At 37.2% G+C, this 144179-nt stretch overlaps 1 long non-coding RNA gene across 12 annotated transcripts; it reads left to right on the forward strand.

The window, feature by feature from the left end:
- The first annotated feature begins 2383 nt into the window (after window positions 1-2383).
- LOC101417391 (uncharacterized) lies at window positions 2384-63850 on the forward strand. Of its 12 annotated transcripts, XR_009187995.1 has the most exons (10): window positions 2384-2477; window positions 4441-4571; window positions 7564-7617; window positions 7691-7795; window positions 8140-8274; window positions 8613-8771; window positions 11784-11897; window positions 57625-57742; window positions 60030-60078; window positions 62676-63850. It is a non-coding gene; the product is annotated as an uncharacterized lncRNA (long non-coding RNA). The 12 variants fall into 12 exon arrangements; XR_009187991.1 differs by lacking the exon at window positions 57625-57742 and having other exon boundaries at window positions 4441-4918; XR_009187990.1 differs by lacking the exon at window positions 57625-57742 and having other exon boundaries at window positions 11781-11897.
- Window positions 63851-144179: the final 80329 nt, after the last annotated feature.

Consider the following 144179-nt stretch of genomic DNA (forward strand, 5'->3'; position numbering starts at 1 on the left):
TGCTTCCCTTTTGAGAGGTAAAAAATGAGGGATATGTGAGGGATATGGGTACAGGTGTATTTCCCTCCTTAATATGTGTAGACCTCTGCATTGTTCAATTTTTATGGTGAGCCTCTGGCAATTAAAAAGAATTAAAACAAACTCACCTTTTAGTCCTAGTTTTCAAAGAGACCTTTATGTATGTGTGTGTGAGAAATGGATGTTGCATATTATCCATTATGTTTTCCTAATATTAAAATATTTTATGGTCCTCACATTCATGAGATAGTCTTTTTTTCCAGGACTTAATGTCACATCAATATATGTTTAAATTTTTTGACTAGGATTTTCAGGTCTATTTTCATATGTGCTACAGTGATATTTTTGTTAGGTTTTGGTGGCAGCATTCTGTTGGCTTTATAAAATGAATTTGGTAAATTTCCATTTTTTCATAATGTTCTGCCAGAATTCATGTGATTATTAAATTAGCTGTTACTTGAAAGTTTGAGGCAGCTCCTAGTAAAATCAATTTTTATAATTTGTTAAGTTAAAAAATTTTCTGTTTGATCAGTTTCTCCTACTTTTAGAATTATTGGTCACATATAATTTTCCTGAAATTTAGTCTAATTTTTAAAGCTTTGGAATAACTAAATTACATTATGATTTATAATTCTCTACATTTACTGTAACTCTTATAATTTCTAGTTTTTTGTTTCTTTGTGTACATTTATTAGATTTTTCAGAGACTTGCCTATTTTCTTTCTTTTCCTCATTAAGAACCAGCTCTTTTTGAAGAATTAAAATTAGAATAGTTGCTTTGATTTTTATTTTTGGAACATTTACTTTGTGACGTTAGTCATTAGTTTGTTTTCTTAAAGAAACTTTGTAAAATTATATGCCTATGATTTATTTTTCTTTCTTAGATTTTACTCCATAGATGCAATGTTAATAATCTCATTTTGTTTATGCAAAACTGGTCATCCACAAAGTTAAAATTATGCCATTAGCTACTGTCCCCATCGCATGTCGAGTGGTAATTTTAATGAATATGTAAATATGGTAATTACTTTTAGAACAAAATACATATATGTTTACAAATAAATAGCTGTGTTTTTTTGTTGTTCTTACAGAATCATAGAGGCATTAAATGGAACTGATCAGAGTCAGGATATGAAATAAAATAGTTTACCTAGGGAAGAATAGCTTGTTATCTTAGTAGAAATGGCTAGACTGAAGGAAAGAGTTCTAATCCCCATCTAACACATAAACTGTGAGAAGACAAGGATCACGTATTTACACAGGATAAAAATAAAGGCACTCACTGAACTAGAAACTGCATAATTCCTCATTGCTGAGGCAGTCTCCCATCTCACGTGATGGTTCCTGAACATTTTCAGAGTATTTAGTTGTACTCAGCAGCTGAATTTCTCCCTAAATGTAACTCAGAACAACCTAACCCAGTATTTGGGATTCATCTGTTGGTAGGATTATTTGGAAAGATTTGGATAATGGTTTGGAACATTGCCTTTTTGGAAATAGTTGAATTTTTAATAAGAGTAATACCACACAATGCTCCAAGAAAATCAAGATTGCTTCCCTGACTCTAGGAGTGTGCCCATGGGTAAGATAATTAACTTGAATTTCACCATCTTTATCTGAAAATGGGAATGTGAGAATTAAACGTAAATTATGTGTAAAACATTTTTAGAACTCTATATAAAACACTTTTAAAACACTGTTGAATAAGTGGCAAATCTATTTTAGTATGATGAATGACTATCTATTATTTCGAAAAAACTGAGCTCCAGTGTCTTTTATGATTTCCAAATGAAGGCATCCCTGACATTCCTCAGTCATATCCTTGGCACGTTTCTGTCATTCAGAACTGTAATTACTTTTACAACACAGGCAATTCAGTTCTACAAACATTTACCAAGTGTCTGTTCTACTCCACACTGGTTGATAGGGATGCAAAAATGAGAGAAACTAGGCTTCTCTCTTAACAAATATAGATTCTACCCATCAGATTCAGAACCTTATTACTTGACCCAAACAATTCTGATTAGCAGCCACCATATGTGCTACACTGTCCTCTAAGTTTAATTTGCCTGAGGCATTATTCCTTAGAGTACCATGGAATTTTACTGCTCTCATCCATTTAACTTGTCTTTCTTTCATGTGAAATCAGATGCGAGAACAGGAAGAACCTCAGAAGAACTGTTGGCCCTTCGATGGTGCAGTGTGGAAACAGTTACATTTTATTAAAAATAAAGGAGTTTAGCAAAGTGTTTTAAAATAGAATGATATGGGAGCTCAGCAGGTCACAGAAATACCTTCAGAGAAATTTGCTTCCGAAGGACTTTCTTCAGGGGCAAAGATCAAAGTTCAGCCATCCCTGGCATAAAAGGTGTCATGTTTTTCATCTTAGCCTGTTCAGTATCATAAATAAACAGGGACATTGTGAGCATGTATTCATTGTGGCTCTCCAGATTTGAGAGGTAAGTGAACATATATAATTGCTGTATGTGGAAGGAATGTGAGGGGAATGTAATAAACTTCCAGATTTCAGGGATGTAGGGAGTAGGCTTCCATCCAGTATTTATGTGTAACCCTCCAGGATTTTGTGAGTTAGTCTTTTCTTTCTATTGTGGCATGTTTGATTTAAAGGAATTCGGGTTCATCAGTTTGAGACAAATACTACTTTCACTATCTCCTTTTCTATTCCTCGTCAGAAAATATGAAGTAAACCAGCCATTTGAATGAGTTTATATTGTAAAATCATGATATCCATTCGTTCATTTAGCATCCATATACAACAAAACATATGGTGATAATACAAAATAAGTATGTATTAGGCCAGAAAATTTTTATTTTCTTCCATGAATGAGTAAGGAAGGAAATTCTTAGGTAAAGCATATAAAAACTTTGGGAATCTTTCTGAACTGTGTGATATGCAAATTATCCTCCTGATAAGAAAAAAATTGTGGGATTAGACTATTTTATATGATCCACAGACACATTGTCTGTATGACCTTAAATAAATAGTGTTGATAAATGGTGGGTGGAAAGTCTAGAAGATCTGTTCATTCTATATTATGCAGATACTGAGGGTACCAGTATAGTGCAAAGAGTTCTCAATGAAATAGTAGTTCTGAGATATCCATAGGTATTAAATAATTATAAAGGGTCTCATGGTCAAATGACTTTTAATGGAATTAAGCAGATTTGTTAAATACTTTTACTATGCAACAAACATTGCAAATTCCCAAGAAGTAAATATAACATCCATTATTTCCTAAATTTATTAATGGAATTGTGTGTGTGTATAATCTTTCTAGATTGCTTCCCCCTGCCCCCCGCCCCAGGAATGTGCTATTTTGAGACATAATACTTACTGTAGACACAAATCTACTTATTACAACTTCTTTCTTTTTTCTAAATGTTTGGTCTTCTAAATTTTTTTCTTTTTTGCCTATGTAATAAAGTCACAGTGTAGCCACAGAGCATCTGCTTGCTAGCATTACTTCATATGACTAGCTGAAATGTAATAATGTGGACCCACACAGCAATATTTGAAGGATAACATTTATCAAGGTAAAGGGGTAGGGATACTCTATGCTACTCAGACAACTACAGAGTATTATATCTGTCCTAGGAGTGGATTATAAAAGGATTGTATCAAACAGGAATAAATCCACAGAAAACAACACAATGGTGAAGTGGCACTCAAAGTCTTCTAATTTGAGAAGTATGGAAAGAACTGGCAATGTTTAATCTGAAAGGGAGGTTAGTTAAAGACTACTACTGTCTTTCAACATTGGAAAGGATGATATTTAGGAGAATAATTAGATATATGTCTAAATGAGTAAAACTTGATCTCATGTATAGAAATAATCAGGGAATAGATTTCTGACTCAGCATGAGGAGATACTTTCTCATAGTCAGGACTGCCCAAGACTGGCTGTGTGCCTTTAGGAGGTAATGGTGTTCTGACTTAAAAGGAATGAGTGGTCAGCAGGAACATTGGAAAGGGAAACAGGAGTAACTCCAGCTCAAAATTGGCAGGATAATATGACAAATAAGATCTTTTTTAACCTGCTATAAAATTTCATAGTAAAACAAGATTCTGTGTAATACTTACCTGGTGCAATGCACATTTATGCCTCATGATAACCTTATGGAGTAGGAACTTTTATTACTACAACTATCATTATTACAAATAACGAGGCTAAGTTACCAGTAAGCAACTTGCCCAGTCACTCTGGCAGAAACTTCTAGCTGTTCAAAAGCTTTCCTTTGTTTCTTGGGCAAACAGCTATTCTACATTGCCCTTAAATGTGGACGTATGACTGACTTCTAGTCTATGGAAGGAGAATGGGATTAAATTGTGCCATTTACATGTCAAAGACTTTTGAAAGTAGGCTTGCTGCCTCTAAACATTATTTCCCTTTTGATCAACAGATGCATAAGACAGCAAAGCCATGGGCGGTCCAAAGCCTCAAGATGGAAGAAGCTGAATTACCACAAACAGGAATGACCCCCACTCACAACTAGGAGCACTTGCCTTGGAATGAGAGAGAAATAAACTTCTAGTATGCATTTTGGGATCTAGCATTAGCCTAACTGATATGTTGCACAGTTGGTGGATAGTGGAGATAGTTTTCAGACGCAGGCTGTATGACTCAAATACCGTGCTTTCCACCATTAAGCTAGCCCCTTCTTTTCTAATAGTAATTAGGTGATTAGTAAGGAAACATTTCCATTTTTATCCTTGTGACCATCAAAATGCAAGATGGTTGAAGGACTGATGAAATTATACTTACTGTTTATTCTTTGATCACAGACATATTTTCAGGACAATAGTAACTGATCCTAATCTGGAAACTTTATAAAAGAAATCACTGAAAAAATATAGCTCTTTTTATTATGTTTATGAAATGTAAGTAGTTTGCATATATTATTTATTATTTAAAACTTACAACCACCCTCTGAGGAAAGTATTATTATTGTCACCCTCATTTTATGGATAAGGAAGTTAAGGCACAGATTAGATGACTTTCCCAATATCATACTGTTAATAATAGCTGAAGCCAGGATATGAACCAAGAGAACCTACTTTAGCATCTTTGGTCTTAGTCACTATGGTAAACTGCATCAGATATGTATTTGAGGGAGATTAAGAAGTACCTGGCTCTTTAATCAGGAGACAAACTAGGGGACTCATATTATTAAATCTGTTAAATATGTAATAGATGATAATAAAGAGAATGCTGACTCTTTATTCTTCAGTAGGAAGTGATCTTTTAATTCTTGTTACTTTTATCGGACACCACAAAACACATCTTTATGTATTGATGTGTTTGCTGAAGACCGAATTAGAATAAAGAGGAGGTAGAAAATTTCCTTTTCCAAAGTATATTTTTAAGACAAAGATAAAGAAAAGCATTCATATAATATGGATGGTTTAAGAGTTGGAAGGTCAGGAGCTAACCTGGATAAACTTTGGGTACTTATGTGGGAAAGCATGTGAGTTGCTGGCCAATAATGACCTCTCTTTCTAGGCTTCCTATCACATAGGCCACCCTGCTTTGAACCATGTGATTCTGACATTGTGGTTCTAGTTATTGGACATCTCATAGACGCTTTCCTTTTCTGTGCTTTCTCTAGCGGCACCCCTTGCTTAGTTTTATTTTTATTTGGAGCTCTTATCATTATGGATTTTGTACCTTCTCCACTGGATCGTATGCTCCTTAAGGGAAAAATTTTGATATTATCTATTGTTCTTTTCCATAGTTGGTGATCTGGCATATATTAATACATAGTTGATGATCAGTTCATATTTAGCTGTATGAATGAATGAATAAAGTTTTAAGGTAAAATATTCAGGATTTTCCAAGTATGGAATGGGATAAAATAAGAATACTTTAAATTAGATTTCATTCTATACTATTTAAAGCTCTAAGTGTGCATTTGCTTAAAAAAAAATGTAAGGAAGCTACTCATTAATTATATACAGATCCAGTCCTGAAGAAATTCAAGATAATTAAAATAGAATCTATACTTTCCATTCTCCCCTCAATTGAAAATTCATATTATTTCAATCATCTAAACACTGTCCCAACTGTGTTATCTTACAGTCATGAAACTCAATGGTAAAAGGCAGGGGTAAAAGATTGATATTATGCTCATTGGTTTACAACATTCAGAATGTTATTGACTCTAAAAGAAATAATGTTCTCCTTAATGTGTTAGAGTGTTAGGCAGATTGTAAGAGAGCCTTTACCCCTATCCTGACCATCACACTTAATTGAAATGAGAGCATTACACTATGCATTAGGGGAAGTAGATGAAGTCTCTGAAGTAGTTCCATACCCTTGCTTGTTAATTTTTTAAGTTGAATCTCCACCTCATTGCCTGGCATTAATGAATTTTTAGTAATATAAAAAGTAGATGAGAAGTGAAGAACTAGCTTCTAGACAAGTTAAAAAGCCATCAGGCCACTAAGGAGAAGAGGTGAGTTTGCAAGCTCTTCCCAGTATTTATACTTAACAAAATGTAGCTGAGCAACTGGAAGGCTGACATTTCAGGAGCCATTGCTACTGCAGACTGGACTCTAGATGAACTTGGAGATAGAGCAGAAGGTGTTACTGCCTTAAGTCTTCTGGTACAGAACACCATCAGGATGAATACCATTATCAGATTATACTTATGCCAAGCTCAGTAAAATTGCCTGCTGATAATTTATAAACTCAAAGGTTTAGGTTTGGCCAAGGGTGCCAACTGTCCTGCTTTGCCCAGGAGTTTCCTAGTTTTGCACTGAAAGTCTTGTGTACCAGTAAACCTCTCGGTCCCACAACAATGGGACAGATTGCCACCCTAAGATTCTCTTATGCTAAGGTCTTCAAGGCCGGATCATGGCAAATTGTTTGGAATTGAAAATACTGTAGTTTGTCCTTCTAGAAGTTTCTCATTCCATTCCAAATATCCATTGTTAACTCTCACTGACACCTGACAACAAAGAGGGGATCACAAAACTGCTTTATCCCAGAGATAAACACTCAACACTTATTGAAACCACTTCTCTAGCTTTTTATCCTCTTAACATTTATAGGAAAACAAAGATTCACAGTCAAAGTTATCCAATACATTATTATTTATAGTAGCAAAACTTGGGAATCAGTTTAAATGCCATAACATGGGGATTGATTAAATGAAAAATAATGTAATCACATATTGGAAGAATAGGTGGCCATTAAAATTTCATTTTTAGAAAGCTTTTCAATGCATGGGAAAAAGCTTTCAAGATATTTATATACTGCATGGGAAAACAAAGACTGGAAGAAAATATACCAAAATGTTAATAGTGAGCTATCTTTGGATGGTATTAATGCTAGCTGTTTTTGTGTTTTCATTTATTCTTTTGCCATTTTACATATTTTGTTTATGATCACTGTTAGAAAAATAATTATTGAGAAAACCATGAATACATAGATCAGTGGTTCTCTAACTTTAGTTGCCTAAAAGATATCTGGGGAGTTTGTTCTACAGCAGATTATCTGACTGGTAAAATATTCTCAATCATAGGTCTGATTGAAGCTTTTGAAACCACAATTTAAAAAATACCCTGGATGAGTGAAGGTATGTGCCATGAACTAACTGGAAGTGTATTTGCCTCAGTAGATTCGATCTATTTGTCTATTCTTTTATCTAGCAAGTTGGTATGCAGTTACAGCAGGCAGTCCCATAATCGGTGGGGCATCGAGAAACCATCAGCTGACCAGCCAAAGTTACCCCAGCCACTGACTCATGATTGAAGGTATATAATTGCATCTTTGTTCCTTTACCCTCTCATTTGCAACTGAGGAGTGCTTCAGAAACACTTGTGGAGTTTCACAGGTGCATACACACTCAGACACACACATTTCCTAGTCCCATACTGTCAAAACCTCAGGAATCAGAATCTCAGGGTGGGAGAATGAATGTGTGTGTGTGTGTGTGTGTGTGTGTGTTGAAATGACTCCACAGGTGATTCTGATTTCCACCTCTCTTTAACAACTACTGCCATGACCTAAGACTTGTTAAAACACAAATGCCCTTAGAAAGGTAAGAGTTTGAAGCTTTTACATGTCCTAAGCATCTTAATAAAATTGAATTTGTCAGATCTGTTCCTGAAAGCAGATTTTCATGAGAACAGAGGGACAAAGATAGACTGTCAACCTCATCATTTTGCATAGGTGACACATTGGCATTGCAAGGGTGTTTTTACCAACGCCGGAAGATAATTGTGTGCCATTGGTGAGTAAAGTTTAAAAGTTAAATTGCTCACGTTTTAACAATAGCTGAATAGTCAATGCAGCAGAAAGTAGCCATTTCATTAGCGCTTTTTGCAAGACCAGTAAGTGGTTCATTATCAATTATGCAGCACTTATGCAGATCTGCTATAGACTTACACCTCCAAGGCCACACTTTCTACATTACTTAATTTTCTCCTGGATTTAAACAGTCTTCAAATTCTGTGCCTCTGATGTGATCTCATTCCAACCAAGTGGGTCAGTTCAGAAAGGAAAGAGGCAATTTCAGCCACCAAAAAACTATTTTTTTAATAGAATGCATTTTAACTTCTTGCCTGCTAGGTTCCAAAGCTGGCTTACTCTTTTGAAGAATGGTGAGAAATAGACAAGTTTTCTAATGCCCGAGGTGGAGGTCACAGGAGCTTTTCATCAGAGAATAATGGTTGTCTTACAACTGGCCTGGCCTTCCCTTGAAGACCTGAGAAATGCCACAGAAACTCTGTATGTATGCCAGGGAACAGAAAATAGTTTGGGCAGCTGTAATTTGTGCCGGGTCAGTTCTGTATTCAGAAACTTAATCCACTTTCTCGTCTTCAATTTACCAAAGGAACATTTTTCTTAAAGAGTACTTATAGTCACTTAAATCTCTCTCTCTATATATATTAAATATCTATCTATCTATCGAGAAAAAATAGATTAATTATTCCACAGAGCATGTTTGCATGTTAATTCTTAAAAGGAATTGGAATAATGAGAATAGGAAAAGATCAGTTGGAAAGAAAGTGCACAATTAAGTAAAGAATTTATCAGCTCTACCCAAACTCTCCCCTTCCACCTTCTTGGTGTAGGATGTGAAGTAGCTAGAATTGATGGTCCTAGTTAGCTCAGGTGAGAGAGTTACTTTGGAGAATCACGAACTAGGGTAATATCTGAGCATTTGGAGGAGCCACAACCCTCACCGGAATTGATTTGGGTAATGTATAAGTGTACTTGACTCTAAGCCATGGGGCATGTTATCCAGAACACTGTATTCTTCAGCTGTTCAAATTGCACGAGCCCCTGTTCTGTCTTCTCTGAACAGCTGTAATATGCATGCTGAAGCACTCTGCTTGTGGTCTCTCTTTTCTAGGCTGGATCAACACACCACAAATACTGCACAGTCTGTTTGTAGCTCTAGATAAGCCTGTGTTGAAGGAATGAGCAATTCTATTGAGCCTCTTGGAGCAATCACTTTGGAGAACCTCATACAAATAAATATTGTGGGAAAACTAAGATTTTCCTGATTATCTGACAAACTGGTGTAGCATGTTAGAGCAGGAAAGAAAATTCTGTGTCACTTGGCCCATTTTCCAGGTTAGAAATCTGAGGTCTATTGAGGTTAAGATAATGCTGACACAGAAACTTAACATACAACCTAAAATAGAATTTACACTTGGCTACCTAGTTCCTATGTTATCATTTACTCACAACTTCCCGAGTTGGGTAGGATGATCATTACTATTTTTATAAATTAGTACCCCGGGGTTCACAGAAGTTAAGTAACTTCCTAAAAGCAGCTAGGAATTAGCCATGCCAAAACTTGAACCCCAGTCTATTTGAATCCAAAGAGTATCCTTTTTCACTTTTTTGAAGTTGTTTCTCAAAGCTTGCTAATGTTCAGAAGCACCAGAGTGTAAAGCTGACTTTGGAAATACTTTTTCTCTAGTGTGCTACCCCACAGGATCCTACCTGAACCCTGGAAGCACAGAGGGAACCAGATTGAGTTTGTGTAAAGGGTCACTAGCTACTGGACTTACTCCAGTCTAACTACCATTTTGTTTTATGCTGTGCATCCCAATTTATCTGACTAATTTACCTCCAACCCATAGTCTGCCTTCCATCTCTAGTGCTATTTTCAGTCAGCTTCACTCCTAGCCATCACCACAGGCAACCATTAATTTGTTTTCTGTCTCTACAGATTTATCCTTTCTTGAATTTTCATGTGAATATAATTATAAACTATCCTGACCTCTTTCACTAACATGTTTTTGAGGTTCATACATATTGTGGCATGTTTCAGTGGTTTGTCCCTTTTCATTGCAGAACAGTAGTCCATTTTGTCAGTTCACTGCAGGGAAGAAAGCCCAGGTTCTTTAGTCCAACTAACAAACCTTTCGTAATCTGATTGCTACCACAATTTCTGTCTCCTTCTACTTACCACCCTTCGCCTTCCCCAACCTCACATTTCACTCTGCCAATACTGAGGTACTTGCAGATTTCAAACGCACAAAGTTCTCTCTTCTTACATGCCTTTGCTAATAATAATAATAATAATAAAAATAAAAATATATGTTACATAATAAAGCTCTATCTGCTTCAAAAACTCCTATTCTGCATCTGGTCAGCCCTGCTTGTTCCTTGTACCATATTTCTTTACTTGACCCATTTCTATTTTTTTGCAAAACTCCACTCAAAAGCCATGTGTTCTAAGGTTTTCCTGACACACAGCCATTCCACCCTCAATCCTGGCTTGACTAACACTTGACGGGTACCTCAGTGGTTCCCAGTTTCCTATTCCTGTCACTCTGTATTATAAGCATCTCGTCACTGGTTTGCCCCTGGACTTAGCAGGTTGTAAAGGCACTGATGGAAGGAACAATGTTTCCCTGTACTTAGCATCTAGCATGATATGGCACAAGGTAGGAATTCAACGTTTGTTTGAAAAAACATAGATTCCATGTATTGCTTGTCTGTCTTGTGGCTAAACATTTTAAATGCTCCTGAACTAAATGGGGGAGGAATCTGAGCAACATTTATCAGTTAAAAAGGGTAACTGCAGGGAGTTCCAAATGTAGTTGTCCTGTGCAAGCTGGAATTACTACAATTCATAGCACAGATTATTTGTAGGCACTTCACAGATAAGTTTTTTTTTCCCCAATTTTCTTATTTTATTTTTAAGTCAAGTGCTGCCACAATTGATTATTAAACTTAAAGTGACCTTAGGTATTAAATAAATTCAATTCTTTCATGTCCGTGATAGGTATTATTGAGGTCCAGAGAGTGAAATGACTTACCTAAATCCACACACGAGATAGCTGAACTGGTATTGGAAACCCGACAACTATGGACTGATTCTTCCACTGAATATCTGTACCTTCTTTGCAAAAGATGGAAGCAATGAGCACATCTCTAGGGATAAGTGCAGGAAGTCTAAAGCCAGACTGCTGGTGTCACCTCTCCCACTTCTTTGCTGTGAGACTTTGTGCTAGACACCCTACCTCTCTGTTATCGCAGTTCCCTTCTCTTTCAAAGGTGGACAGTTAATTACACCTACTGTGCCAGTGACTGAGCTGTTGCTCAGCTTCGAACCCATTGTTGTTCTCTGCCTTCAGATGTTGGCTCCTTTGCCATCCGGCTCCCTGGTAGGATCTGCAGTAGTGGGCACTGTACCTAAACAGTAGTGGTTCCATCTAGTAGTAAGAGATGACTTATTTTGGTTGTTTGTTTGTTTTGTTTTGTTTTGAACGCTAGCAGAAATGGCTTCAATGAGCCCCATTGAATATACCAGCACCAGAGAAAAAGAATTCCCCATCCTCAGAAGTCTTTTTCGCTCCAAGAGGCTCTTGCTCCAAGTTTCTAGATTTTAAGGTAATTCCCAATTCTTCCCTTTGTTCCCCTAGCCTTCAGGTGGTAATTGCTTCCTGCAGTTACAGTCAACCTCCTGGTTCTTTTCTGCCTTTTCAGGCCTGTGATACTTGGTTAAAATAAGCAATGTGGTTTCTATCTTTGACTAAACTCTGACTGAAATATCTTCCTCATCCAGTTGTTGTGAAGAGTAAAATGATCACACATATAAAGGGTTTAACAGTACCTGGCATCTAGAAAGCACTCAATAGATGTGAATGTCAGGATTATCAATTACTGTTCCATTGCTTAAGAGGAGCTGTGTGTCTGCTATGAGTATTTCCTTTATTTTCTTCCTCAGAAACAATAAAGGGGAGGCTAATGTCCATTCCTCATCTTTATATTCATGCATCTTTTTGGAATTGTTTCAAGTTCCTTGGGAGGTACAGGGATCTTGGTCCTCAGATCAGCTTTATGGGGATCACTTATTCACCAGAATAGCAACTTTCATGCCACTATTTAACTACAGCCAAAAAAAATCGCTGGAGGAAGTATTTTGCCTGTGAGTCATCGGCACTTATTCCCAAAACAGAGAACTGAACAAATATGGAGAACTGACTCATTTTCTTTGAGGTTTGTTTTTTACTAAATTATGTCCTAACCAATATTATGATTTCCATATGTTCCCTTCTTTATCTATTCTTTGTGTTTCCTTATTTTATTTCTATTTCACACATTTTCTGCTAAACATTCCAATGCATTGCTCTGGTTATACATTGACATTTTCTTCATATTTTACAGTCTTCTCTGGTTAAATTAAAACTCTAGATTTTATTTCTCTAGTCAGTGATGCCAGTGGATTGTCCTTCAAATCCTTTACTGTGTAACTGGTCAATTGATACTTCTTAAACCAACCTTTAGGGAAATAAAATGATAAAACTGCAATTATTAGTCCTCCTGAGGAGCACTAGAAACCATACTTTATATTTTGGGGCTGTGGAAAAGTAGATATTTGGAGTTTTACTTCTATTTGCAGGTGTGGTTATTATTTATGAGATTGGTTTGGACTACTACGATCTCTAAGTAGATTACGCCTTTACTTATTAGCCAACATATTAGCATTTTGGTGGAGTTCAGGAGGTCATGACGCTGTGTGTGTGCATGTGTGTATGTGCTCATGGCGCATGTGTGTGAGAGAGTATGGAGGTGGGGCTGGGGGTGAAGTCAGTGGATGAAGACAGCAATAATTAGTTTTTGCTTCATTTAGCTAGCACTGCTATGGTCATAATTTAGTAGTTGAAATGGGGCTGCTTCAACAGCACTAGTAAATAAGCTGGTAAGACTTTTTAAAAATGTTGTAGTTAAACTGTTCCATCATATTTTGTTCAACCTTAAGGGGTCCATTCATTGTCATGAATTTGCATGATTTCATCATCAAAAAAATATATCTTTTTTTCTGCTTCTGTTTCAAATATGTCCCCACAATTAAGCTAAATCTAAACTAAAAGAATATTAATAAAGTAGAAAAACTTGAACTAAATCAAACCAACCAAAAGAGAACATGCTCTCCACCATAAGGCTTATATTCCCTAATGTATAGGAATATATAAATAGAGATAGAGCTAGCTAGAGGGACTTCAGGTGAAATTTTCTCCTTTCTCTTTTTGTTACAGAATAAAATTTATCAACAATGGCCCTTACACGGTCATTCTGCCTATTCTTTTTATAGAGAAAATATTGTTTTGTCAGGGAAGTGCCAGACAAAGAAGAGATAGTGCTTATTATCTCTTTTAGTCTCTTTTGGATAGATACCTGCCCATGGGATTTTCTGTTTTATTCCAAGCAGGTGAAAGGGTCTTTAGTCATTGCCTGGCTATGTGCTGTCTTGGCTCTTTTTATGACCTTGCTAATTTACTCCCACTGTCTATTAGTATTTAATTATCCAACTACCTCACAATTAAAACACATTCCAAACACTGAGGAAGAGCTGTTTGGCACTTACTTAGCTCTTTCATTATGTATATATTATAGAGGATTAACCTCTGGTTAATATATATGTATATGATTTTAATTCCCTAGTTTCCCAATGCAAATGGGTGCCACGAGGAAAAATAATCTGTAGCTAAATTGTTAATGAATGATTTTTAAAAGGTTGAAAAGAATTGGGAAAGAAGAAAGAGATTCAGGAAAATATAACTAAAGTGATCTGGTAACCAGTCAGGGTGAACAGACTAATTTTATATTCATAAAACTTTAAGAGTCTCATTATTATACAACAGAAGAATGAACTGAAGTTATGCTTATTCAAAATATTAGAAACTTTAGCCATCTTGCTTTAAAAAAAAAATGTGTCTGCACAATTAAAGTCTGGTGAAATGCTGCCCTTGCCCTGGTTTACATCCTCAATATGGCTGAGATGTCATGGTGATAGTGATCATCCATCCAAATTCTGGATGATAATCTCTCTGGAGTCCATCTGCGAACTCTTGTATCAGATGCAAAGGTCACAACTGAGCAATATATTAAATTGGATTTACAAAAAGCATTCTACCTCCTCCAGGTTGAGCTTGAAGTCTTGTTCTCATCCTATCTGTCATGGATTAAGCATCATTTCTACAGAATATCATTTGGTCATGTCAGAGCAGATGGTACATTTCTAGATCTTCTGCTGTTCCACCTGGAGAACAGAGTGGCCATACCGAGCAATACTCTATCCCCTCAGAAAGTATCTGAGGCAGAAAGTTCTCTGCCTCTCATGTTCTTCCCTGGAGGAAAAATGCCTGCTGCAAATATGTTCCCACAATTAAGCTAAATCTAAACTAAAAGCATATTAATAAAAAACAACTTGAACTAAATAAAATCAACCAAAAGTAAACCTTCTCTTCAACTACCAAGGTTTATGTTCCATGGGGAATAGAAATTTATAAACATAGATAGGGACAGAGATAGTTTAAACATCAGGTGAAATGTTCTCTGATAAGTGAGAAGTCTGATCCTGGTTGGTGCTTAGCAGGAGACTAGGAGACAAAGCAACCACCAGACTGTTTTTAGCTAGGGGCTGGCTGAAAAGTCTGTTCTCCATTCTTCATTAAGTCCCCAGGTTGAGACCTCCCAATGGTTTTCTCAAAATTAAGATTGCTTTTCCTTAGGTGAATTCTTATTTTAAGAAAAGGATCTGCTACTCTTCAAGCTGAGGAAAGGCTTTTAAGTACTGCAAATTGTGAGGCTGAAACAAAAGCTCAGGTCTTCTTATTTAGTGTTGAAAACTGAGATTTAAATATTCCTTTAAATGGTGTATAGATGAAATTCTACTGTAATGTATTTCCAGGGCTGTCATTTGTTTTGTTGTTGTGACATTTTCTAATGATGATCACTTTTTTAGTGTGCATCTTTGGTCATTTACTGCATGAAAATGATTCTACATTGTAGGATATAAAACAATGTCATGTATGGATGCTCCTGGGTCTTTTTCTGTTGGAAATTTTGTGTGGCAGGTGGACAACAAGTAAACAGAGTTTAGAAGTTAGAGGAGGTATCCTAGAAATGAGGAATAAAGAAGGGCGATTCAGTGAAATGCTATAAAGTTGTTAGAAATGGAATTTTAAGGATCCCAGAGTCAATTTATATTTTTCCTCTTGAAATAAAACATAAAACATATACTTAGGTAATTTTCTTTTAGGGATTGACATTTCCATGTAAGGAATCTGAAACAGCATCTTTTTGCATAGGGATATATATTCTAGAGGATTTCTGGAGAACTTATTCCCAAAGAAAAATTACTAAGGACCATTCTCCACATAAGGAAATAACTTTTTTTTTCTACAATAGACTATGTATATTAAAGTGGTCATTGCAATAAGTATTTTCCCAATGGCGATGGCAAAGACCTAGGGCAACATGGTTTCATACTGGTATGATTTTTTGGTGAACTTAGAGTGCCAAGTAAGAAAATGTACCCTTTGATATTTAAGGGACCAGAAGGATAAGACACTAAGAAACTTGTAAAGAATATATATTTTTTCTGTATTGTAATTCACAAACTCTGGACCATATTATAAAAACTAAAATTTTTTTCTTCTCATGAAGATATTGTTTCCATTTAAAAATTTTTCTCTTAACTATAAAACTAATGGTGACATGTAATAATTTGTCTTATTCTGTTTCAAATGGTCTAACGCCCTTTTTTCCTCTCTTCCTATAACACTTCCAAATATTATTGTTGGTTACCATATTTTTAAATGAAAACATTCTAATAAAGATTTTCTGTTTTCTTCATTTCTTTAGATGATTTAACACTATTGATAGCTCTTCCACAATTGGTTCAGGAACATCCTTCTCCTGGAAGTATATTTCAAATTCATCACCTCTATAATCATTCTTCACATTTTCTGCTATGGCTTTTGTGAACTAATCATACTTCTACTGAATGCCATTTCCTAATTTTGAAGTTATTGAAACATACTTTATGTATCCCAAAGCCTCTGGAGCTTGCTTTCTTCAGGATCTGCTATGCATCATGCAATATTTTTTTCAAATGTCAGCAATCTTTTGTTCTTTTAGAATAGCCGTTTTTAAACGATGATTCACAAAGGGGAGGGGTATTGCTGCCTAGGAAATAGTGTGTGTGTGTGCGTGGGGGGAGGCAGGGAGGGAGAGAGAGAGGAAGAGAGGGGAAGAGAGAGAGAGAAAGAGAGAGAGAGAAAGGTGGTGGGATTGGTTATGTTTTTTGAGAAAGTATATTCATATACTTACTCTATTTTCTTCACAATATAAACTATACTATAAAATTAATGCTAAATAAAATTTTAGCAAGTGGGTATATGCACAGATAGGGTAGAAAGGACCAGAGGGGGTAGAGCTCAGAAGAATAAGCAACTGCTTTGGGGTACGGAGTTGATCGTTAGCTCAGATGGATGTAATGGCTGTGTGAGCTGCATCTTGTTATTTTATGACAGTAAGTTGTTATCTTCACAACTGCCATAAATAGGATATATTTATAAATATCTATAAGCATGTCATTGAGGAAACTGAAATATGGACTGAATGAGCTAGACTGTTATAGGTACTCTGTGTCTATGGGAACAATTAATTCTCAGCTTGCAGATTTTTGGTTTCTCTTGACTGACATTATCCTGGGGCATCTCAAACCAGCTACTGTATGTTCAGGGATTATAAATCAAGGCTACTAACAAGAACATTGTAGGAAGATAAATCATTAGGAAGTCAGAAATTCATTTGTTCAATCAAAAGTAAAAATACAAAATGAAGCAAAACTATCTAAATTTATGTACTCACACCACTTTTCCAAAATATTAGAGAGACGAATCTGCAATGAAATTTTACTGGCTTTCTCTTTTATCCAAGAATTAACTATTACAAAATACTGCATCTTGTCCTTCTTTTCCTTCTAAGAGTCCTCATTTTCAGTTTTTACGCTTCCAAAGCATCATTAGCCAGTACTGATTGGGAGTCATAAGGAAAAATGATAAAATTTGAAATTTAATTGGATATTAGCAAGAATCAATAATTTAAAAAATGAAGGAAAAACTTGACAGGATTTAAAAGGTTGCAATTTGCTTATTATCTTTGATTTTTACCACCATACTAATACTACCATATACATTTATGACATTCACAAATGAGTTTTAGATGGCTAAATCAAGGTGTGAATGTAGCTGTGCTCCCCCTGTAGGCTTCAAAGAAGAATCTGGTTCCTTGCCTTTTCTAGACTTTAAAGTTGCAGTCCTTACATTCTTTGGCTCATGGCCCCTTCCTTCATCTTCAAAGCTAGATCATAGTATATTCAAATCTCTTTCTGCTTCTGTTGTCACATGAACTTCTGTCTCAATGCTATCTTGCATGGGACACTGGTGATTACAGTGGGTCCACATGGAAAATCCAGGATAATTTTTACATTTTCGCAATTTTTATTTATTTATATTGTCAGATGGTTTAGTGATATGTGTGGGGGGTGGACAGTGTGCCCCACCCCCCACCCCTTGCACAGGTCAGGACCTTCTGGGAGCTTCTGGAAGAAGGAGGTCAAGATGTTGGCTTAGCTCCCAACAGATTTGTGTGAGATGCCCTAGGGTAAAGGATGGGTGTGTCCATCTCAAAATCCTTAATTTGATCACTTCTGCAAAGTCCCTTTTGCAGGATTAGGATGCAGATGTTTTGGAGAACCGTTATTCAGCCTATCACACCTGGTAGCATGCACACCCTAAGTGCAAAAGTGCCAAAATTGTGAATTAGAAAAATACATGAGATGCAAGACACACCTAGAGTTCAGGGAAAGGAGAATCGACCTGGCAAGAGTACCTGAGCTAAGCTGAAGGCAGGACTGGCTCAAAGTGAAGAGTCATGGGTTCCTGGGGCTACAGTCCCCAAGGCTGGAGAAACACACTCCTGTTCTTGCTCTTCCGGAGTACCTGAGGTTACTTGAGGCTGTCTCTGATTCTTGTATGCAAAACGCCCTAATAAGAAGAGGCATACTTATGATAATTTTCCTTAAGGTGGATGGCAGGGTAGGACATGTTTGTTTGTTTTCTTATTTTCCCTGAAGTCCTAGGAAAGTTGAGAATCCAGCATGTCAATGAGTAATTTACCTGTTTCTTAAAAAATTGGTGGTTGTTTTCCCCTTTGAATTATTAATGGTAACAGCTACAATTTAATAAAGAGCCCAGAAAATGGGAAAGAAAACTTGCCATCACCTAGATTTTGGCTTTTGGTACTTCTGAAATTTGGGAAGGATCAACTAGCTTGAATCTATTTTTGGTTTTCCTTGAAAGTATAATGGGGATAATGATACCTGCCTCACCAGATTGTGGTGAGATTTACATGTTGGTGGACATGGTTGTCCTCTGAAACCATAAAGAGTTACTGCTCTTTATTATGATTGCCATAGAAGTCTGTCTGAAGGATTCTTGAAATCTTAGGGTATAGCAAGATCCCCCAGACTGTTACACACATTTTTTGATAGATAACTAATAAGAGGCCTCATTAGAATACTGCAGTTCTACAAAAGAAGCATGGTTTGTGGGTTTGGAAACAAGAATAACAAAGTGAGAAGAAAAATGACAAAGGTCAAACTTGACTTAAGGTATATGATGATTCGCCAGAAAAATTGTTTAAGGGACAAGTGTATGGGAAAGGCCTATGTTTAGGTGACTGTGTTAGGGTCATTTTAGTTGTTGCTCAAAAAGCAGATATTGGCAGTTGTCTCCTGAGAAAAAGTTAGAGGTTCTGAAGCTATGAATTTATATAAAATAAAATACCTAAACTCCCCATGGCTCTCATTTGCCTATACTTTGAACTTGAAAGCAGCACAAGAAATATCAAGGGCGTGAGATAAATGTGCCTTATCCAAACTGGGAAGGAGTGAAGCACTTGGAAATGAATGAAGCATTCCTGTTCTACTCTGAAAGAAATAAAAAGCATTTTGTCTTTCTTTGTTTGAGAAAATAGGCATCTAGAATTTTCTCTGTGAAAATGAAGACACAGAAATTTAGGCATCAGCCAAAATGAGGCTTAGCACATAAAATCTGTGATAAAAATTCCAGAATTTACATAAAAACCCTGACATAATATTGGCATTGAAAAAATGTCCAGCTGAGTGAAGGCAGCAGGCTTAGCAGCTCTAAGGAAAGATCTGATAAAACACAAGTTCTATAATTCCCTTACACTAAGAGCAGTCATACTAGTCCAATGTTACCTCCCAGGAGAAGAATATTCACTGTGTTGCTGCTAAGGAGATTTCTGGGTGAAAATTTATTTAGAGAGTGATGGAACTTTGATATATATATCTTATCTTTTGAAGTACTAGTGATAGAATACTCACTGAAAAATTACTTTAATATCCTGCCCCCTTTCTTATTGTTGTTTTTGAAAAAAGTATTAAAAAAGGTATTTTCTTTCCATCTTTGTAAGGAGTTTCCTGCCTTCTTCCCTAGATGGAGAGGAAAAAAGTATATAGTAAGTATGTATATTAAGTAACTTGGTCACTAGCTTTAAAATGAGAGCATATCGATCCCATTCCCTTTTTGTGTGATTTGTGCTTATAAATCTAAAAAGGATTTATTGACTTAAAATAGATGAAAATATTATGGTAAATATGAGAGGGATAGAAAAGTGTAATAGATGTGGACTTGGATGTTTTTGTTTGCTCATGATTTATTTATGCTTGAAAATTTACATAGTTATTCTCTGACCCATTTTTCCCATTAAGGAAACAGGAATAAAAGAGTCCTATGAAACATGCCAGACACCTGCAGAAAATTCATGTGAAATGTCTAAGAAAAGCATAAAAGGAAGCTGGGAAATTCTCTTTTAGTTGGGATCTTTCAGGAAACAGAGACATCATCATATGATATATTGTTGTGTATTGTACTAGAAGAGCCTTATAACAAACAGGTCTCCTGGCAAACTAAAACATTGTTCAGATTCCCTCAGCAGCTCTGAAAATTTGTCACTCTTTTGACTGATATCTTCTTTTGCCTCTTTGTGCTTGTTCTCATATGGCTTATTCATACCACTCTTCTCTCTAGGACTCTTTCTCTTCCATGTCAACCTGTTCCTAACTTGCATTTGAACTTCCCAACAAGAGATCTGATTGGGTGGGTTTATCCAGCATACACCTCTCCTGCTGGGTGGAGTGCTTATGCTGGGTTTTCTAGATGTCAAGCTTTGGGACAGGCTCTTACTCATTCTAACCAGACCTGCAGGGTTATATAAACCAAATTACTGTCACTGAAGCTCAAAGAACTGTCTCACTTTGCTCACTTTGCCCAAAAGGGATCTCAGGCCCATAATAATTTTACAGGGACACATCAGTTGATGCTTCTAGACTTTCTTGGGAAAAGGGGGTGAAGGTGACAATAATGAATAAGAATCCAAGTACAAAAACAAGGACATTAGGAAGAATTAGCAGCATTGAGAAATCCTGAAAGACAGGAAGTAATGGCATTTAGCAGGCCATTTATAGGATAACTAAGGGAAACTGTTTAAGGACATTCTGTCAGAAATAATTACATATCAATAACTAGAAGAGAAAGATTTGCATTTGTAAACTAATTTTTGAAATGATCATAAATTTAGGATAACAACTTGAGATAGGGTTTCTGAAGGGCTTAGAACATCTTTCACTGATAATCCTTGGACTTTCTTTTTACTTATAAAGTAAGTAATCATTGAGGTCTTCAAATTAATTTTAAAATAATTTCTGAGAAATTATATTTATTCATATGGGAGATAGTCAAGAGTTGTTGTTAATGGACAAAAACATATTGAAAAATAATGCATATAGTAGGATTACAATTTTTGTAAAGAAGAACACATCAGTATATATGTGTCAAAAAAGAAGAAAAGTCTGGAAGTATACACATCAAGGTTTGTCTCACATCTCAACAAAAATAGTCCATCTTATACTCTATCCTATTCATTATTGACTTTTGCTATTACTATCATAAAGAAATGTTTATTTCTTTTCTTGTTTCACATTTTACCCACTGACCTCTCATTTCCAACATCATTACTTGGCATTTTCCATTCTAGTGGGACAAACTGATTGGGAGGACCTGGAGCAGAAGCTATGTTGTGTCAGGAGCAGGGTGTAGGGAAGAGAAAGGGATCTGAGGAGAGGTTCCAGGAACAAGTCAATTCTTGGCAAGCATAGCAAAGTCTCTATTGGTCCAGAACAGAAAGCTGTTGGTTGTTTACTATCTAAATAGGGCTCTATCTCTTATTAGCTGTGTGACCTTGGGCAGCTTACCTAATTTTAGTTTGGATGAAGAGTTTGGATTTTATTCTATGTATATTGTGAAGCCAAGGGAAGCTTTTAAGTAGAGAAGTAACATGACCTGAATTATGTTTAGAAAGAAAGATCACTCTGGCCACAGGGTGGAAAGTGGGGGATGGGGGGGGGGGGCGGGGAAGCAGGGAGAACAGTTAGGAATCTAGTTCAATGGTCTAGTGGAGAGGTAATGGTGGTTTGGAACCAGGGTGGATGAGCAGGGCTTGTAGCAATCTAGATGGAAAGAAGAGGATATATTCAGAATATACTTTGGAGGTAGAGTCAAGAAAATTTCCTCATGGATTAGAATAACAGTAGCCACAAAACAGCAACAGCAACAATCCACAACTTCTTAAAATTGTAGGATAGTCCTGGACAATCCACGTTATTGACAAATTCTATCTTTTTATTCTATTTTCTCTTTCTCTACTTCTTCTTCTACCATGACTTGCAACCATTTCCTAATAGCTGAAAAGCCTTCCAGAAACAACTTTGTTTATTTTATTTCTTAATCCACTTACAATAATCTTTTAAATATTATAGTCTTTCCTGGCCCTACAGAATTGTTAATGGATTTTTTAGAAATTAAATAAGTTGTAGGTTTAAGGAAAAAGCATGCATGAAATACAGAGTTCCCCTATACCACCCTATTATTGACACCTTGCATTAGTGTGAAACATTTGTTGTAACTGATGGAAGCACATTTTTATAATTGTACTATAAACTACAGTCCATGGTTTATTTTAGGGTTCACTATGTTGTACAATCCTATAGATTTTTAAAACATTTTTTATAATTTAAGTAACATTTATACAACCTAATGTTTACACTTTTAACCAAATTCAAATATATAATTCAGTGCCGTTAATTACATTCACAATGTTGCACTAACACCACCATCCATTACCAAAACTTTTCCATCAACCCAAATAGAAATTGTATAATTTAAGCATTAACTGCACCCCCCCCCCGCACCCCCGTGTTTACTACCCACACCCTTGACCCTGGTAACCTAAAATCCCCAGTCTAGTCTCTGACTATGAATTTGCTTATTCTGATTATTTCATATCAGTGAGATCATACAATATTGTCCTTTTGTGTCTGGCTTATTTAACTCAGCATGATATCTTCAAGGTTCATCCATGTTGCTGCATCGGTAAGAGCTTCATTCCTTCTTAAGGCTGAACAATATTCCACTGTATATATAAACCACATTTTGTTTATTCATTCATCTGGCAATGGACACTTGAGTTGGTTCCATCTTTTGACAATTGTAACTAACGCTACTATGAATATCAGTGTACAAGTATCTGTTTGAGTACCTGCTTTAAATACTTTGGTGTATATATCTAGAATTGGGATTGCCAGGTCATATGGTAAGTCTATATTTAATTTTCTGAGGAGCCACCAAACTGTCTTCTACAGCAGCTGCACCATTTTACTTTCCTAACAACAATGGATGAGTGTTCCTATTTCTCCACATCCTCTCTAACACTTGTAACTTTCTATTTTTCAATAGTAGCCATTCCAGTGGGTATGACATTGTATCTCATTGTGGTTTTGATTTGCATTTCCCTAATGCATAGGGATGTTGAGCATTTTATTAAGTGCATTTTATTAAGTGCTAAGGCCATTTGTTTATCTTCTTTGGAGAAATGACCAAGTATTTTGCCCATTTTAAAAATTGAGTTGTCTTTATGTTGTCAAGGTGTAGGATTTCTTTATATATTATGGATATTAAACCCTTCCCAGGTATGTGGTTTCCAAATATTTTCTCCCATTGTGTAGCCTGTCATTTTGCCTTCATGATAAGGTCCTTTGATGAACAAAAGTTTTAATTTCAGGTCCTATTGATCTATCTTTAATTTTGTTATTTGTGCTTTGGGTTGGAAGTCTAAGAAACCATTGCCTAACACACAGTCTTAAAGATGCTTCACTATGTTTTATTCTGGGAGTTTTAAAGTTCTGGTTCTGATATTTAGGCTTATGATTAATTTTGAATTTTTTTTTGCATATGATGTGAGGTAGAGGTTCACCTTCTTTCTTTTTGCACGTGGATTTCCAATTTTCCCAGTACCATTTGTTGAAGAGTAGATTCTTTCAAAATAGAGCAGGCTTGGCACCCTTGTCAAAAATCAATTGGGCAAGCAGACTTGGCCCAATGGATAGGGCATCCACCTACCACATGGGAGGTCTGTGGTTCAAACCCTGGGCCTCCCTGACCCATGTGAAGCTGGCCTATGCACAGTGCTGATGCGTGCAAGGAGTGCCGTGCCATGCAGGGTTGTCCCCCGCATAGGAAAGCCCCACGCGCAAGGAGTGAGACCCATAAGGAGAGCCGCCCAGCGCAAAAGAAAGTGCAGCCTGCCCAAGAATGGCGCCATACACATGGAGAGCTGACACAACAAAATGATGCTACAAAAAGAAACACAGATTCGCAGTGCCGCTGATAAGGATAGAAGCGGTCACAGAAGAACACAGTGAATGGACACAGAGAGCAGACAACTGGGGGGCAGGGAAGGGGAGAGAAATAAATAAACCTTTAAAAAATAATCAATTGGCTATAAATGTGAGGGTTGAATTCTGAACCCTCAATTCAATTCCGTTTGTCTATATGTCTGATCTTATGCCAGTATTATGCTGTTTTGATTACTATGGCTTTGTAATAATTTTAAATAGGGAGGTATAATCCCCCAACTTCATTCTTCTTTTTAAATATGACTTTGACTTGTTAGGGTTCCTTACCTTTCCATTTAAATTTGATGAATGGCTTTTCCATTTCTGCGAAGAAGGTTATTGGATTTTTGATTGAGATTGCATTGAGCCTATATATCACTTTGGGTAGAATTGACATCTTAAGAGTATTTTGTCTTCCAATCCATGACAATGGAATTTATTCCATTTATTTAGGTCTTTTTTTGCTTCTAGCAATGTTGTGTAGTTTTCTTTGTTAGACTTATACCTAGATATTTGATTCTTTTAGGTTGCTGTTTCTAGCAGTTTGATATTATTTATGAATTCCATAAAAGATATTTATTGTGTTTGTAAACTGGTCTGTTCCTCTGGACATGATATCCTTTGACTGTATTAGGTTCAGCTAAGATGAATTTGATTAAAGTATGTTAAGGGGAAACGGACTTGGCCCAGTGGTTAGGGCGTCTGTCTACCACATGGGAGGTCCGCGGTTCAAACCCCGGGCCTCCTTGACCCGTGTGGAGCTGGCCCATGCGCAGTGCTGATGCGCGCAAGGAGTGCCCTGCCACGCAGGGGTGTCCCCCGCGTAGGGGAGCCCCACGCGTGCGCCCAGAAGGAGAGCCGCCCAGTGCGAAAGAAAGTGCAGCCTGCCCAGGAATGGCACCGCCCACGCTTCCTGTGCCGCTGACGACAACAGAAGCGGACAAAGAAACAAGACGCAGCAAATAGACACAGAGAACAGACAACCGGGGGAGGGGGGGAATTAAATAAATAAATAAATCTTTAAAATAAATAATAAATAAAGTATGTTAAGATTAGGGCTTTGACCACATCTTCAGAGTGACTCTGTTTGAATCCCCACCCCCTTTGTGGGCTATATAAAATGACACTCTGTCAAGGAGATACAGAAGAGAAAAAGGGTATACACAGAAGTAGATATACAGAGAAGATACACAGAGGAAGAGAGATAGCTTCATAGACAGAGCAGATGCCCAAGGAAGAGATGAGCCATTCACCTCAGAGTTTACAGCTGACCTTGTGAAGAGAACAGAGCAGCTGAGCCCAGAAAGAAATGAGCCCAGGAAGAGAGATGAGCCCTATGCCAACTTACAACTGAAATCAGAAGAAGCTGGACTCATGGAACCTTAAGAGGGAAAAAGAAGGTTGAACCCTCACAGACATCACCTGCCATCTTGCTTCAACATGTGGCAATGAGGTTGGGTAAGGAAGTAATCTTGAGTTGGCCTTGTAACAGTAAGTGTTTACACCAAATAAATACTCTTTATAAAAGCCAACAGATTTCTAATACTTTACATCAGCACCCCTTTTGGCTGACTAATACACTGTTATAAACACTTTTTCCTTGATTTCTTCTTATTATTATTCATTCCTAGTGTATAAAAGACTATTCAATTTTGGGTGTTGATCTTGGATTCATCACTTTGCTGAATTCATTTCGTGGCTCTGGTAACTTTGTTCTGGATTTCTTAGGATTTTCTGTGTATAGGATCATGACTTTTGCAAGTAGGGTAAGTTTTACTTCTTCCTTCCCAACTTGCATGATTTTATCTCTTTTACTTGCTCTGTCTAGAACTTCCAGTAAAGTGTTAAATAACAGTGGTGACAGTGGACATTCATGGCTTGTTTCTGAGGGAAAGTTTTCAGTCTTTCTCAGTTAAGTATGATGTAGTTGTGGGGTCTTCATATATGCCTTTTATCAGTTTGAGAAAGTTCCCCTTTATTCCTAGTTTTCTATGTGTTTTTATCAAGAAGAGGTACTAGATCTTTTCAAATGCTTTTTCTCCATCAATTGAGATGATCATATGGTTTTTTTCCTTCACTTTGTTGGTGGGGTATATGATAATAATTGATTGTCTTATGTCGAATCACCCTGGCATACCAGGGATAAATCCCATTTGGTCATGGTATAGAGTTCTTTTAATATGCTGTTTGATTTGGTTTGCTTATGTTTGTTCAGGATTTTTGCATCTATAGTCATAAGAGATATTAGCCTGTAATTATTTTTGCATATGTGGTATCTATATCTGGCTTAGATATGACAGTGGTGTTGCCCTCCTAGAATGAATTAGAAAGTGGTCCTTCCTCTTCAATATTTTGGAATAGTTTTAGCAGGATTGATGTTAATTTTTCTTGGAATGTTTGTTGAAATTCTCCTGTGGAGTCATCTTTTCCTATGCCTTTCTTTGGAAGATTTTTCAGTACTGATTCTCTTTACTAGTTATTTGTTTTTGGAGATTTTTTATTCTCCTTGAGTCAGTGTAGGCAGTTTGTGTGTTTCTAGGAATTTGAACATTTCATGTAGGCTATGTAATGTGTTGGCCTACAATTGTTTATAGTATCCTTATGGTATTTTTATTTCTTTGCGGTCAGTAGTAAAGCCCCATTTTCATTTCTGATTATTTTTCTGATATCCTTTAGTTCTTGCTGTATGTTTTCTTTCATTTCCTTGGCATATTCAAGATCAGTTTTTGACATATTTTTCTGGTATGTCCACAATCTGTTCTTCAGTGTTGTTTTCTGGATTTTTACCTTTTTCTTTGGATGGGCCATCATTCCCTATTTGTTCATCTTATAATCTTTATTTGCATACTGTATGTTTTACTATTTTAAAATGTTAACTCTGAGATTTACTCCTTGAGCTGTCTGTTTCTTACGTTTGTATCCAGCATGGTGATACTGTTGTGGAATTTAAGAGAAGTTCAATTATTTGAGTATAGAGAGGCCAGGACTCAGCAATGATTTTGAGAAGGAAAAATGGTTTATTGACGGCCGGCCGGACTCGGGAGCTTTCAGTTTGAATCCCGAGCCCCGAACAAGATTTTCAAACGTCTTTTATACAGAGAGGAAAGGCCAAATGGTCCCTTTGTTTCAGTTCTCAATAGGCTTCAATTAGCATATATCTCTTTCACATCTTAGGTAAGCTTTTAGCAAGGACTCCAGACATTTTAGATAAGCCTTTAGCATATTTGGTTTTTGCATTTCCCCTAAATACTTAAAGTTTATAGCCCCCGCATTGTTAAACATTTCCTGGGACTGGAGCCGCTGCCAGTCCCCAAGGGCAGGACTGCAGCCTCTTATCTTTCCACACTCACAAGTCAAACAGCTTAGTTATTTCTGAAGAGACAAAGAGCCTTCCACCCATAGCCCACATCATTCCCCCCTTTCTGCCAAAGATTAACTTGCTAAGCTTTGGCATAATTATTGTTGGAGCTATGAGGTGGATGGCTGTTTGTTGTCTTGACTGATTATTTATCAGTCTTTAGTACAGCATCCAGGACCGTTTTTAGAAGTTTAGAACTTTTCATTCTGGACAGCAGAATCTTGGGCAGGGGCCTCCCACAGTTATTCTGCTGTCACTGGCACTCACGTGGATTTCCAGTCAGGTTCCAGATCCATCTATTACTTTTATTTTACTCTTAAAGAGTTTACACCTTTAATTTAAAAGGGGTGCTGAAGGGAGACGATCTCTTTTCTGTGACTGCTTCCTGTTGGCCATGGGCTGTAGTCATTGCCTAATAAGGTGTAAAACTCTTTAATTTATTCTAACTGGAGGAAGATGGATCTGGCATTCTGTACGAAGTTGGATGAAGTTTTCATATGGTTAATAAGATGTTCACTCTGAAAGAAACAAACTTAATTAAAATTTTGGAATACCTGTTTTTAAAAGAGGACACATTGGATTACAGAGGTAGACAAGGTTAGGTGCCTATAAAGATGGCATTCCTTAAAAGCTGGTGGGAACAGCATATATGTTCTTTTTTAAGTTATCCATCTTTAGAGAGAAATTGCAACAGACACTTAGCTTTGTCTGAAGACACATTCCAAGCTGTTCAATGATTGACACTCATTCGCTCTGTCAGATGCTCCTGGTGAACTGGCACTCCTTGGGCAACTGGCTTCACTCAGGATTAGAACACTAATTTGGAAATACTCTTAGTTTTCACCTGTGGGAGTGATCAGAACTACAGAATAAAGATTTTTACACCTTGGTTTTCATTGTACAATTTCTAGCAATTTTGACTTGTTCAATAGGTGACTCACCATCAGCAAGCAAGCCTTACTTTTGCTAACTGAGACTGGCTGAGACTGCCACCTTATTCTATAGACATGTTATTAACTGTTTAGAAAATGATTTTACCAGGAATTTAACATGTCTAATATACTTCTGCACTTGATCCAAAATAGAAAAGATAACATTACAATTATTAGGCATATATTTAGTACAGGATAAAAGTACAGCACTTAATATTAACTAATGTATTACTTAATGCATAAGGATTCAGAGTTGCCATTATTAGTTTTGAGTTTCAGGTTTGTAATACTTTACATGTTATCTCTCCATGAGAGCAGGCCATAATGCCAATTGTGTTTAAGTTTTACTTACAGTCTCCTGGTATCATGGCTCCACTTAGCATGTTCTTCAACGCAGTGAGCAAGTTGCAGCATCCTTCCAGTATTCCAGAGATTTTCCAGTATTCTACTAGCCTGGTGCATAGTGCTCTCTGGCACCATGGAACAGTGCCAGTCTGGAGGCGATATCCATTGTACACTTGGCTGTACCGAGTCATTATTGCTTGCAGGAGCTTGAAACTGCAATATAGTTTCCATCGACTTCAGGAGCAGAACCAGAGACTGATATAGCACATATTTTTAATTGAGGGGTCAGTGACCAGCCTAGCCAATAACTCACATGGAGAGGCCACCTGTAATGTATACAAGGCCTGGTTCGAATGCACAAGAGTTTGACAATGTTAAAGTTTATTCCTTGCTTTATATATATTTTAAACAACTTAATGCAATACATATATCAAATGACTATTTACTTACACAATTTTACTATGAAGATAATAGTAGGTACTTTACTTTAGTAATAGAGGAAAAATATTATTTTTCATTGTTAGAATGAAAACAGAATATTTCCAATAGAATCAAGACAACTTTTTATTACCATTTACTTAAATGTGTATTTTGCAGTGGCCTTCAGACAGGTTTATTATCATGAAGTTATTTCTGCTACCAATACCAATCTAAGTTTCTTTAGTTAACAATGACTTCTACAACTAGAACTATTTAAACATTTTCAGTTTGGAAGATGTTTTACAAACTCTTTATAATTGACTATAACCACATTGACTAGCCACCTCATGTTTAAATAAACTTACTAAATTACAATTACCAATGAAAGAAATTTACTCTTTATTTAAGAGAGCATATCTACAATCTTTTTCCTTCAGCCTAATTTCACTCACTAAAGATTTCGTACATAATGTTAATTTAGTTTATAAATTAACTATGGGAGATTACACTCAAAAATAAAATTGAAACCATAATAGTTTATGCAAGGAATGTTCTCTTTTTCCCTTACAGGAAGCTAAAAACTTCTTTTCTTTAAGTTATGAAAATTATTAAATTAAAAGCATAACTGACTACCAGGTTTTAAAACACATGCATACTGACTACCAGGTTTCAAAACACATTACACAATTACTTAATTTTTTTAAAATCATAACCCAGGAAAGATCTCTCCATAGTTTTTATGGACTTTCCTTTACTTACTGAAATTTGTTAATAGAGCCACTAATTACCTTATTTTGTTGGAAAGAAATCTTCTGGAAGAAAATAAGGCTCACCAGATTGTGGAGAAGAAAATACTTTATTCTCAATCTTGCAAGAAGGGGCGCAGAGCCAGATATGGCTGGTGCCCCGAACAAAGAAAAATGACACAATTTATACCCCTAAGCCTAGCATGCAAGCTCTTCCTGTTTTTCCATAGATTGGATACTTCAGAAGTTACAGCTTATCTGAGATTTAACTTTCCCACGCAAAAGTTTGATTTAACTGCTTCTTCTATCACATTCCAACCATTTTAGTTTTTACCTGCTCCCCCCTTTGTCAAATAAGGAATAGAATTTAGTGCTGAAATGGCACCGACTTAGTTAGCTCCTTCTTGGGCATCCTTCCACTGCCCATAGGACTGGCCTAATCTGGTCTCCTCCACTGCGGTCCAACCCAGGAGTGGGAGACTGAGGCAGCAGGCCGCCGGGTTACATCAACATTTTCCTTATGTGAAAATTAACGTAATCTTTGGGTTTTTTTTTTTTTTTCAATTTATGGCTGACAAAGGTTTAAACTGGGAAATTACCAGGCAAACTGATTCTTAATTCCCTAGCCTAGTAGATAGGTTTAATCTGCCACACCTAGTCTTGCCTTAAAAGCTCTTGCAAAGAGGAGGCCCTTTCCCAATTGTTTCCATAATCAGATTTCTATGACTTTTTCATCCTGCTTAGTTCAATTTGGGCTTTAAGAATATTTATAAATATAACTGCATATTTAATTTTTAACAATTTGAGCAAATAGGCAGACATGAATAGTTTGACACAACAACATGACTTTAGTTATTTTAAACTTTTCAAAGACTTTTGAAACTCTTCTTAATTTGCACTATGACCATGCAGTTTACCACAAGAATTTTCTTTCTTACTTAATGGATTGTAATAACCAAAATGTTCTCAATGCCTTAGCACCATTTTGTTTTAGAACTTCATATTTTACCTTGAAATTAGCAGAATTTTGGATAAGCAACAAGATTAATTTTATATATATTTACTGAGGCTATTTGAAGCCTCAGGGAGACAGACTGCTTTCTCTCATGAATTGCCACTCTTAGGAACACTGACCGTCAAGGCAGGAGACTTCTCCCCCTCCACCCCCCTTTTTGGTTTTGGAGATAATAAAACTCCAGTGGCCATTTAACCTTATTCTATCAGGCAGCAATTTATTTAGTTTACACTTGAATTCATGAGAGAAAGGGTTACTAATACCAGGAGAGGAGACAGTGATGTCCCAGCTCTTCTCAATTATGAAATAACCATAGGCAAAGGCAAAGGGTGAGGTTAGGCTTGAAGTAACCATAAACAAAGGAAAGGTTAGTGTAGAATTTACACTTAAATAATAGTTTCAGGCTAAATTCACCCAGCTATAATCTCAGTTATTGTCTTTCCACTGTTTTATAATATAAATGCATTTATAAATGATTTTAACTCTTAGTTACAGTTTTTATTAATTTTTTTAAAACCTATTAATTTTATAACACCTTTAAATACCTTTCATTCAACTTATAACATATTAAATGAACTTAACCATTACTTTAATTTTTCCTTTAAAGTGAAAGAATAAATCTCTTGCAGTTAGTTTGAAATAAAAGGCTACTTTTCAGGATTTGATTTCTAGAACATAAAATGTTCTTTTAAAAGAGGTAAGACTCTTCTTCAAACATTGAGGATATGATGAGGTTAAAGCACAAGAAGCTATTGATAAAATATTTTCTTTGTATATTGATCTTACTCAATTTAATCATAAAAATTTCCCTTCCACAAACCTTCTACACTTTCAGTATTCATTCAGGTTCTGTCCCACACTCTACTCTTTCCAATAATCAATCATTTTATCTTAGGACAAAATCACCTTCTGTTACCTTAACAATAAAAACACACTCCATATATCCCACATACTAAGTTACCAGGCAAACTTCTTACAACATATAATTGCCATTAATACTAAACAAGTTTGTTAAAATAATGAACTTTTCTTCACTTTAAATACTTAGTAGCATGTAATACCAGAAACAGTTTTTTTGGAAGCAAGTTGGCAGGGGAGATTGGCTGCCGAAAAAGTTTGTTATAAAATTGCCTTTTATTATTATTATTATCAATTCAGTTTTGTTAAATAATGACTTTCTGCAATTAGCCACTTAAATACCTTAAACAATGCTTTGTAAAACTTTTATAATTATTTATACCCTTAATACAAAGTTTACCTTCACAGAACACATTCTCTTACTTAAGGTTACTACAATACCTTCTAAGAACCTGAGCAGAATGCAAACGTATTTTGGCTTTGACACCCTAAGGAGGGAACTTTACTGCATTTATTCTGATTCTGCTTTTCACCTCCTTCACTTCCCCCCCTTCCAGGCAGTCGGGTGCACAACAAACAGGAATGCGGCTTATGAATAGAAGGGTGGACTCACTGGAAAGGGGCAAGCCGCTCCCCCCTTTCCAGCTTTCAGCCAAAATGGGCAGACAGAACCTACTCAAATTGGCAACTCTCCCAGGAACCCAGCCGCCCCGACTGGGACATTCCCAACAAACTTGGGTGCTTGGCGCGGACACAGATGGCCTCCAAGCCCCGGCAAAGGGCCAGACCAGAGACAAGACAGCAGAACATGCACAAACATCTAGACTCCTCAGCTTTTGCCCCAGAATCATTTCACCCCCTTGCCAATGGCAAGGGAGGGCTCCAGCTCAGCTGTGATTCTACTTCATGTAAGGACACAATTCCAACACTAACATTGAGCTGACACAGACAGAAGGACAAAGGTCACTAATCTGACTCACAAGTTTATATATTTATTTTCACCACGACTGCCCCCACAGCCATCACAAACCTCAGAACACTTAACATTTGGTATAAAGCAAATTCATTCACAAATTAGCACCATAACAAAAGATTCCAGCTAGACTTTTCCACTGTTTAAACTTTACACCCAGACCAAGCTCCACCAGAAAAGCCGATCCATTTTCCTGTAACCAAGTTTTGTTTTCCTTAATCTAGACCAATTTCCAGGATATTAGGACTCGAACCTATAAATACCCTTCCTATTAAAATCGAGACTCCACTCCTTTAGTGGATATAAGACCAGTACCAGATTCTAACATGCAGTTAGACAAACCCAAAACACCAGGGCTTTTCCCCGGTTTTCCTCCTTTTCCCAAGCCTAGAGAGAACGGCTTCCCCCCAGCCTTCTGGGGCTACTAGGGTTCTCTCGGGAGGTGATCAGCCTCCCCTTCCTAGCAATTAAAGCTAGGGCCTTCCAGACTGTGCTCACCCGGGGAGTCTTACCTTCTTCCATGTTCGGAGTTCTTTTTCGTTCCCAGAATCTTTCTCTTCAGACCTTCCATTGCCCTCGATTTTTGTCGGGAAGATTCTGGTGGAGCCCACATCTTTTCTGGATTAAATTTAATCCAGGGGCGCCCAGATTTGGGGTTCACCCGAGTCCTCCCGGCTTCCTCGGGGATTTGGAAGGGGCAGCAAAATGCTACCGTCTCTGGCCTTCATTTATTGTCCCTTCGTGGTCGCCATTAATGTTGTGGAATTTAAGAGAAGTTCAATTATTTGAGTATAGAGAGGCCAGGACTCAGCAATGATTTTGAGAAGGAAAAATGGTTTATTGACGGCCGGCCGGACTCGGGAGCTTTCAGTTTGAATCCCGAGCCCCGAACAAGATTTTCAAACGTCTTTTATACAGAGAGGAAAGGCCAAATGGTCCCTTTGTTTCAGTTCTCAATAGGCTTCAATTAGCATATATCTCTTTCACATCTTAGGTAAGCTTTTAGCAAGGACTCCAGACATTTTAGATAAGCCTTTAGCATATTTGGTTTTTGCATTTCCCCTAAATACTTAAAGTTTATAGCCCCCGCATTGTTAAACATTTCCTGGGACTGGAGCCGCTGCCAGTCCCCAAGGGCAGGACTGCAGCCTCTTATCTTTCCACACTCACAAGTCAAACAGCTTAGTTATTTCTGAAGAGACAAAGAGCCTTCCACCCATAGCCCACATCAATACGACAGAGATTTTCCTAAAATTGCCAAGAGTTAACAAAACAAAACAAAAAAACAATGTGAAAAATACCTTTCTCATTTTGTGCAAGTTGGCCTTGTTTTAGCCAGTGCTTTTCTTCAGATTTCACTCCTCTTATTGAGATGGTCATCCGAAAGGAAACCCAAAAAACAGGATCGTCCCTATCTTTGCTGAGCTCCTGTCTTGCGCTGATCTTGTGCTTGTTAATGGCCCTAAGAGGTTCCAGTTCACAGGAATTTGAATGTTCCCTGTACTCCCTAGGAAACAGACGGTCTGCCTTTCCCAGGTCCTCCCCTGCTGGGTTTAAAGCAGCTAAGCCTTGCCCCAGGCCATTTGACTTAATTGTTTCTTAAACAGCTTTCCCTGTCCCAAGCTACTTTTGCCTAACAGGCAAATTCTGGGACAGGCAGGCAAGCCCAAGAGGAGAGGAATCTCCTGGGTCAGTCTTTTCTGAGTGGAAGGAGGCTAGGGACCTAGAGATGGAGCACTGATCTGCTCCACGCTGCCCTGGGGAGGGGGTGAGGAAGGAGCCAGCATGAGTGCCATAGGTTTCTCCTATTGCTCTTTGAAGCTGTGTTTTCTTGATGTAGCACCTGCCCAGTAAATGCAGGCTTTTAACTATTTTCTGTAATTTTGAGGAAGCATACTGTCTTTATGGCTCCTCTGTTGTTTTTGCCTAAGGCAGGTTGGAACAATGGCTATCCTCAGAGTCTGGCCTCCAAGGGTCTGAAATAGTTGATCAAAGCAGTGAACACTGATTGGACCTCACAACCTTGGATCTTAAAGAACTAGGTCTTTATAGCCAACCTTGACACTAGCAAGTTGTACCAGGAACCGGGTTTCACTGCTGCCTGCCATGGGGCTGGGGACTGGGCAATGACAGCCATTGTGCAGAGAGTGAATTTCCCTCATACTTATTGCAATTTACCAGCTTCTTCCTCCTGCTCTTTTCTGGATGCTACACAGTGTTTTACCAGACCCTGGAGTTTCAAAAAATTTGTTTCAGACAGTTCCTCCCTATTTAACAGATTGCTATTTAGATAGCTTTCTACTCTACCATCTTCCCACAATTCTCTTAATACTTATGTTTTAACAGGTCTACTAAATATGAGTGCTTTCCTATATGACATCCCCAAGAAATAAAATATTTGCATTTTATCATAAAGTAATTCTTGGTGTGAAGGCCAGCCATTGTGACGAGGTCTGTGGGGCTTTGTTTGAGCAGGAGTGGTTCTTTTAGTTTCCCTAAAATTATGCCACTTTATTTAAACCTCTGACATTTATTCAAAGTATGACTGTTCCAGGCTGGCACTGGGTAGTTCTTTTTTGTGAATTCTGTACATCAGGATATTTTGTGGATCAATTAGAAAATGCACGTCTAAAAGCCTGTACAAATTCATACACTTACCTGGGTCTCACTTCTGAATCAAAATCTAAGTTGTGGACCCAGGCAGGAGGGGTTTTCAAAAGTTTCATGAGTCAGGGATCAGTAGACTTTTTCTTCAAAGGGCTACATAGTAAATATTTTAGGCTTTGAAAGCCATGGGGTCTCTGCTCCAACTCCTCAACTTGGTTGCTATAGCTTAAAATAAGTAAACAAGTGAGTGTGCTTGTGTTCTCCTAAAAGTTTATTTACAAAAACAGGCAGGGGGCCAGATATAATCTTAGTTTGCTGGACCCTGCCTTAGGTGATTGTTCCATTTCATTCTCTTGTCCCGCAGGCGTCACTGCTGGTTTGATGATAGTTTTGAGGATTTGTGTCAATCCTTGCTCATGCATTCGGTCAATAATTCATTTCTTGAGTGTTTACTCTATGCCACACCCTTGAAATACAAATACTGACTCCTGCCTTCATGATCTTACAGTTGCTGGAGAAGACAATAAAAAATAGACAATTAACGATGGCAGAATAAAGGTAAACATCAATTTCCATGGGGAAAAGAGGGGAATCTAATTGAATACTGTTGGTAAAAGGAAGCTTCCCAGAGGCGTTGGCTTGAATTCTCACCTGTAGTTTCAGTCCGTCCCATTCCCAGGGACAACCTTGCCCCGAAATAACAGTTCTCTTGGCAGTCCTGACCTCTTACCATGTATGGAATTCCTGCCTCAGTCCCCAGTCCAAGCCCCAGTCTGTGCCAGGATCTCAGGGTTCCTTCTTCCTTCTAGCATCAGTGGTGTTATATAATCCCAGTTTCCTTACTGCTCTGCTCTCTGATAATGTACCCTACTAGGTCCTTCCTCTTGGGTTCCAGGGATTATTCTGGTCCTTGGCTTCTTAAGACTGATACCAGCTTTCCTCATACCAGGCTGCCAGGCCCTGAAGTGTTGCTCTTCTCTGACTGGCCTCCTCGCAGATGCAGGCTCATCATCACCTGCATCACCCATTCAACGAGTGTCCTCGTCTCCTTCCAGCCCCTCTCCTACGCTGGCTCTTATTAACTTTTTATCTAACCCGCATTCTTAATTTTCTATAGTTTTCCTTTCATCCCATCTAGCTAGTGCATGTGCAAAAACTGGTCTATATTCCCACTACAAGCATGAGTTTGTATCAGTTGCTTCTCTCTAGAGCAGCCCTGAGGAAAGCTGTTTACCTTCTAGAAGTAGTGGGTGCTATATCCCAGTTTACAATCTTGAGAAATAGGAGCCTTCTGTGATCATTTTGGTACTTTCTGCAGTTGGTTACAAATGTTTTAATACTCTTATAACTCAGTGGTGGGCAGTTGTTCTATCTCTTATGATGTTCCTTGGAGGCCTCATAAAACTTAGTAACTCCACACACAGCACGGCTTCATTAGTTCTGGGTTGAAGCGCATCCAGGAAACAGGCCCCTTACTCACTCTTTTGGCCTCGAAGCGGTCATGGTGCACTGGAGTGGTGAGCCTTGGGGGGTATTTCCTTTAATAATATTCAGAAGTTGTCTGAGCTCAGTAAAACATGGCTGTGTAGCTGGCTAAAACTTCCTTCCTGACCAAAGTGTCAGTTAATTTCCAAAGAGATTAAACTATCCCTCCGTACACAAATGTTCAAAATTCACAGGCCATCTGGGGTTCCTGTATCCTCACATGAGAGACCCCAGATGGATTGTAAATTCATCCCTGTGGGTAATATACTGTAGTTGCTCCTTGGCCCTCCTGCTTTTTCCTGTGGCATCTGATGCTCTGGCCATGATGAGGTTAATTTATGTGGCTTGATATACTTTATCATCTGTCACTTGTACAGCTCTCGCTGTGCCATCTGGTGTCTCAGAGGCAGTTTCAGGAATCAGCATGCATAAAAAGGTATCTGCATTTGTGAATTCTTTCAGGCATTTGTAGGTAATAGCTAAAAGATATTTTGAGAAGCCAGTGCCCATCTCTGCCATGGATCACACTAATGTGGATAATCTGACATGAGGTTCAAAGAAAGCCTGCTATATTTTGCAGGAAAACACATCTAAATTAGTCCTCAATCACCAATATTGATGGAACCTATTTATTTTGAGACCCTGAATATCTCTATCAGGCTGAGAATATCTTACTGGGCTCTTGTGCAAAGCAGGAAAAGGCAGAGGCGATGGCTTACTATCAAACATGATGGATGATGAGACCAAAAAAGCACATACTAGCAAAAAAAAATTTTGTTTAAATCAAATTCTGCAGCAAAATGCCTAAGTACCCCTATTATAATGATTTCATATCCATGTCCCATTTTCAGCAATGTGTTAGGACCTTGAAAGAACACAACAAAACATTAAATAGATAAACCCCAAAACCAGATGGAAAACATACTCAGGGGAAGTAGAAATGTTGAAATGATAGAGCGTGGACTGTCCTGTCTGTCAGTCAGGCTGGCTGTGATTTCCCTGCTCCAGTGCTGGGTGCCACAGACAGGGAAGGGAGGGCTATGAATATTAGGGCTCTTGCCTTTACAATGTATTTTGGGAGAGTAAAATAATAAGGGAATAACAACAAGAGTGAATATTCAAGAAGAAAAGGGAAGAAAATCAAGGAGCATTTTGAATGGGACAATTCCAGAGAATGGCAAAATCCTTGAAAGAAATTAGCGTTAAGCCAGGTTTTCAAGGAGTGAAGAGTGACCTTTAGAAAAAAGCTGGAGGGTAAGCAAGACAATGCCAAGGTCAAGAGACAGGGTATGGCCGACAGATTAATTGAACAAAGTAGAAGTCCTCATAGCATAAGAGAGATCTGGAGTCGATGTAACAGGAGGGGCTTAATCAGTGCAGGCTGCAATATCTTAAACTGAGATTTTGAAATTTAATTTAAAGACATTGTAGAACTATTATATGTTTTCAGGGAGGTAGTGGATGAAAGTGGAGTTTCAGGGGAAAATTATTCTAGAAGCAATATGAGTTAGTACTTTAAACATGGGTGGGAGAAGAGCAAAGACCCATTCAGACACCTCCCTAGTTCTTACAACCTGAATTGCAGTTATAAGATAAAGATAAGGTAGCTCTAGGGCATGGACTATCAAAGGTAACCCATGGTTTAAAAAGCAATTTTTCAGTCCACCAATGAAACCTTATTATTCTCCCCCTATTCCATCCTATATCTTCCCGCCTCTCATTATTCTTCTTTGTGTTAAAGAGCAAAGGGAAAACAAGCCAACAGATACTGCCCACAGATCCAAAGATTGTCAGGAAAGCTGTACTACAAGGAGAGGGATAAAATTAGTGAGCTCAATGGAACAGTCAATTGATTAAAAAACAGCCTTTGAAAATCTACTCAGTGCAGGACCATCTGTTGACACTTCCTGACTGTAAATTTCCAGAAGGGAAAATCTAGATTTCATGTTTGAGTGATAGCCCTCATTGTGAAAGCCTAGTTGAGCCAGGACTGTATTTCTGACAGTAGCAAGAAGGAAGACTTTTCTCAGGAAGTTGAAGGCTTGCTCTTCCCGGTGACTCCTAAAATGATTCCATTTTAATCGACTCTGCAAATATCTTCCTGCTCTGCAAAGTCAGAAACTCTTGTACTTGTCCCTGATCCTCAATGCTCGCTCAGTCCAGACCTAGGAGACAGTAGGGGCTCAATAAATGTTTGTGAAAAGCATTATGTGTTTGCACTGCATGACATTTTGGAATAACTACCTTTACTTTCTCTTCCTGAAAAGTCTTTACTACTCACCTTTGAGAGTGCAGCATGATCATTGTGGGGTGATTTTGCTGTGGTCAGCATCTTCACCATCCAACAGTTCCCCTCTGCTAGTGTGTTTTCTGCTGAATAAAAGTGATTCTCTTTTTTTCCTGTTGTTTTGTAGCTATGGGTCGAGTAACTCACCACTTTTCTTTGGCACCTTTTGTCTATCACTCTTTGATTCTGTCTCAGGTTCAGAAAACATTTTCAGCAAAAGGTCAGATAGTAAATATTTTAGGTTTTGCAGGCCATAGGATCTGTCACAACCGTTCAATTCTATTATGGTAGCACAAAAATGGTCACGGATAATATGCAAACAAATGAGTGTGGGTATGTTCCAATAAAACTTGATTTACACAACAGCAACTGTATTTGGCCTGTGGTCTGTAGTTTGCTCAACCTGGTTTAGTGATATGGCATAATGATCTTAACTTGCTGTTTTAAATGTTTTTACATTTCTACTCTCCAACATTTAGCTAGTATTTATACTTTTCTTTCTTTTTTTGTCAACCATCCCTTTTTGCATTATTTTTGTGCCTCTTATTAAAATGATCAAACAGGCTGATTGGGACTTGCCAAGCTTTGTTCTTTATGCACCCTAGGACTCAACACGTTTCATATCCAACCATCCCCTTCTGTTACCGGATTTTGACAAGGTTCTTGACTATGCTGCAGAAATGAATTTCAAGATCATGTTGGGTGAGTTAGGCCAGTAATTTATTTAGGTAGGGAGGGATGAGAAATGGGAGAAAATGACAGGTCTGGGGTCCCAGGTAGAGAGCAAGGGGCTAAAAAGTGACAAAGAGGACTGATTTGCATACTACAATTCCCCATTATAGGTTATAGATCCCCAGGTTAACTTGCGTAGTGATCCAAGTAGGGGAGAAGGCAGCCAGAGTTGGGGTCCAGAGGTGAGAGAGAGAGAATGCTAATTCAGGCCTTGTGCCTAGCTTTTTGAACGGCTAATTATTCCACCCCTTTGCTAATGGCAGAGGAGGAATTGCAGCTGTTTGCTGTTTTGCTTGATTACCCCACCCATCAATACCCTGTGAGGGCCCAATGATAAAGTCCTTGAGGAATATCTCAGGCTTCTCCTGAGATATTCTCCAGAGGGAGTCTTTGTTCTGGATGGCAGGATCTTGGGGGTGGGGGGAGGCTTCCAGCAGCCATCTTGGGGTTATTGATGTCCATGTGGACTCTCTGCCTGGTTCCAGATCCATCCACCGATTCCCTATATTACTAGCCTGCTTCACTTTGAAAGTGATTTTTTTTTTTAACCAATGGCAGGTGATTCTGGCACAAATAACATACCAAAACACAATTCAGGCATTCTTTGGATGCCACTGACCTTATGAATTTTTTCAGCAGAAAATTATCTTGAGTGTCTCTTATAATAACTGGGCTTCACTTGGCTCTCCTGAATCCTTGGCACCTGTAAACAGTCATTCTCTAATGGTATTGACCTCTTTGAAGATCTAGTGGGCATAATTGGCAGTTTACCTTACATCAGCTGCTTTTGCCTGACCTGGACTCTGTTCTACCTACTTTTTGAATGAAGAGAAAAAAGTATATAATTCATGGCCATTAAACAATATTCCAGAGCTACCAAGTATCTTTTAATTATCCACAAGGGTTCTTTGAATGCCCATGTACTGATTGAAAGACTATTCTTTTGGATGTCATCAACTCCATTCTGACCCACAAGGTATCCAAGAGATGGGAGCCATAGGTATGCACTATGCAACGGGACTTTCCTATTAATCTTTGCAACCAGGGGTGAGATAGGTTAAGGGGTTTCTCCAGATTATATTCATCTTGAGACAGTTGTCAGGAGTCTTGGGTTTGCAAGCTTTCCTTTGGTGCTGTAACACTGCTTTCACTTGCAAATGGTGGATTGTTGCTGAAACCAAGGGACTCTTTGCTACGGGCTCCTTTATTAATGTTATCAGTGTACTAATTCTTCCTGATTTTCTCAGGCAATCATGGTAGATTCCCCTCCCTTCCCTCAGGAATAAGAACTCTATTTATAACATTGCCCACCTAATATATTAAAAGAAAGCTTATTAAAGTGCAAAATACCATTCCCAAAGCAATCATAGTTTTATTGCCTGAGATCTATAATGCAGGTTGATTAAAGAATAAGGAAATAAAATATAAGGAGAAATGGTAAAAATAGAGCTGTTGCTTTTGATTGTTGAGATTCACAGTGAATGGTTGTCTTGGCCAACATAAACACAAAAATAAAAATAAAAAAATCTGTGCATCTGGGACTGCAAAAATATTAGACTAAACTCTGGACAAGGGATTTAGGTTTGTGTGTTTTGATTCCAACTTAGTCACATGCATTTTCTTATTTCCACATTAAAAACTTCTCGACTGAGCTCATTTAAAGTTTACTCATAAACAGTGGGTCTTATATATATTAACTACTGAAGGAATCAATAATTCTGGTTCTGAGATCTTTCCAAGTTTGGCCACATTGTCTTAAAAAGCTGGAAAATTCTGTCAATCCTGAAAAACTAGTCTGAAATAGTAGATTTAGAGATGGCTGAAGGCATTTCCTATTTAATGAACACTTAAAACACATTAAGGACTAGTAATAAATACAGCATTGCTATTAGATTCCTGCTTCAAGCTGGGGGATAGGTTAGGGAGACTCCCTTCTCATGAAGATGATAAATAGGAGACGGGTCATACGGATTCTACATCCCCAAATAGGAACATTAGATGGGGAAGGAAGTAGATAAACATCAGGTTTTAAAAAAATTAAGTTGTACAGCTGAAGCTATCACTAAAAATCTAGAGCAATCATTCTCTCTTTCTCTAGGCCTTTGAGAAATGTCAAAATAAGCTCACTGGGGTCTGTACACAGAGGCTGTCAGCAGTCTAGACACTGTGTAGACCACATGTAAAGAGAGTTAGTAATAAATAGAGGTGAGCTTATCTTTGTTTCCATGGTTCTTTAGAGATAGAAAGAAGGGAGAAAATTTTTTTCTTTTGTCAAGGAACAAGTGTAAAAGTTAATGGTAGATTAAGAACCAAACTACATGGAGACCATGATTAGGGTTTAAAATGATCTATACTCTCCCATTTTTCAAACATGGTGGAGAAAAGGGACATGGTATACAAATTTTGTTGGTGGGGGAGAAAAGTCTTCTTTTACTTTGTGTTAACATTAAATTTATGATATCAGCTCTGCAAGTACCATGAAATCTGTCTCTAAGGCAGAGTTCAGGCTGTGTGAGCAAGGTCACAGTATTTGGTGGCTTTGTGTTCTGAGAGTTGTATGCTGCCCAAGCAGAAGGATGCACTTCTCAAGACTCCTACTCAGAAGCGTGATTAGAAATGACAGGCAATGAAATTCAGGTGACCTGAATTATATGGTCTGATCTCATGTGATTAAGCCCATATTCCATATATTCAGCAAAGATGAACATATTTCAGAGAAGAAAATGCCTGGCTAATTAATCTGACAACTCACTCAACAAGCATTTCCAATTAGAACACTTTTATTGAAACCCTACTATAGTTCTGTTCATAATCCTTCCTCATTCCTTCAATTGACAAAAGCTATCAGACACTGGGCTCAGTGTTTTATATTTGCTCTAGTTTGCCAAAGGGATGCTGATGCAAAGAATCAGAAATGTGTTGGCTTTTATGAAGGGGGTGTATTTGGGGTAAAAGCTTACAGTTCCAAGACTGTGAAAAGTCCAAACCAAGGCTTCATAAGAGATGCTTTCTCACCCAAAACAGCTATTGTTGATCCTGTTGTCAGGGTACGTGGGAAAGCAAGATGGCTACCGGACTCTGCTGAGGTCTCAGCCTTTCTGTCTGGGCTCCCTGTTTCCTCTTGAGCTGCTCTGTGGGCCCAGCCTCTTGGGGTTTCATGCTTAAGTGATCTTCTAGTCCTCTCTCAAATGGCAAAATAAAAAATGGCGGCTTCCTTTTCCTGTGTGTGTGTGTCTCTCTCTCTTTCTCCATTTTTATCAGACCAAGCAAGAGGGCAGAGGGCTCATGCCTCACTGATGTAGTTCAATCAAAAGCCCTAAAGTATTCTTACCAAGTAATCTAGTCAAAAGACCATCAATAGAATTTAGGTGCGATCAATGGGTATCAAGCCCACAGAAACTGCTTAGTTTTGGGGATTCATAAAATAATTTAAAACAGTCACAATATTCATTTAATGAAATCCTTCAATGAGTTACATTACATTATTTTCATGTTATAGACTGGGTTAGATAATGTACGCAAGAGCATATAACTATGGAGGTCGGATTGGAACCCAGGTCTGCCTGACTCCAAAACCCCACCTACTAGTCACTCTACTACAAGAGTGCTTCTCCTTTTTACAATACCACTCACTCTTCTCCATCAAATTTACAGGTATGTTGAAGTGTCCATATTTTGACTTAATTACTGAACAAAGGACAAGCTCAGTGCGTGTTCCTTGAGAACCACGTCTCCATCTGTGATGTGCCACTAATGAAAAGGGACCCCTACAAGCTGAGTATGAGCTCTACTTTCTAATTTCCCCACTCCTCCTCAATAATAGAATTTTTCCCCTACTTCTACAAGCTGGAGAAGTGAGTTTGGCTAAATTGTGGCCTGGGGTTGAGAGAAGTGCTGGGAAGATAGTGAAAGGAGGTTGCTCACGAAAGCATTGACAGTGGATGCTTCAGCGCCCTCAGCAATGATGTGACTGTAGTCAGTGATGCTGCCTTTGGGGTTTCCATCAAAGTGAGGTGATTGCCTCCTCCTGTTGCATGTGGTGTCACAGACAGAACAGCAGGCTGGCATAGGAGAAGAGTCATTTTGTCTTTCCCCTCACTTCCCTTTCTCTTGTCTAATTTTCCTTCTTCCTTCTTTTCCTGACAGTATTTGTGGGGGGACTTTTGGTGCATTGAAGGAGACTTTACAACAGAACTCTTGCTCCAAATAGGACCTTTTGTCCCGTTGCCTCTCATTACACCGCAGACCCTGCCAAGCATGTCTTCTGGAGGCTGGGGCCTGAAGCCTTGAGAGGGCTGCCTGAAATATTTCACTAATGCTCCCAACCACTTACCAGACCAATTGTGGAATAACTTAGTCTTGGGAGAAAACTAGGGAATTCAGCAGACCATGAGTAGTTGTATCAAGTTTAAAACTTCAAGCAAGAGAACCTGGGGAAAGAAGATGAATGAATAGAAAGTGATCTTTATTCCTACAAGTAGGCAGTGAATGGGTCACTGGTTCAGGCACTGCAGTAATCCTAGACAGAACCCTACCCAAAGTATGATTTATCATTGTCAGAAATAAAAATTGCCTTTGCATTTATCATTCTACCTCCTTATTTTATTACATCAGCAAAGCTCACAATCTCTCCTTTACTCTTTCTCCTTTTATGCTTTATAAAACTATAGTGGGTAAGCATTTTCCTCTATGCTGACCCCCAGTAAATTGAGAATATACATGGCAGTTGGGATAAAAAAGTACACAATTCCATAATGCTAGCGACATCTGTGTATCTCAGCATCTTTGCAGTGACATTGAGCTACCCAAGGACCTGCCTTTGTTCACCCAGCAGTTGACTCCTTGCCAGAAGAACATTATACCACATTAATCCCACTGATGGCCTGTCTGTGTAGATGGATTTTTAATCCATTGATTTTTTTTAAGCCACCTAATAGCTCCATTGATAACCATTATATAATTCCATATTTTTAATCTCTTAGTATCACTGTTCACATTCTTTAGAATGTAATAAAATTAGAGACAGTATTCTAATAATAATTTTATAAATTAAGAAAAATGACATATGTGGTGACACTTTTCAATATCTACCCAACTAATACAGGTATTCATGTTTAATGAAGTGGTTATGGTAAATATTTAGACCCATGACAAGCTCAGATAAACTGCTAAAAGAAGTTTATGCTTTATCAAGTAAGATTATGCTCTCTCAGTACCTAGTGACTATCAGGCATTATGAATCATCCACTCCTATGTTTGACCGATGTTGCTTATATCTTAAGTATGTCTCTCTATTCCAGACTGAAGAAACCCATGTACCAAAAGCCAAAATATAAATGCATGACTTTGGTTTCTCTTGGTAGAAAAGCTTGTGTGGATAAAGAATAGTAATAGAAAAGACATTCTGAGTGTACTGTGTAGCTGTGAATAACAAAGAGACTATTTTGAATGAAAACATTTTCTTTCAGCTGTGGTAAAGAAAGTCACAGTTGAACTGAAGACTTGTTAGCTATTATATCAAATTGGAATAATGTTTCTATCTGAACATGTCTTATTTTTTAAAATGTGCATTTTAACTGTAAGTGTTGACCTATACCTCAAATTGGGCAATGAGATAGCTTCTACAACAGAATTAATGATAAGCTTCTTTAGTAGCAGAATTTTATCTCCTCTTTGTTCTAGGTCTAGTAACAAGATTTCTGTGTAATCATTCAATGACTTAGATGGTATGCAAGTAATATTCTTATTTTTCAAATAACTAGAAAGAAACAAAGTTTTGACACATATCTGTCTAAGAAAGATGGTGGAGAGCTTAGTGGGTGACAAGTAAAAGTATGTGACAAATGGTAGTAAATAAGAATTCTGCCACTTGTTCACATGTGATGATTAGATATTTTTTAGATTAATATTTGATCTAAAGAGTAAAAATTTGAGCCATGGACTGACTGCAACTTCAAATTTTGGAGGGAATCAGATGAAAAGGGAAAACCTAGATTTGTTAAGTATTTATTAAGTCCCAGAGAATGTTCTATATGCCATGAGTATGTTCTCTAGCTTAATAAATTTAAGTAAAATATCAAGTTATTGACCTATATAGTATCATCAAACTATACTATATAGTATAGTATATACTATATACTATATACTGAATATGAATGTCATATTCAGTACATTGAATAATTCTTAGTAAAAAACCTATTGCAAGCACATATCTCAATGGATCATCTCTATCCCTCTTGCTAAAGTCATTCTTTGTTATCTTAATTTTTAACTTTTTATTTTGAAATAATCTCAAATTTACAAGAAGATTGCAAACATAATAGAAAAATAATACAGAGTATACCAATATACCTTCTACCCAGATACCCAGATTTACTAGATTTTAACATTTGCCACACTTTTCCTTACATCATTCACTCTCTCTCTCTCCCTCCCTCTTCCCACCTCTGTTCTCCTTCACTCTTTCTCTATTTTCTAAATATTTGAGAGTAGGTTGCATATATCATGCTCCTTTACCACTTAACATTTCCATATTATTTTTAGCAAGAAGGACATTCACTTACGTAACCATGTTATTGTATTCCAATTTTTTAGCCAATTTTTCATTTATTTTATCTTAATTTTGCTTTCCATTCTCATTCTAGGGCTGTTTTGTTTTTCAGTGTTTTGCTATTTGTCTTAATAAAGGATCTGCTTTTATGCACAAAGAACTAAGAATGTTCAAAATACTTTGAATCTAAAATAATTGTTTAGCCTCCATATTCAGTGTTGTGTGGGCTGGGGATCAGGAATTCTTGGAAGACCAGGTACAGTTTTTTCCTACTGTTCCTAAGTTATCAACAAAAAACATCTGGGGAGTTATTTTCCTGAGCCTTTGTTCTGAACTGTAAAAGGTTTTCTGAGTGTTTAACTAGAACAAGATCACGTGATCCTGAATGGAGTACTTGTAGTGCCTTTCATTGCTTCTTCAGAATTCCTTTACTTGGCTCCGATTGTGGGACAAGTTGCTACCAGGTGTGGGAACACAGGCTTAGGGACCACTGAAACTTTCAGATAATGACCACTTCATTACTTACACAGTGCAAAGGGTCCAAAAGAGCAAGGGAAGGGATTCCATTGTGGCCGGTCTCCTGGGGAGACCAGTTGGGGTCAGTGGATGGCAGCACTTCATGCCCTTTTGTGTCAGAGGGGAGAGACCTGCACTGTTTCAATGTGAACTATTTATTCACCCCAGAGGGAGGGGTCCCTGCCACTGAGAGTTCTGCCCTGGTAAGCATCTATGACTCTTCATTCCTGGTTTCCAGGTTTGAGGTTTATTCAGGCCTTTTCATTAAACCTAACATTTCCCCCACGTTGTGGGATGGCACTAAAACGTGGCACACAGTAGAAGAGGCAGCGGGGATCAGGGAGGGCTGGGAGACAGCTGCTGAACGTTTTTCTGAGACTTCCCCAGCACTGTTACCATGAAGTTGAGAATGCAACCCCCCCACAGTATCTAGTGATGAGCAGGTGATGTTGGCACATTGTGTGTTGCCATGGCAATTGTTCATCATTCACTTCTTCATGCTGTTTCTTCCCTTCCTCTTTCCCTTCCCTCTTTCCTTTCTCTCTCTATTTCTCTTTCTTTCCTTCCTTTCCTTTTATTTTCTCTTTCTTTCATTCTGAGAAAGAGTCATTTGTGGGGAATATACATTTAGGTGCTAAAAGATAGATTTAATTTGAACAGAAAGTCAAGAGATTTATTATAAATGCTCTTAAAATTATAATGGTTTGAGCTGTTGACTGTATCCTCTTTACCCATATAAAATGTATCAATGCTTATGTAGAAACATAAACTGTGGGTTGATATTTCAAAATTCTCCTTTTCCCCTTCAACAAAAGTTTGAAATAAAAATATCATCTGGGTATGTGGTTCTGTTTTTTTCATCTGCCAATATTTGTGACCTTGGAAAAAGTACTAGACTTTACAGTTGCCTTATCTGTGGAAATAGGAAAAGTAAAGATTCCTAAAGATTGGAAAAAAATAAGTCGATGCCTCAAATGAAAGAAGATAACTACATGATTTAGAATTAAATATTTAAAATGTTATAATTCAATTACTCTCTCTTATTTCTCTGTGAGGCAAATATGTTTCATGGATTATGAGACTGTCTTGTAGACAAATAACATAAAGCATAAATTGACTTAGGTAGGAAATTAATAGGGAGTCAAAATTTCAGACCAGTTTTCCTGACTTTTATTCTTTTTAATCAGCTTCTTTCCAGGGAGTCTGCCCTTCTTCATGCTAGGGGTCACAAAGGAGAATATTATTATTGTTATTGTTATTATTTGTGAACGCAGGCATATTGCATTGTTGGGTCAAAGTTCTCTGCCTACTTTCTGATTACCAAATGCTATGTGACTTACGGAAAAATGCAAATATTTTTGATTCTTAGAAAGCTTTTATGATTAATTATTAATATAGGACTTTCATGTTGTAATAATACCTGTATCATTAGGCACTTTAGGTGTTTTAAACTAAATTAAATAATAGGTCATAATAATTCTCAAACTCTAAAGGGTTATAAAAATGAAAGGCCTCGTATATGAAGGTATTTTGTGGCCACAGTATGGAGGTATTAAATATTAGGCTTACAACTGTTGACTTAATTTGTTGGGCAATGGAGAATGCTTGGAGATTTTAGAAGAAGAAGTTAAGAAAAAAACCAGATAGAGCCCAAGGAAGATAGCTCTTACAGTAGACATGGATGAGAGGGGGAGATGCAAAAGATACTGTAGACTTAGTATTTATGGAATCAGTAAATTTTTAAAAATGAGGATGGGATAAGTAAAAGAAAGAATGAAATATGGCTTTGAAGTTTCATTCTCATGCATATGAGACAAAAAAATAAAACATATAGGAGATATAAATTAACTTTGCCATATGTTAACTTTGAGGAATTGGAAGGGCACCCCATTGGTGATGGAAAGCAGACTCTAAGAAGCATTGGGTAAACTCAGGAATGTGATCAGTATTAGAAAATAAAGATTTGAGAGTCATTTGTGATGACTTGCTTACACTGCCTCAATTATGGACTTCCCTTAGACTTAAAACCACAAGACAATAAATTTGTATTGTTTAAAACAACTCATTGTATGGTATTTGACTTAGCAGCTGGAAACAAAGACAGAGGCAGAGGGATTTATATGCTCATATTAAAGAGACTATGAGAAGAGGCCCCGGAAAGAGGCAAGAAGGATGGGTCAGAGAAATAAAAGGTCCAGGAGAGTTATAGTATGATGGATATCAAAGGAATGAGGAAATTTATATTTTCATGAAGATGGGCTGGTCAGGATTTAAAATTATTTTATTTGGGAGCCAAGAGAAGAGACTGGGAATAATCATTAGAAATGTCAATTGTGAGGAGAAGATTGGTCAGAAGTAGGAGTATAGGCAAGTGTCATTTTTTAAACTCACCATCACCTGATAGAAGCCTGGCATTTAGGAGCTATTCAGTAAATATTTTAAAAATGAATGAATGGTGAAACCAGATTGTGAGAGTTCAAGAAGCAAGTTGGTGACAGAGAGTTAAAATTAGAGACTATAGACTTGTTTTTATAAGACATTGGCAGTGGTGCATATTATAGTGTATATAGCATATACCACGAACATACATTGCCACTAATAACTAAAATGTATATATATCTAACTATTATCTCATTTGATGTTCTCAGCAGTCCTATGAGAGGGGAGAATTCTTCTTGCCTCTTCTAGCTTCTGGAGTTTGCTGGCAACCCTTGGTATTCCTTGCCTTCTACATGCACTCCAGTCTCTGCCCTCTCTATCTTCACATGACTTCCTTCCCTCTGTGTCTGTCTGTGTTTCTTCCCAAGGACAGCAACCATGGTGGATTAAAGGGCCATTCTACTCTATTAGGACCACATTTTAACCATCACCAATTTCATCTGCAATGACAGTATTTACAAAGAAGGTTACATTCACAGGTACTAGGGATTAGGATTTCAACATCTGCTTTTCTCTTTTGTGGGGTGGGAGGTGGGCAACACAATTTAATTGATAACAGTCACATAGTTGACCTTGGAAGAAGTTAGGATGCATCTTACTATAAAACTCCTCAACTTAAAATTCTTCAGCATCTTCTATATTGAACCCATAGTGTCTTGCACAGTGTCTGGGACACTGAAGTATTTATTACCTTCCTACTGATGGAGTGACTGAGACAGAAATCAAGTCATTTTCTCAAGACCCCACATAGTGACTTAGTGGGGGAGAAAGAATTTTGACCCAGGCACTCTGATTCAGATCACCTGGTTCGAACAATTATACAACACTGCCTCAAATTATTTCATGCTTGAAGTGTCTGCCTGTGGGAGTTAAGAAAATCCTGAAGGAGTGATAAAAAATTTGGAGAAAAGGGAGGGATTGAAGCATTTATGATGAAAAATAAACCTGTTAGGAGTTAAAGAGTGGGAGAAATGGTAAATAATCCAAACCCTTGGAGGAAGAGTGTTTCCGAGTGACATTGAGCTCTGAGGCTGTTGTACTAGTGGATGAGTGAAGATCTGTGGAACTGGAGACCAATAACATTGAATTATTTTAAGACCTGTGAGATTAGGCCATTAAAAGATTGAATGAGATGAGCTTTAGGAAATGAACCTAGACAAAGACTTCTATTTTCCAGACATAGTATCTCAGAAACTTTTGATCATACGCATGTTAGAAATCATTGATTGTGGCTTGTTGGGATATGATCCACGTGGAGTTTATCTGCGGAAGATGCTAAACCCCATGTTGGCTTCCTGCAGTTCCAGAGCTGTGAGCGAGAGGACATTCTTCTAGGTGTGAATTCATGGGGTTAATTTTTAAAAATATTTTTCTGCACATAGTCCAGATCCTTGCACATAATGATTGAATTGTAATGGAGATTGTGCCTTTTAGGAAGATTCTGCTTTCTTTTCAAGAAAATGCTATATCAGGAACCTCCGTTCATTTGTACTTTTGTAAGGTATGAGAATGAATAATTTTCCTAAGGGGAGTCATTTGAAGGAATTTTATTGAATTCAAATATAACATTTCGGCTTGAAATTTTAATTATCAAGTTTGAGATCTCACTTGTAAAAGAAGACACCATCTTTCCTGTATTTTTTTCAAATGGGACTCCCCTGGAAATTATTTTTGTTTTGCAGCACTCATTCAAGACCTAACTTAGAAAAAGCAGCCCTTCTTTCTATTGTTCCAAACTATGTCTCCATGCTTCGTAAAAGAGGTGACCACATTTAACCTATAAGTGGAGCCACTGGGTTGTAAGCTGTGATAAGAAATGTAGCAAGGATCTGTAGTAGCTGTAGTTGAAAAGCTGTCACCTCACTCGAAGGAGAGAATTGCACTTAGGATTCATTATTCTTACAGATTGGATTTCTGCCCCCACCCCACCCCTCTTAACTTACCGACACACACATGCACACACAAACCCTCTCCTGGATGAATTGTCTTCTTAAAAACTTGACATTTTTTTAAAGGCAGACTGCACATCAGGATACATGTAGAACCCAGTGAAACATAAAACATAATTCCTCTTAACAGGAGACATTTCTTTAGACTCTGATTCATGACTGGTTCAGTAAATTAGGGAAAGAGGTAATAAAAGGCAAAAAATGAGCCATATTTTCACATAATAGATAGTCCATAGACTTTTGTGTCTTTCCTCAGAGATTTTCTTCCCTTTTTGAAACTTTTGCAGATACAGTTTTTACCTATGTTGTATTATCCTTAGTGATAACCCAGTGAGGGTCAGTCTAGGACTGCCTCTCGGATTGTAAGAGAATAGAAGTTAGAGTCGTACTAATAGCATGCAGGGAGTTCAGGGCTTTAGCTGCTTTGAAGCCTATCTGTCAATTTTTCTTAAAATCCACACGTACGTACACTGCCTTCAGTCCTTTTGCTGCCTGATTAATGTGCCTCTGTTCCTGTAGGCTAACACATGCTGCATTTGCCTTGTTTCTAGCAGCCAAGCCCCTCTGGTGTTGCCAGAATTATACCTGGCTCTTTCTTACAAATTATTGTGATGATTAAGAAAGTTTGATGATATATCATTTTTTGGATTCCAGACCTTCTGTCAGATAATAGAGTCAGAAGAGAGGGGCTGCTGCAGTTATTTCATATCAATGCTCTGAGTTCAAATAAAGTGTCAGGATGACTAAGTACAAGGGATTTGTGGAATGCTTTAATGTTGCCTCATTTCAAATCACTTCATAAGCAGCCTGGTAATGAGCTCAATAAATTCTGTTGGAGGAGAAAAAAAAAAGCCCTGAATTCACTACAGAAAAAGTAGGTTGCTATTTTATAATTAGGCCTCTGGGCTGGTGGGTAGGAGTCTTATTTCCTGTTTGAAATCCACTTTGTTAGCTCTGTGATGTGGAGACGGCTAAATGAGTATGAAATATTATAATTAAGGACATCACAAGCTGTTTATCTTACCAGCAGTGTTTTTCCTTAAAGGCTCCCTCATTGACCACTTGTGTATTATAACTGCTTTTTTTCTGTGCCTTGCCATTGTAACAGACAGAGGTTTATCTGGTTCTAAGGGGGAAGAGAAAAGCCACCGGAAGTCATGCAAGAGACCCCATATTGCCTTTATTTTGCCTGAGTCAGGTGTTCTTTTCATGAGCTGCAATAGGTTTGTTTATGGAAATAACTGGAATGAATTTATAAAAGCTTGACTAAACCTGCTGAAAGCACGTTACGCACTGTCCAGGGCCAGGCTCTGGGGTGTTGTCTTGGATCCTGCCAGGCACCATGTTTTTGTTTCCAGGCTGACATGGAAAACCAATCCCACTTTGGAAAATGAGAACTGGTTTATTATCGATTGGTTAGAAAGCAAGTGGCCAGATCTGTAATCTCTGCTGTGATTTGAAAGGCTCTATATTATGATAATCCTCTGACCTGCCAACTTTCTCGTTTCCATTCAATAGTGGGATGGTGGCTCCTGCTCCTCTGTAATAGCCTGAAATGCTGATTCTCACCAGGTTCTGCTAAAAGGTCTGGAAAGCAGCTACATGCCTGGTAAACCATTTGGCTGAGCTGACCAGTCAAATCATATATTCACACCTTGCCTTTGTGTTGTTTTTTTAAAAGGCCCTAGTTTTCTTCAAAAAATGCAGTGATCATGCTAATATGCTCATAAGAATGGACTCAGTATATCTGGACATTCAGCTCTGCTTGGCAAGATGATGGAAAGTAAAAAGTTTTTCTTTGGAATTTCACAAATTCACCTTGATCCTTGAGTCTGAAAGTCCCTGCTATGTTTTGTTGTCTCTGTGATTTCTCCATTAAAATCCTTTTTTAGAAAGTATGTAATAAACAGGCTTATTAAGTAATGATGTAATTAGTCATATTAGAAGTATTAGGATTGTCTGATACAGTTTCAAGAGGATACCTGAGGCCACTTCTTCTGGTTGTGAGCACTGTGCACTGTCCCCAAAATACCATCCCAGCGTGGAGAAGAAGGAAATCCCATCGAGGCTCACCTCACCAAGCACTGAACCTAGGATCAGGCTTGGATTTGTCTGGAGGCATGAATTGCTCTTTCTAATTTATTGCCTACAGAGGGATGCTTTTGCCTAATTTACACAAAAGTGCCACCTGGGCTAGAGCTGGACACCATATTATTTCTCCCAAAGGAGAAAAAGAAGTGAGTCTATAATGTTAGTCTTTCTGTTATCATAGAGGTTATTTGAATACCAGGGTTCCTGAAATCACCCAATACTGTATAGATGGAATATGACTCTGACTACATACCTTTTAACTAAACATTTGCATTGTTTGCACAAAAGCCAACATGTAAGCCATTGAAATATAACCATGCTTTAAAGCAGGGGTTCACAAACCTTTTCATAAATAGCCAGAGAACAAATATTTTAGGATTTGTGGGCTACATGGTTCTGTTGCAACTACAACTCTGCCATTACCATAACATATAAATGAATGGGCATGGCTGCATTCCAATACAACTTTATTTATGGATTATGAAATTTGAATTTTGTATAATTTTCACATCACCACTTAAAAATGTAAAAATCATTCCTAGCTGGTGGCCTTACCAAAACAGGCTTTGGGATGCGTTTGGCCCACTGACAGTAGTTTGCCATACCCTAGTCTAGAGTAACTTTAAGTGAGGCCTCTTCCCTTCCAGGAGAAGGAAAGGCAGGATCCAGATAAATGAACATTATAATTCCACGAACACACTTTCAGACACTGTCAGATTATTAAAGAAGACAATGACAAAAGTAAAGCAGTTTAAAAAGACTAATCTCTTTTAAATTTTGTTAAAAATAGAGTTGTTTTTAGAAAGTAAAGCATGTAAAATATTACCATGGAAATGTAAGGCGAGGTCGCTATGAAATGAGGTCTACTTATCCAGAAATCGTGCTTACTGAATTCCAGCTGCTGAGATCCATTTGATGTCTGCAGGATTCTTTCATTCATTCATTTACTAATTGATTCAGCCAATACATATCGAGTTCCTACTTTGTGGAGGATCCATGAGGTGCTTAAAGTGGGGGAAAGTACCAATCAAGGGAAACAGGTTTGCATCCCTAAGGCATCTGAGAAATAAGCCGTTCCAGAGGCAGAGTGGTTCAGCTGCAGAAGGTTGGGAAATAGCCACTAACATATGACCTGCATCAGTGTTTGCCCTGTGAGCAAATGTGACACGCACCTAAGGAGGAGAAGAGGCGGAGCCCCAAGTGACAGCAGAATGTAAACAACAGCTCAAAGCCACCCTCCAAAGCGTAGCTTTCAAGGTTGTACATGGGGCTTTTAGTCAGAAACACGATCTTAGCAGCTCAATCTTCTAGGATGAAGGACAGTTATATTTTACATGCATATTTGTGGATAAACATAGGCTCAAGTCTTTTTCTCTTTCGTCCTGAGATTTTTATATTTTTAACAAAGACTGTAAAAATCTGTGGCTGATCGGTACAGATCCTACTGTAGCTGGTTCATTGCCTTTTCTTCCATGCTTGATGCATTCCTTTATTATTTCCAGGACAGCTACTTTGAAGAAACAGCCCCATCTCCACCACCACCCCATCATTACCACTACCTCAAACGCAGGTAGAATTCTCTGCAAGAGGAATTTATAATTGCACCTTGATTTTTCAGTGGAGACATTAATTGAACTGGGTTAAACTGACTTCTTGTAGTCATCAGGAATTCTAGCAGTCCTAACAGGAATGAAATGCATCGGGAAGGAAACATTTTTCTGGCTCCAAAGGCCAAAACATCTGGATAAAACCTGAAATATGGAAAATGCAGACGCTGTCCAGAGAGTTTAATTTTTATTAATTTACCTGTCTCAAAATCTACTCTAACATCTACTAGAATAATACATAAATACATGAACTCTACATGACGTTTGTAGAGGTGTTCAAATCTTCAGGTATTTTGTCACATATTGTACTTGACAATTCTCACAAACACCTAGTGCACCATTTTACAGGTGTGGTGACAGAGGTTGGAGACATGAAGGGACCTGCCCAAACTCAGTTACCAGGAGCCCAGGCAGGGTCTAAGATTTCAGTTCAGGTTTTCATGCTGAAGTACAGGTTCTTTCAGTTATACCATATGAGCCTTATATTCCACAAAATTGCACTAAGGCTGCCATTAACTACCTATGTGAGTATAGTTAAAGAAACTAAGCTGCATAAGCCATGGTCTTTTATGAATTACTGTTATTTGAGGAGTGCTTGTTGAGAGCCAAGGCATTCTTGTTACTGCCTGATGCTTCTTTCTCCAATGATATGGTATGTGTTTAAATTTTCCAGATATCAAAATGTTCAGCAAAACCAAACGTCTCGTGTAGTGTTAGGCAGACCTAGCCTTTGCATTGGTTATATAATAATAATTTATCATATACTTGTATTTATTATCATCATTCCTAATGAGGCAGACATACAAACCTCATGTTTGATGTGTATCTGCCAAGTAATTTGATATGGTGCAGTTAAAAAAAGTCAGAGATCATATATTTGTTTAATGACTTGGGAGGGAAACCAAAGTTGATCTGATCTCAGCCTGATCAGGTGGCAGCGTCCATTGTACCCTGCAGCCAAGGCCGAAAAAGTTTATTTAAAAAAGGGAAAACGTGTTTGTGTGAATGTAGTAATGCTTAATTGCTTTCCAAATCTAAAATAAATATTTACCTAGAGAAAATTCTCCAAGACATTAGGCAACTGTTCTTTCTTGTAAGCCAGAGAAACACATCAAACCACAGCTATTGTGAACTGTCAGAGCCCTGGCCGGCCAGCGTTGGCACTCTCACGCTCGGTGGTGAATCCCTGCTGACATTCTCCACTCTGGTATGCTCCAGACTCTCTTCCCTCCCCTTTTTAAACTTAAAGAGACATGATAAGAATCTGAATTTTTATAAAATGTGGCAAAAAAGATCCAGGGACAATGCAACATAGGGTTTTTCCGATCTTTTCCTCTGGTCCCTCATCCTGGCCACCATTTTCTCCACTGAACAGACCAAGAGATTGTGGCTGGTGAAGATCTGAAATTAGATGAGCTATGTTCCTATGTAAGTGGAGAGATTTTCTGAGCAAAGTTAAAGTTGATTTTTTTTGTTGAATCGTTTATTCATTCAACAAACATTTGTCTGCTTATTATATTATACCAGCTGTCCAAAGCATTGGAAGCATGTCTGCCTCTGTTTATCACCCCACAGCCCTCAACTGAGCAAACATAGGCCATGGAGGTTAAGACGAATACACAAATTAAATGGCTAAATGAGAGTTTGATGGGGATGTGAGCCAGGAATGTGCTGGATATTATTAAATCATGTAGGAAGGAAATCCAACCCAGGCAGAGGAGAGTAGGCAAAGGTGCTTCCTCTTAATGTGGGGCTCCTAACTGCCGGTGCCTGTGCTTTAAGCTCCTCTCTGCAGAGTTTCACATTTCTCTTCCTGTTCCATCCTCAAACACTGTGGTGCCGTGTCCTGCTGCTCTCAGTCCTGCCCACAGAGTGGCCGTGGACTCCAACTGTCACTGCTGAGGCCAGCTAAGGGAACTATCACTCTGGCCCTGACTCACATGCGAGTGCTGTCACCTCTGGGTCTGACAGAAGGTGCCACCTGTGGTCCAGAAGCACACCTAGCACAAGCGTTGGAGCTCAAACCACTTTGCTCTCTGCTTGAGGCTGCTGCAACTTTACCTCCAAATGACTGGCTTTCAACCTGCTCACGCTGCACTCTATTGCATGCTCAACAAATTAGAGAAGCTGCAAGCTCTGGCTTTCTCACAGAGGAAAGAACTCTTCAAGTTTTTCTGCTAGATGTTCCCTCTCTTTAGGTTCCAGTGGCATCTGGGCAGTAGAATCTCTTCCTGCTGTAGTCAGGAGAAAAAGCACTAAATTAAAAAAACTCCACTTCTGACCCTGAAGCATTGCTTTTGGGGGTAATCTGTGTGTCTTGGTGGTCCCTTTCCAAGGATAAATTCTTTCTCCAGATTGCATTTTAGGCTTTCATGCAAATACAATTCTAATGGCTTTGTGAGCCAGTCCTCCAGATCTGCCCAGGCATATCAGAATCAAGATGTGACAAGAAAATAGAGGAAAAGCCCAATGGTGGGATGAAAGAAACGAAGGCTTGAACAACAGAGGACCCACTGTCCCAACCTAATTTAAACCTCACACCCTCCAACATTTTGGGCTCCCTAACTCAGCTTTTAAAATACTGCTTTTGTGCAAAGGAAATAGGTGCTGAACAAGAGAGGATGTCTGGAAACAAGCCCTTGATATTGGGTCCTCCCCCGCCTTGGGCCACTGTGAAAACTAACATGAGGCTGCCTTTTACATCAAGAACAAAAAGTAAGATGCATGTGATTCTGGCTGACCCTGCACCCTAAGAGTGATAACCATGCACCCTAAGAGTGATAAGGAAGAATAAGAATGGCTAGCTAAGGGGATTGCTTCTCAGTTTAATTTTTTTTTCCCCAGGAAGTATCTGGTCTCTGGTGAAACTATAAAACCATACAGCATTTCGAATACCCCAGAATTTATCAATAAATTATTAATTTGAGGTTGAAAGATGGCTTGTAATTAAACATCGTGATTGTTTTCAATTACATTTATTTTGTTCCTAGTAGTTTCTATTTCCAAATATCTATTACAGAACCCCTTCTTTAAACGACTCCTCTCATATGAGCGTTGAGCTTTCAGATGCCTCTGAAAATAACTGGGCACATTTTAGATACACAAGAAGTATTTGTTAAATGACATGAAGTGCAAATCAGAATTTTATCTGTCACTTAGCCTAAACCCTTGAACTTTTAAGAAACAGATCATTGTAACTAAGTGTTTTAGCCACTAAATAGGAGTAACGAGTCTGAACACAGTTTCTGTCTTTCTGTTATTTTTCATTTTGATGCTTTTCTTCTGCTGTTGGCTATCTTATTAGCACTTCCTGCTGGGAGATTCTTTTCTTCAGCATAGTATCTTACTAACCATCAAGGTGGCCTATGGAGGGTTTGCTAATGCTCAGCATGCCCAGAATTATAAATGTGGTAAATATCATGTGGACAAAGCAACTGCATTAAAAAAAATCTACCACTCATTGCATTTTTTTACCCATTATTTAGACATATTGATATATATAAAAAGTTTCCCTTGGGGAATGACACAATTTATGATAAACAGAAAAATCATTCCTTATGGAATATAATTTGAAATTTTAAAAAAGACCTTTTTTAAAAAAAAATTCCATATCTAAATTTGGAAGGCATAGTTTTGTAATTTCAAAACCATTAGTCCATTTTTAGCAGTGTCTTCTTTGATTAAGCTCATTAGCCTGGGCATATGGGCGAAAGTCATTGAACTGAATTAATACTGTATAAAACAATTACTGTTTCTTATCGGCTTCACTTTCAATGTTCTCCTAAATGAATATTTCACAATTAAAGAAACAAATCCAAACACAGTTTTCATCATCTTTTGAAGTGTTCGGCATGACAGACAATATATTTTTGTGTTACTTCAAGTTATTTTTTTCTTCATTCATTTCCAATATCTTTTTATTTATACAGCCATTCTTTAAAAATGTGCAGTTATATTTATTTGTTTTTTCACCATCTTCCATTCCTCAAAAGCTTTGAAGCAGCTTACAATAATATACACAATAATATGTGATGCATACTTCGTCACTTAGCAAAGTCATTAAGAATCTGCCAAATTAATTCAAAGTTGATAAATTTGGGGAAGATAACAAATGCCTTTTGTATTTGTGAATTTCTGCCATTCATCATTTTGAGCCTTTAGGTCACTATGCCATCTCCCTCACTTTATTTATTTATTTATTTTGCCACTGAGATAAGAAATCACATTGGCAGGTAAGAGGTTTGCAAATGGCTAATTATAGTCTCTTCCTGATTATACTTAAGGGAGTCACTGCTGATTATCTTCTGCAAATCTTGCTTTCAAGTTCTATTGACATTCAAACAGAATGGGCTATAAAGTCATTTGTGGTTATTACTCAATACCTTTTGTCTAATTTCCCTTTCCCATGTAGCCTATCACCCAGCAGGGCATCTTTTATACCAAAACACTTAATTTCCTCCCACAAATCAATGAAGGTTAAAAACAACAACAAAAACCCAGCAAAAATAAAGCAAACAAAAAAGCGCAATAGATACCACAACTGTTTGGCAGGCACAGCAAATCCAAGATATTACCTCCAGCCCTGTTCTTGTTAGGGGTGGGGTATTTCATGAGACAGTGATTTAGGGAAGACAGATACTATGCCTACCACACGTGCTGTGAAACTTTGGTGTGCGTGAGGGTCTATTTTTAAGTGTGTGTATGCAAGATCATATATCAAGATTAGACAGGGATATGTGCATTGTATGTACGTGCCTATGCATGTGTGAAAATAAACAAAGCTCATATACATGAAATAAGTAAAATAAAAATTCGATTCGATGCAATCCATGCCCTCTGTGAGCAAACGATGAAGATCCACATTTTCCTATATTCTGACTCGCTCTATAATGCTTGTGTCTTTTTAGCTCTAGAGCAGATAAAGCCCACTGGATAAGTGCAAATCTTTATTCCCCAATACCAGAATATTCTTTCTCAAAAGAGTTCTATTTTTTCCTGGCAGCTGTGAAGCTTTCCTGGATAACGGGCAAGGACATTCTCTTGGCTATAAGGTAAGTTTTATTTTTAAATGGAGATCTGTAACCCTAACCCACCCCACCTATGACAAAACCAAACTGTCTTGTGTTTCACTTCCTGATGCAGCACATAGTGACAATAGAGAATTTGCCACCTTCCCTGTTAAGGCTTTTACTTGCAGAATACATTGTTGGTTTGGATGCTGTTGTTACCGCTGAACTCCCGGTACCCCTTGTTTTTAGAAGCACCATGTGACCCTAGAAAGGCAACGCTTTAAGTGTGCTTCAACTTCACCTGTGAGAAGATCTAATGTATTTCATCATTAGACTCCTGTGGAAATATACAATGAAAGTAGGGGATCTGGTTTGTGCCGGAGGCAAAGTACTACTAACTCATCCCAAAAGATTGCTTTTTGATTAAGGAGCTCTTGCTGTAAGGTGCTCAGCCTTTCTTGCAGCTGATATGAACTGCTGTTCTTGGCTGTATAACCTAAGTTGAACATCTGATTTTTTTTTTTAAAGAAACAGTAATTATATTAAGAACTCTAGGGTGAGGTAGAATTCCTTAAACTTTATGAATCGATTTCAATAAGCAAACTGAATGTTGTGCTGTAGAAAGCAGGCAGGAATTCTTAAGGGAGAGGGGGTGGTGGCAGAAGGCAAGGATAATTTCGCACAAAAGATTTCATGGTTAAATGGGATGACATCAAAGACAATTCAGACTTAGAAGTCTGCCTAGCTTCAAGAAAAAGAAAAGTAGTCAAATAGCTGGGATTAAAACACATACTTTTTTCTTCCCTCTTATGTACCCTGAAGAGTTAAAATAGCTTGCCGTTTAGTTTTGTTAGAGAAGGGAGAAGGAAGTGAAAGGGAGTGTGGGTAAGCCTAGGGCAACTACATAAGTTATTGTCCAAACTGGGGCACTTTGGGAGTTAAAGGTACTCTATTAATAATTACGCTGGATAAAAGGCATAAATCGGGACTCTCGCAGGCAAACCAGGATGCTTGGTGACCCCTGGGAAGCACAATTAATAGGGCTTTATGTCCCTGATCTTGTAGCCTTGCTGTGACTATGAGCTCACAGTAGAAACATCATTTCTATTGATGGCTTTTTTTTTTTTTCTCAAGGTTTCTGATCATAAACTGTCTGCAATGTACACCATCTCAATTACCCTTTGCGGTAGGAATAGGCTTTCTGTTCTTGGCATTTTGCTATTAGATTAACAAGCATCTTATTGTTTCTTTTGTACATGGGCTTTTCATGTTTGGTACAACTGGAACGTGAAAAAAGAAAGAGTATTTAATAAGACTGCTAAAAACCCGTCAAAGCCCATGTTTGAATTATCTTTAACTGTTAGCTAGCTTGTGTTCTTCAGAGTCCATCTATCTATGAATTCTGCCCCTTTACTTTATATAATACCATTTGCTCACTCTTTCTGGAAAGGGAAAAAGAAGGAAAAAAATTTTTGCTTTTTTTTTTTAAGTTAAAAATTTTTAAAAAAATCCTTGGCTTTCATATTAGAGTTTTTTCAAGAATGGAATATGTGATCCTTTTAGTACATAATCTTGGCCTAGCATGATAGCCTTTGGTGCTTCCCAACATTTGCAATGAAAGAGATCAGATTTGACGAAGGGTGATTGTATACTAACATTAGGAAAGTGTACATTTTAGGTTTCATTTACCAGCTCTAAGTGCTTTTTGATGTCAGTATTTGTGTCACATTTATTGAAAATAAGGCTGTCCTGTAAATGACAAGAATGTTTGTTTGAAGAAAGTAAACCAGAAATCGGGATGAGTTGCTGATTTGAAATATTGTAGAGTCACATTTCTAGCAGGCATTTTGGACATATTAAGCTTAGTCAGAGAACAAGCAAGCCAACCAAGAAACCAAAACAGCCAAGGATGTCCATGACTTATGAATAGTTTATAAACTGCCAGTCCCTGTGCTAAGGGCTTTTGCATACATTATCTCATTCAATCCTCACGGAAATCCTGTGATTTCTATGTAAAGGATGGGAAAAAAAATCAAGACTTCCAGAAGGGAAATTACTTGACCAAGTTCACAGAGCTAGTAAGTGACAATATGAAATTCAGACTGAGGTTGTTTTAAACTGGTACAACTATCTACTAACTATAAGTAAGGGGACTTAGGTGAAATTTTTTAAAAGGTCAAAGGATGCCTGTTATAAATAATTTTCTATTTGTAGTATTTAATGGTTGAACATGTATTTTAAAGGATAGCTTATAGCTTTTTATATTTTAATTATATTATAATATATATTATAATTTAGTTTAAATTAGTAATTTTAAAAAATCTTTAAGGGGAACAGATGTAGTTCAGTAGTTGAGAGCCTGCTTCCCATGTATGAGGTCCTGGGTTCCATCTCTGGTATCTCCTAAAAAAAATCATTAAGAAAGTGAAAGACAAGAGAAGTGAGTCTGTCACTAAAGGCATTCTTAGCTCTTTCTTCAGTTGCCACCTCCCTTATACAGGACATCATCCCCTGTGAGAAAAAGTTGGAATGATATTCTAAGACTAGGTTTAGCAGCCCTTAACACCTCACTGTTCATTCTCGCCTCTGGAATGACAATTCACCCTCATCTACCCTGTCATCTGTCTTTTCCCATAAAGGTCCGGAGAACTCCTCCTCCAAAGAGCCATCAGCTTGGTAACTCCCATCGAGAGATGAGTGCTGAGTGAGACTGACTGAACTTAATCACATTTCCCCAGATGCTGGCTTAGCAACGGACTTCACCATCGCCTATATCACATGTCTGCTCTGCCTGAAAGAAAATTGGAAATCAAAAAGAAAAGAAAAGAAAACATGTGATAAATTCCTAAATCCTGTTAGAGAAAATAATCAAAATGGCACTAGAGGCCATGGCTCGTATATATAGTGACTTTCTGTGAACTGCAAAAAGGCACCCGTGTGGACAGGCTAATTACAAAATGCACTTCCTCTGCCAAGATGGGGCCCTGGAATGTTTTGATCCCTCCCTCCTCCTCATAGAGGCAGCAGCCCCGGGTCACATGTGCCTTAGTGCACCCCTTTGGGGCTCTGGTATCTCTGAGAGAAAACTTTTAGCATTTGCTTATTAAATAAGGAGGACTCAGGGTAAGCATATATCATAAGAGACCATAGAGTGTTGATTGCAAAACCTTCCATGTTATTTCTATTTTGGAGACCAGGTAAGAAATAGAATTAGTTATCGCATTGCTAACAAACATTAAAAATAGAATTTGGTCTCATACAGATGTGTGTTCACATTCTGTCTCTATCACTATTAGCTGTGTGACCTTGGATATGTTACTTAACTTCTCTGGCCTCACTACTCATCTGGAAGTGGGATAATAAAATTCTACCCTCAGTATTATTGGAGAGGATTAAATACATGAGTATAGTTTTTGGCATGGAGAACGCATCCAGTTTTTGCTTGTTGGCTTAAAATGTGAATATGCCCAGCTTCTGATTTTTAAGGATATAATTACATTTAGCATACCAATAAGCACTCTCAAGGAATGAATGGAAATAGCAATATTATATAATGAGGTGAGAAAAATAAAAACAGTGTTAAATACTAGTTTGAGAGTTGTTGCTCATATCACTTCATGGCTTGTGTCATTTTTTGTCTTACAGGAATTGAAGAATGTGAACACTAATATTTCTATATGATAAATGTAGTTCATTGCCTTTCTTCATGTTTGGAGTAGAGATATTTAAGCAGAAACTGTATCTCGTATATCAGAGTTGAATCTAGTCTGTCAGTTATGCTTTATGCAATAAAAAGAACTCTTTTAGTAAATAATCTTAACCGATGTGGTACTTTAAATGTAAAATTATAACATTTTACTGTGCAATCCAGTTTTTATTTGCAAAAGTTAAATTCTATACCTTTGTGATGAGCATTTTATTTTATTTCGGTTACATCTTTCTTGCAGGAAAGCTTGTAGAGCTAATGACATGGCTGAATTACACAGTTAAGTTAAGGGATAGGAAATTTTTCTAAAAGACTGCCTTCATGAAGCTGCTAATAAGTTGATGCCTGTTTTCCATTAATGACCTGAAAAACAAGCAAAGCCTATGTTATTTCAAACAAAACTGTGCTAATTACAATATTTCTTCTGTTTTATGCAAGGAATTTTTAATTACCACACATCTGTGATTAAACTATGTACTTATCCATTTTTATGGATATAAAATATTGTTAGAACATTTGCTGGACATTCTTTAGACACTCAGAAACATACAGATAGTGAAATTATTTAAGGCAGATTGTGAAGGATATATTATATAAATGATTATGCTCTTTGCCCTGATCCTCACTTAAAACTATCAATGCAATTCTTTTTATTGAAATTATAGGGGTAAGTTTTACAGAATTCTCCTGTAAGCTGACTGTAGTTAATACTGACAGTAGTATTCTATTAGTCTCATTGTTGCTTATAGCATAGTGACCATAATGTTATTTTATAAATATTGTTTCACTCTTGGCATTAGAGAATGGGTGGGCTGAATTTTGAATATCAATGGAGTTTCTTACATTCCGGTTCCAACGTAAGTGGTGTGTAAATGCAAGAATAAAAGGCAGTGTCAGGTTTGCAGGAGACAGAATTAGACTTGCCAGGATGATACAGAGGGGGATATAGCTGCGGTTCTCCACGGTTCCCTGTAGCATGGCTGGCTCAGGGAATCTCCATCAAGGGATTATGGAACTTTTTTCAAGCTGTCTGATAAGGGATTTCTGACTCACAGCATCTAGGTATTGGAATACATTCTTCTCGTCGCAGTTGCTAAAAACGCACAGCCTTGTGTCAGGCTACAGAGTGTTTTAATTCCCAAATGCAAATCTGGGTGACATGTTTGTTATCCTAGCAGGTATCCCTGACAGATCCTATCTTGAGTTTTCCAGGAAAAACACACAATGGCATGTTGTTGGGATATGGATACTTTTATGTGTGCATGCCTTTTGGTAATTGATTTCTAACCATTCCAACTGGAGTTGATTGGTCATAAAAATATCTTGCGAATTGTGTTTGTGTCATTCCTAAGGCACAGTCATTTTAACAGATCTCGTAAGTCATAAGAATGGTTTTATGGTTTGCATGAAGTGAATAATAGTAAAGGCAAATAAAAATAAAGCTTTCATCATATCTTTGTTAACCTTGGGAAATACAGTCACTGAGTTTTTGAGTAGCTTATACATGTGTATACAAAATGTGTAAAGAATTACAGGCTGTGAGCTCAAATAACCCATAAAACTGAACAATTACATACATATGTTTCTGAAACTGTAAGTCATAGGTATTCATAAAAGTACACTGAAGTATATTTAGTATTCAGTGAGAAAATACATATTAAGGAAGGTGTGCTTGAGACTTAAACTATATCCATTATTTGAGATACCTTGCCTTTAGCCACTAAAATACAGGTTAAATTCAGGTCACTTGGATGTGAGAAACCTACCTGAAATGAATTGTTGGTCACAGTATTTAATAACATTATGGGCTTGACTATATACACAGTGTCTCCAGGTAATAAAGTTCCTTGGACCTAAAGACCTATTTTAGATCACATTACACTATGCCCCAGGATTATCCATTTCTGTTTTTAGAGGTAAGGCAACAGAAGATGTGGTAAGTCATTTTTGAAACTTTTTGAAACTTTGCCTTGTAGTACCACAACACAGTTTCTAAAAATGTTTCCGAAATACAAAGTGTTGGTTTTTGCAGAGTATCCAGCCATATTCTCATTTTTCTTTCCCATCATTACATCTTTAGCTTGTTTTTGTTTTATTATGTGTCTTTATTTTGTCTTTATTTTTAATTTATGATCCTAATTTAGCATTTCCTATCTGCAAATATTCTATATATCTATAAGCAGGAAGAGCTAGGAGTATAAAACTTCTAGGCAGGAATTGAGCATGTATCCTTTTAAACATTTCACTGTAAATGCAAGAAGCATACTGCATTTTTACGATATTTTAATCTTATTTGGAATCGATTGTTGTGTTGGCTCAATTAATATATGTGCATTTCCTTACTCCTGAATAAAATTGTGATAAAGTATTTAAATTTCTATTTGCAGCCCTTACTGTTGCATGCAAAAAGGAGCTTATCATGTTTCAATTTGCAGGTCACAGGAATCTATTTTCTTTTTAATAGAGGCACAAAAAAGACTATCTTGCCTCATTGCTATAGGAGAGAATGTTCTTAGGCTCCACAAACTTACTGAAAGAGTTCTGGACGGTGAATTGACTAGGAGTGTTTTGCTTTATTTGGAAAATGTTCACTACCTTGTATGATATTAAGATATATTGCATTATTCTATTGAATTATTTGCTATTGTGATGATTTAGTGAGTCACTGAAGAAATGCCTTCTGAGGTTTTTTCTTCTTTCTTTCTTATTATAAAGTACCTGCTAGAGGGCTCAGGTACATCTAGGTTAATGCGTTTCTATTTCAGTACCCAAAAAACAAATGTGAGATCTTGGAAGGGTCATGTTCACATTCCGGTTGACAATAATTGCCTAGGAGTGAGCACCTGCTGAATAGGTGTAGGCTCTGCAATCGCGCAAGGAGAATGTGTGGGCATGTGTGTGTGTGTGGGGGGGGGGACACTTTGCTAAACAAAACTTTTAACTGTAAAAGAAACAAGTTTTCCTCTGGGAAATTACTCAGAATGCAAGACAAGCATATTTTTCTAATTAAATAGATTAGTTTATGCCTTTGACACTTCAAAAAAAAAAAAGTCCTTAGATTCACAGCCTCCTGAAATATATGTATTTCCCAGGTTAATTCTCTGGAAATTAAATTTGGTCCCATTTCTTGCCATTTTGTTCCCTTTTTTTCTTATTTCCTTTTCACCTCCCTTTCATTTCTTTCTCGCTCTCTTTGCTCACCCCACCTTTCACTTTCTCTTCCTCAACTGTTCTACCTATTGAAATGGAACCAGCTCTGACATGCCCCCTGAGGCAGAATGAATTATTCCATATTTTATGTTCTCTTAGGATTCACTTTAGCCCATTTCATATGTACAGCCTTTAACTTTCTGCCTCGTATAACAACTGATTGTTCCTTGTCCACACATCCATCCCTCCGACTGCACTGTGAACATCTTGCAGGCAAAGGTGACGCTTGCTTCCTTTTATCCTCCAACACCTGATATAGAGTTTTCTTTTTTTAATTTTCAAAATTAATGCTCGTGATTAAATCCTTATCATCACATAAACCCCTAAAGTCCTTTCTCTTTTTGAATTCACAACCTTCCCCCTTTACTTCTCTCCTTTTCATACCTACCTCCTCATCCTCTGCTCACTCACTGAGATACCTCTGAGTGTCACTACAGAGAGAAGCAGAGAGATCCATGGATCTGGAATGCATGTCCACGCTGCATAGGCACAGTGCATGCTGTGTGCTGCAGGTTCATTGGTGCCCAGAAGGATGCTGAAGAGAGACCAAGGCTGGGAGAGAAATTGCACTGTACTAACAAGTGAAAATTGGGAAATCATTTTAAGACTCTGACAATAATTTCTCAGCGGTTGGTTGTCTAGGAAAGGGGGAGAAAAAAAGAGAGAGTGTTTTATACAAAATACCAAATAATTCCATATGACAATGCAAATTGAGTTTGAATGCCAGAAGCATAGAAATTAAAGCCCACTCAGCCATTAGGTTGTCTGTCTTGATCAAGAAGGTGTGGAGATTCGATGCCTCAGAAAAGCAATGCGAAAAAAATGTAGAAAAGGATTTGAGGGTGAGAGGCTTAAAATAAGAACATTTTGCAGTTTTATTCCAAATGAAAGCCACTGCAAGCTGGTAATGCAGTGCTAATGTATCACTACAATAGTATAAAGTAAACAAGATGTTAGATCAAGTCCTGACATTCAGCATTAGGTAAAATCACCTTACACAAAGATTAAAAGGAGGAGGCATTAGGATCCAAAATAACGTGACTTTATGAAACGAATCACTTGGAAGTGTGGGCTATGGCTTCATTTTGCATGACACATTGACATACATAAAACAAATTGCTTTGAGTACTGTAACATGCAATTCCAGGTCTCCTGCTTTTAGTTTGTGTTTTACTTAAGTGGTTTCTATGTTTGTGCCTTCACTGATGGGAATTCATTTATAATCCACTGCAGTGTATTCTGACTGTCCTTTTGGATGAACTATTTCTCAGATCATAATTTTTTTTTGAGGTTCCTGTATCATGAAAAGCTTCTTCAAACACTGCATATTATAACAGAAAATTTTATCAAAGAAGTAGGTTTAAATCAAGGTTAGATACAGAAAAAAAAAATACCCTTTATAGTTCTTAAACCAGTTCATAATGGGTATGGGTTTATTTTGTAACACTGCAAAAATAATCTGGGTCAAAGGAAATTTTAGTGAGAAAAATAAATGGAAGTTTTCAACTTCTAAAAAATCAGACCAAAGTGAGCTACCCTCTTCCAGCGTTATCTATCCACCACTTATTAAGAGTATGTGGCCACAAGGTCGTAACTCTCAACATCTGATTTTTTTTTTTTGTGAGGTCAGTAGCTTGCAAAGCATTTCTTTCTTTTTTTTCCCCCAAATTCTACTCAATTTATTCATTTTTTAAAAAGATATTACATTAAAAAAAATGAGGTCCCCATTCGCCCCCACCGCCCCCACCCCACCACTCCCCCCCCCAATAACACTCTCCCCCATCATCATGACACATCCATTGCGTCTGGTAAGTACATCTCCGGGAATCGCTGCACCCCATGTCCCGTGTTCCACCCCATAGCCCACACTCTCCCACGTTCCATCCAGTAGGCCATGGGAGGACATACAACATCCGGCAATTGTCCCTGGGGCACCACCCAGGACAACTCCAAGTCCCGAGAATTAGCATCTGATTTTACCAGTAGGGACATGAGAGCTTCTAAGAAAAAACAAACAAACAAACAAAAAACCAAAGGAGATCCTCCCCAACCCCCACTGGACATTAGTGACAGGCCATCCGAGCTTTTGCAAATGACCCCAACGTTCTTTTCTTTCACAGCTAATTTTCTTTATAACTGTTCCAGTTAATCTCTGAAGAAGTTGACTGCACTGCTTCGGCTCTCTGCAAATCTGAGATGCACCTAACGTTAAAGCCTTAGCATTGTGGATAGACACTTTATTTTTAATAGACCAACAAGGCAATATAACATCTTTACGGAACTTCATGACTATTTACTTTACATAAGCTTCACAAACAACCCATTTTTCACAAGAGCTGCACTGGCTATCTGTGCATATCAAGTCCCATTTCTTTCTTGAACATTCCCTGGCTACTCTGTTACATGAGATTTCTTCTTGTTCTGAAAGCTTGTTGTAATGTATTTGTTTTCTGTATCACAGAATTTATTTATAAATAACAATGTAGACTTCATCCAAAGGTTTGACTTGCAACACTAGAGGCAAATCTCGTAGGCCTTGATCACTTGATCCCAGAGGACATTGGTGTAAAAATCAAGGCAGTATTTATTAAGTGCGCAAACATTTATTGAGCATCTACTATATACCATTCCGTAAGTTAAGTGCTGGCAATGCAGAAGTGGTTATGACCTTTAAAGAGCCCACAGTTTAGTAGGGAGAACAGATTTAGAAAGAAATTGCCTTCTGGATAATGTGATATGTTGAGCAATAACTATATATATCAGGTACAGGGACAACCAAGAAACAAATCTGATGAATTATAGCCTGAATTCAGAAAATGGTGTCAATACATCTCTCAGGAGATTCTTATTTCTAAGTTGGACTTGAAGAAAGACAGATTATTTCTTGTTTTTGTATTTTTTAAAAGTGGAACAAGTAAAGAAAGAGGCATTCGATTTGTAGCCACGGAGGTGTGAAACTGCATATCGTCTTTAGAAGCTATATGGACTTCTGAATTGCAGGAATATAATTGCAAAGAATGGCATTAATGAGAAAGAGAGAAAAAAAAGACAAACAAAAAAAAAGAGGAGATGAAGCTGAACAAACAAGCCAGGAATGCGAACATGAAAAGTCTTGCACGTCGTGCTAAAGAAAAGCAGATTAGCATCAGCAAAATCACAATGAGAGCTGTGAAGGATGGCATCTGACAGGGAGGAAGAATGCAAACTCCTTGTCCAAAGTCGGGAGCAGAGCCTTAGAAGTCCTGAAGCCTGGGTCATTTGGTGTCCAGGCAGATGGCTGCCCAGGACTCTACAGTGCCTCGAAGCACCGTGCTCCCCCATCACAGCACAGTGATTGAAGTGCAGAGCTAGGAGCCCAAGCCATTAGGGAGAGGAAAAATTATGTGCAATAAGCTATGCTTATGAAGTCAAGGAAGTGTGTAATAGAGTTTAGAATGCCATCAAACAGTGAATATTAGAAAAATGTTTTATGGTGTTTAAAGATCTAAGTTTTAGTTTATAAATGCATGAATCCCCTTCTCCAACAAGACCAGCTGCAGCAGGTATACATTGTAATGTATGCTATTTCTTTCATATCTATATTAGGCTAGTTTCACCTTTTAGAATTTAAGTTTCTTGTTGACAGCATCTCATACACCCCTACAACACTGAAACCAATGCTGGAATACTCCAGGTCTCCCATGAAGTTTTATGGTTGTTTCCAGAACATGGTACAGCACTTCTGCTTTGTCTTCTGGGTCTGTGCTGACTCATTTATGGGAAGTCTCAGGCACTCACTGAAACCTTCTGTGGATTATACTACAAGGAATAAATCTATTAACTGTACATTATTTTTCAGAATAATTAGTTCCTAGGAAACTAGCTTGAAGGAAGACAACTAGTTCCAGGGGGAAAAGAAAAAGTACCGATTTAGGGCCCAGGAAGGCGTGGATTTGAATGCCAGCCACTAGTGGGGTGTCCTTAGCCAAGAGGCAACCTCCCTGTGCCTCGTTTTCCCCTAATGTAAAAAAGTCAATTGTTACAACAATTCTGCACAGCACTTACAAATAATAGACATTATTTTTGTGAGGTTCATAGCAAATTGTCTAGACCAAACTAGGCAATTAATAAATAGTAACTGGTATTGGCATTTAAAAATCACACATAAGACAATATTTTTAATAATGCATTTAAAGAGTACATATGATACTTTTGAGAAAATATGAATAATACTGAAAATAGTTCATAAAATATGAATCCAGAGTAATCTATGTTATCTTCCTTTTCACCACTAACATTTTACATCAGTGTACCTGTCCTTACTCTTGGTCAACAGGCCCCTACAATATTCTGAAATAAGATTACATAGAATATACTTTGACTTTGCTTTTGAGGTTTTTTTGAATCTTTAGACTTTTGAATATGACAAGGCTAATGTAAAGTGAAGAAAGAAAGAGACAGAACTAGCAGAGCAGCAATTTAAAACATAAAAATGGAAACCAATGGGAACTAGATTTCTTCCAACACAGAAGAGCTGACAGAGGCAGGAAGGTCCGTAAGGAAAGGTATTAACTATAGAATCAGTTCCTAGAATAAACATTCTGCAAAAGCAAATTTATTTTAAACAAATTTCTTTATTTTTATATTATTATCATTAAAAATATAAAATTCCACACTCATTTTCCTGTAGGAACACAGGGTTTTTATTATGAGGTAAAGAAGTTACTTTTTTCCCCTGATCTCTTCAGTAAAAATCCATTTTTATGCCTGCATTTCCAGAAATTTTTGTTTAGTTATTTATTTTTAACATCGATGATAAATGGTGAAATGACACCCAAGCTTATTTTTCCGGATCAAAAGGAGCAACGAACATATTAGAACATATTAGTAGTGACTGCCTATTTTAAATTCTTTTGCTTTGTCTGTGGAACTGTCTGTAATCATCAGAGTAGAAAATAACTTTGAAAGCTCAAGCTCAGGGTGAAAAAGAAGCTTTAGTGCCTCAGTGTAGCAAAAGGACTGGCAGTCAGGAAAGCTGCCTTTAAAAAAAGTAAGTTTTAACCAGTGTCCCCAAAGTTCTATAAAATGTACCACCACATGATGTAAATCTGGGTTTGGTCTCCTTGTCCTGCAGCTCTTCAGGTATCTTTTTTACATGGATAGCAAGGGAGAGAGGAGATGGTCGTCAGGAGAGAGGGGAAGAGAGGAGTGGGGAAAGGAAGCAAAAAATCGGAGGCAGACTGGCTTCGGGGCTGGGGTGGGCTCAGTTTCATTAGTGACGGGGGTTGGTTCGCCTCAGCACTCTCACCCTGTACATTCTGTGCGTGAAATATGGTGCTTCATGTTTACCCTGCTTTGCTCTTCTTCAGTTTCCCTTCGCGGTGTTCATGCTGTTGTCTGTGCCCGACACTGAAAATACCTTACCATTCTTTGCGGTCTTTGAAGGCTTTTAAAAAATATGTTGAACTTAATCTTTTCCAGCTTCCTTTCCATTAAGGTTGTGTGAAGGTTTCTCTTATTTTTCTTTCTTTCCTCCCGCTGCTGCATTTGTAGACCCACTGTCTCGTTGGTCTCTCAGATGTGATGTATTATGCATGCCGTGTCCCGGAGATTGGGGTGGGAAGAGGGAAGAAGAGATGGTGAGCTAGGAGAGGTCGTACACTCTGCGGAGCGCCCACGGATGACATCGCCGACGGCCTGAATGGATGGCCTGGCGGGGGTGGGGGTGTGTGTGTGTGTGGGGGGGGGATTCGGAAAGGAACGTTCATTTCCTTTCATCCAGGAGGCTGAATGAAGAGCAATCTTTCTGTTTGTTACAGTGATGGGTAATTTGGAGCACATCCCTTTGCATGAAGAAATTTGCTATTCTAATCAAAATCTCGTCCTTTTCTACAAACCATTATAAGATACTTATGAAAATAGGCAGATTCAGATTTCCTGTTTCAATTTTTGTCAGCTTTCACTTTTATGCTCATTTGCAGATTCACATAACTATGAAAGGCCAATTAGCTCTAAGTCCCCAGAAAGTGACAGAATAAATTGCTTTCTTCCTAGCAAATCAAGAATAATATTGTGGGTACAGTGCAAGAATGTTCACCTAGAGATTTTGGTTCATTTTATCAATCTATTAGAGTGCTTTGTGGCCTGTCTTATATGACTCATACTTCCAGTGTTCTCTTTTCTGTCAGAAATCCTACATAGTACTTCTCTTCTTGCACGGTGACATAGGCTAAATCTGTAAATTTGAGCATTGGTCAGGATGCTTAGTGTAGAAGGGATCTCTTACCCCAGGCAAAATTTATTGAAGTCGAATCACTGCATCCCTAGAATTCTCTTTAGCAGGGTTGACTGTCACCAGTGCAGAGGGCATGTGAGTTTTCTATCCCAGAGTGTGGCTATTAACTGCAATAGATGTGCAAATGCATTTAAATTTCTTATGACTGGGGACCATAGCATAATTGCCATTTTCAAAATTGAGCCATCTTGAAGGAGATTGAGCTGCTTAGGGCTTCTCCGAGGTCTTGTTCCTTCTGGACGTGCATATGTAAGAATGGGTGCTGTACATCAAAGGTTAACTCGGAAGGTTTGGGGTGCTCAAACAGGAGGACTGGTGCTTGACTGGCTTCTGGGACGTCACCTCCGAGATCCTGGGCTATCCTGCCTGTTAAAAGAGTCTTTGTGTATCTGTGACCTTTGGCCATGCTAGATACTTTATGCTAACATTACAAGTTATGGTCGGGGCCTGTTTTTATTCACCTGGGGCCCTGGTGATGTATCAGTTTGATCTCTGGAAGTTCTGGAGACGGAATAGGCAAGGTCAGTCACGTGGGTACTCCATGCTTCGTGACAGACCCCAGATAAAATCCCTAGATGCCAAGGCTCAGGCGAGGTTCCCTGGATGGCAACACTTCACATGCCTTGTCACATAGCTGTGACTCCACAGGGAGAGAACAGTTGGAAGCTTGCACCTGATTTCTCCTGGACATTGCCCTGTGCACCTTTCCCTCTGCTGTTTCATACCCGTATCCTTTTTATATCTGTTTTTTACCGGTATCCTTTTATAGCAATAGTGAGTATAGCAGCTTTTTTGAGTTCTGTGAGCTCTGCTAGGAAATCCTTGAACCTGAGGGTGGTAGTGGGGATCCCTGGCACAGATGTAGGAGGTGCCTCCTGTCACCATATTTTTCTCCACAAATCTTCTCCATTCCTTGACCATTTCTACCCCAAGTTCCCCAGAGCAACTCCATTACGCCTGGGAAGCTCAGGGCACCCAAAAGCAAACCAAATTTTTTTTTCAGGCTGTGAAGTAACCCCTGGTAAAAGGCTGTTAAAGCAGCTTGGAAAAAAGGCCATGTCCAGTCGTGAACAGAGCTATGATTCGAGGTAAATTTTATCGCTGAAATAACAAAGCATGTCTCTGGTTTCCCACTCTCGGTGTTTTCTCTGGAAGAGCTCTTACTGCGAATTCATCATCGCCAGAGGTATTATTCTTAGTGTCATAGAAATGAGGACAGAACAAGAGGCTTGACTTAGAATTAATGTTCAATCATTTTGTTTTCTTAAGTTCACTAGCTCTGTATGAAAAATTGTGGGTTGGTAATCATTTCTTGTTCACATGTGACACCTACATTGGTAAAAATGGATTGACTAATCAGTACTATTAAAAGGAGTAACATATTTATTCACAATAGCCAGATACTTAGGCTACAGCCCAATTTTTGTTGTTCAGGAGAATGGATACAGGATATTTGAGGATTTTTTTTTCTGGATTCTTATAAGAGTTACATATAACATTCATATTAATACTCAATGAATTTGACATGATTAGTGTCATTACAATGAATTCCAAAGGGATTAATAGGATTTGTTACTTGTAGGGAACTGTTGCTGTGCAGACACTGCCATTTGAACAATTCCAGGGTGGCCTCATTTTGTCAGAATTTTTGGATTAGAGATATTAAATAAAAACATCTGTAAACTGTAATAAGATTTACATTCTCCCCTCTGTTAGACATGACATTGCTACTCTACTGCACTACTGGGGCTCATTTAATCTAGGAGTCATTTCAGAAAGCACTTCATAAAAAACAATTATTGAATTAATTGTGATGTTTCCAGTCCAGTATTCATTTATGATATCCTCTCCACCTGTAAACTCCTCTCCCAGTTGCCTTGTAGAGGTAAAACTAGATAATTTCATAGCCTATAAATATGTGTTCTTTTGTTATTACAAAATCTATGACAAGAACTGTAGTGGCAGAGAACATATAGTTCTGGTGTCATTTGTCCTGCTCTGGGGAAATAAAACCTTGTCAACTTACCAGGAGATAATTTCATGCAAACTCTGTCTACCTTTCAGCAGTCCTTCCTTCAAAGGGCTTCTTCCCCTACCCCTCCACATAAATTCAAAAACTCACTGAATGTTTTCTTCTTTGAGTTATTTTTAACTATTTTTAACTACACTGGAAGGGAAAAAAAAAACTCTGAAGCTTGAACATGTTTACAAAACAGAGAAAGGTGTTGAATCTTTCCAAATTCTCACACCTTTTTTAACTGGTGGTTCAAAATTGTATATATAAACATACATATATATGTATGTGTATATATATCAAGAAAGATCATTTTTTTGTGCATGTGTGCTATTTCCCAAATATTCACAAAGCTGAGCTTGGACTCTTTGTTTCTAAAGTTTATATTTAAGCAGTTTCCTAAGATGTGCACTGTAGATGATGAGAGAAAAGAGCCACATAGATACAGCAGTCTGGCAAAGAGCAGTTTTGAAATGGAAATGTCTGAGACTAGAGCATAGTAAGTTTGGGAACACACAAATAAAGGTTGTTCTTGAGCAGCTAACACACAGCATTAAGCAGCATAGTACTCTCATGTCTGAGTTTTTCTCTTGCACTTTCAGACCCTCAAATCAATTTTATAACTATAATACAGATAGAAATTACCCTATTTAAGGTAAGCCAAGGTATAGATTAAGCATCTACTCATCTTAAAAGAATGCATTACTTATTTTATTTTATTTTCCGTTTAAAATTGTAATATGTCCTTCTGAACTATCATCAATCTGAAGTTTGGGAATTTTCCTAACTTTAAAATACATTAAAACATTTTTTTAAAGGATATTTTAGATTACATAAATGTTACATAAAAAACATAGGGGATTCCCATATGTGCCACTCCTTACCCCTCCCACACTTTTCCACATTAACATCCTTCATTAGTGTGGAACATTTGTTACAGTTGATGAATACATATTGAAGCATTGCTACTAACCATGGATTATAGTTTACATTATAGTTCACACTCTGTCCCACACAATTTTGTAAGTTATGACAAAATATATAATGGCCTGTATCTGTCATTGCAACATCATGCAGGACAATTCCAGTGTCCTGAAAATGTCCCCATATTGTACCTATTCTTCCCTCTACCTCCCCTCAGAACCTCTGGTGGCCACTGCCTTTAAATCAATGGTACAAGTTCTTCCATTGCTAGAATAATAATAAGTCTACAATAGAATAATAATAATAAGTCTACTTTAGTCCATTGTTCATTCCCCAATCTTGAAGGTTTTGGGTTGGTGATGCCCACTTTATTTCTAATTGAGAAGAGGCTTAGATCCAATAGGGTAGATGGATGAAACTGTCTTCCTTGCAGTTTCACATTCTTTCTGTTCCTTGAGATGGTTATTGTCCATCATTTTCTCCTTGTTAGTTATCCTGGGTGAGTGCAATGAATTGCTGAGATTCAGGGCCCAATTGGCACATGGACAGACCAAAGATTTAAGTCCCTTGGACATATACCTATCAGGTATAATACTAACTCTAGGTTCAGATAGGTTCAATGCACCTGGAAAATGGCCTTGACCAAAAGGAAAACAGGGTAAATACAAATGAGTTTTTATGGCTAAGAGATTTGTGAGTCGCGAGGTTATTCCAAAGATTATACTTATACATGTCTCAGCAGGATCTCATTGACTGCCACAGTAAATATTGCCTCAAATAGTGGGGCTCATGAGGGTTCTAGAGACATCCAGACACTACAGGCAAGGCAGACAGCTCAGGAGTTTGGTGCCCTGTCAGTGGGCCTTACTTTGGAATTTATATTCCCCAGTGTGACAGAGTTGGACTCATTTGTTGTTTCCCTACACATGACTCTTCTGCACTACTTATTTTAATGTCACAGGTTGAATTTGAGTCAATTGATTCAATATAGGGAGTGCATCTAAGGACAAATTATAGATACTTATTGTTGTGTGATGGGGAAAGGGGTGTGTAAGTATACTAGAGAAGTAGAAGAATTACACAAGAAATTTCACCAGAATAGAGTTGGGCTCAACATTTTGAGCAAGTTTTGAAAAGTTAAGTTCATGTTGGGAAGTGGATTTGGCTCAACCGATAGAGCATCTGCCTACCATATGGGGGGTCCAGGGTTCAAATCCAGAGCCTCCTGACCTGTGTGGTGAGTTGGCCCATGCACAGTGCTGATGCATGCAAGGAGTGCTGTGCCATGTAGGGTTGTCCCCTGAGTAGGGGGAGACCCATGCTCAAGGAGTGAGCCCTGCAAGGAAAGCTGCCCCGTGTGAAGAAAGTGCAGCCAGCCCAGGAGTGGTGCCACACACATGGAGAGCAGATGCAACAAGATGATGCAACAAAAAAGAGACACAGATTCCCAGTGTGGCTGACAAGAATGCAAGTGGACACAGAAGAACACACAGCGAATAGACAGAGAGAGCAGACAATGGGGCGGGGGAGAGGGGAGGAAGGGGAGAGAAATTTTAAAAATAAATAAATAAATGAAAGTTCATGTTAACCTTTCAATAGCAAAGAACCTCTTGAAAGCAACCTTCAGGAAATGGGGCCCCTACAATATAGGGGCAGTGGTCACTTGCATCCTGGCCAACTACAGAGGCCAATTCAAATTGGAATCCACAGGCACAATCCCCCAATATTATAAAGAAATCTAAGGTGGCAACAATGTGGATTTGTCATGCTGTTCCCAATGATGCCCACTTTAAAACATAGTCATGGCATGAAGTGGTTTTGGGGAGTGTTGGGACTTTTGTCTGTTCTGATTATGACAGTGGTTATACCGATCTCTACATGTGTTAAAATGCAGAACAAAATTCTACAACAAAAGGATCAATTTTACTATATATACATTTAAATTATTAATACAAAGAGTTAAATTACTGTTTAGAATAGTTTTGTTGCATATTATAGAAGGACATGAAGAGAGACTTGTTTGATGGTTTAGCACATTGACATTAAAGGCAAGAGAAAAAAAATCAAGTAATATGATGTAGTGGAAACCACAATTATATTTAAAAGAAAGCCATTAAAAGTGACTAAGAAGAAATGAGGGTGTAAAGTTATTTTTAAGGTGACCCATCTACTTCTGAATAAAAGCTAATTTCCCAGCCAGGCCTTCAAACCTTTTATAATATTCTTTCAACCCACCTTTCAGACTGCAACTCCTTCTACAGTTCCAAATCTTTTATCTACAATCTGTAATTCACTAAATGTTTTTTTCATAACTCATTGGGTGGTAAAACCTGATCTGAACTGACATAAGGCTATTTATGTGCTTTTGCATCCCAATTAGTATGAATATTTGCAACTTTGCTATAGAAATACTACTGTGTTTGTTTATTGGGTGCTGCCCAGAGCCTACAGGATGTGTTTTAATATAGAATATGAAAACTGCAGTTCCTTTCTATTAATAAAATCTGAATGATTTTGAATTCCAAAATAAAACAGATGGTGCCAACTACCTCTTCTGACATGTTTCATGTGTTTATGCTTTAGCACCTTTGCTAATATTACTTCCCATATCTTGGATATATGAGTCTCTTACTTTGGCCATATGAAAGTCAAGTTTTAATGCCACTGCTTCTAAGAAGGTGTTCCCTCTACACCCCCACAGGACTTTCCAGTGCTTTCTTTTCTACATCTAACCCTCTTTCATCTCCTTTTGGATTATAATTTTCATGAAAGCACAGATTTTGATTAGCCATGATGGTCAGTCTAGGTATAGTTATCACAGCAACAGGGTTTGCACAAAAGATGTGATTTCATTGCTAGGGTTGGGTTCAGAAAATCTCTAGAGCGAGAGTCAAGATCATGCCTGCCTAGACAAGGATGGAGGCCAAAGTTCTTGGAGAAAGGAGTTAAGGCTAGAAGTGAAGTATTGATTGAGTTCAGGACTTATTGCAGGGCTTGGCAGGAAGAGGTTGGCATGAACATGCCCAAGACACCCATGATAAGAAGACTAACTACCATGCATTAACCATCGAATGGAAACTAGGGTCTTTGCAGACACTTTAGATACATTATTTCATTTACTCCTTAATTTTCAAGTAGTTTTTATTATCTCAATATTGCAGTGGGGTGCTAAAGTTTAGAAAGGATAGCTCTTGTATAATATCATGTAGCTAGTAAGAAGCAAAGGCAAGATTTGAATTTAGTCTTTCTAATACCCTGGTCCTTGTTCATAACCACTATATGTACTGCCTATTCAATAGGGGCAAACAGTGATGGCACTGAGAAACAGATTTTGGTGAGCTAAATGCTGCAGTTGGGATTTCCAGACAGCATTTGACATGATCTTCAGTGGATGTCATTTTACCAGTCATGTACTGTAACTAACTTTAAACTTAAATTTGGTAGCAGTCAGATTTTTCCTCTTAAGCTCTAAAGCTTGGAATGGACTGTTTGTATTCAGAATTCTAACTCTTTCTGGGTCCTCAAACCTGACTAGGACAAAATCATATTCTTTCTTGTCCCTAGAAATAAATAGCACAATGTATTGAATATAATAGGAAATCAGTAATTGTTTTTGGAATTAGTTCTTGCTAGAAGAGAGTAAGAGAATTGGACAGCTTGAAAGGACCACAGTGCTTTTGACATCTATTTCATAGTGTGAGGCAGTTTCCTTATGTTCTAAGCTTTAAGATTTTAGAATAAAGTTAGTGATTTATAAATGCTAAAAAAGAAAAGAGAACTAATAAATTCATCTTTCTTTAGATGGACAAAATGTTGGAAACCACACTGATTTCCCCCAGCATTATTTTATAGTTGATGTGGACTGAAGGATTTTTGATGTGTTGGATCCAATGGCAGAATACACCAAAAGTGTCAACAAAAAGCTGGCATCCATGTTCAGCTCAGTTCAGCCCTTTATTCTGAATCTTAGCTATGCAATCAGCAACTTTCACTATAGGAAAGGAGATTATAGATGAATTAATAAGAACAGAGTTAGCATTGGTCCCTCTCAACAATTTATGGCAAGTAAATTAAAGTCACCTGTTGATCCCAAGCTTTCGTGTTGCTGGCTCTTTGCTTAAACCCTTAAGGATTAGTTTAAGCTCACAGGGATAAATAGACATACATAAAAATGCATTATTTTCATCTCTTATTCCACAAGAAAAGTTGTAAAAATGACTATTTTACTTTCCCATTATATTTGGTTCTTACCATTCTCATGAAGTAAGGAAAAATAAGAGATGAGTTAAGAGGATGTGAAAGTCTTCACATATCCAAACATGGGCTATTCTATTACCAATCAGTAAAAATTTACAATGAAATATGTTGTTTGGTAGCCATATATTACAGCTTTTACTCAATATTTAAAAGATTGACTTTGAATGTCTATTGAAGGTATTAGCTGGAGGAAAATCTTGAGTTCTCCACATCCATAATTAAAATACTTTAGAGATAGCTGAAAAAGTACTGAAGAAGTTGACCCTCCCAGCCTGTCTTTAAAGTTTTCTGGATTGTGCCAAGTGCTCTCAGTATATCCTATGGTGATCTGTGTCAAGTCAGAGAAACGGAGCCTCAGGAATGGATGGTTCTTGAATTGCATATGGACCCAGTTGTTCACAACTGGAAACACTGAATCAGAAATACTTGGGACTCTTGTTAAAAGTACAAATTTTAGAGCATTGCCAGAATTCACATAACTGAGGCCAATAAATCTAATTTTAATAAGTATCCTAAGTAATTGTGGTGAACAACCACGTTTAGGATTCATACCTAGTCCAAACCAGAATCCATTTATTCTGCAGACATTTATTAAGTCTCCCTGGCTAATGGTCAAGCAACCTATGGTTGGTCAATTAGCTCATATATAACCAAGACTTCATCACCTGCCTTAGCTTCTAGCTGCTCAAGGAGACTAAACATTTAATATTTAAATAGAAAACACTCAAACACATCTTGAAAATGTTGGGAAAACCATCATTTCTTATAAGATCTTTGAGGATTATAGAAGGATATACATTTTTCCTGGTCTTCTCTGTTCCAGTTTTCTGCTTTAACAGCATCTCAGTTTCCACTCTGTATTTCCTTTCTCCTTTCCCGCACATTCCTTTCCTTCTACATCACATCACCCCAAAGAAGCCACTGTCCAAATCTGTCCTTCCCAAACTCACCACTGACAAAAGTATTTGGGTTGGTTCCCTTACCCTTTCCTATTCTGCAGTATCACGGCCTCCCTAAATTGGTCATTTTTATTTTGTTCTGTGAAGCAATTTAATTATCTTCACCTAACTTCTCAGAAGACTGTCCTTTACATGTATACTGACTGTGTACTGTCTAGCAGGTACTATTCCCTTTAGAGTGTATGAGAGTGTTGGCTCCTGGAACTGAGCAATTCTCACCCTCTTTGGATATACATGGGGCTCTACTTTTCTCCTAGACTGCCAATACTGCAATGTACATTTTTTCTATCTCATGCCATGGTTCCTAATCCTTTTGTCCCTGTATTCTGGTTTGTCTCTCTCCCATGCAAGACTCTAGCTATTTAGTTTACAGGAGAATTGAGGCAATTCTACCTTTAGTGTCTTGTGAAGTCAAATCCCTACCATCATTTGGTGACTTTGTTATAGTCCACTTGTGTGTTATATTCTCTCACTGTTTGATCTTTGAGTTCTTTCTTGCTCTAAGAGTCTGTGCATTTATAGACCAGGAGGATATGATGCTTTTCTTTAAGAAAATGTCCTGGAGGTGGGTTCTGATACAGGATCGAGATATGTAGGGAATACAGAATGAACAATTGTCTGCTAGTGCAAGGATTTGCAGAAGATGATGAGTGAATCCTGCAATGGGACTATGTTTTAGCTATGCCCCCTTCTGCTCTCGCAAATCCTGTAGCACTAAAGAGACTGAGGTTCAAGGTGGGATACAAGCAAAAGAAATTTGATAGAACTAGAGACAAGGAAAAACCAGTCTAACAGGAAGGGTGACTGTACCAAATCATTTGAGATATTTAACCTAGGATCCCAAATTCCTCCTGTCTGAGAACAGTATTAGTCTTAGGCCTGACTATTTAGATAAGTGTCAAGTGACAATAGTGTCCTATCCAAAATGGTAGCCACAAGTCATGTTGAGCACTTGAAATATAGCAAGTCTGAACTGAGGTATGCTGTCTGTAAATTATGCTCTGGATTTCACAGAATTTTTTTGAAAATAAATAAAATATCTCACAAAAATTTTATATTGATTATAAGTGGAATATTTTTGATATATAAGGTTAAACAAAAATATAATTTCATCTGCTTCTTTCTATATCTTAATATTGCCATTAAAAGATTTAACATTGCATGTCTACATGTGTGTCCTTCATTATATTACTATTGCGCAGCTCTGCTGTATTATGGAGGGTTGAAACCAAGGAAATCAGATAGGGCATTCAGTTTCTTTTAATCACTATTTAAATCTTTCCTTCTCTGTCCACAAAATATGGTAGTTCCCATTTGTTGAGCATCAACTATTTGCCAGGAGCTTTATGAAAGCTATTTTTAATCCTTACTAAATCATTTTTTCAGATGAGAAAACTGCAGCTTAGAAAGAAAAAAAAAATAGAGTTACTATTTATGAAGGGTTACTATGTGTCCTGTGTTATATTTATTATCTACCGATATATTTATGTGTTATGCCAATTTTTAAGATGAGAAAATTGGGGTTCAAAGAGGTCAGGCCACTTGCCAAGGTCATACATCCCCAAGTAGCTGAGTGGTATTCCAATGTGGGGCCTACTCCTGAGGCCCTGACCCTCCCCCACACACACTGATGTACAAGCCCATATTGCTTTCTACACATTCTTATTTAAGAAGGTGCAATAAAACTAGATTAGGTGGCTCACTTTAATTTCATCAAGTTTACAGATATTATCAGTTTGGCACTGCTTGCTAGGAAACTAACATTGCCCCTGTTCCACTACTTATCACTTAGAATGTGTCATTTGATACCCCAAACAGCTTCTTTGCTTTAGCTCTCCTCTTGGTGGAATTAAATTCTTATGGCCTCATCTTTCTTCTTCATCCTGAGGCAACTGTTACAGTGTTCAGCAGTCCTAGAACCCATGCCACCTTGTGCGGGCATTAGCAGCAGCCATGGGGGCAAATGCACCTATTAGTAAACTAGCATGATTGACTGCCATGCTCTCCAGAGGCTGAGGAATCCAGAGCCAAATGTTCTGGACCGAGAAATTATCCTGGGGGTTTCCAGGTGATGATGATGGCGTATACATCTGTGCTTGTGCATGCATAGGGGTAGGGCAGCAGGGAATGGACTGCTCAGTCACAGAGACATAAAAAATTGAATAATACAAGAAATGCCTCTTTACTATGGATCCAGGTTGGTGAAGCAGGGCCTACTGTTCCATAGTACTATACAGAATACAAATAAGAAGGTTAACAATAGACACTACATGAATACCTGCACAAGCTGGACTTCATGCCACATACTTTCAGATATTACCTCTTATCCTTATTGCAGCCTTAAAGCATAAGTACTGCTATCTCTATGCTAATAGTGAAGAAACTAAGATTCTTTGACTGAAGACAACCAGAGAAACTCAGAATCATGTTTCTGGCCTAGATGGCCTTGCAGGATTGTTTTTTTAAGTTAGTTATTATACTTAATTTCACCTGGAAGGGAAACTTTGAGAAAGTAGCAATTTTAAAGGACACTTATTGTTTTTTCTTCTACTTCTAGCAGCATAATTTCGCTGTTATAATTGCCTGAAAGTCAGAGTGCAAGTTACCTGGTTTACTTTGGGGATATTAAATAAACAAGTTTCAAAGAAAATAAATTAAGCTTTATTTTCCTCTTTATATTAAATTAAGATATTTGTACACTTCATGCATATTAAAAGAATAAAAAGCAATAATAATTAAATGTCAATCTCCCATTTATTACACTCACTTTTGATATTTAATGCAAAAATATACTCCACCAGAAGTACATTGGTTCCAGTCAACCAAGATGGTAGTGTAAGATGCTCCAGGATACTATTCCCCCACAGAATCTTTGAATATCTAACAAAAACTGACATAATCATCTTCCTCAAAATTCCAGAAAATAAAGGATTGCAGTAAAAGAGTGAGTACCGAATTTAAAAAAATACAGCTTTAAAAGTAGTAGAAATGATCTTGACATACTTTCTGGTCCCTCCCCACTTTCTCTATGATGCAGTGTGGAATCATTCTGCTCTCCCATTATGGGTCCCATGCCTTGATTCAGAGGGAATAGAGTAACCTCTATGAGCAAACTGGGGTGCCTGTATGCGGGTGCCAATATGTTGGATGGCAGCCTGAAAGACTAAACCAGCACTCACCTCTACCTTCTACTCCCAGAACTTGAACTGCAGGCAGAAGCAGCTTGCATACAGCTAAAGTAGTATAAAAAAAAAAATTAAGTCAAATTGCTCTGGGTCAAACAGCTACCTGCTTAAAGACATACAATAGAGTTTCCAAGAGGGAGTGAAAGGCAGTTTCATAGGGAAAGAGACATTTGGATTCCTTTAAATGAGGGAATTCCTAAAGCTATAAATAAGAAAAAGTCAAAGGCAAGATGGCAGCTTAGAAAATATAGAGAGGATGCTGCACTTCACTTTTACCTTTTTATGATCTTGACAGGTGGGCTAAACTCTGACAGAAAGCACTGGGGAGGCAAAGCCAATTTGCAAAGAATGTGAAAGGTGTTTTTTGCATTCATTTGTTATTTTTGTTAGCTCCTGGTGCTCAGGGAAATCTCTGTGATATCAAAAGCTGAATGCAAACTTAAGAAGCAGACAGCTCAGGGACTAAATCCCAGACATAACACTTAAAAATATTAAAATGTAGAGCATGCAACAAAAGATCGAAAGACAAACAAAGAAACAGGGGATGATGTCCTATCCAAAGGAATATGATAAAATCCAGAAAACCATCAACAAAGAAGAGAAAAGTTTGGGCACACTGGACCAAAAATTAAGAAAGAAAAAGATCTCCAATTTCTCGAAGAGATAAAAGTAAACACAGAAAAAGAATGAAAGGATACCAGGAAAATGATGAATGAACATGATGAAAATCTTAAGAAAAAGATAATTTTAAAAGGAGACAAACAGAAATTCTGGAGTTGAAAACCACAATAACTGAAATGAAAATCTCCTCAGAGGGTTTCAACAGCAGATTAGAGCTGGCAGAAGGAAGAAACAGTGAAGCCAAAAACAAGATAATGGAAATGATTCAGGCTGAGGAGCAGAAAAATAAATAATTTAAAAAGGGAACAGAACATAAGAGACTTTTGAGACACCTTCAAGCATACCAATATATGCTTTATGGGAGTCCCAGCAGAAGAAGAAAAGGAACAGGGTAAAAGGAATACCCAAAAGAATAATGGCAGAAAACTTAATAAATTTAATTAAAGACGTGAATATACACATACAATAATCCCAACAAACTCCAACCAGATAAACTCAAAAAGAACCATACCCAGACACAATCATCAAACTGTTGACTACTAAGGACAGGGAGAGAGTTCTGAAAGCTGTGCAAGAAAATCAAAATGTAACATGCTAGGGAGTCTCAATAAGAATAAATGCTGATTTCTCATCAGAAATATAGAAGCCAGTGGACAAAATATTTAAAGTTCTGAAAAAAAAGTTGTCAAGCACAAATTTTATACCCAGTGAAACTGTCTTTCAAAAATGAAGGGAGATTAAGACATTTCTAGATAAAGAAAAGCTGAGGGATTTGATCACTACTGGACCTGTACTATAAACAAAGCTAAAGGGAGTTCTTCTGACTGAAAGGAAAGGATACTAGACAGTGTCTCTAAGTGGCATGGAAAAAATGAAGCTCTCTATTAAAGGTAATCATATGGGTAATTATAAATGCCAGTATGGTTGCATTGTATTTTTTTGTATGTAACTCTACTTTTTACTTGTTGCATTTTCTACATTGCAAAGGCATAAAAAGTGATGATAAATCTATGGTTTGGGGTACATAAAGTATAAAGATATAATTAGCAGCAAGAACAACAAGAAGGTGGGAGAATGAAGGTGTATAGGACAAGAGTTTGTCTATCTTTTGAAGTTAAACTGGTATCAATTTAAATGGGAATGTTAGAGATTTAGGTTATTAAATTTAAGCCCAATGGGAGTGGATGTGGCTCAAGCAGTTGTTTGCATGTTTCCCATGTAGGAGGTCCTAGGTTCAGTTCCATTGCCCCCTAGAAACAAAAACAAAAAAACTAAAACAAATAAACAAAAAATTGAAGCCCCATGATTACCACAAAGGAAATATCTGAACAAGAGATACAGAAGGAGATGTGAAGGGATATAAAATGGTTAACTACAAAAAATCAAATAAATATGAGAGTAGGTATTAACAGAAAAGTTAAGTAAGGAAAAAGGTTATAAGACTTGCAAAGACCAAATAGCAAATAGGCAGTATAAAGTCCTGCATTATCAGTAGTTACTTTAAATGTACATGGATTAAACTCTCTAGTCAAAAGACAGAGACAGTCAGAATGGTTAAAAAAGCATCATGTTGAGTGAAATAAGCCTAACATAAAAGGACAACTCTTTTAAGATCTCACTCATATGAAAAAATTAGAATAAGCAAATTTATAGAGTCAGAAACCAGAATACAAGTTTCCAGGGCCTGAGGTGGGGTGATAGAAAGGGCAGTTAATGCTTAATTGGTACAAATTTCTGTTTGGAGTGATGAAAAATTTTGGTACTGGATGGTGGTAATGGTAGGAGCACATTGTGAATGTAATTAATTCCACTGAGATTTGATTGTAGTTGAAAGGGGAAATTTTAGAGTGTATATATGTTACCAGAATAAAAATTTAAAAGAAACCATAGGATTTTACACCACACACAATGAACCCTAGTGCAAACAATGGACCATAGTTAATAGTATAATTATAATAGTATTGTTTTATTAATTGTAACAAAAGTAACACACTAATGCAAAATGTTAATAATAAGGAAAATTGTGTGAGGGAGAATATATGGGGATTTTGTATTTTCTATATGATTTTTATGTAAATCTATAGTTATCTCTAATTTTAAAAAGCGAAAAAAGTTCATTGACTTTTAGTACACTTTTTTTTCCCTAAAGAGTAGAAAACTGGCAAGTAGAAAAAAAGAACTACGAGACATTGATTAGAATAAAATGCATGTAAGGGGTTAAATAATAAAGCTATTAAAATAGTATCTATACATAACCACATGATAAAATTGAAGACAGTTTGGTATGTTTTAAGTGGAAAGCTATTCCACAGATAGTATCAAACTAAGCAACTTTAAAATATATGAAACTTGCAAATGTTGAAATAGTGCAGCTAAATTACATTTGGGAATTCAAAATAAATCCTTTGGCATATGTTTAAACCCCAAAAGTGACAATTATAACATATGAAGAACAAATGTGGCTTTACTATGTTCTAAGTATGCTATAAATTAAATTACTTCTAATGTGGATTGTTTAATATTATAAAATTTACTTTTCCTATGGGTTAGAAAAAATGTACTTAGCGATGTTCACAATAAATATTATTTACTATAAAAGGGAAAACTTTCAGGCCAAGTTCCTGAGATTTCTAGTGGGGTTAAGTTATTTCTGCTAAATCAAATCTCTGTTTATCTGCCACTGCAGAAACAGGTGTAGCACAAAGTGAAGGGCTCAGGAGTCCAGCCTGATGTGAGCCCATGTACTTCCCCTTTCCAGCTGCATCATCAATGACAAATCATTTAACCACTCTAAATCTCAACTGTTGGAATGAAAGATGGGTATAACACACCTACCTTGTTGTTATGAGGAATAAGTTAAATGAAACTTCATACAAACAGGAAAAAAATAAAATAGTAATTTATTATTTTTGAGCAATTTATTTAGAGAAGTAAATTAAGATGGAAGAGAAATCATCAAAAGATTTCTTCTTATATTTCTTATTATGAATTCATCCTAGAATGATTCAATATATACAGGGTGGTTGTGATTATTTATTTTAATGGCCTTCTAGAACATTTCTCCTAAACAAGAAAACATTAGGGGCACGTAATATCCCTGGCAATTAATGGTATAGTGATTTGTGTTTGTATAAAAATGGCTTGTATTTTCAATCCTTGTTCTTTCAGCAGTCATGTTTGTAACTTGCTCCCTAACTAGAGTGTAAGCTACTTGAGGGTAGGGACTTCTAGTATTCTCCTTTAATACCTTACTGAGTTCCTGGTTCACAAGCAAACTCATTATTCATTACTACAAAAATAAAAATATTTTACTTAGATTCACATGTTTATGAAATTTATTTCCCAAAGAAATTCTTTGATCATTTATTTTTCTTTAATCAATCTCCATTTCCTTGAAATTACACGCAAGCTTGATTGAAGACCTTATAGCATATGGTGTTCCACACATTCCTTCTCAAAGCTCCTGTAAACATATGCTATTTGCCTAAAGAGAGGACTACACATTGTACTGCTGCTGTGCTTCATTCTTAAATGCCGTTGAATCTGTTCGACTGTTCTCAGGAAATATCCTATCTCATTGCTATATGTTGAAATACTACCTCATTCTTCTGAACACATCCCAAATTTGGAATAACCTTTTCTATTTCTCTCTTTCCTCAGAAATGTCACTGTACTTTGGTTTTATCTGTTTATAGAACTTACAGATTGCGTAGACCTATCATGGACCTTACTGGTAATTATTACATAATATTGTAGTCTACTGAACACATAAAATCAGACACTCTTATTTTGCCCCTAATCTGACAAATTATAGCTACTCTTTATGAAACAGGACTTCTGCAAGGTTGTCCCTGATTCCATTCTCACCACTTTAGCTTGGGTTTGTGCATCCCTAGCTCCCTGCAAATACCTCTGTTGAAACACTGATCAGAAGATATTGAACCTCCTGCTGGCTCTCCAGTGCTTCCATTAGTCCACGGTTTCCTGGATATCTTTTATTGCCATGTACACAGTCTCACACAGAGCATGAAAAATAGAACTCTAAAAAATGTCTGTGGAATGAATATATGCATCATCTAGTCATTGAATCACTCTCAAAATCAATTTCTCATGAAACATGTCTCATCAATAGAATTAAAATAGAAAATATACCAGATCTGGGTGCTCTTCCTAGAAATGAAAAATGCTCTTTTGTTTTTGTGTCTCATTTTGTTTCCTTTCCCTTGGAAATGTAATGAAAATTTAATTGATTATCACATAAACTCTCCATCTTCCCTTTGTAATTTTTGCCCATGCATCCCTGAAAGTGTGTAGGGGAGGCTGGCTGGGGTGACCTTAGAAGCATCATCCAAAGCAGAGTAACCAGTAAAAGTCATGGCGACACATGCATAATAAAGTTTAACACAAAAAATACTCCCTGTGGGTGGTTGGATTTTTATTTTAGTCAATAGAAACACAAAAATGGTTAGTTTGTGTGTTATTAATATTCTACAATGAATGGATTCTCTTTTTGTAGTAACAAAATATCTTTCTTTTTTTTTTTGTTTTAGGAGGCCATCAAAAAATAGAATCAATAAGACTTGATAATTGATTGACTATTAGGAGACAATGTAGTACACAGAGGAATCTACAGTGATCTCGGTATTAGTTATGAGTAATCAACAAATAGCTGTGTTTCTATATTTTTACAAATAAAATAATTGTAATTCCTGTAAGTTTACTTTCAAATGTAATTCTGGGAAAGAAAACTAAAGAAGTATATTGCAATATTAGTGACAAACACTATAATTTATTAGTACAACAAATTTTTCATTGATTGGGATTTGTTTCAGAAGGAGATCCCTGAGGGTTATAAAATTCGATTTTATTTTAAATTATTTTATATTTGCTGATATAATTCATTTTGAGAAAGGACAGAAGGTTTCTTCATACAATCAACTTTATTTTAAGGGCTGAATTTTCTATATTGTGATTTATTATTGATCTGTTAATTCTTCCTTTTAGTAAGGAAGAATGGTTACTTATTACTATAAGTAACTTATTACTATTATATCTTCTTTGTTCCTACTCACAATACTGACTCCTTCTAGAAATGTGGTCTAAAGTGAAAAGTGAAAATTGGGCATTTCATTATTAGAACTACTGTCATAGTTTGCTGCAGAATATCGCTGTTGTCATTTGTCACATAGTTGCCATGGAAACTAGAAATTAAGGAAAAAGACATGGTTCCTAATTTCTGAGGAATATAGAACAATATATGGTATATTAGAGAATAAAATAAGTGCTGTAATGAAATAGAAAGCAGGATAAAGGGTATAGTAGTGCTGGTATGTTTGGAGATTGATATTTATATTGGGAGGTCAAAAAGAGTCTCACTGATTAGACAACATTTGGGCAAAAATCTGAAAGAAATTAAGGAGCAGCCCTGTAGGTATCTGGGGAAAAGAGTTCCAGACTGAGGAGTCACCAAGAGTAAATCCCTTGATGTAGGTTGGAGTGTTTAGGGTCTCAGAACTAAAGCTGTAGAGCTGGGACAAAATGAGTGAGGAAGTGGTGGAGGAAGTTAGGGAGGGGGAGACTGCTTTGTAAGTGTGAAACATGTAGGGGCTTCTTGATCTATGTAATGACTCTGAGTTTTAGTACAAGTTAGACTTGAAGCCAGTTTTGGAGCAGAGAAGTGTCTTAATGGAACTTATATTATGGATGAATCCAGCTTCTCCATCCAGATTAGATTATTGTGGAGCAAGGACAGAAACAAGGAAAGCAGTTATGAGGCTATTGTAAGAGGAGGAAATACTACCTAACTCATTCTATGAAGCTAACATCATCCTAATACCAACGCCAAAAAAAAAAAAAAGATACTACAAGAAAAGAAAATTACTGGTCAATTTCTCTAATGAACATAGATGCGAAAATCCTCAACAAAATATTTGTAAATTGAATCCAATAGCACATTAAAAGATTTACACATTATGATCAAGTGGGTTTTATCCTAGGTAGACAAGGATAGCTCAAAACAAGAAAATCAATTATTATCATACACCACTTTAATAAATTGAAGGGGAAAAACCACATGATCATCTCAATTGATGTAGAAAAGATATTTGGCAAAATCCAGTTTCCAGTATAGAAGGAAACTTACTAAACATGATAAAGTGCATATATGAACAACCCATAGCTAATATTGTATTCCATGGTGGAAGACTGAAAGCTTTCCCCATAAGATCTGGAACAAGACAAGGATGCCCACCATCTTTACTGTTATTCAAAAGTGCTAGAAGTTGTTGCAGTTCAAGCAGTTTGACATGAAAAAGAAATGAAAAGCATCCAAATTGGAAAGGAAGAAGTAAAACTTTCACTATTTGCAGATGACATGATCCTATATATAGAAAGTTCCAAAAAATTTTACAAAAAAGCTACTAGAGCTAATAAATTAGTTCAGCAAAATGGTGGGATACAAGATCAATATACAAAAATCAGTAATGCTTCCATGTATTAGTAATGAGCAGTTGGAGGAGGAGACTTTGATTGGGCCACATTGTTAGGGCACCCACCCTTGGTAGTGCTCACCCTCACAGATAAAAGACATGGCAAAGGCCAGAGTTTGAGGGATTTTGATGTTGGGGTTTTGATTTGGAGTTTGATTCTAGAGCCTTGAGCTGGAATCTGGGAAGTAAGCACACAGAGGAAAGAGAACCAAGCCCTGGGAAGAGAGGACCTGAACCAAAAGAACACAGAGGAATAGAGATGGCTCCTTACACACTGCAGAAACCTTCAGGAGAGACACAGAGCCATTCACCAGATAGTCTATAGCTAACATTATGGAGAAAAGAAAAGACCTGAGCCCAGAGAGAAGCAAGACCTGGGAAGAGAGGAACCCAGGAAGCCTGAGCCCTGGCAGTGTCGGTGGCCATCTTGCTTCAACACTTGAAAATAGACTTTGGTGAAGGAAGTAGCTTATGCTTTATGGTCTGTTATCTGTAACAGACCATACTACTAGGTCTGTAACAGACCTACTCCAAGTAAACACCCAATTTCTGGTATTTTTCATCAGCACCTGTTTGACTGACTAATACATACATAGACAGAAAACTATGAAACATTACTAAAAGAAATCAAAGAAGACCTAATTAAATAGAAATATATTCCATGTTCATTGATTGGAAGACTAAATTTTGTGATGATGTCAATTCTACCCAAATTGATTTATAGATTCAACATAATCCAAATCAAAATTCCAACAATCTACTTTGCAGAAATGGAAAAACCAATTATCAATTTATTTGGAAGGGCAAGGAGCTCTGAATAGCCAAAAACATCTTGAAAAGAATGGAGTTGGAGGACTCAAACTTCCTGACTTTAAAGCATATTACAAAGCTACAGTGGTCAAAATGGCATGATACTGACACAAGGACATACAGACCATATAGACCAATGGAATAAAATTGAGAGTTCAGAAATAAACCCTTATATCTATGGTCAGTTGATTTTTGACAAGACTGCCAAGTTCATTCAACTGGGACAGAAGTGTCTTCAACAAATGATCCTGGGAGAACTGGATATCCTTAACCAAAAGAATGGAAGATCACCCCTATCTTATACCTTATATAAAAATTAACTCAAAATGTATCACCTAATAACCTAAATAAGAGCCAGACCCATAAAACTCCTAGAAGAAATGTAGGGAAGCATAATCAAGATCTTGTGTTAGACAATGGTTTGTTAGATTTTATATCCAAAGCAGAAGCAATGAAAGAAAAAATAGAGAAATGGTACCTCATCAAAATGAAAGCCTTTGTGCTTCAAAGGACTTCATCAAAAAAGTGAAAAGCCTGCCTATTCAACCAGAGAAAATATTCAGAAACCTCATATCCAATAAGGGTTTAAATATCTAGAATATATAAGGAATTCTACAATTCAATAACAACAAAAACCAGACAACCCAATTAAAAATGGACAAAAGACTTGCATAGACATTTTTCTAAAGAGGAAATACAAATGGCTAAAAAGCACATGAAAAGATGTTCAATATCACTAGCATATTAAAATCACAATCAGATATCATTTCACAACTACTAGACTAGCCACTATAAACCAAACAAACAAACAAAATGAAAGCTAAAGTGTTGGAAAGGGTGTGGAGAAATAGGAACACTCTTTTATTGCTGGTGTTTTGTAAAATGGTGGAGCTGCTGTGGAAGACTGACACTTTCACACTGATGTTCCTAGCAGCATTATTCACAACTGTCAAAAGATGGAAACAACCCAGCCCTGCCACTCACTAATTTTGTGACGGAGGTTCAGTTATTTAAACACTCTGAGTCACAGTTTCTTTTGAAAAATGGGATTGGGTACAAAACCTCATCAGGCTTTTTGAAGGTCAAGGGAAATATTAATCACCAATTAGCCATTCAATACATGGTAACTATTACTCAGATAATCATGGTGTTAATATATCATAATAATAAATGCTGTAATCCATGTGTCCATTGCAATACTCTACTGTTGTTATGGAAATATGGTGTTAAGGGATGATCCTAAAATAAGCTGTCTTAATTTAATTACTATTGATATTGCCATTTTAATGTAATTTTGACTGAGGGGCACACGGTCTCAATTTATCCTTTATTAATTGACAACTGTTCTTGCCTTAGCAAAGTTTTATTTAATACAAAACAATAGATAAATTATGGGATTAGCTTCTTACTTCACAGTCATGTTTTTTCATGATTTATGTGTTGAAATGAATCAGTTGTTTGCAGTTGAAAAGCAAATGAAATACTCAGAGAACTGAAAAGTCCGCCAAAATTTACAATTCTGAAAGACGCTGTGTGTCTGAGGAGCACACAACCATTTGCCTTTCAGGTATCACATTGTCCTTGACATGGGGTACTAACAGAGCTCACAATATACATGCATGATTCTTTGATATTGAAACATTCCCTATTCAATCTCTTCCTAGAACAGTAGCTCTAAAATCTCATTCATTTCTCTTTCTGTACTTTTCTTTTTTCTTTTTTCTTTTTTTAACTTGTAAGGTTATTCGTTTTCCCACCAGGATGAACTGAGCAAGAGCAGATGCTGGGCTAATAACAGGAACAGCTGGTTGTATTATTTGTTCAGTTACTGTATATACCTGTGTCTATTCACCCACAAATCCAAAAGTTTAAACCCAAATGCTAAAACTGAAAGTGAATCTGTAGAAGAGAAAAATAAACGGGAAAAAAACTTTTCTTTTAATTCGGAATTGAATGTGGTAAATTAGAGGAGATGATGGAAATAGAAAGCAATTGCAATATCGAATGAATCAGGATATGATTATCAAAAGAAGCGAAAAGAAAAGTGCCAAAGCAGTTAAAGGCAAATGTGTGTATTCTCAGACATTTTACATTGCCTTTTGTCTAAGCAGATTAACACGTTGGCATACATTAGCCCATGGCAGCATTTTTCACCTGTCATTATTCAATTTGTCTCAGACTTAGCTTTTGGAATTAACTTAAAATGAATTTTGATTCTTGCTGTAAAGGACAAAAGAGAAAAACCAGCTGACATGAAAGTCACTACAAATAATTTACAGCCATAACTGTACTCGCCTTATCCCTTTTTCTATTTACCAAGTCAAGTGCTAAGTTTCTCCAGCCTCTCTACGCATTTTCTTTATAAGGGCTATAAAGTGTTTTTTGAGCTATTAGCACTTACTACGACTAGGGTTTCATTAAGGAGAATAGATACAGTACCTGGAGACGTCAGTCATAAAACTCCATTCCGAGTACAAACAGTGTTTAAAAGAGGCAGAAGGACAGCAAAAAGAAAAGAAGGTGTATGGCCATTAGGCTGAGGATGGAGGGGGAGAAGCAGAAGGGAACTGAAGCAGAAAATTAAATGGTCTGATACTGACTTTGAATAATAGCTTGGGGTGACCCTGAACCTTACTACTGGAAGTGTGCACATATTAAAATTCCCCAGTTGTGATCAATTCTCTATGAGCTAGATATTTCCCTCTTCTGTGTGTACTGTTAGGTGAGGGGGAAGAAGTAAGCCATTTAAACTCACATACACACACACAGCTCTGCATCCATTTTATATTCATTGCAATATCTGGCGATTTCTTTTCCTTTCCTTAACTCCTCCAGAAACATTGGCCCTCATGTGGGCCCTTCACTCATCAGAATCTAATTATTGACATCAATTTTGGTTTGGCTGCTCTGACCCAGCACTCTGAGATCACCACCTAGGAAATCAGGGCTGTGGAGGTATTTGTTAGCACTGCCAAATACGTCTCTACCAGGAAGTTATTTTTTTCCCAATTTTATTAACTCTTCCTTTGTTTTAAAATTCCCACCCTTTTCCATCTTCAATTATTTTCACCAATGATCTACTACAAAACGAACCTACACCTTAATTGTTGAACCTTAATATTTAGGCTTTGGTACCTTACAATTACTTAATTGCTCTAATGTCAGTATTAAGGAAACAACAACCCATATGGTGTCTTCCGATGTTTTAGATCCAATTGGATCTAAATATTAGTACAGTCTAATATTGTACTGTGAATATCTAGACCAAGTTGTTTCTTATGAACTGGAGCATTAAACTGGAAAGCTACAATATCTGAATATCTGGAAGCTAAGAGGAAAATGATGAAGCTACAACAGCTTTAAAAATCATTTTAATAATTTTTGATTTTTCATCCCTTTCTATTTGATTATGCAGAATGCAAAGAAAATAATGTTTTCTATATGCTGGAATTATAATAAATAAGAAAAGTTTGTGCAAATTATTAAATTATAATATTAAAAAAGAAATAAGAAGACTTAAAAAAAAATCTCCCATGGAGCCTAACTGATGTCCTGCTAATTCCCTTTTCTAATTTCTCTTCTAATTCTTCTTTCTTCTTGTATCTTCTACATCTAAAGAGTATATGTCATTCTCTCCTTCATAGGTGAGCTTCCAGGAGAACTTCAAGTAAACTAGGAATAGTGGATCCCCAAACTTTCTTTTTGGTGATTGGATCTTTTGTTCCTGAGCATGTTTATTATTGTCCACTGTGTTAGATTCCTATTACTGCTGTAACAAATAGTCACAAACACTTAGTAGCTTAAAACAACACAAATTTATTATCTTACAGTTCTGGAGGGCAGGAATCTGAAATTGGTCTCACTGGACTAGAATCAAGGTGGTGGTTGGGCTGCATTCCTTCTGGAAACTCTAAGGGAAAATCCATTTCCGTGTCTTTTCCCTGCACATGTTCTTTGGCTCATAGCACATCCTTCCATCATCAAAGCCTACAATGACCAGCTGAGTCTTTCTCACAATGCCATCTCTTTAGCTCTGACATTTTGTCTTCCTCTTCCCCATTTAAGGACTCTTGCTGTCACATTTGGCCTACCCACATAATCCAGTACAATTTTATTATATGTTTAGTTAAAGTTTAGCAACTTTAATTCCATCCCTAGCCTTAATTCTCTTTTGCTATGTAACATGTTTTAGTTTGCTAGGCTGACAAAATGCAATATACCAGAAATGAGTTGCCTTTTACAATGGAAATACATTCGTTTACAAGCTTATAGTTCTGAGGTCATGAAAATGTCCAAACGAAGGCATCATAAGGCCATACTTTATTATCCCCAAAGACCAGCTCTTGGTGATCCTAGACTGCCTGTCCCATGGCAAGACACCATCTGCTGAACTTTCCCTTCCATTTTGAGTTTCATTGTATCAACTTCTGGCTTCCACTGGCTTTCTCTCTCAGCTTCAGTGGCTTTTTTTCTCTGCTTCTGTGGCTTTTGTTCTCTCTCTCCATATTCATTCCATTTATAAAGGACTCCAGTAAAATGATTATGACCCACCCTGGACGGTGCCTTATTGAAGAAACCTAATCAAAAGGCCCCACCCATAAAGGCTTACACCCACAGGAATGGAATAACTCTAAGAACAAAATTTTCTGGGGTCCATGAAAGCCTCAGACTACCACATAACATAACATATTAGCAGGTTCCAGGAGTTAGGGTATGAGCCTTTTGGGGAGACTATTATTCTGCCTACTAGACCCATCCTGAGTCCTCTCTCTAGAGGCCTGAAATGAAGTAGTGATGAGATTAGCTCTTGAGATCTCCTGGAAGTTTCCAATCACAGGAAACTAAGAATGGATATTTGTAGCTGTTATCCAGAAATTATATTAAGAATAATTTAAATTTATAAATACATTTAGTTTACTTATAAACTGAGTTTACTTAAAAAGTTTAGTTTCCAGTTTTCATTGATTCATCATAATTTTGGATTTGAGTTTTTGATTTTGGATATAAGGAAAAGAATATGAACTTTGGGATCAAAAGGAACAGCATTCACATCCCAACTTTACCACTTGCTGTACCACAGTTTCTTCATCTTTACAATGGGAACAAAGATATCTGTAAAGCTGTGGAGAGGACAAATTATGCACATAAAGTTTTGCATAATTCATATTGACAGAGATAGACTACATAACTCATATGTGAAGTACATGACACATGGAAGGTGCTTGGTAAATGTTTCTGTGCTTCTTAGGGCACAGTGTTTAAAGAATGGAACTTAGCATCACCACATTGTGGAGGTTAAGTCTGATCTGAAACTCTCAGGACTCATAAACACAAATTTTGGGTCTGGTTTCCTGTGAGAATTTGGGCTAATTCCAGCTCTTGATCTCAGTTGGTCGTGCTCAGTTTATCGTGGAGCTCAGAGTTGGAATGTGTTGTGGTTTGTCCCCAATTTTGAGAGAGTTGATTTACTGTAGTGGTTTCAGCCAGGGAATAGTTATCTCTATGAAATTGTTAATTTACTGCTTCTGTGTATTTCTCTTTCCCTTTTCCTCTCTTATATCCCCACTGTTAAATACAGCATGGGGAGAAATTATTTTGACTGAGGTACATAGGAAAAATGCACATATAAATGTTGCATAATTCAAATTAATAAAGATAGATGATAGGATAATGCATAGAATATTTAATCCTTATATCTTATTTAGCCCATGTCTTAGCTACTTAAATAGTATATTAGACATAGGATAGTGCTAGCCAACAATCATATTCTGCTATAAATAATTACATACTGTGGTCATTAGATTAATGACTCCCAAAAGATGTACAAGTCTTAGTCCCCAGAACGTGTGAATATGTTACCTTACGTGGCAAAGAGACTGAGGCTGCAGATACAATTAAATTTGGTACTCAGTTGACATTGTGATGGGGAAATTACCGTGGATTAACTGTGTCAGCCTAAACTAATCACGAGTCCTTAAATTAGAAAAAGAGGCAGAAGAGAAAACTAGAGAGATAGTAACGTTAGAAGTACTGGACCTGCTGTTGCTTTGCAAGTGCAAGTAGGGCTTCGAGCGTAGCTTTGCAGGTTCTCAGAAGCTGTGACAGTCAAGGAAATGGATTCTCCCCTACAGCTAAAGAAAGGAACGCAGCTCTGATGACACCTCGGTGCCCATGGACACCCATATTGATTTCTATCCCACACAACTGTAAATTAATACATGTGTTGTTTTAAGCCACTACATTTGTAGTAATGTGTTGCAGCAGCTTTATAAAACTAATAAACATAACAAATCTATATCTGAAGTACTATGGTAATTTGTTGGTTAAGTAAACAAATTATTGTTACATGGTAATCATTTGGAAAGTATGTTCCATTTTAATGCTCCATTAAGCACTTGTTTCCTATTATTTTATTTAGCACATTTCTTCCAAAATTACACAGTTCATATAAAAGTTTTTCATAAAATCATACATACCTCTAACATTTTTTAAGTGGTTGAAGTATGATAGAAAACTTTAAAGGAGATTTCAAAACATTTATCAAAAAATTTATCAAAAGGCACAGCATCAATATTAGTTAATTATATGTAAAGAATTTTGTTTCAGATCTTACAATAAATGAAGAATGACAACCACATTTGACCTGGACAAATGATGTTCATGTTTTTCAGATGTGAGGAAAAAAAATCAATTTACCTTTAAAAGCCATTTACTATCTGTATCTATCACACTTATAGTCTAGGTTTTGAAAGTTTTAAAGTTTTAAAACTCTGCAAGGATTTTATGAAAACCCAAGATACTATCTCAGTTATACTCATAGGGTCATTATGGGGTAGGAAAACAGTGTTTCCTCAAGACTATGCCATCTCACTAAATCATTCTGCCTTCTCTGCCCAGTAAATGGCAATTATTTTGGAAATATCCCCCCTTCCCTAAAAGCAGGCAACCGAGGCACCAAAACTGTAGATCTATCGAGGTCATTGTAGTGGGCTAGGTAGGATGGAAAGCAATTCTGTGTCTGTGAGCTCTAAGGCTCACATTTTATGCTTTGCCTAACTGCAGTGTCTCTTCCGTGAAATGCGTTCTTTCTTCAAGCTTTCATGTAATAGCCACAGTTGTCCCTTCCCTTTTATATTCCACTTCAAAAAAGACAAATAAGGACATGGAGGGAACGTAAGTGGGAAATACTTCAAAGTCAGTTTTCTTCTTGTCATGGCCTAATCTCATCTCCGTGCTCCTGAGAGAGACTTGCTGGACAACGGAGGTTTGACTTGAACACTTAAGAATGTTCTGGAAGTCTGCTTTGTAGCAATGCCCCTGAAGAAAATGAATGCTTACTCCGTGAGCTGCTGTGAAGCAAGGCAATGCACACAGAGAGACATCATTCATCTTCCTCTGGCTCCAGGGGCCTTTCCCACCAGCCTGTTTGACATAAAAAATTTCTACCTCATTTGGTGGTAAAGCTGCCTGCTGCTACCTATATAGGGAAAAGTGGTGAGAGCTCTACAAAGGCGAAGAAGTTGTTACTTCTGTAAAGAAAAGTACAGGGAGTCAAGTGGGAAGAGAAGTAGGAAGAGGAGAGACAAAAACTAAACTAGGAATGAGTAAAAGATGGAGAAAAATGAAATCTTACCTAGCACTACAAACAAAAGGGATCATTTTGTAAATGTACAGATTTTAGAGACCACATTTTAAAATGTTTAAAGTTTGGCCTACCCTAGAACAACCAGGTCTCTACAAAAAGACTTTTGCTAGAACTTGCTAGAACTTGTACTTAGAGAATATAGTATCCTGCCTGCTTGAAGTGTTCTTCTTACAAGTATTTTTGTGTTGGGTGTAGTTACTTTTACCATCTGATCATCAAATGCAAGAACAAACGGAAGACACTAAAAGTAAATTCAGGGAAGCAGACTTGGCCCAATGATAGGGTGTCCGCCTACCACATGGGAGGTCTGTGGTTCAAACCCCGGGCCTCCTTGACCCGTGTGGAGCTGGCCCATGCGTGGTGCTGATGTGCGCAAGGAGTGCCCTGCCATGCAGGAGTGTCCCCCGTGTAGGGGAGCCCCATGCACAAGGAGTGCACCCCGTAAGGAGAGCGGCACAGGGCGAAAGAAAGTGCAGCCTGCGCAAGAATTGTGCTGCACACCCAGAGGGCTGACACAACAAGATGATGCAACAAAAAGAAACACAGATTCCCAGTGCTGCTGATAAGGATAGAAGCAGTCACAGAAGAACACACAGCGAATGGACACAGAGAGCAGACAACTGGAGGGGCAGGGGGGAGGGAAGAAATAAATAAAAAATAAATCTTTAAAAAAAAAAGTAAATGCATGCCACTGCTTTTAAACATTGATGCATAATAAAAAATCCATCTTCCATTGAATCTTTAAATCTTCAAAGTCCTTTTGCCTCTGACCACAACCTGTGCAGTAAGGTTGTTTCCAAGATTGTGGAAGAACATTCATTTCATCATTGGCTTGCATTTATTTCTCATTTATTTTTGCTCGTTTTTTTTTTCACCTAAAAAATACCCTTTCTCTCTTAATGTCTCTGAAACTTATTTTCCTCTTCTGTAAAAATGGTGCTTGTATTGGTAGAGTTCTTGTGAGAATTAAGTGAAACGACGTATAGTAAAATGCCTAGCATACTCCAGAAGTCAGATGGTCTCTTTCACCTTTTCTTCTTTGCTAGAATTTTCCTTCTTAATATAATTATCTTACCTTGCCCTTTGTCACCTCTTGTTTGTTTTTTCCCCATTTTTTAACCTCTTAGCTTGATCCCCTAGGGTCCTGAGGAGCTTCAGCTGTGGGTTTACTATGAGATGTAAAGAGTTGCTCTTTTTATGGATGGCTCACATGAGGGTCATCGTTGTGGTGGTAAGTTACCACAGATATCACCCCCATCTTTACCTGTCTGTTGTAGTTGACTGAAACAGAGAAGCAATATAGAGCCAGAAATTTCTATGCCTATGGATTTGATAGGACTTGGTGATAGTAAACTACTAGGCATGATAATAATGCCAAAATATTCTATTTAAGCATCAATGATAGCAAATGATATGACTCTCAGGAGGGTCCCACTCATTTTATTCAAACTAAATGATGACTATTTACTGAATGCCTAATATGTGTGAAAAATTGGAGACAGGATGGCAAATAAAATAGACAAAATTCTTTATTTAAAGTTTAGATAAGCCTAAGGAGTGTATACCAAAAATTGATGTTGAGAATATTTAAAGCTAAAAGAAAAATGCCTGATCCTTGGTTCATCATGAACATGCCTTTTATCTGCTTTTGTCTCAAACCTTCTAATGATTTAAAAAATACAGTATTTTAGGATTTTTTTTTTAAACTGAAACATCAAAATGTGATTTCAATAGTTAGGTCAAAACTAGGCCATAGGCAGGATGTACCTCACATTACACAGTCACAGAAGTTGGATGTCTTCAGAAAGAGGCTTTCTGAGCCATTCTGGTTTTATTCTCTTAGTTTTTTGTAAAGAAAGAAATCCTTTGCAGATAAAATTTCATATGCTTATTTATTGTGTTAATGGGAAAATAAAGCACTTTAAAATGTTTTTTTAAGGTGATTATTTCTTCCCTTCTGTTTATTAGAAGACGTTAAAAAGTACCAAGGAATAAACTTTAGACATTGGATCTTTTAGGTCACTGGGCCACTTTTTAATGAAACCTTGTTTAGATGTATCAGTCAATGCTATTTTAATCTTCTATTTCATAATATGTCTGCAGAAACTATACCAAATTTTCAATATATCCCTGAGCATACTTCAGGCACGTGGATGACATATATTCTAAAACATCTTTCTAGCTTATATAAATATACTTGATACTATTTTCTTGCTCACAGTGGAATAAGATGTTAATAATTTGGTGAATTTCTAAAATTTTCTATCCATTCCTCCCTGGTTCTATTTAACATTTAGTGAGCACTAAACCCGAAAAGGCTCAGGCAATTCAGTTTGAATAACTACTTAAAGGTACATGTGCTTACTCAAAATAACTGAGCTGCTTGATTCTACAAAATGAAGTTGAAAACTCCCCAAAGAATAGAATCTTATAAAATAGGAGGTTGCAAACTGACTTTCACTTATATCCCTGGATATTTTTCCCAGAAAATTACATTCACCTGAATATTTCTTTACGTAAATATTTTCTATTTTTAAGAAATGGCTAGAAACTTATTCAATAGAATGTAAGTGAGAGTCTACCTAGATTCTGAGGGATTAATTTTTTAGACTCTATTCCATCATATTGCTTATGGTTTCTCTAGAATTCCCCTCCCAACTCATGTATGTATTACTAGATTAACTTAAATATTTTATGATAACTAGTAAATACACATATATAGTGCATAATAATGTAATTTATATATACTTAACATACAACAAGATAGCATCTGTAATAATAGAAAATGATCCCCTAACATACATATATTTCAGAAATAATTTTTTTTTTCTTTTTTTTTATTTATTTATTTTTTTTAAATTTTTTTATTTTTTATTGACTTTGTAATAATATTACATAAAAAATATATATGTGAGGTCCCATTCAACCCCACCCCCCCACCCCCCCTCTCCCCCCCCCCCAACAACACTCGTTCCCATCATCATGACACATCCATTGGATTTGGTAAGTACATCTTTGGGCACCTCTGCACCTCATATACATTGGTTCACATCATGGCCCATACTCTCCTCTATTCCATCATGTAGGCCCTGTGAGGATTTACAATGTCCGGTGATTACCTCTGAAGCACCATCCAGGGCAGCTCCATGTCCCGAAGATGCCTCCACCTCTCATCTCTTCCTGCCTTTCCCCATACCCTTTGTCCATTATGTCCACTTTTCCCAATCCAATGCCACCTCTTCTATGTGGACACTGGATTGGTTGTGTCCATTGCACCTTTATGTCAAGAGGAGGCTCAGATTCCACCTGGATGCTGGATGCAATCCTCCCATTTTCAGTTGTAATCACTCTAGGCTCCATGGTGTGGTGGTTGTCCTTCTTCACCTCCATCTTAGCTGAGTGTGGTAAGTCCAATAAATCAGATTGTAGGTGCTGGAGTCTGTTGAGGCTCAGGATCTGGCTATCACATTGTCAGTCCAGAGATTCAAATCCCCTAAATATATCTTAAACCCCAACATTAACTGCACCTCCAGCACATTAGCATGAAAGTCTTATGAAGGGAGATCCCATCTGAGTCCAGATTCATCACACATAAACACCATTTCCAAAGAGGGGCCATCTGCCCTGGTAGTTAACCCCATCGGCCATGACCATAACTCCCATGGGTCTCTTTAGCCCTCAAAGGAACCAATATCTGGGGGTTGTATCTGCTTTATCTGTCTCTCTGACTCTGCTCAGTTGTGCATGAGGGCAATCCTTCTGCCAGCCTCCAGACTCTTTTTTAGAAACTCGTAGCCATATAAACTCACAGAAATAATTTTTGATGGCATGTTATGCCAAACGTTGTATTAAGTACAGACTAGATTGTGGTGAACAAGAAACATGGTCCCTGTTGGCAGAGAGATTGTAGTCTAGTGGGGAGGAAAAACAGTAATAGAATAAAAAAGCAAACAAGAAAAACACCACACAAATCTATTTTGGTTAGTATCCAAAAAATAATAATATTCAGAGATGGAGAATAATGTAGTTAGAGAGGGTTACTTAGAAAACAGGGAGAACCTCTCTGGCTTTTGGTTGAGATGTGAAGGGTGAGAAGGAACCAGTCATGTGTAGCATGCATATGTGAGTGTTTTGGGGGAAGATGACTGGGTGGTAGGGCAGGTGTTTCAGAGAAAAGGTAAAGCATCTAGGGAATATTGACGGTAGAAAGGGAACCAAGGTATCTCAAAAACAGAGGTAAAGGATGGAAAGAAAGTAATGAGTAGGGAAATTGAGATGTGGGCAATGAATATAACAGGCAATACCATGCAGACCACGGTAGGTATTTTACATTTAATCTGATGTTCAACAGGAAAACTGAAGAATTTTAAGCAGTACAGGAAGATGATATTCTGATTGCTATTTGCAGAGTAGATTGAGGCTGGAGGAGGGGAAGTTGGGGATCAATATGGAAGATATTTTGGTGGCTTGGACCTGGAATATGGTAGAACAAGAGGGAAGTAGAAAGATGTCTATTGTTCTATCTTCTTCACTGTTTCTGAATTATAATTTGCAATGTTCCTCTTAAAATCTGAACACCAGTTACTCAACTTCTTCTTAGGATGTAGAAAGCCACAAAGAATATCACTTCCTTCCTAACAATGAGAAAAAGCTAGATAATGTACAAATCATAATCACAGAATTGAGGTTGCAAAACAACCAGGTGGCCTGAATTACACAAGACTCTGGTTGGAGAATAGACACACAAACTCTTTTTGCTTTTAGCAGACCCCACAGAGGATGAGGTGGCAGCCAAACACAAAAGTCGGAATAAACAACTGAAATGAATAATGAATTATTAAAGGTAGAGTGTGTGGTAGCATGGCAATTTAATCTCTTGAAGTCCTTTTCACCACTTTTTCCCACTGACCTTCCTGGATGTCCATGAAAATGATTGAGAGCGTGACAGAGGAAACCATTGATGGACACTCATGAAACCCACTTGCATTCTGGCCTCTTCTTCTATGTGGAGCAAAAGCTGTCTGCTCTTGTGGAGGGGAGAAAAAGCCCTTCTCCTTCTCCAGTAACAGGAAAAGATAGGATGCTGTGGAGAGCGGGGTAAAAGTAAAGGCTACCCTCTACTGGAGGTGGGGAAGGAGACACAGTCATGCCCAGTGTCTTGCACGAAGAGAAAGCATAGTTCTAGTGCCTCTGGGAGAAGTGGAAGAAACTTGTTCATGCTGAAGTTCCCCATCAATTAAATGCATTTTGGCATAAAGTGGGAAAGTCAGGAAAGGCCCTATCCTGAAACTCAAGTGCACAGGGCATGCCTAAGCCTAAAGCTAGGGCAGTAGAATTGAAAAACACCTTTGCCCCCTACCAGGAGTCTTGCACTGTTCCTGAGAAATAAAGAAAATCAAGATGTGACTAGGGGAGAGAAGAGAGAATGATGAGACACCCCTGCAATTGTGCATGTGTGCAAGGATTGCTGCTGGATTAGGGTGGAGCAGGAACACTGAACAAAATAAAACCTCTCCAGCATTCATATCTTCGACTAACTTCAAAGAAGCAGCAGTCCATGATTGGAGGAATTTTACATCTATGGCATACTGAATGTGACTATGGCAACAACAAAACTCAAAACCTGTTCAACTACTGACTAGTTTGATTCAGCCTTCTCTCTCCCTCACATTCACACTAACAATTGACAGAAGTGTGCACATTTTGGGTATAAAGATTATTTACCTCTGTCTGTTGTGTTGCATCACACAACACTCAATTTAAAAAATTATGAGGTGTATATAAAAGCAAGAAGAAGCCCAAGACATTGCCAAGAAATAAAGCAGCAAAAAGAACCAGACCCAGGGATGGCATAGATATTGAAAAATTTGTATTGAGTCTTTAAAATAATTATGATTAATATTTTAAGTTAGCTAGTGGAAATGTACACATGAAGAGATGGGAAATTTGGCAGACAGATGCAAACCATCATTAAGTGTCAAGTGGAAAGGCTGGAAGTGAAAAATGTGATATCAGAAATGAAAAATTCCTTTGATAGACTTATCAATAGACTGAACAGAGAAGAGAGGAAAATCAGTAAACTTTAAGATACCTCAACAAAAAAAAGTTTTAAAATATAATAAAATAAGGGCGGGGAGGAGTGGAGAGTGAGAAAAAAATGCCCAAAAACTGTGGGAAAGTATCAAACAATGTAGTATAAAAGAAAATTGAATCACAGAAGATGAAAAGAGAGGTCATGGAAGAAGAAATATTTGAAGAAATCAAAGTCAATATCTACCAAAATCAATGAAAGACAATGAATTGTATGTCCAAGAATCTCAGAGATAAACACACCTTGGCATCTCTGAAAACCAAAGATGTAGAGATAATCCTGAAAGCAACCAGAGGAAACAAGCCATCATGTAAAAGAAATGAAAGAATGACAGTGGACTTCTCATCAGAATCTTTGTATCACAGGAAACAATGGTACAACATATTTAAAGAACTGGAAGAAATATAAAATGTTTTCCTTGAATTCTATTTCCAACAAAATATCTTTCAAAAGTGAAGGCAAAATAAAGACAATGTAAGACAAACAAAAGTTGAGAGATTTCACTATCAATAGACATATGCTACAAACAAGGAAAAAGAACTTCAGGTAGAGAGATGTGACACAAGATGGGAATTTGGTTCAACATAGAAAAACAAGCATCTGGAATGGCAAAAGTATTAGTAAATAGAACATATCTTTTCTTCTTTTTAATCTCTTTAAAAGATAGTTTTCTGACTAAAGGAAAAACAGTTCAATTTAAACATATGTAGCAGTAAACTATCGCATAAAGCTGTAAGGGTCAAAATGGAAGGATATTGTTATAGAGTTCTGTGTAAGGTAGTATAGTATTATTTGAAGGTAGACTAGTGTAACTTAAAAGAGATACAAATTAAAAATGTCAGTAATGAGTGAGAGAACATCACTATAGATCTTACAGATAATAAAAAGATAAGGGAATACTATGACAAACTTTATGCTGTAAATTTGACACCTTCTATGAAATGGGCAAATTTATTTTAAAAAACCTCAAACTACCAGAGCTTATTCAGAAAGAAATAGAAATTGATATATTACCCTTAAATCTATTTAGAAAACCAAATTTTTAGTCAATTTTTTTTCTATAAACTAACTCCTAGCCCAAATAACTTCATTGATGAATTCAACCAGACATTTAAGGAAGAAATAATGCCAATTCTACATAAACTATATAGAAATTTTCAAAGAATCTACAGAAGTCTACCAGAGCTAAGAAATGAATTTACAAGGTTGAAGTATATATATTAAAATTCAACTGTACTAGCAGCAAACAAAAATATAAATTGAAATTTTAAAACTGTTGGAGAAACAGTCATCATGTGACACGCCATCCTTCTTCAGGCTTGCCTATTCAGAATCCCGGTCTTGGAAAATACCCCTATTTGAAGGTTAAGCAGTGAACTCATGCTTGGCCCAGATTCTCATCCCTTTATAGGGTTAATCTCCCCTGTTCTGTGTTGATAACAAACATCTTTGTACCACTTAAGTGTATGCCTCATGTGGCACCTGGCCAACCCTACTAGTTTATCTGATCCTGGGAGAGGGAATGGGGTCTCCCCACTGCAACACAAAACGGATGTGTGAAGACCATCACCTTGCATTGGTTGTTGGGAGGAACCGGCTGGCCATGGAAGACTGATGCACGCTATGGAAGCTGACCTTGCCCTGTTGCTTCTCTCTGTGAGTAAAACATTGTTTCAATCAGTGCCTGTGTGTTTTGTGTCTTCCTTGGTGATTGCAATACTGCAGTTCCATGGAGTGAGCAGAATGTTTGGACTCCTGCGCTTGGTGGCCAGCATACTCATAATCTTCACCATCCTCCATGCCATAGGGCTTCTCCTTCAGACTGGTAGCCGATGCTTACTTTCTCCACAGAAACAATACCATTTACAATAGCATAAAAATATGAAGTACTTAGGGATAATAGAGCACAGTTTGTGCAAAGCCTGTGCATTGACATTTACAAAACATTGCTGAAAGAAATTAAAGATCTAAATAAATAGAGAGATCTACCTTTCATGGATTGAAACTCAATAACATTTGTTGTTAATCCTGTCAAAAACTTATGTATGTAACTATCACAATCACAATAAAAATTTCAGCAAGCTTTTCTGCAGAAATTGTCAAGGTGATTCTAAAATTTATATGGAAATGGAGAGGACCTAAAATAGCCAAAATAATTGAAAATGAGAAACAAATTTTGAAAACACATACTGTGGGATTTAAAGATTTGCTATAAAGTTTCAGTAATCAAAACAGTGTGTTACTGGTATAAAGAGAGATATTATAGATCAATGGAACCGAATAGAGAGAACCAGATATAGAACCAAACAAGATAAGTTTATGATTTAACTTTAAAGAAATTCTACATTTTTTCTTATTGACATCATTTATCATCACTGATTTGCACACTATATTAATTTGTGTATAAATTTTCTATCTTGAAATGGATGGGGAGATCATGGAGGATTTGGACTTTATATTTACGTGGGTAAAACACTTTGCTTTGTTTTACAATTAAAGATCTGTGCCTCTTTTTCAGTATTATCAATACTTGCTCAGCAACTTTATCTTGTTGAAAGCTGTTTAAATTTTCTAGCTGCTAAAGCAAATAGCATACAATGGGTTGGTTTGACAACAGGAATTATTGTTCAGGGTTTCAAAAATGAGAAAGCTTGCTTTCTCCTGGGGCCACTATCTTCTGGATAGTGAGCAATCTTTGGTGTTCTTTTGCTTTTCCATTACATGGAAATGAATGTAGTGATGTCTTCTCTCTTCTTCTCCAGATACCATTGACTTCTAGTCTCTGGCTGCTCCCCATGGTTTCTCTCTCTGTCTGACTTTCAGTCTGCTTATAAAGGACTCCAGTAATTCAGATAAAGCTCAACCTGATTCATCTGGGCCACATGTTACCTGAAGTAATATTTTCAAGAGATCCTAGTTTAGAATGGATACACACATAGAGGACCAGTGTTTAGGACCCAGTCATGCCTTTTTTGGGTGACACAATTCAATTTGCAACAAAAGCATGTAATCTGTAGCATAATAGGTGATCAAGAAATATTTGCAAAATAAATAAATGAATAGTTATAATGTGAGTCTCATTTCTTAATAGTTTATTTCTGTTTTCTTATGTAAAAGAAAAAGGCAAATGAACTAGAAAGCTTCATAAAAACACTTTGCATAATTAAAGAGCATTTGTTAATTTATTTAAAAAGAATTTACCAGGCAACTGCTGTCATGCAGACAATGTTTTAAATAGTCAAAGCACAACATTGTAATACTTTTCACTGCTGTCTTATATTGATGAAATAGTCCAATTTCTGCATTTAACACAATAGATTTCTTTTTCCTTAGTGTTTAACCACTTTGCTCCTTGGATTAATGAATATATTCCCCTGAGATTAATAATTATTATATTACTTATCATATGGGCCCCCTTTTAGGTGAAGAACAGCAGAATATCCGTGAAATACATACATAATACATTTGTACAGAAATAAATACACAAATACATACAGAGTATGGTCCATACAATCTAGAGGAGACAAAAAATAGAATTTAAAATTCCATTTGTTTATTCCTGCCTATACTGTTTACAAACTAAAATTAGTATAGACTTGTGATAAAAATATAAATAAAATAAGCTAAAACTACATCAATGATACCAACAATACCAATATAATAAATGCTTTCCTTACTGTAAGCATTCCTAAAAGTTAATGAAGATTTAAGAAAAGATTTAGGCTGTCACATTTTTTTTAAATTGCTCTCTCAACTCTTTCTACAAATTATCTGTCATGGCTCATATTTGTAAAATTGACTTGAAGAATTTAAAGTGAAAAAAGAAAGCATTTGCAAATATTTATCCCCCTGCCATATCCTGTAAACGCCATTCAAATAATACATTTTCAAATAATCACAATTACATTAACATGCAGGACAAAAAGAAAGAGATTGAGATCAAATGTGTCTGAAAACCATTTTAAAACTAGATGACTGTACCTCCAGATTATACATATGAAAAAAGAGAAAAGATACTGTTTTCTAAATTGTGAAAATACTTTATCAATTTCTATCACAAAATAGATTTACGATCTAAAATTTATTATAGGAAAAACCTCTTTTAAACATTTGATTCAACGCATATTTACTGAGCACCTATCTACCCTGTGCCAGGTTTTGCTCTGGGCTATGGAAAAAGGGAAAGTTAGAGCAGGGCGAGGAAGAAAGGATGTCAGGGCGGCTAGCTTGGTGGGAGGGGAGGCTGCAGCTTTAAATAGGGTTAGAAGGTGACACCTGAGCAAATAAATACTTGAGGAGTTGCTCTAAATGGCCACTAGTATGTTTGGGGGAAGAGCAGTCCAGGCAGAGCAAAGAGCCAGTACAAATGTCCTAGGGCAGAGGGCTGCCTGAGTGTCTGCTGTGTTTGCAAAGGTGCCCAATATAACAGGAGCAGATCAAGCAAGGAAGAAAGTACTGAAGGTTATGGGAGGTGTGGGAAGGAGGGGAGAAAGACAAGGGGAAAGAAGAGGGGTAGATGAAGCAGGATCTTTCTGGCTATTGTAAAGTCTTTAACTTTTTCTTTGTGTGAAATATGGAGTCAGCGGTTCTTCCTTCTCATATTCAAGGAATGTAACAAGTAAGGATCTCCCAGGGTGATCCTTCTCTACTGCTCATCAAGACTGTCTGTCCCAGCCTTTCTAGGATGCCTCACTGATCAAGCCGGTCCTCCTCTGGACTCAGTATTTCACCTCACCCTTACTTGATTTGTTAACGCCTCGTGGACTTCTCATTACATCTTTTGCTTTATACGTTTATTTATTATTTTCTTAAATCTCTACATATATTGTATATCTCCCGAAGGCACTGAGTGTGTTATTCTTCTCAGTATATCTGCCTTACACAAGGAACCCGAAGAATATTTTTCAAATGAATAGGGTGTCTTGACTTTATAGAAATCTCAATTTCCACAATGCATGAGACATCTTACATAGAACAAAAAACAAATAAATGTGCCACAGTCTTGAAATATATGTCCACCCAAAATGTTATTTTGAATTTCTAATTTCTTCTCTGTTTTAAGAAAACGTTTTATGTTATTTCTAATTATGGAATTTTTTTGTGTGAAATGAAAATACTTTATAAGAAGCAGATTTGGCCCAATCGATAGGCCATCTGTGGTTCAAACCCTGGGCCTCCTTGACCCATGTGGAGCTGGCCCATGCGCAGTGCTGATGTGCACAAGGAGTGCCGTGCCATGCAGGGGTGTCCCCCGCATAGGGGAGCCCCATGCACAAGGAGTGCTCCCCATAAGGAGAGCCGCCCAGCACGAAAAAAAGTGTAACCTACCCAGGAATGGCGCAGCACACATGGAGAGCTGACACAGCAAGATGACGCAACAAAAAGAAACACAGATTCCCGGTACCACTGATAAGGATAGAAGCAGTCACAGAAGAACACACAGCGAATGGACACAGAAAGCAGATAACTGGGGAGGGGGGAAGGGAAGAGGAAAAAGAAAAAAATCTTAAAAAAAAACAAAAAACTTTACTAACCAGGTTCCCTTTAATGACATTGTTTAATGGGCTGCTTTCACATTCTAGATTGATCCTAATTCTTCTTTCAAATATAATATTTTATTTTTAATAATAGCTATTAGTTAAGATAAAATGCAATATAATATCTTTCACATGAAGTTTTATGTGTTCAAGTATTATATATATTTTCATGGAGTTTAATATTTTTGTTTTAGTGAGAAATGGGTGAAAATCAAGTGACCAACATGATTTGCTGTTCTACTATTTGTGCATCATATTAGACATTTTAATTATATGTCAATTCTATGTCTTCATCATAGTTTTTCTTACACAAGATCCTATATTTGGAGAGTCATTCATGGTCCATTGGGAAAGGTTAGAACTATAATTAGACCTTTTTTTCTAGACACTTGAGACAAATGGAATGCATGAAGATTAGTAACAGTTTCCCATTAATTGCTCCCTTGTGGTTTTACAATAAAGCCGTTAACATATATACTGCGGTTGCTACTCATAGTATCCTTGCACTGACATTTGAAGCAGTGATTAGAATGTCATTGCTTTACAATACTTCATTGCTATTCAGGGGACACATTCGATGTCTTTCCCCTCATACTGCAGGGATCACAAATTCAGACACACAAAAATATCATCTCTGTTTCTTTTTAATCGGAATAGGCCTTTTGAAAGTGGGTTTATTCTAAATACAGTGTTCATATTGGACTCTGTTCAGCACAGTGTCACTGTCTTGTCTTTCAAACTAATAGGAACAAGGGAAAATCATTCTTTATGTGCAAAGCAGTGCACCCCAAGGGCAAAACATCTATCAGTGTGAAAAATAGTCAACTAACAGCCAAGAAATTGTGTTTTGTGGAAGCTCATGGGTTTGATTCTGTGTTTGAGCCAGCACATACACTGTCATATTAGTTTTCTCAAATCTTTGAGCATAGTAGTTTCCAATTCAAAATCTTTCTTAACATTAATACTGCCTGAATCCAACTATTCAGTTTACCCTGTCAGTACCTGCCTGTAACTCAACTACGACTGAAATTTACTGAGCTAGAGTGTGCGATTATCTTTCTGTCTCAGAAATAAATCATGACCTCAAAGTCTTATATCATTGAGTGTATCAGGTTTTAATGAAGAATACTGCCTCTCTTTCTCTGTCTCTCTCTCTTTTCTTTCCTCACTCCCTCTTAATGTATGTATATGATGAGAGTGTATATATAGATAAAGATATTTCAGTATATATGTAAAATATATGTGTGTATGCATATACATGTATATATGATTCATTTTATTTGAAATGCTTCATGTTATAGATTCTGTAGATTGAAGTGGCCTAATATCACTTCTACTCTGTTAGGGTCATTTTAGAAATTTCAAAACAAAACCCAAAAAAGAAAAAAAGTTTTTTATATGTGCTGCACTTAAATGTAGATCTCTGATATATTGTGTTCATGTGAAAAAATTACTTTTTGCAACGAGAAGTGGCTGAATAGTAGTTGCGGAACTGAAATGATCATGAGGAAACTCTGTCGTGCAGGGTCAAGGGAAGTTATAAGGATTATTAAACAGCTGAAAAGCAGGACCAAAGGGGAAAGGTGCCGAGAAATGAGATTATTGAGAGCATAGGAGAAAGGTCATAGTCTTCTCTGGCTATAGAACAAATGAAAATGGGCATAGAGGTTTTAGATTAATGTAAGAATTTTCCTATAGTTCAAGATTTTAAATAATGAATTTTTAATTTTAATTAATTAAATTTTGATAAAAATTGCTTTGATTAAACCATTAAAAAACTTGTCTTATGGTTGTAAGATAAAATATATCTCTTTAGTCATGAATGCATCCTTCATTAGGGAAAAGTAGTTGCAGTGTTATGGCTCATGAAAGAGGATTGATTTTAGAATTCCTGGGACCAAATATATAGGGGAAGTGGATGACCCCTATTGGCATGGGAATATGGGCATATAGTTTACAAACTAGTCTTTATAAAATATAGCATGAAAGGGCCTCTCAGAGGAGGCCTGCCAACAGCTGGGTGTAGAGGATGAGCCTGTCGTCCATAAGATATAGATGGAAGAGAAGTGACTATTGGGGGTGGTGGACTAGTGAGAGAATGAGGTGGGGAGTGTGGGGGCTCGAGGCCTTTAAAAGGTGTAGAATGAAAATGGACAAGAAAATCTAAGAGTCAAGGGACTCTTGGAGCATTACATTAATTTCTGGTAAGTGCTTGGAGTTTGTAAAAGGACGTAAAAGGAGGATGGGATCTTAAGGACAAAAGAGCACTTTCTTAAGGAAAAACACAAGAGGGATTGAGATCGAAAGCAGAGTCTAATAGAATGAAAGATACCAAGTGGGGGCTCAGTAGATGCTAAAGAGAAAGTTTAGAAATTAGGAGAGCCACTGAATCCTTCAGATCTTTGTATCTTCAAAACTGGAGTAATAACTTCCCCATTTTTTATCTGAGAGGAAAGATTCACAAGGTGGAATGATATATAAAGAAGTATTTGGGGATGGATAGGAAATAATAACCTTCAATGTATGTTTATTGAACCCTACTCTATATGCAAAGTGCTGTTCTAGGTGCTTAGACTTATCAGTGAATAAAGAAGGCAAAAGTCTCTGCCCATTTGCAGCTTGAATTCTATAATGGGTAGCATCAAGCAAACAGTGAACATAATAAATAAGTAAATTACATAGTATTTAGAAGGTATGAGTGGTATTGGAAACAGAAAAGCAGAGCAGGGTGAGCAGCCTCGGCAGGGCCAGGTGGGGGTTCTGGCTTCCATATTAAGTAGGGTGGGGGGTGTCTAGCCTCAGCCTCATGATAGTGCCACAAGGACTTGAAAGAGGGGACGGAGGTTAGTTACATGGATATTTAAGGGGAGAGCCATCTAGACAGGAGCAACAGCCAGCACAAAAGGTTTGAGGCAGGGGTCTTTAAGGAAAAGCAGCAAGGAGGTAAGTGTGGTCTTGTCAGTGAGTGGAGGGAAAAGAAGTAGGAGACAAGGCTAGAGACACATTCGCAAAAGTTTTATCCAAAGACAGTTTTTTGGCTATCAAACTCTTAGTGAGAGAAATATTCATAGAATCAAAAGTTTTAAATAAAAAAATTCAGTGGTAAGCCAGAAAGTCATTTTTGAAAAATCAGAAGTGCCTAGCTCATGTTACGATATAGCCTATTCCACAAAAATATGAGAATGTAAAATTTTGTAGATACTAACAAGAAATCAAATTGATAAATGCTGCCCCAAACATTGTATGCTGCCATTCGTTGGCTTACTTACATAGATATTTATGACTCCCCCACGTTAATATTCTGAATTTGATATTGCATACCCTAGTTTATTAAAATAAACTTTTTTAGCATCAGGGGCTCACTGTTGAACCCTCACTCCCTCCCGGTCCCCGCCGCTGTACCTGGGAGACTATCGCTGATGCTAATGACTATGCTTGTGAGCTGATAAACCTAAAATAAGAACAAGGCCTAGAGCAACATTGTGCCTGGGAATTTCCTCCTGTCAGCCTTCATGTTACTCAAATGTGACCAGTCTCGAAGCCAAACTCAGCATGTAAATGCAATGCCTTCCCTCCAGCGTGGGACATGACACCCGGGGATGAGCCTCCCTGGCAACGAGGGACCACTATCAAATACCAACTGATGATGCAACTGGAAAAGGACCTTATATGGAAGGTTCAATGCGGATCAGCAGAATATCCATGTCTACATAAAACAACATGACTTTAAAATGCTGTTTGACCTAAAGTAAGGGGGAAATGGAAAGGAGAAATGAGTCTATATGGCTACGAGTTTCTAAAAAAGAGTCTGGAGGCTGGCAGAAGGATTGCCCTCATGCACAACTGAGCAGAGTCAGAGAGACAGATAAAGCAGATACAACCCCCAGATATTGGTTCCTATGAAGGCTAAAGAGACCCATGAGAGTTATGGTCATGGCCGGTGGGGTTTACTACCAGGGCAGATGGCCCCTCTCTGGAAATGGTGTTTATGTGTGATGAATCTGGACTCAGATGGGATCTCCCTTCATAAGACTTTCATACTAATCTGCTGGAGGTGCAGTTAACGTTGGGGTTTAAGATATAGTTAGGGGATTTGAATCTCTGGACTGATAATGTGATAGCCAGGTCCTGAGCCTCAACAGACTCCAGCACCTACAATCTGATTTATTGGACTTACCACACTCAGCTAAGATGGAGTTGAAGAAGGACAATCACCACACCATGGAGCCTAGAGTGAATACAACTGAAAATGGGAGGATGGCAGCCAGCATCCATGTGGAATCTGAGCCTCCTCTTGACATAGAGGTGCAATGGACACAACCAATCCAATGTCCACATAGAAGAGGTGGCATTGGATTGGGAAAAGTGGACATGGTGGACGATGGGTATGGGGAAGGGCAGGAAGAGATGAGAGGTGGGGGCGTATTTGGGACGTGGAGCTGCCCTGGATGGCGCCTCGGGGGTGATCACCGGACATCGTGGATCCTCACAGGGCCCACTGGATGGAATAGAGGAGAGTATGGGCCATGATGTGGACCATTGTCTATGAGGTGCAGAGGTGCCCAAAGATGTACTTACCAAATCCAATGGATGTGTCATGATGATGGGAACGAGTGTTGTTGGGGGGGGAGAGGGGGGGTGGGGGGTGGGGTTGAATGGGACCTCACATATATATTTTTAATGTAATATTATTACAAAGTCAATTAAAAAAAATAAATAAATAAATTAAAAAAAATAAAATAAAATAAACTTTTTTATTACAGAAGTGTGGGTTTACATTAAAATCTTGCATAAAATATTGGATGCACAGATCCATTAATTTTTTTTTTAATTACAGATTGTCTCTGGATAGCCTTTAATTAACTATCAACTTCAACCCATTTAACTGTACTTTCCAAGTATAAAGTAGCAAGGTTGTCATTTCTACTCTTAGATGCAAGGAAATGCAGCTTTCTTTATTTCCAATGACCAAACTCAATTTACTGTTGAATTATATATTTTTAATTATTGATAGTTTATATTTTTAAAAATATTTATATTTTAAATATATATTTTAAAACTATTTAAAATATAAATATATTAATCCTATAACTTCCAGGTGATTTCATTAATGCAAATGTTTTAATTCAGTCTTTTTTCCCTCTCTTCTTTCTCCCAGGAGGCATGGAAGACTTAAGTACTGTCCCTGCACTACCCATGAAATATCCTCTGCCAATTTAATTTATGGCTATCTGTCTCCTCTTAGGAGCCCATTTAGTTCACCTTGCTGACCTGGTCTCCATGTTGGCTCTCGTTGAAGGTGCTTCTCATGGATGAGCAATGAGAAGAAGCCATTTCTACCTTGGATTTATGTTTTACTTTCCTTTCCACCATGGTCCTGGGGTTTCAAGTCCAAGAAAGAGGAGCAGTGAGGGCCCTTCAAGTCAAACTCACATCACAAATCATCATCACAAATCACATATCTCTTGTTTTCTTCTCTCATGATCTCCTCATCACCTTCTTCCTATAGGTTTCACCACTTACCCCCCCCCCCATGCCAGAAAGGGTTTTGTTATGGATTGAATTCTGTCCCCAAAAAGAAATGTTCAAGTCCTAAACCCTTATCCCGTGATTATTTGTAAATAGAACCTTTGAAGATGTTTTTAGTTAAGAAGAGGCCCAAGTGGATTAGGTTGGACCATAATCCAGTATAACTGGTATCCTTATAAGGAGAGGAAATTTGAACATAGAAACACAGATACAGAGAAATTCATGGCCATATGATAAAGGTAGATACTTAGTTATGCTGTTCAAAGCCAAGGAATGCCGTAGATTGTTGGCCACTTACCAGAAGCCAGCTAGGGGAGAGGCATGGAATGGATTCTCCTACTTAAAAGGAAGCATGGACCTGCTGACACCTTGATTTTAGACATCTAGTTTCCAGAACTGTGAGGTAAATTTCTGCTGTTTAATCCAACTAAGACAGGTTTTTGTTTTTGTTTTTTGTTTTCTGTTTTTTGATTACTTCCTTATGGGACATTGTTTTCTTTATATATATAGGGAAATTCTAGTATGTATCTCCCTAAAACCTTGGCTTTTGTAATTAAAAGTTTTGAATTTCACACCTATTGCACCTGAAATAATTTTTAGTTCTTATTTTGAAATTCAACCTTGAAATTAATATTTCAGTTACAGCATGCTTCAGCCTCAATGAGTGGAAGCCTATGAAGCAGCAGGACAATATGTAACCATTTTTTTTCATAAAACATATTTAACTGAATGCTTTGTTTTTTTGTCAGCGTTCAACAATTAATAGTTGTCGCACTGAATTGTATTTGTAATTGCTGCAAATTGTAAGGTAAAAATCACTTTACATTGAATCTAAGTAAATTGAATATTCCTTCACCCACAAGAGATTAGATTGTCATTTTGCTTTTTAAAATCATGCCAAGAAGGAACATTTGCAAGGATATGACTTTCTGCTAGGTTGTAAGCACTTAATGAGAACAGATAACATGGTTTTATCTTCTTTTTGTTAAACTGGCCAGTGGTTTATACAGCTAAATTGCAAAATGAATTATTTCTTTCAAACCAATATGGTAGGAAAAGAGTGTGGTTTGGGGTGGGGGTGAGGAACTGGCTTAGAATCCAATTCTATTTCTCCCATTAAATGCTGTAGAAATCTAGAAAATTGCTAGGCTGAGTCTGTTTTATCATTTGTAAAATAGGATTATAACACCATTTCTGGGGCCATTGTGAGAATACCTAAAATAATATATTTGAAAGTTCTTTGTGAATGTTTTATAATATACTATACAATAATTGGTGGCTACTATTAATAACAAAAATAATGACCAGGAAAAGTAATACTTAAAAAAAATTCAGGTTAGAGTTTATGTAGTTTCAGATGTGAGCTACATACTAGAGCCTTGGAAATTATCTGATTTTAGAGTATTTCAATCCATATTTTTTGAGGATCTATGATGACTTCAGCATTCTGTAATATCGGTCAATTCAAAGGTACCAAAAATTGAGGGTGTTTTTAATGGAAAAATATTTTTTACCTTAATAACTGAAAGAGAAAATATGAACAATGGACAAAACCTTATTCTAGGAAAAGATGTTAAGTTATTTGTACTTGAGTTATATAAATTTTATATCAATGAATAGGCAGTTAAGGTAATATTGATTTCTTTTTAAAGTCCTTTATGAAAATTTGATGGTTTTAGTAAAATACATTAATTGTCTCACTTGAGTATATCAAGTACTTAAATAGCTTTTCTAAAATGAGTTGGAAAAAATGCCATAAAATAATTATAGTATATATTCCTTGGTTCATGTTAAATTAATAACTGTCATAATAATGTGTGACTTAAGAAAGAGAAGGATGTGATGGTTAAACTCTGACCTTTGCTTTCTGAAGAAAAGATTGATATAATATTGTGCCTGCCTTTAAATCCTTTTTCCTATTTTGTATTGCAGAATTTCTAAATGACCTTTAATCATAAAGTTAGATAGCATCTGAAAATGCTATCTTGAAAATGCTGTTTAGAAAAAGTATTTTAAATGCAGTACAAAAATCTTAAAAATGATGATACATCACTGAAGGTGCAAAATGAAAAGCAAAAGTTACCTCCATTCCACCTCTCCCCAAGATCATTTTCTATGTGTAACCAAGTTTTTACCATTTATTTAACTCTTCTGTTGAATATAAACATAATTTTAAGGGGCTTATGCTTCTGTTTCTTTTTCAATCAACATTAAATAACATCTATCATTACCACCCCATGTAAGGCTGAAATTTAGTACATTTACCCTACCTCCCACCTCCTTTACCAATCTCATGCATAGATTTTCTTAGCCCATTGTTGTTGTTGTGCTGATACTTCTGATGGGTCTTTATAACTTTATTTTACGTAAATACTTCAACTTCTATTTCTTTATCTAAATATTTCTAATAGACATTATTCACCCTTACCACGTTAAGTTGAGGACATTTCTAAACTTAGCCATCCATCTGTCATCTCTGTCTCCTTAAACCTATACCTCTATGTGCTATCCTTATTGATTTTCTTCTTAGAAAGGCCAATTGTGATTTCAGCCTGCATCTTTGATTGATTGGAAATTTCTAGTTTTCTTTATTCAAATAATTTTCCTTTAAACTTTATAGAAATTTAAGATTACTAGAACATTCCTTTTTCATGTGGTGTGTGGATGTGATAGAGTAGACGGGAGTGCAGTGCATTTCAGTCCAATGTCCACTATAGGAGTTATTGTTGCATGGACGGACCCATGGGGTGGTGTATTCCAATGTAGCCATTTTTAATATAAATTTAAAAATTAGTATAAAATAAAAATTGTTACCTAATATCTTTATCTCCTTATCATGATTTTAAAATTTTTCTAGCATTGTCTATAGCTATGCCTAGAGCACAACCTTATTTCAGTTTGAGGCTCCTTTCCTCCCACACCAAGACAAAGTTTTAAAAATTAACTTGACAGCTTTGACTTTAATTAGGTAAATATTTTGGTATTTTAACACATAATTGTGATGAAAGAAATATAGTTCATGCATGTCAACCAGCTAATAATAATAATAATACAATAACTAATACTTATAGAAGGCTTACTATGAGAGACTTTTTTGTGCTGGTTCATTTGCAATATTTCACTTACTCTTCACAACAAACTCATGAGCAGATGTCAATATTATTTGCATTTCTATGAGACTTAGAGATGATAAATAACTTACTCATGTTCATACAGTAAGTAGTAGCACTAGAATTTGAACCTAGGCCTGTTTGATTTCAAAGTGCACTCTTAACCGCTATGATACATTGGCTCCTCTTCTCATTGGTATATGAGCTACCTAGCAAAGTGAGGGTTACAGATAATAATGCATTCTGAAGTAACTTGGAAGGATATATACTGGTGTTTTTTTTTCAGAATATTTCAAAGGATGAAACCAGTTTGCCATTGTCTTGAAACAACCTTAACATATTTATTAGTTATTTGGTCTCTTTTAAAGTAGTTCATATGTCCATCTTTTTATTCCTGTGCTATAGACTTCTGATGACATCTTCAATGATGACTTTGGGACATTTAGCAGTTGTTATTTTTATTACATAGAATCCACATATTCTATATATTATATCAGATCCACATGCAATTTTAGAAAGTCAGAGTGGTTGGGATAGAGCAAGTGTGCAGCTAGTCAGAACAATTATTAGTGCTGCAAGCAATTAGTATACATCTAACTGGAGAGCTGTTATCATAAAGTACCTTACTGAATTTGAAAAGGTTAGGGGATTTTGGGGGGTTATCACACAATTTCTTCATCTTGCCTGAGGTCCTGTAATTTGTGTCCATAAAGAGCAAGGAATTGAATGGAGAGAAAGGGTTCATGCACTTGCTGCTTCATGATGGTGGGCATTTGATTTACTCAATCCTTGTACTTTTATTCAGTGGGGGTACATCTTATCGGAATGCTGCCAACTGTATGTGTTTTAGAGGTGTATAGTATCAGCCTGGGTCGTATTTCCTATATCTCATTTATAATCTGCCCAGCTTCTGAAAAATTATTGTCATTTCCTTCTTCCTACAATCAAAATGTCAGTGCCTTCCACCAAATAGGTTTTGCTCCTTGACTATGAACATACAGGCCCATAAAAAGCTCCTGTGAATCAAGTTTATAAGGCTAGAACGGTGATCTTATTTTACATAAAAATACAAGAGCCATTTCTTTTAATAGATTAAAAACAACTCTTTTAAAAGGGAAGTGGTGAGTGTTTTTCTCCCTAAACAGGTTACTTACTACAACATCTGGGTAGATACAGAGTGACCAGTTTGTGCAAAGTAGGAAAATCTTACTACTGTGAGGATTAAAAAGTTATAAACAACAGTGTTCAGGTCCTTCGTAGTACTGGAATATCATCAACCAGCAAAAATACCATTGTATTCATTCTTTTGGGGCACATCACAGCTCCAGTTGTTTTCAATGTGGATTCCCTTTCCTGTGACTAAATTCTGGCCAGCTGAGAGAAGCTGAGCACAGTCTGAATAGTGCCCTCACAAAGCTACCACTGCTTGGGAAAGCTTCAGACATCTTGAAAAAGAGAAGATTGTGATGAGCTGGTACTCACTATTCAAATATACTTAGGACATGTGGCACGCAATCTAGAGTAATCAAAGTTAGAAAATTTAATGAAAAGATTGGATTCAGTGCACTTGCTTTTCCAGCCATTAAATTTTACTGAGCCTATTCTCTCTCCAGTTCTAAGACTTGGTTTTTTTGTTTGTTTTGTTTATTGAGGTGACAAACAGGCAAGAATAAGATCATACTTGCACTTGAACATACCTGGTCAGTGAAGACCTGATACTTTTATCAAATTTCATGTGCACTGACATCATTACATCCCTACAATGTAGTAAAAATACTTTCATATTTTCACAGTGAAAACCGACAAGCAGATAGAAGTTTGAAGATAGTTATAATCAAGTGGTATTTCTTTTACTTGTTGGATTTTCACTTTAAAGCAATTAGTATTTTAAAGTTCTAAGATGAATGTAATTCTCTTTTATATCTCTTCTGTTATTCTCCAGGCTTCTTATGGTATTAATGCTGATTTTTATGCTCCAGTATGTGAATTTTTTATCATATAAGTTAATGGGTGGCATACTGAGGAATGGACAGATACACTCAAGTTTGTACAGGTCAATCATGATGGTCCTAAGAGGGAATATTCTGATTATGACAATTAAGGAACAACTTGGAGATAAAAAGACAAAGTTCCTGAGAGTATTTCTCCCATGCAATAAATGCCTTTCATGTCTAGTAAACTAGATAACTACCCCTTATTCCTACTCCTAGAGCTGGTTGAATATGGACGGGATCGCATAATCCAGTCTCAAACTTGAATTTACCCATAAATATGCTCATGTTTTCAACATTCCCCTACAAACTAAAAAGCAAAGACAATATGTCTGGCCAAAACTGATAGAACAATTGACGAATTAATGAATTGATCCATGTTTAGACTTCCAACCACCAAGGTAATCATTTATTTACTGAACAAGCTGTAGTTTGATTACAGACCATTAAAAAATGAAACTGCATTTGCATATCCAAACTAGGTTTGTATTTTTATGTTTTATTTCACATCAAGGAGGCACTTTCCAAAGTTAACAACTTTCATTAACATATAAAGTAGAATTTGTATGAACTAACATTTAACATTTGGAATATAATTTAAGGATGGAATAAAGCATGTGCTCATTTCTTATCCTTCTTAATGTGTAATATAGTTAAAGCACAAACTAAAGAAAAGAATGGAGAATGTGGAATGAAGAGATCATGACTCTTACCCCAGCGTTGCTACTTTGCAGGCTGTATGATCTTAGGCAAATTGATTAACCTCTCTGAACTACAGACCTTAACTGTGGACTAACTAAACCTGAATTGTCTACTGTACAGAACTTCAGTGAGCATCAACAAAGCCTGCAAATTCCTTGAAAACAGAGATAATGACTTAAGTAGTCAGTAATAACAAAGAATAAACAATCAATAAAAACAATAAATGCTCAATAAGGGTATATTGAATTGATGAGTAAATGAATGAGTAAATCAATGAGTGAAGTTGAAAAATGCAAGGTCAATGTTTCTTTTCATTTAATTCACATTTGGTATTTAACCTGTAATATGCATACATGTCCTTGATGCTGTAGTTACTTGAAGAAATGCAAACCATGTAGAAAGTTGTTCAATAGTAGCTCTCAAATTTGGCTATATACAGAATCATGGAGGGAATTTGCTAAAAGTACAGAATCACTGTTACTTGCTAAGAAAATCTAATTTAGTGAATTGTTTTCATTACATATGCTGGCTTAGACAATGGGAATTTATCAGTTTACAGTAATGAGGCTAAAAGAAAGTCCAAATCAAGGTGTCAGCAAGGTGATGCTTTCTTCCTAAAGCCCGGAGTTCTGGGCTGGCACTGGCGATCCTTGGTTCCTCTGCCACAAGTCAAGGCACATGGTGGTGCCTCCTGGTCTCTTCTTTCTCTTCTGGATTCTGTCTCAGCTTCTTGCTTCCTATGGCTTTCTCTCTCTGTCTGAATTTCATCCTGCTTAATAGAATTAAGATCCATCCTGACTGTGCTGGGTCACACCTTTACTGAAGTAGTCTCAGCAAAAGATCCTATTTGCAATGAGTTCACACCTATAAGAATGGATTACATTTAAAACATGGTTTTTTCTGGGGTGCATATAGCGTCAACCACCACAGTGAACATAAGGTGGGTCATGGGAACCTGTTTTTAACCAGTACCTTTGTTATGTTTTATATAGTAGTAGTACTAGGCTAAATACCAGTATTAGGAACACTCTAAGTTCACTTTTGGGTTCCTTAGATATTCAGTTTTATTTAACAAACACATAGCTGATATTTATTTTGGGTTGGGCACTGTTCTATGTGCTTTTTAATATTAACTCATGAATCTTCATAATACCTGCATAAAGGAGGTGTAATTATCACCATCTAAATTGTATATATGAAGAGACTGAGGCACAGCGAAAGCCCATACCTTGCCTAAAGTCACATAAGTAGAAGACTGCAAAGCTGGGCCCTCAACCAAGCAATCTGACTCCAAAGTCCCTGCTGTGAACCACTGAGTCTGATACATCTCTTGTATTGTGTCTTATTATCTTGAGCAGGTTGTAACAATATTTTTATTGATGTGAATTAACTTATAGTTTATTTTGAATTCAGCAACTTTGATTGCACTCCTCCACCAGATAGGCATTATTCTAAACACAGGGTATAACAGACAATAAGATTATATCCTTCACTTGAAGGTATTGCAATTTAATAAAGGGTAGAGAGATGGGAACTATTATCACCACTGACCTGGGGCGATGGTGACCTAGCTTGTCTCTCCTAGAAAGCAGAGACTGAGAAAAGGCCTTTCATGCAGGGAATTTTTGGGGGAAATCAACCCTAGAGAACAAGAGTAGAGAATTGAGAAGTGTGTAGCAGGGAAGGAATGACTCACAAAACAAGGGTATGCTGCTGACCCCTGTGGGCAACTGAGGCTCCATCCCACTGGGATGCCCTCAGGGGCCATATAGGGAATGTCTGGAGAATTTATGCATTGGCTCCTGCACCCCTTAGTTCAGGGCTCTTCCCCAGGGTCTTAATGCCCTCACACATCTAAGTTGTGCACGCATGAGAACCGTGGAGCTTCCACAGACGCTAGAGATAGCAGCACCTGAGAAGCCTTGGGCCAAAAACAAAATATGAGTTGTGGTTCTATGCAGCTGGTTGCCATGGCAACAACTAGAGTAAAAAAATGAGGGAAGTGAGTTCTAGAACCTTGTTGCTCAATGTGTGATCCCCAGTCATATCACTTGGGAACTTGTTAGAAATGCAGAATCTCAATCCCTCCCCAGAAACAGTGAAGTAGAGTCTACATTTTAACAAGATCCCCAGGTGACTTACATGCACATCAAAGTTTGAGAAGCACTGGCCTAGAGGATGCAATTGGGGCTCCAGTGATATCTGATACTTGCCCCTTAAAAGGCCACTTAGGATATGGCTCCTCCAGCCTTCCCCAGCCTTCTTTCTTGTGGCTTCCTACTGTACTAACATTGCCTCAGCCTTGCAGGTCTGTCTGTTTTCCTGCTGCCTCCACTCAGTCTTGACACATGCTGTTTCCCCTGCCTGTAGTTTCCCTCTGCCCTTCACATGACAGGCTTATTTTTATCTTTTGGGTCTCAGCTCAAATATCATCTGTTTATAAAGGCACTCCTTGCAAAGCTATGTAAATTAAGTTATGCACTGTTGTGATTTTGTACATTTTGTTTTTACCTGCTTATTACCTTTTATGCTAGATTATAATGTTCGTTAGAGTGGGAACTCTGTATGAGGGCCCACTGTTGCCTCCCTTGAGTCTATCCTAGTATTTGACTGACAGCAGGATACAACATACATTTTTTGAATAAAGGAATATAAAATGTAAAAGAAGACAGGATTTGAAACAAACAGATGTGTGGTAAAATTTGGTTCTATTATTAATGCAATAAATTGGTGAATCCACACTAATCCCTTAAAGTCTCAGGGTTTTCCATTTATAAAATGGAAATAATAATACATATTTTATGGAATGATTATGAAGATGAGTGCTCTATAATTCCATGGCTCCCAGAGTTGTCTTTGACTTAAGGAATCTTAGGATGTTTTAGGGGGTGTAGGATGTTTGCCAGCAACATGAGACTAGCAATGTGATGTCCGAGGCAAAGTTCAAATAAGTAATTTTGACCAGCAATGTTATGGGTAATAGCACTGTATTAGTCAGTCAAAGAGGTGCCGATGCAAAGAACCAGAAATCTGTTGACTTTTATAAAAGGTATTTATTTGGGGTAGAAACTTATAGTCACAATGCCCTAAAGAGTCCAACTCAAGATACCATAAGAGGTACTTTCTCACTCAGTCATTTGCCACATGTTGAAGCAAGATGTCAAGGAATGTCTGCAAGGGTTCATCCTTCCTCTTCCTTTTAAGGCTCCATAGTCCCAGCTTCTTCTGATCTCAGCTGTAGGCTGGCATAAGACTCATCTCTCTCCTTGGGGCTCATTTCTTTCAGGGCTCAGCTGCTTGGGTCTCTTCACAAAGTCAGCTGTAGACTATCATGCTTATCTCTCTTCCTGAGGCCTCTGCTGTGTCTAATGAGCTGTCTCTCTTCCTCTGTGTTCTTCTTCTGTGTAAAAAATGAAAGTGAAACCTCTGAATCTAATACAAGTAAAAGGGTATCATGCCCAGGGAAACAGTCCAGATTACAAGCATAATCAATATTTCTTTTTTGGAATTCATAAATAACATCAAACTGCTGCAAGCATGTTTCCTCATTAATCCAATGTCTATAATTCCTTCTCATATCAGCCTTTTAGTTCCATAGCCACCTGCCTCCCATCATAAAACCTGGAATGTTATGATGGGAAATAGGAGAAGTGAGCATATAAATGGAAACTTTGCATCCAATTCAGAAGTCTCATCTGATAGTCTTGCCTTTGTGTGGGTTCTAGGTATTTCTTCGAGTACCTACCCATTAGCATTGGAAGAGTCTTCAATTGAAGCACCTGGTGTCTTGACATCAAGGATATTTCTTAGGTTTAACATCAATAAGTTAGAATTCTATCTTCTGTAATAAATAGAAGGAAGGCAAGATTTCCTTAATGTAATTATTTAACACAACTGAAATCACTAAAGAAGGGTATCAGGTGTGCACTCAAATGCCCAGTAATGTCTCCACAGACCAAAAAAAAAAAAAAAGCACGTATTATTTTAGATTTTCTAGCTGCTAAAACAAATACCACACAATTGGGTTGGCTTCCCAAAAGGAATCTTTCGGTCCATGGTTCCATAGGCTAGAAGGGTTACTTCTCCCATGGTTGGTATCTTCTGACTTACTGGGAATCTCTTGGCATCTTTGGCTTTTCCATCATGTGATAATGCATATGGCAATGCCTTCTCCTTTCTCCTCAAGTTTCTGTTGACTTCAGATTTGTTGCTTCTTCCCACAATTTTTCCCTCTGACTGATTTTCACATTGCTTATAAACGACTCCACTGACTCAGATTAAAGGAAACCCAACTTGATTCAATTGGACCAGGTCCTAACTGAAGTAACATTTAAAGAGATCTCATTTACCATGGGTCCATAGCCACCAGAATGAGTACTAAGACCGAGAACATATCAAACATGGGTATAAGATCCAACCTACCACATGTGTACATACATGTTTTAATATAGTTTAAGATGTATTTTGCTTCCACTCTGATTTCAGAACCATGTTATTATATGAAGTACCCTTTATAGCCTACTTATATTCTTCTTATTTTCCTTTCAAGTCTCACCAATAGACATAGGACAAATGGCTGGCTCATGAGAGGTCCTAAAATAATTCAGTTAGTATTACATACAGAAGTAAAAATAGCAACAGGGATAAGTAGAAAGTACAATGGGCATCCAAAGAAGGTAGTAGTGATCAGTTTTGCCCTAGGTATGTGAGGGTATCATAAAGTGTCATGGAAGATAAGGCAAGTAATTTGGCCTTAAAAGATATCTAGCAGTTTGCCAGCCAGAGAAGAAACTAAAGGCATTTCAGGCTGAGGGAACAGCAAGGAGGATGGGGAAACAGCAAGGAAGGATAACTTCAATTCATGTGTACCTTCCATCAATGTTAGAATAATAAGACAAAGAATGATCTCCCCACCCCCCCCAAAAAAGCTATCCCCTAATTTGGGCTCACAGCATAAGTGGTAGCTGCAAAAGGAGGCTAGGTACAGATAGGAAGGCCCTTTCCTTGTATATCAGTTTGGGGATTTTCCTGAGGTTCTTGCAGTGGTGTAGGCAAGAGGATATAAAAGTTTGAAACAGATGATATTATCAGCCAGTCCCCAGTATTGGGTGCTTTGTTCCAAAATAAATAATAAATTGACCTAGCTCCTACTTGTTTTTTCATGGAATGGCATGTCTTCAAAATTCTGACACTTGCATACATGAAATTAATAATCTGGCCTTAACTGCCATAGTATGTAACAATAGTTACATACAAATTAAAATCTTTGAAAATTATCCTCAACTAGTACTGACTGGAGAGCTCATATTGATGAAAACTGATTAAATTCTGAAAAAAATCTTTGGTAAACAAATGTAAAAGCTATTGGACCCACTTTTCATGCTTCACTTTCCCTGGGTTACTCGAGATTTATGCTCACAGATAGGTATTTAACTAGAATAATTTTCCAGATAAAAACTTAATGTAGGGGAAGTGGACTTGGCCCAGTTATTAGGGTGTCTGTCTACCACATGGGAGGTCCGCAGTTCAAACTCCCAGCCTCCTTGCCCCGTGTGGAGCTTGCCCATGTGCGGTGTTGATGTGCTCAAGGAGTGCCATGCCACGCAGGGGTGTCCCTCGCATAGGGGAGCCCCACATGTAAGGAGTGCGCCCATTAAGGAGAGCTGCCCAGAGGAAAGAAAGTGCAGCCTGCCCAGGAATGGCGCCGCACACATGGAGAGCTGACACAACAAGATGATGGAACAAAAAGAAACACAGATTCCCGTGCCGCTGATAACAACAGAAGTGGACAAAGAAGAACACGCAGCAAATAGACACAGAGAAGAGACAACTTGGGGGGGGGGGGACGGGGAAGAAAGGGGAGAGAAATAAATAAAATAAATAAATCAAAAATAACTTAATGTAAGTTTGAATTGTTCTCTGAAACAATAATTTAATTTTTATTTAGTTTTATTTATATTTACCATTTTTCATAGACTTTTTCAGTTTAAAATGTGTCACAAATTCAATAGCAAAAGGGGGATGAAAAGGAGAAATGTTTTCCAGGTAGCCTACATATGATATAAACACATGACTTTTTAGGACAGAATATTCAAAGCCTGTCTACATTTGCTGAAAATGGCAAATCTCTTGAGTATGGTGGCTGTTTTAGCTTGCAAAAAGCTGCCAAAAGCAATGTACCAGAAATGGGCTGGCTTTTGCAATAGCAATTTATTAACTTGCAAGCTTCCAGTTTGGGATCCATGGACATGTTCAAATTGAGGCTTCATCAGGCAATACTTATCTCCCTGAAGACCTGCTGATGATGATCCCAGATTACTGTCATATGGCAGGGCAAAATGGCGACATTTGCTGTCTCTCCCTTCTCCTCCAGGTCTTATTGCTTTCAGTTTCTGGCTTCTTCCAGCTTTTTCTCTGGTCTTGTGGCTTTCTTTCCCCTGGATTAATTTCAGCTTCTGGCTTCCAGAGCTCCTTCTTTCAGCATGTGAGAGTTTTCTTTGTCTTTCTCTCCATATTCATCCCATTATAAAAGACTTCAGTAAAAGGATTCAGATCCACTCTGGGTCACACCTCAATGATGTAATCTAATCAAAAGGCCCTTAACTGAAGTAATCTAATCAAAAGTTTCCACCTACAATAGCTTCACACCCACAAGAATGGATTAGCACTAAGGATATTATCTTTTCTGGTTTATATACAGTCTCAAATTACCACTTGCTTAAAATCAAACATATAGTGCCAGAGTGTGAATTTGAAATGACTTCAAGTCTAACACATTTTTTTCTGTGTTGTTGTCACCTTTCAAATCAAGGTTGTGAATTAGTACCATTTTTTTTTTCCTGTAAACTCAATGTATCAAAAAATTGCCAAAATTTTTCATGGATTGGGAAAAATCAGTAAAAAAGAATCAAACACTAAATATGGTCAAGAGGTCAATTCTACCCCAAGCAACTTATGGATTCAATGCAATCCCAGTCAAAATTTCAACAACTTTTTTTTGTACAAATGGAAAAACCAATCATCAGATTCATATACAATAATAAAGACTTGAATAAGCCAAACCATCTTTAAAAAGAAGAACAAATTTGGAGGACTTATACTTCCCAATTATAAAACTTATTGCAAAGTTACAGTAATCAAAACAGCATGGTATTGACACAAGGACAGGCAGATAAACCAATGGAAGTGAACTGAGAATTGAGAAATAAACTCTCATATCTATTTCTAATTGATTTTTGACAAGGGTACAAAGTCCATTCAATGGGGAAAATAGTTTTTCAACAAATAATGCTGAGAAAACTGGATATCTATATGCAAAAAAATGAAGGCAGACCACTACCTCACACCATTACAAAAGTAACTCAAAATAGAACATAAACCTAAATATAAGCCAAAACTTTGAAACTCCTAGAAGGAAACATAGGGGACCAATTTCACAAGTCCATCAAAATTTTTTTTAAAGTTTTTGTACCACAGGACTTCATCATGAAAATAAACAAGACAACCTACAAAATGGGAGAAAATATTTGGAGACCACATAAACAACAAGGATTAGATATCTAGAATATATAAAGTAATCCTACAACCCAACAACAAAAAAGAAAAACAATCCAATTTTAAAAGTGGACAAAAGACTTGAGTAGACATTTCTCCAAAGAATATACAAATGGCCAAAAAGTACTTGAAAAGATGCTCAAAGTAATTAGCCATTAGGGAAATGCAAATCAAAACCATGAGATACCATTTCACACCCAATAGAATGGACACTAATTAAAAAAAACACACACAGAAAATAAGAGAGGATGTTGAGAAGTAAGAATACTCATTCATTGTTAGTGGGAATGTAAAATATGTAAAATCGTGCCACCCCTGTGGAAAACAGTTTGGTAATTTCTCAACAAATTATAGAATTACCATATACCTGGTAATCCCACTTTTAGACATAAACCCAAAGGAATCAAAAGCTAGAACTCAGACAGATATTTTCACACTGATAGCGGCAATGCTCATAATTGTCAAGAGATGGGTACAACTAAATGTCTATGAACAAATGAATAAAATGTGATATATATACACAATGGAATATTCAGCTATAAAAAGTAATGAAGTTCTGATATATGCAACAGCATGGATTAACCTCAAAAACATCATTTTAAGTGAAATAAGGTGCACTCAAAAGGACAAATATTGTATGATATCAGTGATATTTCATAAATAGAAAAAGCAAATTCATATAATTCAAATTCCTGAATGACATTAGAATAAGCAAACAAGAATACAGCTTATTAGGGGCCAGGGTTGGGGCAAGGGAATGGCGGGGAGTAATGTTTAATGGCTACAGAGTTTCCGTTTTTGTGATAGAAAAGTTTTATTAAAGAATAGAGGTAGTGGTAGTGCAATATTGTGAATGTAATTAACACCAGTGAATTATATATTTGAATGAGATTAAAGGGAAAATTTTAGGTTGTATATATGTTACTAGATGTTCTGGTTTGATTCTTTGTGGGACCCCAGAAGATTATGTTCTTAAGCTAACCCATTCCTGTGTGTGTAAACCTACTACATGTAGAACCTTTTGATTAGATCATTGCAGTTAAGGGCCTTTGATTAGATTGTAGTACCCAGGGTGGGTCCTAATCCTCTTTCTGGAATCCTTTATAAATGGAAGATTAAAAAACTGTAGACACAGGAAAAAGCAGCAGAGACAGAGAAACCCCAAGAGACTGAGAGAGATGTCCTGGAGGTCAGGGGCTAGAAACAGCAGAGCACAAAGGCACAGAAAGAAACCCCCAAGAGGCAGAGGGAGATGCCCGGAGGAGAGAGAAGAGAGGAGTCATACACTTGATCATCTACAGCTGAGCTCAGGGAGGAAGTAAGCCTGGGGGAGACTGCAGAGGCCCAGATCATTGTGTCTTACCATATGGCAGGAATCCAGGATTGCCAGCACTCGACCTCCAGTGAGACAGCAGCCATGATGATGCCTTGATATGGACATTTTCACAACTTCAGAACTGTAAGCTTTTAACCTAAGAAATACCCATTATAAAAACCAACCTGTTTCTGATATATTGCTTCTAATAGATAACCTGGCAGCCTTCACTAAAACAATAGAATAATAATTCTAAAAACTAGGACAATTTAACACAGTGAACCCTAATGTGAACTATGGGCTGTATCTAGTTGTATAATTTTAATAATACTGTTTCATCAATTGTAATAAAGTTTCTACACTAATGTAAAGTGTTAAGATTAGGGAAAACCAAATGATCCAGACCAATGCAAGGTGTTAATAATAATGTTTTATTTGAGAATCCTATATGTGTGATTGTTCTGTAAACCCACAACTTATTTTAAAAATAAGCATACAAGAAGAACCTGGAACTTCCTGTTGTTCTAGAAAGCAAAGAAGCTAGCAGACTAGTGAGAGTCTGCCAAAAGGACTCAAAAAGTAACTTATATGGGTTCCCAATGTCAAAGCTGAGACCATTCGATCAATAAAATAAAACTGTAATGGATTGAAATATAGTAAAAATATTTAAATAGATGAGTTTATAATGTTGCAAAAGTCATATGCTACCACTCTAAGATGTTATGGAATCAACTCATTATTTTGAAAACTATTAAGTAAAAGGGAAATAAAATAAGCAAAAAAGAAAACTACATGTGTGAGGAAAGAAATATGGGAACTCTGTATTTGCGGCATGATTATCCGTAAATTCCAATTTCCCTAATTTAAAGAAAAAATAAAGGGAAGTTAAATCATTTTCAAATAGTTTTCTGTGAGAAGTTAGAGCTTACCTTAAAAGTAAATAATAAATCAAGCTATTAGCTTTTATTAACTTGACTGTAGCTATGAGTTTGTATAGAACAATTATATTGCTATATATATTTAACTTCTTAACATTATTTAGAGAAAATTCATCTGTTTATCCTCAGACCATCTGTTGAGGAAAGGTTTGTAGTACTATTTTGAGTCTCAGATGAGGAAACAGGTATCAGTGTAGCACATATTATACAAAGGAGCAGGGTTGTAATTTGAGTCACAGTAAGGAGAAAATGTTAGTTGATAAAACTGTACCTTGTCACTCTGGGAAATTATTTCAGTCTTCACTTCTGTCCATCTGGACTCTTTCATGAATAATATGTCCAATTAGAAGACATGAACTGCATACAAAATTCTTCTCACTTGTCATGCAAGTTATTTTGACTATTTATAATTTTACATTTAAGTAATTTACCAGTAACCATAAAGCTAATTCTAATATATATTTCTTTTGCCGTGATTATACCACTGAAAGGTTTAGTCATTCAAATACTCACACAGCATTGGAGTTATGACCATCTATTAAAAATAATATGGTCCCCTGTGATTTTTGTTTATATATATATATATATATTTGGTATGTGTTCAATTTTTCAATTCATCTCTTTTAATCAAGTTCTTTGGCTTTCCCCTGTTACCTTATATGGCTGCTGATATGGTTCTCATAGTAAGTAAAGGAAGAAGATTTAGAGTTTTCTTGCTTTGATATTTCTCTATCTTCACAACTGTTTGTATTTTAGTTCCAGGAGAAAATATAACTCTTTTCTCTTTTATTTACTTCCTTTCACTATCTCATTATTGGTATGAACATAGTTTCGAACTTCTCTGTTAACATTTTACTACCTAAGGCCCAAGACCAAGAAATGCTCTGTAGATGCCTAATGTTTCGATCTTCGTTTGTATGAAGGATTGCTGACCCAGAGCCCAAGTCAGCAGTGTATACAGTTGGATTAGTTAAGATGCTAAGGTATATTTTTTTCATTTTAATAAATATCTAGTGACTTTTTACCCTTATGATTAATATACACTATTTTTCAAAGTTACTGGAAAGTTAAAATCAGCCTCTCAGAGCCTGCGGATCATCATATTTATTGTTTTAGAAATCACTCAAATGCTCAATTGTGCAATAGAGTGGAATTAATTCAGCTGGAAACAGAAAGAAACAGAGCAGTGTTGCAGATAATCTTATGATTTCCATAGGCATAGACTGTTAAACATGACCCTGAAGAGATTTACACTGAGGCTCATTATAGTTCGGGAAGATGTTTGCATTCACAGAGATGAGACCTTTAGGGATACGGTAATAACACCCTGCAGATAGATTCACTATCCACAACGTTTCAGTTTTTGTCTTGGTTCATTTTCAGTTTACAGCCAGAAGCTCCTGTGTAGATGTTTAAGTATTTTGGACTCACTATTTTCCTCTAAAAAGACTAAGAGACTAAAGTTATCAAATAATTTATTAACAAATAAAATTAGGTACCTAGTAAATAAAGATAGGGCATTAGAAAATACATTCAATTGTCCTAATATCAGAAGATGATGCTAAATGTGAAATAATGATTACTATTACTTGTGATTATAAGTGATTTAAAATACAAAATTATTTTCAATAGAAAAGGTGGTTTAAAAATTTCTGAAAAGTATCTGAACTATCAGTATCAAAAAATAACTTTCTTTTTAGGTGCCAGGGCTGGGGATTGAGCCCAGGGCCTTGTAAGTGGGAAGCCAGTGCTCAACCACTGAGCCACGTTGGCTCCCCTGAGTTTTTTTTTTTTTTCCATTTGTTTGCTTGTTGTTTGTTTTTCTGTTTTGTTTTCAGGAGGCACCAGGGACCAAACCCAGGACCTCCCACGTGGGAAGCAGGCATTCAACCGCTTGAGCCACATCCACTCCCCTATACAATAACTTTCAAACAATTCATTGTATCATGACAGCCCTTCAAACTTTTTTTAAAACAAACTCACTGTGCATTCAATCAACAGTTAAACTCCACTTGGGTATTTCATACAACCTGTAGGTGAATCTCTTGTCCTCTTGGGCTTTGTGTGCAGATAGAGAGGCTTACAGTAGTAATATATTTTTATTTGCATTAACAATGTTGAACAAAAATACAAAGGCAAAAAAGATCAAATCCTTACATCTAGGGAGAACCCTTGAAGTGTTTAATGTGAAGAGATGTTTGTTCCCATGGATAGAAAATTTATACTGTCACACTAGGGTAATATATACTCCTGATTTTTTATAACACATAGATGCTAAAGGTATTGTAAAAGTTCAGAGCCCCTCGAAATCTTTTATCAAAACAAAGTCGCTAAGTAGATTTCCATGCATTTCTGATTGGATTCTTTTGATTGATTTAAATCCATTATTTAGCTGTGGCTTACATAAAGAAGATACTCAATAAATATTTGTTGAATGAACAGATCTCAGAAACCATATTACTAGAAATTAATAATTCAAATATGTTGACCATATCAGGATAACAGTTTTCCTTATTTACATTTTTTATAATTATCACAATGCCAAAGTATCAACTTGGAAAGATTAAACCCATAATTTTACGCCCAAATTAAATATACCTAAGTATCATAAAGTATCTTAAAATAGTTATATGCTTGGTGGCATTTATCACTTTTGATCTGAAATGTTATATATTATATATATATATATATATATAAATAAGCTGAGTTATGCCTCATTTAGGACCACATTATGCACCTTAGACTAGTACAAAGTGGTTTCTTCATGAATTTGCATGAATACAGATTTATTAAACTTGTAACTATATGTGTAACTTGAGATATGATTATATATTTTGGCTATTTATTATTATTGAACATCTCCAAGGATTCAAATTCATTACTTAATAATCATTTCCACTACTGATTTTCTCTACTGTCGGACAAGCTCACCAAACCCAAATTACCCATATGGCTGGCTGGTACATCTACTTGGATATGCACGGCAGCCCCATTCTACATAGGAATCCTCCTTGCTCTGTTTTATCTCCTCTTTTCCTAGCTATCATGACAATATGTCTGTTGATTCCAGCTACAGCAACCCCATAGGACTTTTGCTCTTACCTGCTACCCCTCATGTACCCTTCTTCTACCTCTTATACAGATAGCCTTGACTTTCCTGGGTCTCAGCTGTCTCTCTGATTATACTACTGTTCCAGGGATAGGGATACTTTCTCTTAGTTCTTTCTCTGTTATCAATCTCTCTGTTTCCTTCCTTAGTAGAATGGCAGAATCCTGACTTTCTTCCTCAGTTGCTGGCAGGACCCAATGAGATGTCCAAGTATGCAAATGACAAGCAACTTTGCCTGCCTGGAAAGCTGGTGAAGTGCATAGGCATAAAGAAAATATGAAGCAGATCTCCTAATATTACAGAGCTTGAGTAATGGAATCAGGCAAACCAAGTTTAAATCCTGGCTATAATTTTTTTTCTAGTGGTATGACTCTAGACAAATCTCTTAACCTTTCTGAGCTTCAATTTCTTAACCATAAAATAAGGCTAATATTTCTGCCTTTAAAAGTTATTGTAAAGAGTTGCAAAACCTACTCTCGAGTTCACTGGACTCATCCATGATAATTATTAATAACAAGGAAATGGTGATAGACATTGACCATCCCAAGGAATAGAGAGAGTCTGCAGCTGCAAGCAAGATAGTCCCATCCATCTGCCCCACGGGACCTAAGGCCCTGTCAATTAGAGGCGGAGTGGGCAACACCATGTCAGAATCCTCAAGACTGGGAAATGAATGATGGACTAGAGTAGACTTATTATAGTATTCTACTGTAGACTTACTGTGATTTTAGCAATGGAAGAACTTTTATCATTGATGTGGGGGTAGTGGCCACCGGAGGTTCTGAGGGGAGGGAAAGGGAAAAACAGATTTAATATGAGGGCATTTTTGGGACTTGGGAATTGTCATGAATGACATTGTAATGACAGATACAAGCCATTATATATCTTGCAATAATTTACAAAATTGTGTGGGCAAGAGTGTAAACTAAAATGTAAACTATAATCCATGCTTAGTGGCAATGCTCCAAAATGTGTTCATCAATTGTAACAAATGTACCACACTAATGAAGGATGTTGTTAATATGGGAAAATGTGGGGGGGAGGGGTTAAGAGTGGGACGTATGGAAATCTGCTGTATTTTTAATGCAACATTTATGTAATCTAAGTATTTTTTAAATTAAAAAGTAATTTAAAAATAAATAAATATATATACTAAATTTTTTAAAAAGCTATCATAAAGATTAAAAGAGAGCTCAGTGCCTAACACACAATTAAATGAAGAGAGACTTTCTGAATAAAATTGTATGATCCATCCAGAAAAACATATTCCTGAATGAATACAATTAGTTATTTTGTTTGAAATGGAAAAAATAATGAGTCGGAGCATGACCCATTCAAGGGTCCTTGAGAAAACAGCTGTAATTGAAGACATTGGCTAGTTCCTTACTTGTCATGTCAAGACTTTTTCCAAGTAGAAGTGATATTTTCATCCAAAGAAAGATTGGGCATTTAAAACACACCATTAGAATACTAGTGTCGACCTGTAAGTTATCCAGCAACAATTTATCTTTCTTTGTCCATATGAAACAAGTATTTACATCGTTATTTTTACAACTCGATTATTTTCCTTAACTGCCTTCCAACCTATGGTAGAAACAGGGGGTAACGATGCAGACCAAAGGCTAAAGTCAGACTGTCTTTTCAGACTTCCTTTGTTCAGAACCCAACTTTCACTAACCAGAGGACCATGGTGAAATGTGAAGGGCGTATATCGAAGTCACGAGGCAGAGGCTGCTCTGTTTCTGCTGCTTCTGCTATTTCTGTTGACGTGTGTCTTTGTGGAGGTGTTTGGTAGTCGCTGCCGCAGAGGTGCCAGGAGCAGCCCCTGATCCATGGGCAGCAGGACCTAGGACCTACATCTGTTTTGTGGGGTCTGAGCATACAGAGAGGTTGATATTGTCATGGCAGCAACCGTTGTGCGGCCGTTCATGCATGCCCCTGGGTCTGTCCCATTCTTACAGCAGCAGTTGTTATCCTGCGGGCACATTGGAGTGCTTTACCAGTTTTCCAGTTTTCTCTTGAATCTGTCTAGAGCCTGCAACCCCAGCCCTTCCAACTATTTCGTAAGTACCTAATTCTGTGTTCCAAATCCCCTTTGTTTAAACCAGGTGGTGTATTTGAAACTGAACCCTGAGTTTTATTCTCCTGAAAGTCAAAACCATTCAAAGATAGTAGTCTTTTTCTCCTAAAGGCTGTGTAAATGTTTGAATATATTAGAAATTCAAGACTGAATAAAATTCAAGATTTTATTTAATTTTGTGCTACAGATTTAGTTGACTTTATTTTGTTTGACAAATATTGTTCTTAGAATTATACTTTACCTTTTGCATAGTTCTCTTTCAATAATAAAATTTAAGACATATTCCATGGGTCATAAATAATTTTGAGTGAACAGTTTTTCTTAAAAATATCTTGTTTCATTTTAACAAATGGTGATTCTTAAATTTCTTCAAGTATAATCAGTTTATACATACTCCTTTTGTTTATATTTTTGCTATCAGAATTTAAAAAGAAAATGCAAAGTGATGAAAATAGGTAATGATTGATGTTATAAAATGTCATTATCAGAAGGGGTAAATGAAAGTCAGTTTATCATAAAAACAAGGAAAAGTGACAGTGAATTGCAGCTCCTTTTTGTACTGGCTGTTTTAATTAAGTTAAAAGAAGTAAAATAACTTCTCTGAGCCTAATACTTATGTCAAAGAATTTTAAGAATAAATGAGATGGCATAGAATACTCAATAATTATGCAATAATAGAATGTCATAATGGTACACTTTGTCTTAATTTCCACCAAGACTCAAAGTGCTGAGAAAACAAAACAAAATGTAGGTATAAGAATCTCTACATCACAACATGAGGACCACAATCCCATTTCAGGGCATATGATAAGGTATAGTGAAACCGTTTGACCCAGCATAAACCCATCACCTTCCCACCCTAATCCCCAACCCCTCCCTCCACTCCCCCCCCCCCCCCCCCAAGGCTATGTAAGAAGGAGACAAAAGGTTCCTGGGCAATTTAGAGATACTGGAGATTGTGCAGAGACAAGAACAATATCAGTCTGTTCTTTTCTCTCATGGAGACCACACTGTAGTTGGGCACCTGGCTGGAGCAGCATTCATATGCTTTCATGCAAGAAGGTATGGCCAATAGAAACAAGCAGAAGAGATTTGTGCTACTTCCAGGCTAAGGTTCTCAAGAGAGCGACTATGTCTCTTCCATATTCTCTTGCTTTCTGTGTCTGGATGCAGATGATGATGAGGCCCTTGTGTAGCAGAAGATGGAAAGAATTTGAGTCCCTGAATAATCAGTTGGAGAAGAGCCAATCCACCTAACCCCCACCTAAACAACTGTTACAGTGTGATAAATAAATTTTCTTTTTCAAGCTACTAAACTATGGCTTTCCATTTGTCATTGTCCAGCCTACTCTAAATAATACAGAGCGCCTCCATTCTTTTGGAAAGTGTTGTTGAGTGCTATGACACTTCCCTTTTCCAGCTGCTCATGGGGGAGATGAGAGGAATGTATTCTATCTCAAGCCAAAAGAGGGGGTGTTTGAAGTGAATCATTTGGAAAGATTGCCATGTGTCTCCTGGAATTTGGGGACATAGAGATTGGTGACTTTCTAAAATCTGAGGCAAAAGAGCCTAGTGACAGAATAAAGACAGAGAGGGACAGAAGAGAGACAGGAAGGAGAGAGAGGGAAAAGAAGAGAGCAAGAGAAGCCTGCATGAGGGGCAAGCTGCATGTCCACCACTGACAGGGCAAATGTGCCAGTTTCTTCAGAAACAGATGTGTACCACATGGAAGGAAGCTAGCCTGCAGACATCTTGATAGGGAATGCCACCAAAAATGGGTGAAGAGACACAGCAACCAGTAGACTACTGGAGGCCCACATGCTCCCTTGACAGTGGCTAACTAGAGGTGATGTCTCTTTGACAAGGAGGCCATGGTTGTAAGACTCCAGCAGAGGACCTGGAGACATCCAAAAAAAGCTGGGAGAAAGAGCAGCTGTTATCTGACACTACAGGGTCCTGAAGCTATGTATCAGCTACACCAGCCAGGTGGTGATGTTTGAGTTGTTTTTCCCATGACTCTCCTCTCTTAACTGGCCATTTTGAAAGGACTTTCAACAGCAATGGGAGGATGGAGCTCAAGAGAGAGAAGATGTCAACCTAGTTCTCTTTGCTCATGGCAGCATGCACAGCTGAGACAGACCCCAGCTAGGGAAAGATAATTTAAATTGAATAATAGATCAAACTATAATGATTTTATGAGCTTTTTAAATTTTGGAAATGAGATTGTTCTTCTTTCTGACAGGGACCAGAAACCACTTGAGATTTCATCCAGGAGTGGGAAAGGTCAAACTCAAAGAGTACAATTGGAAAGGTACTGGGTAGAGGAGTAAAGTTGATCTTAGTTATCACAGAATAGCAACCAGTGAGTTCAAGAAACTGATTAAGTAGTTTTTGTCTTCAATTAGCAGGAAAAAAATCAATTATTTCTAACCACAAATTTCTGCTCCTACATCTGGCCCTATAGGAGTGGCAGAAAATCTGTCTGTGGCAGATTGCCTTCTGTATAGCAAAATTTCTTGCTTATGATGAAGAAGTGGGTTCCCTGAGCATTTGCCAAAAGCAATGCTTACTACAGTAGAATAATGCTGGACACAAATGCGAGCCAAGTATGCCATTTGAAATTTCTAGTAACCACACTGATTAGGCAAAATTATTTAAATTTTTTTTCTTTTACACAATATACCCAAAATATTATCATTCAAAAGGAGTGACCATGATAAATAATCAATAATTATTAATATTTATTATCAATAGCCACATGAGGCTAATGGCTATCTTACTGGACAGGGCAAATATGGAGTTAGTTAGCTCTAATTCTGCCTTTAAAATGAGCACAAAAACTGGGCTGTAGAGAAGATAGAAAGGAGGGGAGGGGAAGAAGGAGAAAGAGAGTGACAGCAAGGAAATGTTGACCAAGGAGAAATTCTGAGAAGGTGGAAGGAACAATAAGCATCTAAAAACAAGGGGTTGTTATTTATATGTTTGCTGACTATCAGAATTTAAAAGGTAATGAAGAGTGGATAAAATAGACAAATATTATTTCATAATGTCAAGATTGGGAGGGAGGAGAAAGTTAACCATTAAGAGCCAGGAAAATTAGAGGTCTTAATCTAGACATACCAGGCTGTGATATTATTGAGAATTTATTGTTGTTAATGCCATCAAAGAAAATAAATGCCTTTGGTCTGATGTGCCTTATGATTAGTGAACCCATGCTGTTTCCCAGTGATCACTGCTTATTTTTTTTTTTTGCCAGTACCATGTTGTTGTTGTTGTTGTTGTTTTTTAAAGATTTATTTATTTATTTAATTCCCTCCCCTCCCCCGGTTGTCTGTTCTCTGTGTCTGTTTGCTGCGTCTTGTTTCTTTGTCCGCTTCTGTTGTCGTCAGCTGCACGGGAAGTGTGGGCGGCACCATTCCTGGGCAGGCTGCACCTTCTTTCCCGCTGGATGGCTCTCCTTTCGGGGCGCACTCCTTGCGCATGGGGCTCCCCTACGTGGCACCGCACTCCTTGCGCGCATCAGCACTGCGCATGGGCCAGCTCCACAGGGGTCAAAGAGGCCCGGGGTTTGAACCGCGGACCTCCCATGTGGTAGATGGACGCCCTAGCCACTGGGCCAAGTCCGTTTCCCCCAATCACTGCTTATTTTTGTCTAAATGCCTCTTTCTAGCAATATGTTAAGAGCATTAAGACTATGTTATACGAGTATCATAGGATAAAGTATCCTTAAAATCTTTAACAAGTCTGCCATAATTTGGTTCATATATTTGATAAGATGTCCTTAATATGTAAGTATGAACCTAGAAGTGTAGATGAAACATTGACCAACCATCATGACTATGCTTTCTAATGTTTTTGCTACAGATGTGTTCAGAATTTCTATTCCAAAAAATCATAACTGAAGATTCGCAGGTCTCATGTTAAGCGAATATATAATGTGCTCGTTTTTTGTGGCTGCTGTGATAAATAACCACAAACTTGGTGGCTTTAAACAACAGAAATTTATTCTGTTAGCTCTGTAAAACTGGAGTGCAAAGTTAGTATCATTGAGCCAAAGTCGAGATTGGCAGGCTCACCCTCCCTTTGGATGTTCTAGGGGAGAATTTTTTCCTTGCTTCTTCCTTGACTTGTGGGCATATCACTCCAGTCTCTGCCTCTGTGGTCACATTTCTTCCTCCTCTGCAAATGATAGGAAATCTCCCTCTGTGTCTCTATTATATGGGACATACATGACCGCATTTTCGGTCCAGGGTAATCTCCCCATCTCAAGGTCCTTCACTTAATCAAATCTAAAAAGACTTTTTTTTTTTTTTTTTAAATAAGGTAACATTCACAGGTTGCCAGCAATTGAGACTTGATATTTATAGCAAATAGTATGGCTATTTTAAAAAACAACTCTAAAAAGGAAAAAAAGGAGCAAAGAAGAAAAGGAAAAGGGACAAGGAAGAGACTGAAGGGGAACACATTGCAAAGTGCAAAATCCGAGTTTGAATAAATTCGTTATCAGGCACTAACTCCTTTTTAAGAACGTAGTTCACCAAACTATCCAAAACTGCTGCCCCTCTACCACCTTCCTTCATGAAGCACAATATGAAAGACCCCACACCATAACTGACAGCCAAGGCTGCTGTGGATGGGTCACTTTTCAAGCAAGAGAATCCTACTAAAATCTGATGCTGTTGCAGGGAACAGAATGATTCTTTGCAGTGAGGGGCAGGCAAATTGTTTTGAGGAGCAGTAACAGGACTTAGGTTTGATAGGTATCAGAAGTTCATATCACCATTTTGTGGATCAAAGAGCCACTCAATAAATATTTCTGGTTGTTCAACTGTGGACTTAGTTCTAAGAAATCTGAGAAGAGATTCATTCCTTCATAACCACAATTTTTTTTTTTTCATCAGAAGGAACAAGGAGGAAGGAAAAACTGCCTCCTGTTTCCTCTTCTGATCCCAAGTGCTTTGGGACAGCCCCTCTCTTGTGTTTGGCACCCCCATTTCATAGACCGCAGACTTGCATAAGAGGCATGCTTGCTCTGTCTCATTCTAAATTCATCACCATCATGAGAAGGGGTCCTCTGCCACCCTTTCCTGGGGGCAACCATATTCTCTGCTGCTCAATGCCAGTAAGACCACACACAGCCTTAGTGTGTCTGCTGAGGCAATTTTACTACAACTCTGAACCTAGCAGTGTTGCTAGGTATGATGACAATAACACTCAGGACCAGAAGACTGACATTCAAAATGAGAGCATGGTTGCACGGAGAAAAAGGAAAATAGTTTTGAAATGGGCTCAGTTTGAAGTGAAGGACTAGGATTAGGTTACTTCAATTGTGCTTAAGTCCAAGATTCCGTGATTCCTCAAAAGTTTGTATCTCTATCTATCTCTAGCTATCTACATCTCAACTGTCTAATCATTTCTCTATCATCTATCCATATCTTTCTATCGAAGCATCTATCTGTTACCTAGCTTTTTAATCTTATAATCTTACTATCTATTTTATCTATCTATCTATCTATCTATCTATCTATCTATCTATCTATCTATCATCTGTCATCTATCTGGACCATGCACTGGCATCAACATGGCAAATAAAACTTTTATTAATACAAGCTGTTTGCAGTAGTTTGTTGTGTAGATACAAATCAAATGAAAATAAACCACTGTGAGAACTAATATTTATTGTATACATTTTAAGCCAGGCCCTTGGTTATATAATTTACAGGAAAAACCTTATTTCTTCCTCATATCAGCTCTCTAAGCAAGGGAGCTCTGAAAAAGGAAGATATTCTGAAAAGTTAATTAACTTGTGCAGGCTAACACACAAATGGTAGAGTTGGGAACCAAATCCAGGCTAGATTGACTCAAAACCCATGCTCTCAATCACTATGCTTTACATTCACATGGATGAAATGAAATACTGACCTAATTTTTTTTTTCAAAGGAAAAGTTATTTATGCTTTTACAAAAAATGTAGTTATAGAATGTAAAACACTAAAACGTTAGATGGAGCTGTGTAAGAATTTTTGCTTCTTTTACTTAGAAAGGAGTTACGTGGAAACTTCTTTTTTTTTTTCTTCCATTTTTCTATGTCCAA

Source organism: Dasypus novemcinctus, chromosome 11 (genome assembly GCF_030445035.2).
Source record: "Dasypus novemcinctus isolate mDasNov1 chromosome 11, mDasNov1.1.hap2, whole genome shotgun sequence".
Classification (NCBI taxonomy): domain Eukaryota; kingdom Metazoa; phylum Chordata; class Mammalia; order Cingulata; family Dasypodidae; genus Dasypus; species Dasypus novemcinctus.